Genomic DNA, 144179 nt, shown 5'->3' on the forward strand with positions numbered 1-144179 from the left:
CTTTCGCAGAGCCACAGCCTCCTCAGCTGACCCAGCAAGCAGTTACTTGGCTGCATCAGTGTATCAAATGACATCAGAGGAGCAGATACCAGCACAGAGCATCTTGGCATGGGTTGTCTTTAACAGCGCAGTCCGAGGCACCTGCAGGAGGCTCAGCAAACAGTGCTAGTGCTGGGCCACTTTTTGATCATGCTCTCATCCTTGACTTGTGAAGGGCATTTTTTAGAAGTCATGAAACCATAGGTAGCTGTAAGCCAGTGACCCACACTCTGCTCCCGTCATATATGCTAAAAAGCTAGCACGTGTCCAAGGCATCACATGGAGCTACTAAGGAAACTGATAGGGGAGCTGCGTTACAGTTGCCTGTGAGTGTTGTCCTCATCAGAGGTATTTGGGAGGCAGCAGCGTTCCTGCACCTCTCCAGAGAGCCACCCTAAGGGAGATGCTGCTTTAACAGTGTTGGAAAATATAGTCACCATGTGCACTTACTCACAGACATTTTGTCAAAGAACAGACCCAAATCTGTAATTTTCTTTTAAAAACCCCTCGTTAGGTCATGTCTTTCTTTGATACTGTCTCACACAGCTGGATAAACACATCATGTGGTGGATAAACACGTCATGGTGAACAGCTGGCTCATGGGTTGGGTACAAAGGGTTACAGTGAATGGGGTGACATCAGACTAGAGACCTGTCCCTAGTGGGGTTCTGCAGGGCTCCATCCTTGGCCCTGTGCTCTTCAGCATCTTCATAAATTACTTGGGACTGGAAGGGACACTGAGCCACTTTGCAGACAGTGCAAAACTAGAAGGAGCTGTTGAGTCCCATGAAGGAAGGGAGTCCCCACAGAGAAAACTCGACAAATTATAGAACTGGGCAATCACCAACCACCTGCAGTTCTACAAGGGACAGCGCTGAATTCCACTCCTGGGATGCAGCAACCCTGGATGTATGCACAGACTGGGCAATGAGGTGCTGGAGAGCAGTGCCATGGAAAAGGACCTGGGGACTCCTGGTCCTTGGCAAGTTGAAGAGGAGCCAGCAGTGCCCTGGCAGCCAGGAGGGCCAAGGGTGTCCTGCGGGCATCAGGCACAGCACCACCAGCCAGGCAGGAGGGGATTGTCCTGCTCTGCTCTGCACTGGGCCTCACCTCGAGTGCTGGAGGCAGTTTTGGGTGCCATGATATAAGAAAGATGTTAAACTGCTAGAGAGTGTCCAAGGGAGGGCAACAAAGATGCTGAAGGGCCTTGAGGGGAAGCTGTATGAGGAGTGGCTGAGGTCAATTGGTCTGTTCAGCCTGGAGGAGAGGAGACTGAGGAGAGACGTCACTGTGGTTACAACTTCCTCATGAGGGGAAGAGGAGGGGCAGGCACTGATCTCATCTCTGTGGTGCTTGGTCACAGGACCCAAGGGAATGGCCTGAATCTGTGTCAGGGGAGGTTTAGGTTGGATATTAGAAAAAGGTTCTTCACCCAGAGGGTGGCTGGGCACTGGAACAAGCTCCCCAGGGAAGTGGTCACAGCACCAGCCTGACAGAGTTCAAGAAAAATTTGGACAATGCTCTCAGGTACATAGTGTGACTTTTGGAAATGGTGCTGTGCAGGGCTGGGAGCTGGACTCAGTGATCCTTGTGGGTCTCTTCCAACTCAGCCTATTCTGTGATTCTGTGCAGTTATTTACAGGCTGAGCCATTCAGCTGGGGGGTGAGAGATGGATACTCAAGAAGGTCCTCAGCCTCAATGTACATTCAGATCCACATCTACTGCTCCCCAGGCACTGCTAGCCATGTGTCCTGCTAGCTGGAATCATCAAGAGTGCTTGGTGGACAATGTTTGCAGACAGAGCATGTTGTGGGCTGATTGCTCCAAAGGCAATTTATAGCTGAGGGCTCTCAGCCCCCCATTCCAAGGTGGTTTTCTGTAGTGGGACACATGGAGTGTTTTGGCAGTAACTGATGAATGCAAACATAAATCTTTTGGGGGACAGAAAACAGGGAGCCATGCCTGGATCTTTCCTAGAACGTGGGCTTCTTTCTCCTGCTTCTTTCTAGTCTAACAAATCCCGATTTCCTGGGATTGTTTCGATCACTTCATTCCCATTCTGCCTTCCACTACGAATTACTTAGGATACATTCAGAGCTGTAGGTTTTGATATCATGACACAAATGGGAAATAGTCAGTTGTGTAGTGTTAGGGTACTGTTGCTAACAAAGAAGTCCGCAGCTGTGCTTTGCAAGGACACCATTCCTGGATATTTTCTCAGAATGCATCTGATAAGCCACACTGGCAGGGCTAGGGGCATAGGTTGAATATAGTGATACACATTTCATGTTTTGCAATTAATGTTTGAGAATGTGTTTGCTGAAGAGGGTCGCAGCCTTCCACATTTGCCAGTATGAGGCAGAAGTAAAGCTTCCAGGATCTTTGAAATCAAGCTAAATGGTGCTATGGAGTTTGAAAATTCCTGCTGAGAAGCAAGCCAAGATTATTATTATTATTATTATTATTATTATTTTTTTTCCATTTTGCATTTAGGTGCAGCAATTCAGGTATAATTTCGTTGCAGACATTCAAATATGTTCTTCAGGGATTTAGCTCCTAGTTTCTACCCCATATGTATAAGGGGTATGAGACAAGGTACCTTATCTTTCCCTAACATTAAAAGCATCTTAAGTTTTGAAGGTGACACTTTATAAGAGGCCATCAGTAGCACAACACAAATTCCCTTTTAAAAATCCCTTGCCTGACACTGTCCCAGCTACATCCCTCTGCATCCCTCATGAGGGACAGAAAAAATGTGGATTTTGATACTTCAACAATTGCTTACTGTGCAAGATGCTGTTCCCCAGAAGTACTAAACAGCAGGGAGTGGACTTGGGCCCAGGGATATTCTTAGTTGTACTCACCAAGCCAGCTATCAGCCAGAAAATATTCAGCTGCCAGCTGTGTGCCAAACCAGCACTGGGGTAAAAGAGGGAGAGTCATGAGGGCATTGAAGATGATCAGTAGCTGTTTTTAGACTGAGCCATGTGATTTGTAATATTCCCTTTGTTAATTTTCATGCTAGTAAAAAAAAATCCTAACTTAGTATTTTCCCCAAGGAGAGAAGTTGACATTAAATAATGAAAATCAACACAGAGGTCCGGCTGATCTGAAACTATCCCTCAAAGTGATGATAAAAAACTTCAGTATTGAGTTCAGGGAAAGGAAAGTGAAATATCTGCATTTGGCATGGCCCCACATACTCCTCTGCTTTAAAGGGCTCAGTGGACAGAGAAAAACATCCAAAATAAAGTAGAAATGAAATCTTCTAGATTATCATATGTATTATTCTGCCAGAGCATGACTGAGTCCTTTAATACTCATTTAAGCCTTTCAGTCCCTAAGGAGCATGATTTATGGGCTTGCTGCTGATGATCAGGAGATAGGCATGGTTATAGGCTACAACCCCTTACGTACTGTGGTTCATGCTTTTGGCTCCAGCAGTCTTCTCAGCCCCTGGGGTCCTGCTGAAATGGCTGCCATCACAGTTTCTCTGCCCTATTCTCTAATTTAATTTTACTTTGAAGAAATGTTCTGAAGAATGATGACCTCAAATTTTCACTTTTTTCCCCTCATGGTTTATCTCTATTTTATTTTAAGGAAAGAAATCAGTCTAATTTTGGTTCCAGAAGATAGATATGGTACACTTCTCCAAAACTTGCAATGAAGTAAAGCTGACATTCGGCTCCCATAATGACTGGCAGGGTATAAAGCTCAAACAAAACAATATTTTATTGCGGTTTATTGCACTTTTTAAAAATTAAAAGCTGTATTTTGTGGCTCTCACATTTAAAAAATATGCCTTCAGTTCCATCTGTACAATTCCTCTGACAAAACTGAATGTAAGCTCTTTTGTTGCCCTTTCACCAAGACTCTTGGTTTCTGTTTAGGTATTTGTACAAGGTCACGTAGGGGGCTGGCATCCCAAGTGCACTGAGCCCATGCTCCCCTTTCCTATTCCTGTCACTATTTGCTCCTTCAGTGTAGGATCACCTACTGCTCCAGGCTCTCTCCTGAGCAGGGCTAAAGGAGGTGACAGTGTTTCAGAGAGAATGCTCATGACTTCTCTTTTCATTTCTTTTCCTGAGCTGTTTGCTCAATGTATAAGACAAGGAGTAAGCAACGATGTGACAGTGGAAAAGTACAATATTTTGCAGATTATAAAACTGTCTTGAACACATTTTTTTATTACTGGAGACAATTTTACTTTTGAAACTCAGTTTAGATTAACTACACAAATTTCAGGATTTTATCTAAGAATTCTCAAATGTCCAAAATTCTTTTTAAACTCCCTTCTTTATTATCATTTGGCAGAGATACGTCTTGTATATTCCAACAAGTATTGCAATCACTTTATTGCTAAATAGATATGCTGGAGAAAACATGCACTTTACATCACAACATTTAACACTTAGCCTTTATTCACATTAAATAGTAAATATCTCTAAATTACACTTGGAAGGCATCTCCAAAGCCAGTTACCAAATTAGAAGGCTATTAAGGAAAGATGTTGAATACAACATATATCTATGATGAACAATGCTTCTCTTACAACAAAATGAGCCACAAATTCTGACATTTCAATAAAAAAGTCTCCACCATATCACTTTTCTCACTTTGAAAGCCACTTTTGATTGTCATTGCTCATTGTGGTAACAATTCTGTTTACAGGTACACAATCATCTTTGCTCCCTTTCCTTCTGCAACCAACAGAAACAGTGGAAAAACAAACCAGACACTTCAAGATAATAGGCTTAGTCTCAGGGATATAATTTTTATGAAATATCTTAAATATTTTCTCCATTAGATGTATAAGTGATAAGGAAACAGAGGAAAAGCACAGTAGAAATAAAAAGTAAACATACATTTAAACCAGAACAGATTATAAATATATATAATTTTTAATATATTTATTATATATATATATATAATTCAATATATAAATATATATCTAAAAACATATATATATTCAGGTGTAAGAGGGAGCTTATAGGAAGATGGGATTTTCAGAGAAAAGCAAAAGGGCAATAATTACAACTTTCAATGAGGAAAGTTTTCTCTGGAGATATGGCAAAAATTTTCCCTATGAGGATGGACAATATTTTACTGTGGACAAGTCACCCAGAGAACCTGTGGAATCTTCCACCTTGAACTTTTTCAAACCTCAGCTAGATAAGGCTCTCAGTAACCTGACCTAACTTTGAAGTTAGCTCTGCTTTGAGCAAGAGATGGTCCCTTCCAAACTCAGCTACTCTGCGTTTTTTTGTGGAGGGAGGGGTGGGTTTCTATGTGTATGAGAGATAAAGCAGTGATTGCATAAAACCTAGGGTACATGATGTAAAATCTTGGTAAAAAACTATGCAAACACCAGCTCACCATTTCATCTTTGCATTCCAGATCCTTGTGAAGCTGTTTTGTTGAAGCCATACTAGAGCAAATTTAAACCCATATATGCGTGTTGCAAACCTCCTCTGTAGCTGTAGAGCCGTGAAAAGCATTGCAAAACAGAAAGCCTGAACTTTGGTATACATTAATTTTTCAGTAATTTTCTGATCTATATGCTAGCTAACTAAAATCACCATTCTCCAAAAGAAGTGGATTTGCTGCAGCTGCCAGGCAGGAATTTGAACTCTCACCTTCAGAATGCAGTATCCACACAGGAGGACACTGGCTCTTGCACACTCCAAGAGAAGCATTGTGTCCAAAGCTGGCAGGCAGGAACTGGTAGTGTGGTGCCAGTCCAAACTGGGAAAAGAGGGCATGCACCATTTAGAATATATTTTTGTTACTATTTTCTAGTTTTCTTTCTTTTATTTTTTTTTTTTCAGAAAGAACTGAAAATTATATTTGAGAGCTACTGAACTTATTTTAGAGATGTTAACCCCCTTTCCCCATCTTTTCTTCTTTGAGCCCTTAATAAAAACATATAGCCTTGATGAATTGATGGATTTGTTCTTTAGGCAAAACACTCATGGACATTGCTGGAAGCTCTGCAAGAGCAAAGTCTGCACAAGGAGGTAAAAAATCAAGGAGTTTGATCATGTTTCAGAGAGGGAGAAGAGTCAGAAGGGTGACAATCTTTTGATCTCCCCAGGGTTTGGATGGAGACGTGGGTGTCCAGAGGTGTGCAGGGCAGCCCTGTCAGCCTGTTTTGGGAGCCCATGGGTTTTATAGGACTGACAGATCACCAAGGCTGGCAGGGACCCTGGGGGCCCTGAGTGCAACCCCTTGCTAAAAGCAAGTACAATCAGCAGAGGCCACAGCAGGCTGCTTAAGGCCTTGCTGTAGGAAGGAGAGTCCACAACTTGTCTGGCCAAGCCACAGTTCTTATTCATCCTCAGAGGGAAAATTATTTTCTATTATACCCAGCACAAATCTCCCCTGTTTCAGTACATGAACATTGTCTCCTGTTCTTCTGTCCAGCACCTCCACAGGGTCCTGGCACTTTCTGCTCAGTAACCTCTTCATAGGTGTGGAAAGGAACAGTTTGGTCTCCTCTAAATCCTCTCCTTCAGGGTGAACAAGCCCAGCTTCTTCAGCTGTCCTTCACAGGACTAGTGCTCCAGCCCCCAAACCTTGTGGTTCTCCAGGAGTCTTGCTTTGATTTGGGAGACAGTCCTCCATTATTGTTATTATCATTTCAGTCAACATTTTGAAGAACTAATGAATTAAGTGTATTTTAAGAATTTGAAGAAGGTAAAAATTGACAGAAATAAAAAGTTTGAAGCTGGGTTTTATATATTTCTTTTTGAAGGTTAGATATAAAGCTTGTCAGATTCATTAATTTCTTTCACTGAAAATAGATGTCTTTTCTACTGCAATGTAAGGCTGCTAAGACTTGCATGTTATTGCTGAGATTCTGGTCTTAGGAAAGATCATGACTTTCACATAGCAATGAGTTGCCCAGCTATAAGAATATGGAGAAATTTCTACTAAAGAAAACCTTAGTGTTGCTCATTTGGAGATGATGAAGTTAGGATACTTACAGATCAATTCCTAGGGAGCCCAATAAGGAATTGAAAGATTCAATTACAATTACTTTATATCACAAAAGCAGCAGTGCTTTGGCTTTAATACAGCTGAAATGCAGAAGGTAAGATCTTTTACAGTCAGTTACTCTGTGGAGCCCAACACATAAAAATTAATTTTCTATGAACTAAAATTTAGTTCTAAAAAATAATATGATTTCTGACCTGTGTGTAATGAATCATCTCAGCACTATTCAAATACCTTAATTTGGCTGCTAAGAGTTTTGAGTGATCTATGTAAAATAAACCTGTTCTAGGCTATCCCCATTGCTAAAGCTGTTGCCCAGACTGTCATTGTCTGGTATTTCAATTATTGCCACATCATCCACTTGGGCCTTGACTAAAGCATTCTTTCTATGACTGTTAATTGAACATGCTCAGATAATTTTCCCAGCTCCTGCCTGTGACAAAGCCGGCCCCAGAGTGAGTGCAGCGTTCACTGGAGCTGCAGTACACGAGGTGCCATATCTACAGCCATCTCCTCTCTGGTAACTGGTGTGGAGCTGCAGAGACAGAGGTCACCATGTCCTACAGAACTCATCCCAGTACTTTTCCCTCCTCTGATTTTTAATCTCTTGGAGCCCCCGACTTTTTTCCCTCTGAATGCAAAAATGTTCTGGGCTCTGCAGATCCTGGTTTGGCTTCCAGGCCACTGACACCACACTTTGACAGACATCAGTACTCTTCAGTGCCCGCAGGACACCTGTCATCAAGTCCTTTCATGCTTTTATTTCGGACACTTCCAGAAGTGGAGCTGTGTTAGTGAGGAGGTCCTGGTATCACTGTTTGCAAAAATGACTCTGAAACTCTAGAAAGCTGTTGTAAAGTCAAAGATGCATAATTATGGGTTTGTAGATGTGAGACAGTAAAGGAGATTAGTTCCTGGAGTCCTCACAAAAGTGGAGTGATCACCTTTGTTTGGTTTCCCATTCTTGTACCTGGACTCCTCAGAAAAGTGATCACCTTTGTTTGGTTTCCCATTCTTGTACTTTGATATCTCTCTCCCTGATATTAAAACTTGGGAGGATCTCTAGGGTGCTGGTACACTTCTTATTTCTGCACCAGAAAATCACTAACACATACTCTAAAGATAGGGCTAGTGCAAAAAGGCTCACTTTTAGCTGTCTAGGGTACACAACACATCACATGAATACAGGGATACAGGGACTGCACATCTTGGAGAGCTCCAGCTGACACTAAACACACTTGACTGAAATAAATTATGGCATCAGTTGCACCAAGTTTTACAGAAAAGTTTCACTGTGTAAGTAGATTGGGGAAAATAAAGACCATAAACCACATATACACATGCCTTTTTTTGTCACTCTTTCCCTTAGCATCCGCTCCAAACCCACTTGGATACCACTGACACTGAGCTAGACTGACCTTGACTGACTGAGTTCTTAGATCTGTGTTAATTAGTTGACAAGTGACATCTTTGTAATTTTTAGATTATCACAACACTGAAAGACACTGGTGCCCTGCATTGCACAATGGAATCTCACGCACTGTAACCCCATCATGACAGTTATAATAAATAAATATTTTGCGTCAGAAAATATTCATATAATAGAATCATAAAATGGCTTGAATTGGAAGGGACCTTAAAGAACATTTAGTTCCAACCTTACTGCTATGAGGAGGGACCCCTTCCACTAGGACCAGGTTGCTCAGAGCTCCATCCAGCCTTGAGCATTTCCAGGAATGGGGCAGCCACAGCTTCTCTGGGCAATCTGTGCCAGTGTCTCACCACCCTCACAGTAAAATATTTCTTCCTAATAGCTGATATAGAACTACTCTCTTTCAGTTTGAAGACATCCCCCCTTTGTGTCGCTACAGACCCTTGTAAAAATTCTCTCTCTTCTCGTAGCCTCCCTTCAGGTATTGGAAGGCTGCAATTAGGTCACTCCAAAGCCTTCTCTCTTCCAGACTGAATAATTCCAATTCTCTCAGGCTTTCCTGAAAAAGTGCTCCATCCCTCTAATCATCTTGGTGGCCTTCTCTGGACTCACTCCAACAGGTGAATGTCTTTCCTGTGCTGGGGACCCCACAGCATTCCAGGTGGGTTCTCATGAGAGCAGAGCAAAGGGATAAAATTGCCTCTGTTGACCTGCTGCCCACGCTGCTTTTGATGCAGCCCAGGACATGTTTGGCTTTCTGGGCTGCAAGTGCTCATTGCTGCTGCATGTCCAGCCTCTCATCTGCCAGCACCCCCAAGTCCTTCTTGGCAGGGCTGCTCTTGTGTTGGTACTGGGGGTTGCCCCGGTCCAGGGGGCACAATGCACTTGTTCTTGTTAAGTCTCATGAGATTCCCATGTGCCCAGTTCTTGAGCTTGTCCAGCTCCCTCTGGATGGATCCCATCCTTCAGGTGTGTCAGCTGCATCAGTCAGCTTGGTGTCTTCTGCAAAATTGCTGAGGATGCACTCAATCCCTACTGTAGTATGACTTTAAAAAAAATCTTTGTAATTTATACTAGTGATTAAACTAGTGTAGTGCTACTATTATACACTAGAAAATATAAAGATGGGCAGCACAGGGATTGCAGAAATATCTGAGAGCTTGAGAAATTCAGGACACAGTCTCAGATGCCCCTTTTGATTTCAGGCAAGTTACATACCCTCTTTGTAAGTCAGTCTTCATTATGGAAACTGACAATAGTGATCCTTCTCTGCTCCAGAGGAATATTATACAATAAATGCAGTCAAAAATTCTGAGGTCTCAGGATGGTATGGCAAACACCATACAGTCAGACTTCACTTATCTATGGTTAGATTGTTTAGGCCATGGATGAAAAACCAGCTTGGCTCTAACACGGCATATTAGCTCAGGCACAGTGCCACATGAATGCAGTTATGCTCTTGCTAAGGCCAGCTCTGCTGTGGAAAGAGTGCATCTGCTTTTGTGAGAACCTAGCTGGCTCCATCCCGAGGCAGCTCAGGTACTTCAGCACCAGAATTATTGGCGCGGGGTTTGGGGGGAGGGGGCAAGAAGGAGGAGCAGAAACACCCAGCACAGACCCAGCCTTGATCCTGGTTCTAGCTGAGTTTATAAGACCTGGCTTTGCACCAGCTCTACCAGATCCACGCTGCCTCCCAGCCTTTGCACCTGCTTCACAGAGCCCCGGGCCCTTCGGGGCTCATTAGGTCAGGCACAAGGGGATGAGAACCACAAGCAGAGAGTCACGGTCTGTCCGTACCTGGCTGGGGAACAGGCTGTGAGTGAGGAGCAGAGAGATAAATGACACTGTGGAGTCAGTGTAGTGGATGTTATGAGGAATTAGCAGATCTTCCTGTATGAAAACTAAATTCACTCGGAAACTCTTGGCTTCCCCCTTGTTTCAGCCTTCCTTACCTGTACTATTGGGATTGCCATTTTACTAACTTTACAATACCTTTGCCAAGTAGAGATGTGGCTAGAAACAAGTACAAATCACTTACTGAAGTCACGCTTTAGGACTTCAGAGCCATCTTGCCAAGACAATGAAAGTGGTGTTTCAAGGAAGACACTTTGAAATGAGTGAGATCAGATTTTAGGAAGCCAAAAGGAAAGGAAGGGGTGGGGGGGTGGGCAGAATAAATCAATCAAGGTCTTAAATCCAGACTTGAAAAACGTAGTTATCAAGAAGAAAAGGGAAAGGAAAAATAAAAAAAAAGAGAGAAAGAACAGGGCGAGAAGTGAGGAGGACTAGCTTTCCCCAGGCTGTAAGCAGGGCACAGAAAGAGAAAGGAAGAGGAGGCTTTGCGGGGAGTGGGAGAAGCCCGCCGAGAAAGAGCCTCCGGGCAAAAGCATCAGCGGCTCTCGGGCCGGCTGGCGTTAGGGCCCGGCGGAGGCGGGGGCGCGGGCCGGGGCGGGCGGCGCCAGGGCTGGGCGGCGGGAGGGCCGGGGCCGCGGCACCACCCACGTACCGGGCCCCGCGCCGCCGCGCATCCCCGCGGAGCCCGCACGGCCCCGCCGCCCGCGCCCCCGCCTCGCCGCATAAAAGGAGCGGGCGGAGGCGGGCGGCCGGGGGCCCGGCGCGGACACCGTCTGCATGTGCCCGGGAGCCCCCGGCCGCCCGCCCCGCCGAGCCCGCGTCCCGGCGGCCGCCGCCGGCCCGCGTGGGGCTGCCCCGCGGCGCGGAGCCGCGCTCGGGAGCCGGCGGCGGGACGGGGCGGCCGCGGGGCCGCGCCGCGGGAGGCAGGGGGGGACGGCTTCGCCCGCCGTGCCGCGACCTGAGCGCGTGTGGGCGGGGAGCGCCCCGCGCCGGGATAAATAGCGCTGTGCCCCGGCTGACAGCCCGTCCCGGGGCGCGCGGGGCCGGCGGCAGCGGGACGGGCTTGGGGCTCTCGGTGACTCCGCTCCGCGGCCCCGCTCCTGCTGTGATACGGGCTGTGATTTTTCTCCGTCTGTTTGTTTTTGGGAAGAGGCGAGCAGTGGAGGACCGGGAGAGCCCGGGTCCAAGCTTTTCACCTCTCTCTCCCCGCAGCACGGGGGAGATGCTGGAAGCGGCGGTGAGTTCGCAGCGCCCGAGAAGGGCGGCGAGAAGCCTGTAAACTCCCCAGCGGCAGCCGCTGCCCCGCGACCCGCCGCCAGCCCCTCGCCCCGCACGCCGCTGGCCTCGCCGCCCCTCGCTGCCACCGGAGCAGGCTGCCCACCCAGCGGCCCAGGATGCAGTTTCGCCTCTTCTCCTTTGCCTTGATCATCCTGAACTGCATGGATTACGGCCACTGCCAGCCCGGCCGCTGGAGACGCAGCAAAAGAGGTGAGTGGCGCCGGCTGCTCACCCGGGACGCCGCCCGGGGCAGCTGCGGGATCGCCCGCGGGGAAGGGCCGCTCTTCGGCAGGTGAGCCGCGCTCCGGCTCCGCGGGCACCGGGCCGGCACGTGGGGCGGCAGCGGGGGGCGAGCCGGGGGCGCGGGGCCGTGCCGGCCTGGCGACCGCTCCGCGGGGCTGCTCGCCGCCGTCCTGCTGCGGGGGTCGAGCCGGGAGCAGGAGGAGCGGCGTGGACGTGAGCTCGGAAGGGAAGGGACCGGCCGGAGCCCGGGGCAGCCGGGGACGAGAATGCCGAGCGGTAGGCGCACGGTCCCCGACGCCCCTGGCGTGCTCTCCCCCGGGGCCGGCGGAGCCGGGGTCTCGCTGGGAGCTGCCCGCAGCGGGAGGGGCCGCGGCGGGCCGGGGACGTCGCTGATGTCGCCGTCGCTCCTCGTCCAGCGGCTCTCGGCTGCCGGGGATCGCTGTTAGCCCGCGCAGTCGGAGTCGCGCGTCCCCGGGACGGACTTTGAAGCTGCTTTCCTTGGACGTTTCCGAGGCAGAAAGGCGGCTTCTCCCCTCCATCCTCCGGTACCGCCGTGCCGCTCCCGCGGGGCTTGGCCGCCGGGAGAGCCGAGGAGGCGGAGAGCCCCGCGCCTTGCCCAGTGCCCGGGGGAGTTCTGTGCCGCCAGCTTTGCTGAAAACGTGCAGGTCCCTTTGAGGAAAAGACATAAACGCTGCATTGGGGCTTCATCGGTTTCCCTAAACGCTGATGCCGGGATGCCGGAGCGGTGCAATATGCCAGTACAGCTCCCGTGTGGACGGAGAGGTTACTGCAGCGCCTTCCGGCCGGCAGCCTGGCCGAGGCTTCGTCTGCTCCTTTATTACTTTTTTTTTTTTTGAGTGGTGGGGAGGTTCACCTTATTATAAAATATTTTATTATCCACATATTCTGAATTATTTTTCTATCCTTTCTGCTGTTATTTTCTCAGCCATGCCTCCCCTTCACATTTTTAAGTTCGCTGAAAATCAGGTGGCTCAAGCTGCTGAGAAATTTCTGAAAGAATTACACTTTTAGTGGTATTATCTGGAAGGAGAGGGACTTAACATCTCCAGTGTTAAGCTGCTACAAGTAGTAATAAAACTGTGAGAAGAACATAGTTTGCACTTTTGTGCTTATATCACTTTCAGAGTAGGTGCAAATAAAATTGTAAGGCAGTTTGGTTTTGATGGTTTCCAGAGTTTAATTTATGTGTGTGTGGCTAAAACGATAGCAGTCCTTTAAAGTGACCAGACTATCTGTGCTAACAAAGGGTATACTGTGTCTTTAATTAAATGTGGAACTGCTTAGAGTGCTGGCTAGACAGCGGAGGGTGATAGTGGTATTTCTGCTTTACAACAGAGCTTAAGGGCTGCATTGTGGGAGTACTGAAATGAATAGACATCTAACTCAAGTTGTGTGAATTGTCCTCTTACAAAAACTTAAGCTGGTTTTAATTGATCTCATGTTCACTGATTGATCCTAGACCCATTGTTGTGCTTGTTGAACAGTTGGCTTTTCCAAAGAAGATTGATTTAAATTAGTTTTTAGTTTAATTATTGGATAAATACGATCAGTATTGACAGTTGACTTACTGGCTCTATTTTGTGCTATCACCTATGGGTTTTGTTTTGGGCTTTGAAGAATGCAGTCTTTTTCAGTTAATAAGTATAAAAAACTAAGCATAGCCAGTTCTAAGCACAGAAAGCACAATCTAAGAACGTATTCAAATTATAATAGGTATTTGCCATGACATATCCAGTCTGAAGTAATGCTTTCATACAGGACTCAAAATTCCAATAATTTCACAATTTTTCCATATCCCATCTGCAAATAATCAGGCAGTCACTGTGGGGTACTGGCAGTTAAAATTTCTCTGGCATTCTCTGTTTTGTCTGTTACATGATCTCAGATGCTCCATAATATCGTTTTCTTAATGAAATACAATTTTTGGCATAGATTAAGTCTCCTATGTGGTAGGAATCAATTGCATTCAGTCTGGAATTATGGGCAAATAGCATGTGTAGCTGATTTTTTTAAAGCAGCTAGATGTACAATAAACTTTAAGTGTATATGCCTGTATTGGCATTTGCTTGGATTTGTTGCTGATGTAGAATACTCTAGTAAAGAAGACTTAAGTAAATTTGGGGAGATGTTCCCAGGATTCCTTATTCACCATCTGCTTGCAACCCTTTCCCAAGTCAAGGCTTGCAACATTGCAGTAGAAGCAGAATAATAAGGTTTAGAAAGTGGCTCTTACCTTGCATTGATTTGTGCTTTGTTATTAATGTCACTTCACTAACTTTTTTTGATAAATACATAATAATCAACAGGCTCTACTTATTCCACTGCTGCTCTTAATTACTTTTTCAGCTCATTAAAATATTGCTTTCCATAGTTGCTCGGAACAGAACCTTACTTTCCTTAAAACACCTCACCAAATTCTCCCTCTGTAAGCCACTGCCCTGAGCAAGATTAAGGCCTTTTTGCCTTTCCTGCAGAAGATATTTGAAAACCTATTTAAGGGTTACCTAGCTGAAAGCTCGGTGGTGTAATATCACAGCTGGTTTGGTCTAATCTTCCCTTGTCTTGTTGAATTGTATAACTTGATTTGTTTCTCTTGTAAGCCTTCTTCATTGAAAATTTACATTTATTTTTCAGATTTCTCTTTAGCAATCAGTGTAAGATGGGCAGCTTCATGTCAGCATTTCACTGAATATCACAGGGTGCGTGAAGGACCAGTGGTTTTTCCCTTTGAGACCTAATGAAAGCAACTTTTCCAAAGAGTGCCACAAGTCAAAATGGGGGTGCATAAAAATGGAGACTCTCAGGGAGGAGTGATGGTATTCTGCAAAAGTTTTGACAGAAGAGAATATAGGGATCATTATAAACAGCCATCAAAACCCAGATGCTAACAAAATTCCCTAAGGGGAAAAAAGACAATGATAGCAGTCAGTGCCTGCATTGATGGGGAACCTCAAGAGTCTACAGAGAAGCTCTGTACAGTTGGTAAGGCCAATGTTGGAGTAATAAAAAATGTGAATGGGACACATTCACATAGTTAAACCAGGAATTGTTTATATCCAAGTACTCAAGACCTGTGGCTGTAAAATAAAATACTTGTCTTTCCATTTAGTTCCTATTCATGGAGTGTCATGAGGGCTAAGGTGAATACTTATCTCCTAGATGCTTACACTCTGTGTTAGAGGAACATAAAGGGGGAATATCTGTGGCAATGAGTGAATAATGAGTGACAGTGGTGATGGCAAAATACAGGTGGAAATAGGAGGAATACCTGGGGCAGGAAATTTCCCAAGTGTTTCTCAGACCTCAATATAGCTTTGTGCACAGCTATATTTATTGAAGTATATGAATATATAGAGGGGCATGGTCACCAGGTTCAAAATTATGTCAATTAAATTTAAATTTTTATCATCTTGATATAAGATGGGAATCCTGACCACAAACCTCTTATTATTATAGGAAATTGTTACATGGATTTTCAACTAGAAGAAAAACCTGCTTGGATGTTGGGGATTGTAATTTAGCTTTCCTAACAAGGTTTTTACCTGGGATAATCTTGGAACCTGTCTCAGCTGGGTTGTATGGTCAAGCTTTGGGAAAGATAGATGATTTAAGCATTAGGGAAAAAGAAACTGTTGGATATACTTGACTGAAATAAATACCATATCTAATTTTACAAGGACTGTACTGGCTCCTAAAGTGTAATATATCTCAAAAAAAGTCGTACTACATGACTTTTAATTGTCTTGCATTATCCAACTATTCTGGCTGTTATTAGCTAGTCTACCTTCTTCTCTTTGAGGTTGAAGCATGTGTTATGTTTGAAGGAGAGTTAACCTTTTTATCTTCAGGTTAAGACTTAAAATTCTATATGGAAGCAGTACTGTGAGATACTTTTTTTTCCTTAGGTGTGACATTAAGCAGCTGTAACAGAACCTGTGAAAGAACTGAGTTGTGCTAACACAAGTGGTAATTTTCCAGGCACTCATGATCAGGAGAAACGCTTTGGAACATAGCTTCTGTTCCTTAGACCTGCGCATAGGATAGTTACTAATCATTCTTTATACATACATTGTTACTACAGCAATTAGAACATCCTAACTCTGTAACCTTTGAAAAGTCACAACTTTTAACCTTTGGCTATTGACACTTATTTCTGTCTTAAACTGACAGAAATCAAAATTTCTGTGTGAATGACTGAATACTGAACTAGCTAATGATGCAGATTACTGAGGATAAGCAATGCTCAAACAGATTGTGAAGATTTGCAGGAGAATGTTCAAAGCACCAAGAGCAGGATTCACAGTCAAAATAGACATCTGAAGTTGGGTGTTTCAGCTTCCCAAAGTTGGTTTTTAGTGCTTCTTATAACATTTATAAGATATATGTCTGGGCTTGGTATGTATGTGGCTCTCTTTAGCAAGCAGAGGCTGGGCAGGATATTTTGGGGCAGGTCCTGTGCATTTGGCACCTTTGGGTGTCCCAAGACCTGTTACTGGGGAAGTTAGAGTTGGGGAGCCTGTTCTGGCACAGGGTTGGGTTGTGTGTGTGTTTTTCCCTGCCTGTGTCCATCCCTTTAGGTCCCATTACAGACCACTTGGGTTCAGATGCTGGGCTAGATGGGTGTTCCTGATCACACCTGGAAGTCTGTGTCCATGCGTTTGTGTAAGATTTACACTGTGATGAAGAGCTTAGATTTGTACACTTGATAAACTTGTCTTAACTGTGTATTTTCCCCTTTTAGGGGATGGAGGGGATTTTCTAAGGCTTGGCTGAAAACTCTCACTAAAGCAGCTCAAAATGCATGACAGATACTAAAAGTGACTTTTTACACTAATACAGGGACATTATGGTGATAAAAGCAAGAATGCTGTTTCTCAATTTAATGTGTCATTTACAATATACAGGCCAGCGTAATTACTATGTTAAAGTATGTTAGCATGGTGTTGTTTACGTAAGCTACCTTTAAAAATATGGAAAATATGAAATTATTTAAAAGGTAGAAAGTGGAAGAGGTGTTGGTTATAAAATTCAAAGAATAAAGGAATAAACAAAGGGCTGTTTCTTTTTTGTTTTTTTTTCTTTCTCTTGCTCTTTCTGCCAAGACTCTGACTACCCCATGGAGGCCTGCATTTTATTTCTGATTATCTAGCTTTTTTTAAATACCAAAACTTTAATCTAACTAGAGGGACTGTCTAATCAAACTGCAAATCATCACAGGCTGAAAACATTCCCCCAACTTACCGTACCTCCAACTTGAAAGCTTATAACTGACCATAACATCCTTTCCAAAAATGCATCCTTGATTTTGAATTCTGGGGTGGGACTCATGTGACTATCTGGAACATGAAGGTCTACATGTTCTTTTATAATTGATCTAGTTGGTGCAGTCCATCAAACTCATCCCATGGTAGATGCCTGCCTTTGATCAGATAAAGCATGCAGCTACCTAAATAAAGATAAGATGACTTGATTACCTTTATCTGTAATTGAAGTGTAATTCAGCTGTACATGTCTTCAGTGTTAGCCCCTGAACTAAACTGAAATCAGCCCTCAATGAGAAAGGATCCACTACCTATATTAAAAGTGGGGTGCAGCTCTTAATTTTAACAGATACGGTCCCTGAAAGTTCTAATCTCTCCTGTATTAGAGATCGATTTAGTTTCAGGTATTTTTTAATAAATTCAGTTCCTCAAGCATGCCCTTTCTTTTCACCTCAAAGTTTTGTTCAGGCACAGTTGGAGAACCTTCTGTATTTGTCTAGGCTCCAAGTATTTGCTAATCCTTTTCTTAGTGAAGAGCATGACTTCATAAGTATTGGCTGTTGGTAATGCACAAATGTAACAGCTTGATCCTTTCATCATGGACTGCTTTAGAAACTGAAATTAGGTGCTGCCATGGTTTGTATACTCATTGTATTTCTAGTACGTGTTTAGCAGATGTAATGCTTTGGTGTCAGTGTGGTGCTGCAAAGTAACTTTGTGCAAGAGGAGTAAATCCATCACTTCTTGGGACAGCAGGGGTGGGTTTAAACCTGTTCCCAAGTAATTTTTGGTGTAGAGGATGTAACAGGCTTTGGATCACATTTTGATACTTGGATTCTAAGCGATACCTCTTGGGAAGGGAGGTGTTGAAGCATCAGTTGGATCTGCATAAGGCAGTTGCAGAGCTCTCTTTCCTGCCTACATGATGGCTTTGTCCAGGCAGCTCCATCCACGAAGACCACTTACTGATTAGACTTCAGTGTAACACTCGTTGAGTTTTGCATATCTGTGGGCAGTAAGGTCACTTGTAAGTCTGACTTGAGTTCCAGCTGGGTCACTTTATTCCCTCTGTGTGTGGCTCCTGTCAATTTTTGCTAATACTTTTCAGAACTCTGAGGAGAAATGAAGTTGAAATGGATCAGGTGGTGGTCTCTGCAGTGTATGCTGCAGAAAGGCAGATGGTGATACAACACAGTGTCAAGCACAGGAAAGGCAAGATTGAAAGCATTGGTTTGCCAATACTCTAATGTCACCTTTCTGATGGAGTTTCTGCAGTGGAGGGGGTGGGTGGGATGGAGGAATTAGAAGGCATTGGTTTTTATACATAATACCATTTCAAAATACCTAATTGGTGTGAAACCTGTGTTCTGGACATGGAATGGAGGTGACAAGTGTAACTTCTGTGAAATGATGGAATATGATATTTTCCTCTGTAGAATTTCCTCTGAGACTAAAAGGATTTGAGACTTTAGTTGTATGTCCTTACTTTGGGATTTCTATGTCTTAGCACTTTGATTTCAAACAGCTGTACACACCTCTGACCTTTGTCTGTCAAGCTGTGGTCCAAGGAGCAGCTGCTAGCATCTTCTGGATGTGTAGAGATCACACTGTCTCATCCTTGTGTTTCTACCTAAATACCCTTGAATGAAACACTCCAGTGAACTTGTATAGCTCTGCTTTAATCTTATCCTATTTTGATGCAAGCGCTTGTTTCTTAAATTCAAATTTAAGCCTAAATTTTTTTTAGGGGATGGCATAGGAAAGATTGGCAGTTAAATTTTCTGAAATTTCCTCTTGTTTGTGGTCTTGAACGTGCAAACTGTGGAGTGCAAAAGGATATAAAAGAAGGAATAGAACTGTAGTGTGGGGAAGAGATTAATTTTTATGGGAAAGCAGAGAAGCAATTACTATTTGAGGTACCTTGATTATGTGATCAATAGGTGGTTTTTAAGATCCCGTCTGTTAAGATCTGGTGAGAAGTACAAAAACCTTTCATGTTCTTTGTTTCAGTAACTAATCTGTTATGTATTGCTTTTGAAATACAAATTTCAGTAGAGCCAAGTACTTGATGTATCTCTAAGATTTTGTCCTTCTGTGAGGAAATGTTGTCTCCATTCCTTCCTTTTTGGTTGATTGTATGGAATGGTCATAAGACTGTAGCTAGAAAAATGTTAGCAATTACAGGCTACACACAGAATATTTAGAAGTGGTGTGCAGTTCTGTAATTTTGTTTCAAACATCACCTTCCCACCCCCCACGCTTTCAACAGAATTATGTGTGTAATTTCATAAGGATAATGGCAAATCTCATGTACAATTAACATAGATCCAAAAATGAAACCACTTCTACTGTGATTTTCTGTTTGTAAAAATATTTTTCCTCTCTGGGATTTAAATCTCAAAATAATCAAAAGCATATGGTTTAGGGACTGACTTTCAAATTTACCTTGCAGAAAATTTTGTCTATTTTTTTGTGAGTATAGTCAAGATTTTCTCCATTGTGATGAAAACCGCACCCAAACATAGACGTAGTGAGGTGGAGGAAGGGACATGGAAGATAAGTAATGTTTGTGATGTTGGCTTTTAGGTTGGTGGGTTTTTTTTTAATCACTGGACAGTTGCATGAGCACTAACTCCAAGGTAGACCAAGTGCAGCAGTGAATACAGTGTTCGTGCCTTTTTATCTTGATACTTGTCCTGCTTTTACACTGCAAAGGGACAAGTGTATTTGTGCTAGAAAATTGCAGTGCTGCCATAAAATATAAACTTCCTGATCCAAGCACTTGTTTTTTTTTTTTGAGTTGAAATGCTGGCTGAAATGTGTTGCACACAAACATGTTCTCTGCAGCAATGCATGGTCTTCTCAGCGTATGGTTGCCACCTTTGGAATACCAAAAACCCCAAACTAGCCACATCAGACAAAGGGCTGTTGTGCATGCACAGATCAATCTGCACGTGTACAGCAGCACTGACAACACCCATCACGTCCTTACCAAAACATTATGGGCAAGATGGAAACAACTGAAACAGCAACTGTGCTTACCAAAGATAGATGTTACTGACTTGCTCTTTCTTCTTTCTGGAATTAGTCAAAAATTTGGGTAGATCCTGTATGTTTTTATTATAAACCTTCCAATTTAGACGGTGTTTCCTCTGCCAAGCATGTGGCTGTCACTCTCTTGAATGGGCACTAAAGTTCCATCATTTGCTTTATCTATATTGAGATGGTACTATACATCCCAGCTGAGGAGAGGCCCTGCAGTGCTGGCCCTGCTGACAGGACAGCCTCTGAACTAAGGTCACCAGAGCAGAAATCAGAATTCTGTCCTTGATTCCCTTCCCATAGCAGACGCGTTCCTTGGCCCTTCATGTGAGCTAGTTCAGGCCTGGCTCACATCTCATTTTACACAGTGCACACTAATAATGTGGTGGGTATGGGTTCAGTTTTGACTCAGCAAGAGTAACTCTAAAATCGCTTTGCACGTGAGGTGCATTAGGTTCTGTTTACAGCACAACGCAGCAACCGCTGGTTTCAGTTTTCTTAAAGCTTTTAACCATTATTGTGAAATACTTACCACTAGCCTCTGATCTGAGATGCTTCAGTCCTGCAAGAAACCTAAACCTAAGGAAAATTTCGCAGGGCATTTTCTTATTTATCTGTTGGCATCAGGTTATGTTTTATTTTCACCAGGGGTGTTCGCAGGAGGGGTTTTACCTCTAAATTTGCTCTCCTATCTTCTCCAAAATGGTCAGCATTCGCTCCCCTACTTTGTTGAGTGCAAGGAAAGCTGAGTCTCCAAGGGACATCTGAGGGAAGGCACCTTTTGGAGTAGGGTAGCTGTGTGCCTTTGCTGTTGTGATGTACTCCTGTAGCAGCAGGACAGTTCTTCAGCTTAAGTTCCTTGCCTGGGTCATACAAAATGTGCCTGGCCTGCATGCCTCTGTCTTGGTCTTTTTCAAGTTGTTCAGCAAATATTGATTGTACATGGGTACAATCATTATTCCACATTATATGATTGGTTTTACCTGACGTGGTTCAGTGTTGGGAATTCTGCCTCCTTGGGAAGAGGTTTCCTTCAGGATGTCGGAGGGATTGCTTTTATTGTTAGTCTTCCTACCTGTAAAGCTTGTGGTTTATATATATATTCATCAATGAAAATGGTAACAGAAGATAAATTCCTCTTTTCTGTAAAAGCTAAGCAGCTTTCCAGTGTGAAATGTTATGGCAGTAGGGATGTGAATAATGTCAGCATCTAGTTGAAGTGGTGCTCCTAGACTGGTGCTTCGGTTTCCAACTCTATTTCTTACAGCACTATTGCAATATGCTGGAATGCAGCATCTTTGCTGATGTTGAGATGATGCTGGGTTATGATTTCTCTTTTTAGCTATAATGGAACTGCAGAATTACAAGTAGTTTTAGTAAGTCTTTTATTAGTCACAGAGTTTGCTGAATTTTGTCTGTGGCCTTCAAAGTTGTTTTGGAATTCAGTTTTAGGAAATGCTTATGGCTGTAGTTAGGAATTAAAATGAAAGGGATCTCTAATATTTTTTGTAGTGTAAAAAGTTACTTTTTTTGTTTTGCATGAAGCTTACTTTGACTCCACTCTTTTTTTTGGGGGGGAGTTGATTTGGTTTTTTAATGGAGATTCTTATAGAAGTAGCAACCATGACTTTCTTTGGTACAAAATGTGTGGTGTGAAACTGAGAAGAAAATCTACAAAATCTTATATTTAGGTGAACAGAACTTGTAGACCACCTAGTCTAGTGCTGTACAGATGTGTACTCCTTTTGAAGGATTCAGGTAAATAAAACTGACACATGGAGAGGAAGAAGAGGCATTAGAATAAACTTTTTATTAGTGGACAAGGTTGGGTATCTGATCTGTAGTTTTGATTCTCAAATTCATCCATATTCCCTGGATTATGTAGTCCCTTTGTGCTGAGGACATGTACTTGCAGAAAAACTTATTTTCTCCATTTCAGATGGGTGTTCAGCCCCATCTGTATCTCTTTGAGGAAGAAAGACCATTTTTTCTGTTATTGTTCTGCCTTTGTGTTGTACATCCCCTACCCATCTCTTTTGCATTGACTCTGCAACCCAAGACAGAGACTTGTGCGTTTTGTCAAAGGGAATCTAGTTTTGCTCAGCTTTGAGTACAAGAAGAGGATTATACTGTCAGTTCTTCTGCTAAAAATGTCTTGTTATTTGCATCTTGTGCCAGCAGTATTCTGGAAAATATCCCCAATCCAGGGGACATCAACAAGCTGGAGAAATCAAAAGAAACCTCACAAAGTTCAACAAGACATTCAAAGCACTCACCTGGGAAAGAGCAAGCCCAGACATTGCTGTGGGCTGGGGGGCAATCAGCAGGAGAGCAGCTTGGCAGAAAGGGCACACGGTGTGTGCTGTGCTGAACGTGAGCCAGCAGTGCTCCCCTGCTGCAAGGAAGGCTCGTGGTGCTCTGGACTGCCAGCACGGGATCATCCCCCTCAGTCAGTATGGGGAAGCACAGGGGAATGCTGTGTCCTTCTCTGGGCTCCTCAGTGCTAGAGGGAGTTCCACAAAGGAAAACACAGATGATTAAGGGACTGGAGCATCTTTCCTGAGAGGAAAGGTTGGGAGCTGGGGCTGTTCAGCCCAGACAGGGCACAAAGGGGTTCTCATCAATGCAGCTGAAAGGGAGGGTGCGATTAGGTCAGGCTCTTGCCTGGTGCTCAGTGGCAGAACAAGAAACAATGAGCACAAACTGAACCACAGCAGGTACCCTCTGAACATTAGGAAATACTTTTTTACAGTGCAGATGACTGAGGACTGATATGTGTTGTCCAGAGAGGTTGTGGAGTCCCTGTCCTTGGAGATACTCAAAAGTCATCCATGTGCAGTCCTGGGCAGCTGCATTTGTCCGGCCCTACTTGAACAGGATAATTGGACCAAATGATTCTTTTGCCTCCAGAAGTTCTTTCCAACTTCAGCCATTCTGTGAAAGATAGTTTGGAAATGTATTGGGTACCTGGCTTGAGCCTGCTTTTTTCTTTTTAGTAATAGCCAGCTGTGGAGAGGAAGCAGACAAGTCATTCCCTTTAGGAATCCTTAGGATAACTGACAGAATCATGCACAGTTGCAATCCCCTTAATTTTGTTGGAATACTAAAATCAACCTAGAGAATTTTCTTGGTATTTAGCAGTAGCACTGGTTGTCATAAAAACAGGATTCTATGTCATGCTGATTTTCCATCCCATGAGTTCTTTGCTCCTCCATTTTTCTTCTCTCAAATATTTACAGATACCAAAGAGTGCACTGTGAATTTAATAATTAAGATACTAGACCTAACTCTGGTCTCCCTCATTTTGTTGTAAATCTGGGGGTGATGTCCATATCTCTCAGGCAGAGTGGATGTTCCTGAGATGGTGCTTGCTCTGGGATATTGTAGGAATTTGCTGATGCTATATTTGAGAACTCTTTAATTTAACTCTCTTGTCAGACTCCTGGAAAAAGTCTTGCTGCTTTCAACTTTTATTTCAGTTTTTGCAATCAGCAGTGACATCAATATGTAGGGGTTTATTTCAGCTTTGGAAGGGGGCTTTTCTCTAACTGCTTTGCAAGCAGCAACTGAGTGAAACTGCTGCATATTGAGCCTGATGAAACATGAGGCTCATTGGGTGAAATAACATTAGTCTGTGCTACTTAAACACACTCTGGAAGGCTTAAGGAGGAGAGGAAGGAAAATATTTGAAGAGATCAGCTGGATGTGGTTGAATACATGTAATGTCACCTGAGAAGGATTAGAATTTGCCAAAGCTTGACCTGAACGAAGACCTCCATTTAGGCTTGTGTTCCTACCAGATCAACCACAGTAGTTTTTCTATGCACAGCTCCCTACCAGCAGTCATAGAGTGAAAGAGTCCAGTGATTTACTTGGCTTCTGCGTCTCAGATGTAGTAAGTTTAAAAAAAAATAAGTCTCAGTTTAACATTCCTTCTCCTTATTAGCTGCAGCTGGCTTTTTCTAATTACTAAAGTCAACGTTTTTTCATCTGCATTCTGTTGCTTTTATCTTTGCTGGGAGCTCAGTGTATGCACTCTAGCTGATAAGCAGCTACACATGTAGGTCATATCCATAGATGTGGACAGCTTCAAAAAAATACATGCACTGACACTTCCAAGAGAAGACCCAGTGGAGTAGTTAGTAGCAGTGGTACTTCATCATGCACCATGGTATTTGCTTTCTGATTATGTGATGTTAGCAAACCCAGTGATCTTAATAACTTGATTACTGTGATTGTGACAATCATGTGTTCTTCTGTTTTGTGATAGTGTTTTAGAGTGCTCAGAGCGCTTTGCCATGCCCCTCCCTGAAGTGATGGGTGTCTCTTAGAGGTGTAGAAATGGAGCCCTGGAGTTACAAAATGAAATAAAGAGAATGACAATTGGGAATGCTTAGTAACAAGTGATGTTCTTGTTTTATTCAAGTGTGCTACAGAGCTGGGATAGAGGTTGAAGAAAATTAAATGCCTGTTTGTGCCAACATTATGCTGCTAGACAGATGTTCCCCACAGCAGGCCCCTATAGCCATGCCTGCTAAATCTGAGGTTTGACTATTGAATGGTAAAGTAGGTAATATTTCTACATAGCTATGAAAAAAATACAAATTTTCTTATTAAGATTATAGTGTTTTTTGAGGAATTACTTAATTTCATGCTTCTAGATATAGAGTTGAGTATCACAGACTGGGAATACTCTTAGTTGGGAGATGAATTTGCCTTTACCAACAGGAGGTTTCTGATACCTTCCTCTAAAGCATTGACTGCTGCTGGAGTGAGCAATGCTTTTGCTCAGTATAAAAATTTCCATGTAAAATTTTTGTTGCAAAGTTTCTTTTTCTGCACAAAATGGTAATTGAGTCTATATTTTTGGGCTTCTGCATAGCATGTGCCATACTGGGCTTGATCTTAAAAATACCTTAAGTTACAGTGAAGTTTGGTGGATATGTAATGAGAAAAAGCACACAATGAAATGCAGTGCTGTGGAGGAATAGCATGTCTCTCAAGAGACTTATATTGCAATGATTTAATGTCAGAACTATTTAGAGTCAACCTTCTTTTGCATTTGCATCTCATACCACTAAATTATGAAATTGTGACTAAGATTTAACCGTTTTGTTTAGCCACCAACAAAGTTATCACTGCTTGTTATTTATTTGTTTCTTGTTTTTTTCATTCATTCTCAGTTTGTAACAAACACTGTCCTTGTACTAATCATGTAGAGATACCCATGATACTCTACTCTGTGGAATAATTTTTCCTTTGTTTATGTATTTTTAGCTAAGAAGAAATCTGATTAGTTGAATGCTCTTTATGATATTCAAGTACATCCTAGAGCTTTGCATTTGCTGTTTGATGTTCCATTTTACAGCTTTACTTAAATGCTCTGCAGGGATTGTGGTTTAGTGGTGAGAGCATGAAATTTGAATCCAAGGTGCCTGGTTCTCTTACCAACAGAGCTGGGCAGTGTGTTTAAAACCAGATTCTTCTACCCCACCACCCCATAACAGATTTTTGCATGTGTGTCTACAAGTTTTTTTTTCCTCTCTCTGTTTTTTTTTTTAAATAAATGTTGAGCAGCTCAAGCAGGAACTGCAGGTCTGTCGTTTCCTTCAGTGCCTCGGTGCCTCTGGTGTAGAGGGTAGTGTTTTATCACAGTGCAGTTTAAATTATATCAGTGATATGTGTGGCTAACAGGTCCTAGAGTGATAATCTCTAGGCATTTATATGGTTATTATGAAGGATAATAAGCACATAAAAAAGTTTCCTGCCTCCAAGTTTATTGACTGAACACACAGCAGCATGTAGAACATTGCATTCATGGCAATGATTTAGGAGCTTTGGAAAGGGCTGGCTCTATCTAATATGAAGTCTTTTGTGCTGTCATGTCTGTCAGAGCTGAGATAGCAAAATCTGTTTGACTCTGCATCAGTGCTCTGCAGGGTGCAGAACCTACCACTGCCTCTTTTCATTACTAGGTAAGTGTCTGAAAGTATTTAATGGGGTTTTGTCATGACATTTAAACTTCCAGATACAGGGGATGGAGCTCTTCAATTGAAGGTAGGTATTTCCAGGAGTCTGATTTAATTGCTGATTTAATGAAGAATCTATGTATTCTCAAAAAATCCCCCAAATTATTTTTTATTTCCTCCTAAACTGAGGTAACTGTGTTATCAGATACCTCAGAACTGGGCTGTGAAATGAAGATGTCCCAAAGAGTCCCACAGTTAGAGTTACTCAGCTGAACACCTTTCTAAATTTACCTTACCTGAAAGCAGAAACTTAGCTTTAAAAATTTAAGGTATTCCCAAAATTAAGAAATGTGTATTTCTTGTATTAAGCATATAAGAAAAGGAGATACCATTTTTGTCTTTGCCTCCTTAGAGCTTCCACTATCTTTAATTCTCCAGTCTCTTGTTATCCACATTTCAAACATAAGCTGTGTAATGTCAGCCAAGTAGCTTTTAATTTTTTAGAAACATATGACCTGTCTGTTTTTAAGACTGTATTTGCATTTCCATGGAATTATGAAAAAAATCAATAGGCCCTTGCCAAGTACCAGTTCTAACTTTTGCTTGAAATGTACTGAATGGTAAACACTTAGAGTACACAGGTAAATATAATACATTTTTATCTTCTTTTTGAGGGAATTCTCATTTGAATTTTAAAAAGCCCTGTAGTCATGAAGTGTCATATTTCAGGATGACACCCAGTCTGCTGTGGTTTAAGTGGATCTGAAATACAGAACCTATTACATTCAATTTCATTTTTAATAGTACTCCTGCAAGATGTGGAGATAGCACTATGAATATATCTGAAAAGCAAATATGCTCCATCTGTTCTAGTTCAAGATTTCTAAGTCTGGTCCATCATCTTTGAAGTTTTAGACTCTGGTGCCTGGGCTTGACAATAGGGAGGATGACAGAAGATTTGGTGGATGTTTTGAATATGGGAGTACAAGCAGGATGTAAAGCTTAGTGATGTTGGATTGAATTAAAGTGATGTCCTGCAGCTAAGTGTAGGTTTGTGTAGTGTGTAAACATTCAGTTTGAGTTGTCTTTTTCATATGCTATTTTTCTAAATCAGATACTTTTATATTTTCAGAGTTCTAATTTTTCAATCCAGTGTTTCTTGACTATGTTTAAAGACACCTATTCTGCTCTTCTATCTTCCCCTTTCTAGTTAAATTGTTTTGCTGCTCCTCTTCTCAGCCATGTGTGGCTAGGACAGCATAAATAGCATTTATTCTTCCTTCTCTGTTTGTCCAAGTGTCTATGAACTCTTTTGTTTGCCTGCAAATCCGGAATTTTCTCAGAGCATATTGCTAAAATTTCCATATTTATTTGAAATACCTCCTTGTTGTCTCCCAATATCCAAAAAACTTGTCCTTATTGAGAGTGGTTTCATTGCTTCATTTTTGTCTTGGAAGATAACTTCGTAGGAATTTTTGAAGTTTTAAATCTAGTAATGTGAGTTTTTTAAAGAGTTCTAAGAATTATGGCTTTGCAATGATTGTTTGGTTTTGCTAAATATTCAGAGCAGGATGGCTGCAGTGGCAAGGAACTCTCTCAGGTGCACAGGAGGTATATTTTCATTTCCTGATTCTCAGCATATGTGACCTTGGTGAAGTTGTTCAGAAAACGTCCTGTATCCACATTTCTCTTTCTGGAAAATGGGACATTTGCTCCTTATGTAGTCTTGCAGCAGCTCTACAATGGTGAAGACTCTGCACATCTGAGAAATAAATTAAATTCTGTTCTCTAGTATTTTGGTTTTGCTTGCATCCTGCTACATGCTTTTTTTTTGTTCGCATATTTATGACTTGAAAGATCTTTTCCTTAGCACTGCATGTTTTCTTCTTTTAGTGCTTTTGTCTGGCATGTTCTTTGGAAGCTTTCTTCCTAGAAGCAACACAATGGTCAGAATCTCACGCTCAGACTTTAGTGCACAGTATTTCAATTTGCTTAAATTAAGTAAAGTATGTTTCTTAGGGCAAAGATACAGGGAGAATTCTGGCCCTGTGAGATGAATTGCTCATCTTATGCTGACCTGGGTGGAATGAGAATATCACCATTGGTTCACAAGTGTCAGATGAAATGTTGTAACAGTTGGATGTGTTTGTGAAGGCGCTTTGCTTATCCAGTGCTTTTCCTGGGTCCTGCTAGGACTGTTCTCCTTTGCTTATTTGCCCAGTAGTTTTCCCATTTTACATAGATTACCTTAGCCTTAGGTGTCTTAGATGTAGCTGAAGTGAGCTGGAAAACAGGCCATTTCCAGTGCAGAGGCAAGCTTGTTACTAATGCTCAATAAAAATAAGAGAATGGGATTTCCTTCAAGTTTCTGAATTTTATTTACTCAGCTTAGTCTTAGCATGTAAAATCTTATGGGCATGAATGAGATTAAGTAACACACGCTCTAGTTAGCATTGTTTCAGACTTGGCAATAAACAAACTTTGCTCTTTTCAGCCTTTCAGTAGATAAATGCTTCATATTTTATTAGAACAATTTGGCTCCTGACATGAACTGTAAGCCTGTTAAGCCTGTAATATAGTGATTAAAATTGGAAAAATACAGGATGCAAATATGTTCTTCATTATGCACTTTAATGCCAACCAGATATGTAGTGTGCAGCCTAGAACATGATAGTTGGAGTGTACTAAGCAACTAGCAAATTGTTGACAAGGCTCATCTGCTATTGGTTTGTGTTGGGGTTGAGAGCAAAAGACCTTAAGAAATTTCGACTGTTTGACTTTATATGCTGATGCCTGTTGCATCTGTCTGGATGCAGCTTAAATAGACAGGGCCAGTACCTTTATTACCTTCAGCTCAGTATTCTTCATTGGAGCAAGAAACAGGGCAAACTAAAGACTATGAGAAGAATAAATCAGTAAATCTTACAGAAGAAAGACTCCTCAGTTATGAGAATGACTCCTTTTTTTACATTGGGAACAATAATATAAAGTAATTCTAATCTATGAAGCAGTAAATCCAAGCTGTTCTATTTTGCCATGATCTTTTAATATGGGACTGGTTTTCCTTCCCAAATTTAATCCTGGAGTTGCTTAGATCACTTAAAATATGAGAAAGAATGAGTTCCTAATGGAACCATAGCATCTGCTATGAGGATTTTGGAAGTGATGGCAGTGGTCTCAGCTGCCAATGAATGAGCTGCTCAGTGGGGAAAATCACCCTCCAAACCCTGGTCTCCACATTGAATGTGTGTATCTTATCTGTGGGGAGCATGCAGGTGGAAAGGAAGCTTGGAAGCCTTTTGGATGCAGTTTAAATTTTCCCATGCACTGTTTTCCTCTTGGATTGTCAAGGTATTAGACTTCCCCCTGAAATTTGTGAAAGACAGAATATTGATCGAGAGTCCTCATTATATAGTGGAATCATAAAGTCATTCACCTTGGGAAAGACCTCTAAGATCAGTGAGGCTGTTAACCCAGCCCTGCCATGTCCACCATTAACCCCTAGACATCCCATCTGCATGTTTTCTAAATACCTGCAGGGATGGGGACTGAAATGCTTCCTTGGGCAGCCAGTACCAATTCTTCCTTGCCATGGCTATGAGAAATAAGCAAGTTTTCATTGGTATTAGTGGTTCTTCCATTTCTGTCTCTAAACTCAGCAATGCACATGCTTGGAGTTCCCTGTGTAAGCCATTGTCCAGCAGCTCCCCAGCCTTTTCCCATCTCATCTGGCACAGCCTCACCACGGAGAGCTTGGAAACATGGCCAACATGGACCAACCCTTAACAAACCTTTCACTGGGTGCCAAGGACAGCTTAGGCCCCTTTTCAGATCCTCTTTGCCAGATTAAATCAATTCAAGCTCCCACATGGTGCACAAAATGTGTGGGCTGGACTCACAGCTGCTTTCAGGAGATGTTCACTCCAGAAATCCCATTCTATCAAGCTGGACTTGCCCCAGGAGACCTCCTGTCCCTCAGCACTTGCTCCTGGACAGGCCCTTCCTCTGGCACAGAACAGGGTGCAGGGAGGGCTCAGCTCAGCCCCTCCAAGCCTGCAGACACCTGGAGCTCCTTGCTGGGTCCCACCAGGGTCTCTGTACCAGGTGCCCCAGGACCAGACCGCCTGCTCACGCAACTGCTTACGGCGGTGGCTTGTGGTGTTTCCAAGGTTTTTGAAGTCCATAAATGGACCTGTTGTCCTGAAATAGGTTCTTTCACCCTGAGTACATCAAGCTCACTGTGTGCTGTAGAGATTTGTATTGTTTATACTGAAAGTCATCATGTTTTTTTAAATAAAGTTTCCCTTTCTACTCAGTGGAGTTGGTCCTGAAGATATTTCTGTGCGTTGGCTTCCAAGCCAGACATATTTTTAGTGCATTTGCATAAGTGAAAGAACAGGCCTTTTATAAATGGAGGAGACATTCTTTTGAAATCACCAAATTAATGATAAATTAATTATTGTTTTAATAATGCGGCAAAATTAGTGTATTTCATTAGTGTGCTGCTATATTATTTTCTTTCTCTTAAGAGACAGCATAGCAGAAATTTCAGGTCTTCATTAATGGCTTTTTAAAGAATCAGACAAGTTCCATGGCACTGGTAATTGAGCAGTAAGAGATACAGTGAATCTGTAGCCTTAATTTGTCCCTGTCTTCATCCTCAGACCTCTCTTTTAGGACCATGGACACTATGTTTCCACAGCAGACAATGTGGAAGGATAGAGTGAAGGAATCAGTGTACTTGGTGAAGAAAAACAAAAAGGTGCTTTCTATTGATGGTCGAGGTTTGGCAAAGAAATAGGGAAAAAAAACCCCACCTTTTTCATGAAAAGCAGACCATTATCATAGAAAGTATTATTCAGTGAAAAGATGAATAATTGCCAAACAAGACATCAGTCTAGAAGCTTACAAGCAGCCCCAGAAAACAATACCAAATTCATTGGTGTGGGATTTTGGGGTGCAGTTTTTATTACATCTGACAAAGTGTGCTGTGATCTCTTTGGAATGAGACTTCATAGAACTGTATTAACAGCCTTCACACAGATTCAGAAAACATTCCTCTATTTGAAGTGGTTTAGCAAAATTCATTTATGCATTAAATCAAGGGCTGTGTTTAGGCTGCAGGACCTGATGGTCCACATAATGTGCACTGGGCTCCTACCAATCATATGTAAACTGTCTAATTGCTCTCAGCTGTGTTGTAACAAATAATTGGAAACTGAATATCCACCAGCAGCCCTACCTGTAGCTGTAACAGTAGCAGATTCCTCTTACAGTTCCTTAAAAAAATACATGAGAACCCTCAGAAAAAAAGCTTAGGGGTTCTTTTTTTTTTTTTTTTTTTTTCCCCTGATACTTTTAAAAGCTGCTGTTGCAGCATGGCTTGCTTGCCTGTTGTCCATGTTGTATTGCTTTCCTTGAACAAAGGCCAGTCGCCTTTTTGGCAAGTACTCTTGCCAAATGCTCCGTTTGAACCACTGTCAGTGGGGAGAGATACATTTCTGTGTTGATGCAGTGATGATTTTAACAGCTTGCTGATGCAGTGGAGGACACTCCAGAAACTTTCCTGGGTATGGAGATCTTGGCTATGAATCCCAGGCTGCTGTATGGTGGCCAGCTCTGTCCTGCCCACCAAGTAGACTTTCATGTCTAAAGAGCCATGGTAGCATTTAATGTTATTCCTTGATCAATTTATGTGTGTGGCATGCAAAAGCAATGAAAAAAGTCATACCAAATAATGTGTAGAAGGATTGTTTCTGTTTTTGTAATGTTACCTGATCTATTGGAATTTTCCAGGTATTGAATTGGGGAACACAAAGCTGCTCAAATGTATTACAAGACCTGGGAGAGTACCCTAAGGTAGGGTTATGGCATTAGTTAATAGAGCTGTGCAGTCCTCTCAAAAGCATAAAGGACATGCTTGTGTCAAAAATCGGGAATAGCTGAAGCAAAGTTGTAATGAGATCTCTTGAAAGCTATCATTATGTACACTTTCATTTTAACTCAAGTATGAAATGAGAAATCTTTTCTTTCCTTCGTGGCTGTGTCTGAGCAGATGTAACTATTTTTGTGTTCTATAGTTAGCCCAGTAATTAGCTGATGATTGCTCAGCAAAGAAACCAGCAAATCGAGAATGTACAGAGTACAGTGACTCATCTGAGCATATTTGCTGTGTGTTATATTTGATTGTTAATTCTTGGTTATATGATTGCTGTATGAAGTATCCAAGGTTTCCTAACAGGAGAAAGGAGATAAAGTGTAAGAACTGGTTTTCAAAGGAAAGTCCTCTCTTGGGTTCATCTGGAGAGGATCTTTCTCTTTCATATTCAGGATAAGTTAATGAGGCCAAAACAGGAATAGAAAAGTTGGAAAAGTTTCACTATGAAGTTGCAGGTGATACTACGATTGAAACATTGAATTGGGAACCTTACATTCATCTAAGTCTAGCTGTGTTTGTAATGTTTAACAGGTGCTGATGTGCATTAACCACCATCATCTCCCAGGCTATGATCACCTGCTCTTGGTCTGCTCCTGATGTGAACTGAGCAGATGATGGGCTCAGTGGGATGTGGATCTGCCCAGTAAAGAACCTCACAGATCCTCATCTTGGTGGCCCTGTAACACTTCACAGACTGAAGGCTGGCATGTGAGGAGAACAGTCTTGGATCATAGAATGGCTTGGGTTGGAAGGACCTCAAAGATCATCTAGCTCAACCCCCCTGCCATGGGCAGGGACACCTTTCAGCAGACCAAGTTGTTCAGAGCTCTGTCCACCCTGGCCTTGAACGCTTCTAGGGATGGGCCATCCATAACTTCTCTGGGCTACCTCTCTGTTCCAGTGCCAGGAATGTGTCGTCTTCTCTTCCCTCCCATTTTCTTCAATGTATGTATTTCTAATGGCCAGCATCTGTGTGAGATTTTTTATTTGTGGACTTTCAGATCCTCTTGGAACTCCCAGCAAAAGCTCAAGCTTCTTGGTATTCAATGTATGTTAAGTGTGTTTTGGTGGTTGTATGGAATTGAAAATTTGTAGTTGTCAGTAACAGAGTTAGTTCCTTTACTTCCCTTTATAACTTTGAAAATATTCCTTCTTAACTGTCAGAGCAATTTACTAAATCTTAGCATTTTAAATAGATTTCATAGCAATAAAGGGATGAATAAAAACAAGGAAGTCTTCCTGTGCTTATCTCTTTTAGTAACCCTCTGCTGTAGTTTTGGCTGACATACATTTTGATTGACAGTCTCTATCTATCTATCTATCTATCTATCTATCTATCTATCTATCTATCTATCTATCTATCTATCTATCTGCATACAGGTTTAGTGCATCTATATTTTTCTAAATATTTCTTAAAATTTCCTTCCATGCTGTTCATTATTGGGGTAGGATGCATTACAGGAACATAGTCCCTTGAATCTTGAGCGTGCACTTTGTTTCCTGCTCTTGGGTTTGTTTGTTGCAACCCTTATCTTGTAGTAAGGTGTAGTGCAAGGTATTTTGTAGGTCTGTGATGAACCCCCCTGAATTCAGGAATTGCATGTAAGATCAAGGCTTAAATACTTTAATCAGGACCCAAAAGAGTATAAATAAGGAAATGAAGGTGGTAGAAGATAATGCTAAAGTAAGGGAGTAGAATGTGGCACCAAGTGGAAGGAACAGTGAAGAAGGGAGTTTTTACTGTGGAAGGGAAATCAGCTGAGTTGATTAGTTTCATATGTGAGATTCTTTTTTTAAAATATTTGTTTAAGAACTAAATGGAAATTCTTTACTTGGGAATATCGTGGTTGAGAATGATTATGCATGTGTGACAGAGGATAAAAATGTATATATTAAAAAAAAAACAAACCCAAAACTACTCAAAATATCAGGGGATTTACAGGAGAAGCACCTATTCACTGACTTTAACAGCAACAAAATTGTGTGTCCCTGACTTAATCAGTGTGAAAGTTTCTTGGATCTCATCATATTAATCTTCTATTTGTAACAGTTAACTGAAATACAGTTCTCAAGAATGTTTAAGTTTTAGGTGCTGATGGGCAAAGTTTATGCATCTTATAAATTGCATGCACTGTGTAGAACTCTCATTAATTGGTGGTGGAAGTTACAATCCATATTTTAAATAAGTAGTATAATACAGCCATTCAAAATTACACCACAAAAAAGAGAGGGGTTTAATGGACTCCATATGTCTGCTTTTAGAACTGGTTAAGTAAAACTTTGTTATACCACATAATGGTAAACCATCAGTGCTATAATGTCCTTGGGGTCTTTTAAGAACCTCCTTTATAGACACTCTTCTGACAAAGATTAATTCATTAATGGATTCAAACTAACAGGAATATAGTTTATATTAATGCAATGAACATGCATCAGTGTTGGTTGCATTGTCCCTTTAAATTCCTGGAAACTGAAATGCAATATCCTTGCTCATGAGGAAGAACTAATTTTGAAAAAGCAGAAGCTTTTCAAGTATGCCACTTGTATTTTAAAACAATCATTGCAATGCATACCTTAGTTTATGCTCTTTCAGAATAAAGACTAGAATAGTAGATGTATCTAGGAACACAGAAACATAGAGTGCAATCTTCCTGTATCGGTGATAATTTGTGATATGGAGATATGAATAACTATTTCTTAAAAATGGTTGAGCATTTTAATAAAACAGCTCTGTTTATAACTTCTAAGTTATAAATAGCTAAGGTACTAATGGGTAGCTAGCCTAGGGCTGCATTATTTAAATGGTTCAATGGCTTGCATCTCCTTCCCCCCCGCTGTTTCCCCTCCCTCTCCCCCTGCCCCAAAAGTGCACTTGTGCTTGGGAGTATTTCCAAACCCAGTGACTGTACCTGTGTGCTGCCTGGCCTAGCTGTGGTCTTCTGTCATACTGAAAATCAGATCACTGGACTCTTGATCAGTACTGCCATGGGGAGCATGTTAAAAGCTGGAGCAATTTGCCCTCCTTCATTTCCACTCCTGGGGCACAGGCTGGTGAGAAATGTGCACACCCACATCCCACCAGGATATTCTGCTTCTCCATTCACACCTGTCTGGGTCTGCTGCTCTGTGGATCAAAACTGCCCAGTGGCACCCACACACTTCTAGGGGACAGGCAGAAATTATTGATGGAAGTTGATTGCAGGAATTCTGGACATTGGCATAGCTGAATGCTGGTGAGACAAATGTGTTTTGGTAGAAAACAAAGACCATAGCTCTATTAAAAGGGCCTAGACAGGAAGCTAATCATCTGATTTTGAATTAAAATGATTTGTGCTTTTCAGAATAGTGTATGTAAATGCATATGTTTGTAAGTGTGTGAGCACATACAAGGGAATTACTGCTTACTTTTGAAGTTCTTACTATGTTCTGTTGAGGTGTCAAAATAAAAAATTTTACAAAACAAGCATATAAAAATTGTCTGCTCCAAGAATCTTTTGAAAAACTTATTAATAATAATATTTTTATTATTTTCATTTAAAATCTGTTTAATATTGAATTATTAATTCCATGAAATGTTAACTTTTTTTTAAAAAAAAGTAGACTGGCTTTGAAAGGAACTCTTTTACTACACGTAGTTGACCCTCTCAAAGTCACATTCAGAGAATTTTGTTCTTCTTTTCAAAGCAGCTGCCCCATCTTCAGATGCATCTCCCACTTCCACAGTCCCCATGGATATTCAGACTCCATCTCAGGATGGCTGCATGTGTCTGAGCACGGTGGGCTGACCTTGGCTGGAGGTCAGATGCCTGCCCAGCCTCTCGCTCGCTCCTCGTCAGCAAAACAGCGCGGGGGAAATAAGGTGATAAAGCTCACAGGCAGAGATCAAGACAGGGAGATCACTTACCAAACTAAATGTTCTTTTGCTACATGGGAGTAACAGCAGCAGGGGTCTATTTTTAAATCCTGGAGAGACAGAAAGGCACATGGGCCACTTCTTGAGTGATATCACAGTGCTGCCCTGTGATAATGAAGTAAAACAGTTTCCTCAAAACTTACTGGAATTTCTGATATTTCTATAAAGCAAGGGAAATAAAGCAAAAAATTTGAACAGTTCTTGGTCCATGAAGTAGCCCATGCATTTCAAGGCTGTTATACAAACTGACTGCAAACTTAGACGTTGCTTCATCTATTTTTCCTTTTTTTTTTTTTTAAGAATAAAATGCTATTGCTTGCTCTTTTATATATCACAGGAAACCAGGACCTGTATATTTAGGGTTCCATTCTCCCATATCCTAAGTGCCAGCAATACCTTTGGAGATTCTGCATTTCACCAAAAAACCAGTTTGATGCTGGAAGGGAATGATGTAGGTATCAGAGAAGGACAGGAGAGATGTCCTCTCATAAAAGTTTTTAAATCATCATTTCTCCCTTCCAAAAGGGCTGATTATTAATTAGTTGAGTTATTTGTAAATTCACTTTTTTCATCAAGTTGTAGTTACTGTAGTATCAAACATTATACATTAGTTATTTCAGATGTTGGGATTGAATACATGCTTGCAATTACCTTCTGCACATATGTAATGCATTCTAGCTTTTTATAAGGCTGTTGGTTACAAATGGCTTTGAAATAACTACCATGCCTTCCAGCTATAAAATCCCATAATAATTATTCATTATATCATCATCATTTTTATTATGTTAAAAGGGATTCTTCCACACCCCCTCCCACAGCAGAATGTTGTAGAAGAGATTTCTTTTGCCCACATTAATTCAGGATTGTTCAGCACTGCAATACAGCCATATCATTTTTGTTTTAGGGAAAACTGAATGGAGTGACACAGCTGCTCCATGAAACTTCAGTAATTGGATTCATGTTTAAATAACTTGGGCAAAAAAACCCTTCAGCTTCCTAGCTTAATTCTTTTTATTATCTGCATGTAATCTGAGTAGGTTCTAACTAGAAGTTCTCTAACAACTAGGCTAGCTGGCTTTATAGCTATAATTTAGGCATAGTTGAACATACCTCTGACAATTCCCACTTCCTGTTACATATTCAGAGCATAAAAGACAAGGATGTTGAGATGGCGATTTGTTTCTGAAAATGAAGTCTGATTATTTTAACCTGTCTTCCTTAAATTTTAAAATTATTTCTGGAACTTAAGGTCATTTATTCGTTTTTAGTTTTGTTTTCTTCTCTTTTATATTTAGGACTACAGAAAGAATCTGATTTTAACTTAATTTTAATGTGGTATATGCTGTTATAAACATGCAACTGCTTAAGCATATTTTAGGCTATAAAATCCACTCATTTAAACTGCTTTGCTTCCAAAGCATCTGATTTAGATACCTCTGCATTCACTTCTTAAATAAAGTGAAAGCATATTGTGTCATGCAAGATTATTTTTTTCTTCATTATCTGATCCTTATGCATTTGAACTTGGGCTTCTGTGACAAAGGCACAGTTGTTTGTCTGCTGATTGAATTTAACAAGAAGCTGGTGTTCTCTAAGCACAAGTCCCTCATTTCCTATAGCATAACTGTACAGTAATGCTAAGGGCACATATGTACAAAAAAGCATTAAACTCCAGAAAATCCCCTTAAATCTCAAAGCTGGAAATTAAACCACTGAAAGGTAATTGTACTGAAATTTAAGCCTGAAGTAATTTTCTTACATGGTTAAGGAGTTTTAAATGTGATTAATAAACTGCAATAAAAGGGGTATTTAGTGGTAACTTCAGGGAGATGTTATGAACTCATGTGCTGATCAGTGATCATAGTTCCCTGCCAAATGTACAGAAAAAAGATATTTTTAAACCTCTAGGAACTAATAATAGTAATAATCCACATTTTCCTGCAGCTTCTCAATTTCTTCAGTTAGATATTTACGTAAATGAGGTATTTTTGGAGCTGCTGCCTAATAAACAGGGACTATTGGCAAGTGTCTCTGCACCCACCCCTGAAGGGCAGCCCCCTTTGTACAGCCAAGTACAACACTGGCTTAGACTGGAGTTTAGACAGGGACACCTTTCATTTAACTGCAGCCATCTGAAGTTTAGGCTCTGTCTGACTTAGCCATGAGTCAGAAACAAAGTGGGCAGCTCAGCAGGGGATGCTCATCCCCTTTAGCTTTTGGTTCCTCTTCAGTCAGTGGAAAGTGATGAGCATCTCCAAGGCTAGTTTGGCTTATCCCAAAGGGCTAGCCTAAGAATGAATCCTTAAAGTTTTAGGTGCTGAACTTGGGTGAGGTGAATTCCATCCCCAGCTCACTAAATATTGTTACAAGGGCATACTTGTTTATGACTTGAGAATGACCCACGGTCTCTGTGCTGGAAATTAAATCACCTTACAAACTTTAGTAAAGCAGAATGTTTGTTTTAATATCATAAAGCAACAAAAAATATTGAATTGTGAATTTCTGAGAAGAAATACCTTTGTCAAGGCTTGGGATCCCAATGGGTGGGCTCTCATCTGGGAAGTTTTGATAGAGTCTAAAGACTGAAATTTCAGTGATTTTTTTTTTTTTTGAAGTATCATTCCATTATGATAACGGGCTATAGTAAAAAAACGCTTTTAAGATGAAACCTAAACATTTATTTTACATTGTGCAATGTGCACAGGTCCTGTCCTGTCCTGTATTTTCTAATCCCGACCTTCACAAAAGTTGGAATCAATGTATCCTGCAAGCCTGCAAGTGCACAAAGCTAGCACACTTCTGTGAGTGGCTTCCTTTTTCTCACAACTATCAATGAGCTCATGAAAATACCTAAACAAATGAAGAAAACTGCTTGTCTCCAATTCTGTTAAAGCAACTTAAAAGTTTCAAATTATTCAGCAGTATTGTTTGTGGAGCATCTTGCCGCAGTATGTTAAATTTCTGGATTGCCTAGAAAGATGTTCTGCTAAGCTTCTAATCTTAGTGTGCTCACTTGCACAGCAGTATTAGCCTCTCCATAGTATTCTGTATGTGTGAGTAGGTTATTGTTTTTCTCTAGTTCCTGTCTGGCTCTATATAGTTACCCTGGCCTTTTTTTTGGTAGATGGGTGGGGCAATGGATTGGCTCTTAAATTATTTTGCTTTTGGCACTGGTGCCTGACAGGCTTCTGCCTTCGGTATAACTCCTATTTTTTATTTTGATTGTAGTCTCTGTTCTTTATCTCTAGTACTTACATTGTGATGTGCTTGTTTTGGAGTTTCCACAGTGTGTGATAGTTTGTTCTTTGCATAGTCCCATATGTTCACCTACTGACTTGGAGAGCGAAGAGGAAAAAGGAAAAAAAATAAAAAGGAAAGAGCATATGTATTTTTTCCCAACATTTGTAGTCAACACAAAATGCACTATGGAAAACACAGTTATTTCAACAGACTCAAAGCTGAGGCCTGGGTAAAGTTTATAGTTTCAATGAGACTCAAGGGAACATGTATTTTTCTGCCAACTCTAAAAAGACTTGAAAATGTGTTGAAATCTTATATGTGTTGTATTTGTTTTGTCTGTGTAGGCAAGTACTTCTGTGTGGCCCCTGTATTTCTTGATGTTCTCTACAGCTGACCTTGTAGGTGGGTTTTATGTCTCCGGTGTTGATCAAAGGGAGTTTGTAAAGTGCTTTTTAAAAGTTCTTTGAGAGTTGGTATGACTCTTGTTTCATGGGTTTGAAGGATTTATTGAAAATATGTTCAGCAAAATAATTTTTATTTCTATGAGGATTTTGAATTTAGTTTCTCAAGTGTTAGGATTTTTTTCCCCCTCTCTACTACAAAAAATAGGGATTTCCAATGGTATTTGAGTGGAAAACTGAGAATTCCCATTTTATGATCTGATTCCATATAACAGAGTGTGTAATTTTGCTCATGGCAATGTTACTGGTCACATGCAGGTGAACATATTAGACTTGTATGCACCTGTACATTAATGTAGGATTTTTAGAGTGGCACGTGTTGCAACTTCTTACACACCATTAGGTTAATTAGTTCTCTTTCAAACACCTACTATTCCTGTTAGCAATTGTTGATAAATATTACTCAGTGCAGCTAGGGAAGGGTTGGGGTATTCTGCTGGGCCACTTCAGCTGTTGAGGAGGGAGCAGGTACCCAGGTACCTGCTGTTGGATGTCAAGTGAAAGAACAGACCTCTGGGATGTGGCTTAATTGATTGATTTATTGTCCCAAGCATGCTTGTTAGGTACCATATATTGCCTAAACTCTGCTATAACTTTGAAAGGTACTTTCCATACTCATGTTTCCAAACAAATTCAAATGTGTACAGACATAACTGATTTTAAATATCCAGTCAAACAAGGCTGGTTCCAAGACCACTGTAAGTCAGGAGTGTCAGTACACTTTCCATTTTGACCATGTTGGAACTGTTTTCATGAAATTGCTTGGTAAGGTGGATTAAGTTGGTAGTGAATTCCTCCAACTAGAATTGGAGCTGAGTAGAATTTGCCTTGTCTCTCCATCATGGTGCTTTCTTCAGAAAGTTGCTGTTCTTAATCTGTGGAAAAGCTCTGCACAATAAGTATGTAAAGATGGGAGCTCTCACAGGAACATATTTGAAACTGCACCACATATGTAAGCAGATGTTATTTTGTGGTTTGGAAACATGAACTTCTTTTTTTTTTTCTCCAGCTGTAAACCAGGATCTTCCGTTTGTGCACTTTCTGGATACAGTCAGAAGTTTATGTATCAGTTTATCAAAAACCAGTGTGTTCTGTCTTGAATTTGTGCCTGATATTTCTGAAGACATTTAGGTACATTTGGATGTACTTTTTCACTTTTGGATGCATTTTTATTTGTTTATGTTGATACATGATATTTTGAGATTGCTGCTCTGCAAGAGCAGCAGCCAAAAGGAGATGAGACATCCTTTGTTTAAACGGTTCAAAGACTAAACTGATATAGCAACTACTTTGTAACAAAAATAATATATTTAACTCTCTCCCTGTTTTACTAAATGCAGGTTTTTAAAATCTTCTCTATTTGAGAATGAAGTGATTTGGGGTATTGCAGTAGGAACCCATGTCAGTCTGGGTTTTTGTCTGCCTTTTTTTTCTTCCTTAGTCCCACTGAGTCATGGTCTCCCCTTTTCTTAGAAGAGTGTGTCCCTGCTGCCAATAGTGGACTTGTTCAGCCACAGAGATTGAGTGTGTGTGTATGTATAGCTTTCCTTTCTGGGCATTGTTTTCTGAAATTTGTATTAATTCCTGTTTCTAAGGTCAGGTACTTTTCGTTGCATTCTCTTGTATTGCAGTGTCGAAACATACCTACTGCCAGCAGGTGGAGATTGGTCAAAAAAGAAATCGGTTGGTTGATCAATCCTCGTTATCAAAAGTGACATTTTCAGATGTGTTCAGGATATCTAACTTCTTTTTGCCTGTTCTAAATCCCACTTCACCATAACCTGTTAATTTCTGCTGGTGATACATTTTATGCCAAAAAGGCATTCGGAGGGAGATCTCCTGAGCTACAGAGGCCTTTAAGGAAAAGCTGATGAATGGGCAGAAATATTGCAGCTGCCCAGGGGGACTCCAAGAGCACTTTCTGTGCCTCAGAGAACCTGGCAACTCCCTGCCTTTCCAGCTGAGTGCCACTGTGAGACTCCTCTCCAAAGGGATGAAAAGCATTCAAGATATCTCTAAGCTGTGTGAAGTGTCATCTATCCATTTGCTACTGCAAAGCGAGAGGGAAGGTTTGAGGATTTGCATTAGGAGTTAGTAATTTCAGCCTTTTTGGTCTGATTCCAATGAGCTTTTTTCTTCATGTTCCATTTTGAGGGCTTTGCAGGTAACATACTCCCACGGGAGATCTCACAGTCAAGTTTCTATTTAGCCTAAGGTAGTCTGGTGTTAACCACTGGGCATATGAAGTAGGTTTGGGTTTCTGTTTGGGAGACAGCAAAATCAGAAGCTCAGGGCAACCTTGAGCTGTGTTGGAGGCCAAGCTTTGCTGCTTCTCTCCTCATTCTCCCTCCCTGCCTCAGCAACTTGTAGCTCTGCTGACTCCCTTCTTCCAGTTGAGCAAAGTGCAGTGCTGAGGTTTCTCCAAGGCTGTGACGTTGCGGGGTGGCAGATGCTCCCAGCCCAGCTGTGCAAGAGGCAGCTGGCTGGTTTGCCTCCTCCAGGGGAAAAGCACAGAGCCAGATTCAGCTTGTTAACTTCCAGCTGGATCCTGCTAGCTAGTCTGCCCCAACATCATGCACAAATGGCAGCTGACATTTGGGAAGTGAGTGTAGAACTGCAGACTGTCAGAGAACATACTCTGACACAATTTGAAGCATCCCTAAAAGCATTGAGAAGGCTTTTGTAGTAGAAGAATTCATGCAATGATCCATTGTCAATTGTGCATCTGAGCTGGGATAGGCCGGACCTGAGCTCAACAAGCACCGTGAAGCAGACTGTTAGCAAACTCCTTTACTGGCTTTGCCTTAGCATTTATTTTATCTTCCTTTTTACATGGGAATTTTTGGTCTACTTCTACTCCTCTGCACACCACTTTCTTCAAGAACCTTTCCTTGAAGCCTGAGGAAGTGGTTTAACATTGGATACAGACGCAGGCACACAGACACTCGAGCATAAAACCCCACTGATAGAAAAGGATTGAGACTTCCTGTACACAGCGGGATTGATGGGGGTGGGAATGGCACAGTTTCTAAAATGCAAACAGCAGAAAGGCAATCCCCAAAGTATGTAAAATTCCTATGATTAAATGACCAAATCAGCTGAATGCTGGTAAATGTTCTACTGGTTCAGTACAGTTTAAATGTGGAACCTGCAGCCTCTCCATCCAACAAAGCTGGACTGTGGAGCCAAGCAAAGGCCATGGGGGTGGGTTATGAAAGAAGGTAGTAGGAATGATTTTAAGCATCTTACTACACAAACTTATCTGCCAGTTTATTGTCAGGTAGAACTAATGATAGGGAAAATATCTGCAGCGTACAAAACTTTGTTGAACTGTAACCTGGGCTTCCTTCTTACTGGATTTCTGCTTCTCCTTTGTCAATACGCATCTCATACAGTAAAGAACTGAAATAAAGATCTCAAGTCAAGTGCATCCTGGCCTGCTTGTGATATATTCAAGGTGGAATAGCAGGAAAATGGTGTGAATGTGATGGAATAATTTTCATTTTTGAAATTTTTGTCTATATTTCCCCCATATGCGTTCTCCTGTGAAATTGTTGCACATCCATCTCCCTACAAACTGGTTGAAACTCCTTCTGAATGCCCTTGATGTTCCCATGTGCTCTCAGACCAGCCAAGCTTGTGGCCCAGTGGGGTAAAAAGTTGCAGTGACCTGCTTCTATGCTACAGAACCCATTTAATTGGGCACTTCTTGGGCACATTGGAAATGTAAATGCCTGAGTGTCTTCCTTCCTAACTGACATTTTCCTAATTCTCTGTGCACCTAATTAGAGAATGCAGGTTGTTCCACAGAGATCCACGCTCTGCTAGGTGGTTTACAGGGGCTGCAGCCCCTGGTAAGACAGCATTTGTCTGGAACTTTCCTTTATGAGGAAAAGAGAAGTAAAAGCAGATGCTGGTACCACAAAGAGGTTTCTGATGGGCCAGTTGAAGGCTTTATGGTGTTTGTGTCTGCAGCAGACTCTAGCAGTACCTGTGCCATCAGTAGGAACAAAACCACAAGAAAGATCCTACTCATTTTTAAGTAGAAATGAAAAGCAATCAGCTGAATAAACCCAGAAAACTCTTCAGCTTGCTCATTACCAGCCAAGGCTTTTCCTGCTTCTTAACCAGCTATTATGGGGAAGAAATCCATTCTTGAAAAGAAGTGGTGTTGAAAAGATCATCTCTTTAGCTGAAACTCCTTCTAAACCTCGTGGTGGTACAGATTTCTAAGAGCACCACTTGGACTGAGAGAGTTATGACAAGCTTTTCTTCCTCTCCTAATCACCAGATTCTTCAAAAAGACTGTCTCAGGATCACTTATTGTTCTCTACTCCTTTTCTCTCATGTTTTTGGATATCATAAACTAACTTTCACCCTGAGATAACCTTGTGTCCCTACAAAATTTTATTTAGATGTCTACATTCCTAAAAATAATACATGAATGGAGCGTTCCAAGCAGCAAACCGCAGCTTCCTGAGGTATCAGTGGCTGTGATGCAGTTTCTAGTTCAAGGATTTTGTTTTATAAGTGATATAACATTGCAGAGTCTACATCCACTATTGTTTTGCTGTGCACTGTTTGTGGGTTTTTAAACCATTTTTAGGCATAAAGCATATGTCATTTAGTTGACTAACATAAACAGAAGACTGCTAAGGTATGTTTTCTGTGATATGTGTGCCCACTCCTCTACTTCACAAGGTTTTTAACTATATAATGCTTCTAGGCTGCAATCAAAACACTGCCCACAAGTTTTAGTCACATATTTTATCACTTAATAATGAAAATGCATTTACTTTTGCAGAAGATTTCAGTATGTTACTTTGATTCTTGGTATAAATCGTTTTCCTGGTGTCTAAAACCATTTTTGCTCAAGCAAACTCTTGTGAAAAGGAATCTAACTGGGATTCAGTAGTCAAATGTTTTTTTGAAAAGGCATAATAAATGGCAAATTATGATTTCAAGTTAATTTGTCTGGGACAAAGCCAAGCACGATAGGTGTTATGTTCCAAAATTAGTTCAGCGACATACTGGGGGAAGGTGAGGGGAGGGTGAAATGGTAATTTGGCAGTACCAAAGCACTTAATTTTCTTGACAAAGTTCTTGTATTTTAACACAATTCCATTGTTTGAACAACAACCATACACTTATTAATTACTGTCAGTAAAACTAAGGATTTAAGAGCTAGGGGTGTTACAGTTGGAGGAAGCTATAAGTAAGGCTCTGTTTTCTTAAGGAAAACAGAGTTCAGGCAGCTTTTCAAAGAAGATAGTAGTTATATGAGAATTTCCATGAAGACTGTGCATTGATAAATACATGTTCTCTAGTCTTACTCCAATAAGTTCAGCAGTAAAGCATATCCCAAGTAACTTCTTAATTTGTGTCTCCCAATGTGGTGTTTCAGGTCTAAGGGGATTTATCTAGTAATAGATAAATATCCTTAGAGATTGATAATAGATAAATTGATAATAGACAAATTTCTTCTAAGTCAGAATTCCTTAATCCTGTATCTTTTATTGTGGACTGAGAAAGAGAGGTGTAGAATAAAGTAAAATGTAATGGATATGGTTAAGAAATAAGCTGGTTCTAAAATATGCACAGTGTTTGTGTTTGCACTCCATTGCAGCCTGTCTGCTTCCAGAGACTCAGGGAGACACGGCTGCACATGAACACAATGGCTGGAGGACTCTTAGCCGACAAATAAATGTGGGTGTACTTAAGGATTGTCAGTCAGCAGGTCATTACATACAGCTCAGTCTAGACCATCTTGGAACCACTGCAGAAACCACTGGCACATGAATCCCTCTGAGTCTGCTGGGCTTCCCTGGGGCAGTATTTTTCAGTCGGGAAGGACGCTGTGGAGGCTGGGGCTTGGAGCGGTGATTGCGGCAGCTCCTGTGCGCTGCAGCTCTCACTTTACCACAGCGTTCCACGGCTGTCAGGGTTTTGGCTGCTTTTTCCACTGGCTTCCCAGGCCAGTGGGGAGAGCAGACTGGTGTGTCCTGGTGCTGAGCCATGTGGGCTTTCCCTTAGCCTTAAATGTGCTGGAAGGGCACGAGTACCTGGAAGCCCTGTGATACCAGTTCCCAAGCGCCTGTGCTCCTGCTCCTGGTGCAATTAAATACTCTTGTCAGATGGGCAGCACCAGAACTTGGCTTATCTTTGAATTATTTATTCCTATGTTATGCTACACTGGAATGAAGACTGATTTTGAAACAGGAAGATCTGTAAAGTGGAATAATATTTTCTCAACATTCCTGCAAATGAGAATGACTGTTTTTGTATCACAGGACTTTGAAGTGTTAGGTAGATTCAGGTAAAGAGTTATGTAGTGAGGCAACAGAATACCTTAGAAAACTTTGTTTAGAAAGTCCTTACACTAGTGGTGTAGAAGGATAGTGTGACATATAAAATTCTCTTCTACTTTATAATTCTTTTTCTAATCAATTCTCCGTTTAGCAATCATTGTTGAATTGGCAGATTAATTGTTGTTTGCAGAGTCAAGCATTTGTGGTGATTTTATTTGAATTTTAGTGGGGCAGAGCTCATGTCTCTAGCATTAAGGTTTATTTTATGAGTGAGTTAGAGTAACCACAACAGTTTGTGTGATTTTGTGTAAACAGATAATTTTGCATGTGAGACAGTTTGGTTTTGAGGCAACTTCTTCAGAATCTAGTTAGAGCTGTCTGTAGATAAACAGCTGCAGTGCTGTGAAGAAGATGTGTGGTCCACAACTTAATGTCCTGATGGATAGTGGTGGCAGGTGGTGTCCCTCAGGGACCCACTCTGGGCCCAGTACTGTTTAATATCCTCAATATTGACACAGTGCGCTTTTAACAAGTTTTCAGAAGACACCAAGCTGAGCAGTGTAAATGACATGCCTGAGGGAAGGAGTGCCATCCATATGGACCTGGACAAGCTTGAGACATGGACCCATGGGAACCTGATGAGGCTCAGCAAGGCCAAGGGCTGGTGCTGCACCTGGATTGGGGCAACCCCCAGTATCAATCCAGGCTGGGGGATGGGCAGATTGAGAGCAGCCCTGCCAAGAAGGACTTGGGGATGCTGGTGAATGAGAGGCTGGGCATGACCCAGCAATGTGCACTTGCAGCCAGAAAGACAAACTAGTCCTGGGCTGCCTCAAAAGCAGCATGGCCAGCAAGGAAGGGATTTCTGCCCCTCTACTCTGCTCTGCTGAGATCCCACCTGGAGTGTTGCATGCAGCTCAGGGGCCCCCAGCATAAGAATGATGTTTGTGATAGGACAAGGGATAATAGTTTTAAACTAACAGAGGGTACATTCAGAGTAGAACTAGGGAAGAAGTTTTTTACAGTGAGGGTAGTGAAATACCAGAACCTGTTGCCCAGAGAAGTTGTGGATGCCCCATCCCTGGAAACATTCAGGTTTAACAGGGCTCTTGAGGAACCTGCTCTAGTTGAAGATGTTCCTGCTTATTGCAGGGGGTTGGAATTACATGGCCTTTGAATGTCCCTTCCAACCCAAATTGTTCTGTGAAATTGTTCATGCACCCTTCTGTCTTTTTCATATATGAATAATTTTAAAAAGCTAAAGTGAAATGAATGTGTTTCACAGTGCTAGTGGCAAAGCAGAGCTAAGCATAGCACCATGTTTTTGTACAGGTATATGCCACAATTATGTTTTCTCTCCAGGTTTGGAGGCATCTGTTCAATGAGGACCATAGTGGAGAGTGAGGGAAAACTGTTCTTTTGGCACCTGGGATTCTTTTTCAGTTTCTAATTTTTACTTTTAACCAACCCCGAAAAAGCACACAAAATGTTGAAACACAAAGTGTTAAGAATTACTTTCTAGGTCACAGGGTATATTTTAAAGCAGACTCATGTTTTTATGGCTCTTGATAATATTTTTGGAATTAGAAACCTGTCAGTGTTTCCATTTGGAGATAGGGAGCTATAACTGGCTATAAAAATATGTTCCCAGCCAAGGCGTGCCATATCAGGTTGTTGCTGAAAAGCAATTAAAGTCTGGCAGCTTTGAAATAAGAGGCACATCAACAAGATTGGGAAATCTGCTGTTTTGTGTTGCTGCTGCATTTCTAGAAGTCAGGAAATGTATGATGATAGGTGTGGCTGTTCAGGGTCTGCTTTTAGGGGTCACTGTGCAGAACCAGGTCTGGGTGGATGATTTTGGTTTGTCTTAATGTCAGGTTTTCACGTGCTCTGAATGTCATTTCACAAATTAAGTTCTTGATAGATATTTTAACGCCTTCTATCCATTTCCTAAATCTTTTGTGAAATTGGTCCTTTTCCTTTGGTTCACCACAACTTTAAGTAGCTCCAGCACATTCTTCCAATTTACAGTCTCGCTGACTCGCCAGCTGGACTCCACACATAGCCTTGGTGCTCCAGGAAGGAAGACTTGGCATCAAGTGAGTCTGGGGTTAATGAAAGCCTGGAGTGGGAAGTTATAAAAATCAGATGGTTATAGTAATTTTAAGGGGCTGTACTGAGTTTAATAGCTCCATGGGGAATGGTGTATATATGAGGAGTGGAGAAGGAGAGAACAGGCATAGCAAGGTGCAATTATTTCTATATATTAATGTTTGTATATATAAATCCCTCATCCCTCTCCCCTTTCATTCCCTCTTTTCAGGAGATTTGATATGTTTTGGCCAGAATCCTAGTCTGACCTGGCTGCGCTGCATCATCAAACAATCCCTACAGAAAGCTTGCAGAGAATGGAAGCTGTTTTCAAGATTCAGTTTTCTTCTCTGGCTGCAATGAAATATTTGACTCTGATAATCACACATGAGTGTTTCCCCTGCATTTGCCATGGTAATTCTAAATCATCTACTTTATCTTTTGTTGTGATCAGATGAAACTTATCTGTTTCATTTTTTTGTTCAGGCCAATGTAAGATAAGTCTCTTCAAAAGGAAAACAGCCCCAAAGTTAACTTGGATTTTGGTTTGCCCCAAATTCAGAGTCAGAATCACATGGGCCAATGCTCCTGCTGAGGTGGAAGGAGATTGTAGGTGAGGGGTTGGCTGTAATCCCAAACTTCTGGTGGCTGGCTGCCTGCAATGCCCAGTGTGGAGGCAGAGGGGCAGGCTCACAGCTCTGGAAGCTGCTCTTTGTACTGGGCTTGATGCTGCCATCCTTGTCCCTTTGTGGAGCAGATGCCAGGTGCCTGATCTCAGTGAGCTGGACCACTGAGACTTGTCCCATGACCCTGACTATAAAGAGACAGTGGTGTTACTTATTAGGCATAAGAGGACATGAAAATTAGGAGTTGCCTCGTGTTCAGGGTTATGCTGATTCTTAATGATTGTAATCTGCAGAAAAGGAATGTTTAGGTAACAGTGAATAGTACTATGTTGAGGCATGATGATTTCAAAATAAAAAAAAAATATATAATATAACCCCGTAAATTTAAAAAATCTTTTATAAAATAAGATATTCTGTGGGACTGTCTTGCATTCATTCTCTGTCATTCTAGTTCCATAGTGTTGAAAGGCAGTTGTTTTGTTTGCTTTGCAAATACAGTATTGTGACAAAAAAAAAATGTATATATAAGAACAATGAAATAAAATTGCAGCTTATATTCTGCTTTTACTTACATCTCTTAATTATGAAGGCCATGTTTTTTAATGTAGTTTGAAAGAAAGCATAGGGAGTACAAAACCTTTGAGGGAAATACAAGCTCTTTTTATGACATTGTTTAATTAGTTGTTTTGTAGGGCTGGTTTTGGCAGGGAGTATAAATGCATCTGTATATGTGGGCATGTACATAGATGCACACACATGCTCATAACTGGAGCAAATTATTCTGGCAAGTCCTTGAGACTCAGCTGTGGAACACCACTTTGTTGATTTAGCAGTCATGTTTTGGACAGGAACTGTACTTTGAAGAATATTCTAACTGCATAATTTATTCCATTTTTAAAAAATACTCTTGAGGTTAGGATGGCTTGTTTTCTATATGCTTCATAATGTCAGAAAGATAATAAAAACAAGAAAACAAAACCCCAATACTACAGAGATTATGTATTTTGAGGTTTCATTTTAAGTAAAGTGTTCAAATAGTCATTTGAATACAAATGCGTTTAATGATGTTTTTGCAGCAGCAAAAAGTGTGTTATAGTTTCCTAAAAATATACCTCTGCTGGTAGAGATGAAAATGTTCTTATCATTCTCAGCTCCAGCTTTATATATAACAAATACCCCCGAAAAATCTTAAAAACTAAAAACTCAACTAAATTTGAGCTACGAAGTGAGAAATGAAATTAAAAATATTGCTTTCTTCCTATGAAATAACTGTGAAGAAAACAGGTTTATTAGGGGTCATTTGAGTGCACTCTCCCTCCCAGGACATGAGCTTTCCTTCCACATGCAATGAAGTAAATTTGTTCTCAGTCATTTGGACTTCTTGTTTGAGAGCCCAGATGTACCCACACTAAGGCTTTTTTTATTATGCATAGTTTTGTGAATGAATAACATTAATTTTTAATTTTTTTTTTTTTTTTAGGTCTTAAGTGGGACTTTGGACAAATAAATAGGAGAGCATGTTTAGTACTACTTTTAGGCTTCTCTTGTTCAATAACAGTGTGGCTAGGATTTTCTTTACTCAGGTGTTGTTATTTGGGCTCTCCCCAGGCTTTCTTCAGAGAGAGTTCTTGTCTGTCTTTACAGAAAACTCTGCTCATCTGCTTTCACTGGGAAGAGAATTTTTCTGTCTTCCAGTTCATTACTTATAGTCAAAATGTCTCATAATGGAGCTGTAATCATGAGCAGGTGGAGTTAAAGACCATAGCTGCACCAAGGCTGTACTGCACAATCCTTTCTTTCTGGAAAACTACCAGCAAACATTTATCATCCAGAAAACTGTACCAGGGACTTACAACTGGAGCATTCCTGATTGCTGCTGTCTTAGTTGAAATGACTGGAGTCTGTTCATGTACAGCAATCATGAAAAAACCCTGTTTGGATATCCATTTAGCTACCAAGTGTTCAGTGCCTCATTGGAAAATTTTTCTGCATTTTTCAGCAGCTGGTTATTTCAGTGGCTTCTGTAATTTTTATGTCTGGTGGTCTCTAGAATGAAATATTTTGAGAACTGATAGGAGAACTTTGGAAGATTAATTTCTCTTTTATGATATGTCCAGAAATGAAATTGTTCCATTTTTAAGAGATTGAACTCTTCTCTTTCTCTCTTTTTAAAATAAAATAGAAGCTGATGTAAGTTCTTACTCTAAGTTACTGACCCTCTTTCTGTTCAGAGACAGTGAAGTTCTATTATCTCACTTTTAAGAAAGAGGGAAGAGTAAGAAAGGCTAAAGTTCTTAACCCAAGTCATAAAACAGCTATGCCCAAATTATTGCTCAAACTTAGGTGTGGCTTATCTTAAACTGAGGGCTCACTGAGCTAGTTCATTCTTCCTCTCACAGGTACAGCCTTTGGAATAAAAGGGAATAAATAATTAGGTGATTTATTTAGCATATTTTAATTTGTTTTGTTACGACCAGCGAGGACTGTTACTAAAATACAGTGACAAGTATTATTACCTTTTACTCAGATGTATGCAGACTAAGGATTCAAACTGGCACAAAACACTCCAATCCAAAGGTTACATAACTATGTGTCACAGACTGCAGCAGTGACCATCAGCCACAAACCACCTCTGTTCCTTGGAAAAAAGTGAGAATTAACAAAAATGAAAATTGCCCAGATAATCCCAGCTAGTAAACCACGCCACATGCTGCAAGTCTGAGCTGATTTGATGGAAGAAAATTCCTTTCTGTGTGTAATCTGTATGTAATCTGATAACTAGCTTGACTCTGAGTATGTTGGAGATATATATGAATTAGACACAAGTTTTGACCTAGCATATTATTTCCCCCTCATTATGGTCAGTTTCTGATCCTTCAGAGGAAGAAAAATAACTTTCCTTTGTTCTTGGGAAGCTCTATCTTCTGGTTGCATGTTAAAGTTGGTAACCTTTCCATATTATTGGCTGGGCCTGAAGTATGAGACTATGTGTAACTTATAAACTAATGTGTCTCTGCTCTTTTCAAGAGGTGTTTCTGTGGGGAATTGTTAGCAGGTTATTGGCCAATAGTGGATCTTGCTCTTTCCTGAATTTCATGTAATTTGAGCTGAGCTGCATTGCTACCTATAGGTCTTTTCCTCTGGTAAGCAATTTTTATCTCTTAAGACTTACTTTTTGTGGGAAATGGTACTTCCAGCTGTGGAGACACCATTTTTGTTACCTTATTTGCAGTTCCAACACATTTCTAAAATGCTTTTTTTCTATTTCATTCATTGATACTTGTTGTCTCTCTCCATGGGAAGTCCTGTGTAAAGGAATACACCTGGACATCCAGAAATTTTTGCATATCCTCATGAGCTTTGTTATCTGTTCCTCCTCCATCATGCAGCTCAAACTGCAGGTTGTAGGACCACTGGGTGAGTCCTGTGGAAGGGACTTTTCTGGCAGGATCTTGGACTTCCTTCAGCAGTCTCCTGCTCAAAGCAGGGTCAGGTGTGATAGCAGACCAGGTTAATTGGGCTTTGTCTATTTGGGGTTTGTAATGGCTCTGCCTTTGTTAAACTGTTGTGACACCACTTGGAGTCTTGGACTTACCCAAACTGAGCAACTCTTGGAGTACCCACAACATCCATGTTTCCTTGAATTTCCTTCCAGGGCAAGGATAAGACAGTATTTCCTCTCTGCCTAGTGCTTCAGGAAAATTCTGACAAAAAAATCAGCTTGAATTGTAATGGATTCAGCCCAAGAAGACAACATGGAACCTTAAGTGCTATCAGTTTTCTAATGCAAATATAAACATTATCTACTCTCTGCCAGCTGCCATACTGAGGAAATGCAGTGTTGCATCGACACAGCTTCTCTTCAGACAAATCTACTGGGAAATTACTGGCTTAGTCCTCCACCATACTCTGAGGAGCAATTTCCTTCTGTGTGGTCAGAGCCTTTCTCAGCCTATGGTGCCTAGCCTGAACCCTGGTGCCCTCCATCAGACTTGGACATCTGGCAAATCTACTTGTACAGGCCCTCACTGAAGCTTAGGTCAGAGCTAGCTTTGCTCAGTGTTAAGAGCTGTGCAACAATCCTTCTGCAAAACTTCTGATACTCTGAATATAACCTTACGTAGAGTTTCCTACTTAGCTACTTATATCTAAGGATGTTGAATCTTCCAGACTATTCACAGCTGTCTAAACCTTGAATTTCTTCATTCCTAGAGTGTTTACTACTGTATAATCTGGAGAACTGAGGCAAGTTCTTTATTGTTACAGATTTACAATTGCAATTAAGCTTTTTTTTTGTTTGTTTGTTTCTTTTGTCATTTCCTTTATATGCTAGTTCTGTTGAACAATAAAATGTGACAGTATCAATAGTTAAGATGTGGTTATTAGTTTACTGGTACCTAATATAACTGCAAATAACTACTTAGTCTTTTCTTCTGTTTATTTCTGCTGGAATTTCTGTATGAGTCCAGATTTAGTATCTATGATTTTTAAAATATGTTTCGTTTCATCTTCAGGGAAGTGAAAAGAAAGACTTTGCTTAAACTCCTTCTCTAATTACATTTTTTTTTCTGTTCCTCAGTATTCTTTACCTTCTTAGGAATTTTTCAGTAAAAGTATGGAAAGGTAAAATGAAATATCACCCATCATGCATAAAGTCTTCTTCTATGTCATTGTACTTTGTGTCTTAAACAGAGCGTTCTGGATCTTCACGTCTGTAGCTTCAGTGCTGTCAATAATGTTTTGTCTTCTGTGGTTTGGGTGGATCTGGATTTGGAACTGTGTTTTTGTTGGAATGCCTCTACATTGGATCCCTGCAATTTTCAGTACTTGGAAAAGTTATAACTTACAATGAAAGACAAAGTAAACCCACCATCAAAGGGGAAAAATTAAATCTCTGTTTATTCACCTGCATGCTACGATGAATCTTATTGACAACAGCTAGCTGAAATATTCTAGATATTAAAAGACTTGGGAAAAAGTGAATTTTTTAAAATGCCTGGGACTTGGTTTCAATAGGATTTGTGTTCCAGATGTTGATTTGCACCAGCAATGTGCTGGATGAAATTTGTGTTGAATGTGCTATCAGATAGTGGCACAGAATATGTACACGGGAAAAATGCATTTCTGTGCAATTTTGTATATTAAAGAATAAGCTGGGACAGCCTCTGCATTTCTGAGTGACTCTAGCATGGGAATCTGAAATGGGAAAGTCTGAGAATGGTGTCCAAGTGACTTTGAACCATCTGAGAGGTGAAAGAACACTGCCTTGTGCACTCCACTGGCCAGGCCTCTCCACTGGCATTGTGTTATGAGGAAAGAGTAAAGGAGGGTTTGTTGTTTTCCCTTTGCAGCTTTCACAGCAGCACTATATATAAAGAGCTGGTCCAAGGTAGAGTGAGTCTACCTTCTAGACTTCCAGCTTCCAGAAGAAGCATGACTATTTATCTGTATTAGAAATGTAACTGTTGGCCTCAGTTTGAGAATCTGCTCGTGCTTCCCAATGAAATTTATTTTCAATGCAAGGAAAATAAAACATCTATTTGAAATTAGCTGGGAAACATTGTGGTTTTCATGTACTGTCTTCCCTGCATATCTCTTCCCACATACAAAGTCTGGAAGGAGCTCCTGTTCCTCATATATGGGTAAGACATAGTAGAGTAGATGTAAGTGAAAAAGAGATAAAACCTCAGCTAAGGAATGTGATTTTTCACAAACCTGTTTGGGAGAACCCAGCAATTGGTTTTGAAACCCCAAACTTCTGCTGTAGATGGTTTAAGGTCAGCTCTGTGCAGGCTCTTCAGTGGACGTGCTCCTGGTGAGACTCACACTGTCTGCAGCAGAGCTGAGACCGCTGAGTTTCTGCGTGGTGGCCTGATGGAAGGCAGCCCTAGCTGGCCCTTCACTGGAACCAGCCTGCTGGCCCACTGTCCCGTGGAAAGAGGAGATTTCCTCAACCCTTAGTGTGGGGAGATTTCCTCAACCCTCAGTATTTCATTTGTCTGCCAGTGTCCCAGGAAAGCTGAGACCCTTGTTCCCAGCCAGTCTGTCAGCATCCCATCACAGGGACCCTTCACTGAGCAGTCTGGGGTCAGAGGGGGGTCTGACTGACTGAGGCAGGGACACCCACCAGCAGCATAAAGGAATGTGTGTCTTCCCACTTTGAGTGTGCTACCTGCTGCCAGTGGCTGCTTGTGCCTGTGGAAGATTCAACACTAACAGTTTATACAGTAACATTCTTTATTAGTATAAAATTGTGACAGATTAAGGTTCAAGAATTGCCAGGGATAGTATCTGACTGCAAAAATGTATTCAAAGCAATATCTCTATTCCCCAATAAAAGTATCAGTGTGCATAGAGTATGGTTCTTGCCCAAAAAGTGTCCCTTTCAGGGGGGGAACAGTCCAGCCCATTGGCTGCTCCCAGAGGTTGTGATGGAGTCTTCCCTAGCATTTCCCCATTCTCACTTACTGTTTCATTATGTTTAGGTGGAGCTTGAGTGGCTCTAGTCATATAGACTTTTGTTGCTGAACAGTGTAAAATTATCTTGCTTTCCTCTTAAAAATACTGTCCAAAAAATACAGAGCACATGTTTAGTGAGGGGTGATCATATCTTGGAGTTGGGTAACTTTGGATGGAGATTAATATTATGATTAAGCTACAATGAATTGATTCATCCAAGGAGAACAATTTCACCACACTTGCTGACTCAGCAGCTGGGCACCTCCTCCCATCTCTCCTGGCTGGCAGGTGCTGTGGAATTTATCAGCTGCAAAGTTCCCCCTTTCCCTTGGAGGAAGGGGAACCATCAAGTTCCCCTTCCTCCAAGGATTTCTACAGATCCTGGCTGTGGTGTCTCCACTCCTCTCCACCATCCATTCCATCCCATCCCATCCCTCTTGGCTGCAGATTGTGGGTATGGGGAGTCATTGTGGAGCATTCCAGCCAGGGAGCAGCAGCTGTATTTTACACTGTAATTTCCACAGCGTTACAATTTATGTTAGGGTGTGAATGTAACTTCTCAGTTTCCACTTATTTTACCCCCAGCCCTTTTTCCACTAAGACAGAAGAGCCCTGTCGTTGCATGAAGTGCATTTCAGAGAGAGCTGAACACTGGGGTAGATCTGAGGGGTAGAGCAGACTGGCTGTCTGGCCTCTGTCCCTTCACTTGATTTGTGCAGACTTCATCAGATATAAATAATCTGTGCTGTGGCCAAAGTCAGTGATTGTGGTGCTCTTCCTCCCTGTCTGAATTTCTGGGGTTTGAGGAAGAACAGCAGCTTCTCTTTAAGGAGCTGTTTTGCAGGATTTCTACATTTTACTCTATAGACATGGAAAAAAGGAGGAAGTGTAATTAATGTAAAATCTAAATAACAGCATTTGAGAGACAAGTTATCTTTCAAAAGTACTGCATGTTAAAGTCCTCTTGAGTTTTATGATTGGAATTTCTTGAGGTTACTATATAAGAAACTACTGACATTCATCACATTATCTGGGACTTGTATCCTAAAACCCAATGAAGTCTATGCAAAGCTTATATAATGAATATTTTTACAGAGACTGAAGATGCCATATAAGAAAAAGACTTCTGAGATTTGGAGTAGACAAAACTGCCCAGAGCTGTGCAAATAGGATGTAATTGGCAGATATTGTCTGTGCTTCAGTACTGTTAAACTTATAGGGTTTCTAAAAAAGCATCAATCTATCAACTCATAAGGAGATGAAACAGAGGTCATCTTGGAAGGACTTTTCTCAGTCTGATGAAAACTGAAGCAGCCACTTTACGAATCAGCAACTTCAGTTGATTAAAAGAAGGGGCTGGTTCATTTGTTGGAGCTATTTCTTGCTGTGTCTGAAATGGATTGGCCTATAAATTAAAACTCAGAAATGGGATTGGGAACATACACGTGGATGTGCATCGTGTAAGACTTTCAAATACCAAAATGAGTATTTGGTGGGGAATGGGTGGGGAACTAGGCTTTGAAAGAAATGACCTGTGAGTGGTATTTGTGAATCAGTTGGCTGGTAAGGCTTGGTTATTGTGTCACTCTTCTTTTTCTGGACAGGCACTTTATCTGTCCTGTTTGCATGAACACAATGGAACAGAGCTTTTTCAGTTTATCTTTTTTTTTTTTTGTCTCTGAGTATATTCTATGCTTGTGATACTTGGACCTTTTTATGTATTTCAAGTGTGTATGTTGAATTACTCTCAGTTGTAACAGGAAGATCTGCAATAAAACTGGTGAATCTGTGAACAGAAAATATCAGTAAAAGCTAACATTTCCTAGGACATTGCAACACTTATTATGGCACTTTCCTCTCTCTGTCTATTTCTGTACTTGTTTTTCGGAAGGCAGATGATGGGGTGGTGTTTGTGACCTGCAACAGATGTTCTGTATTTTTTTTCCATCCTGTGGACAGAATGAACTTCCCATGGATAAAACGTAAATTGGTGACAGCTCCGGATTTCCGTACAGGAAAGACAAGTACCATTAGTGGGGAAACACTGGGGAAATGCAAGAGGCCTGATCAACCAGATCAACCTGCTCCATTTTCAGGGGAGGAGGAAATGTCTAGGAACTAAACAGAGAAATTATGGAGGAAAATTCCCATCCCAAGTAGAAGAAGGAAGCAGCATTCAATAGAGTTAAGGCAAGTGAGGATTGGTAGGATGAACAGTGAACAGAAGAACACAAGAGGAGTTCAATGTTTCCAGGTGACAATAGGTATCCAGAAAGTGAACTATGAGAGACACCTTTAAAATCTCCAGATCTTCAAATGAAGAAAGATGGCTGGGATATCTCTGCTAGTAGCAGTTCACCCCAGCTGGAAAGAAAACCAGTAATGTTCTCAAAACATCTTAGTAACCAAGCATCCTGAAACCAACATAGATGTCATTTTATTGGTAAATTAGACTTCTGAACTTGGTAGTCAGTATGCAATGGTGCTAATGCCTGTAGTCACTAAATACTGCAAAATATCTTAATATGTAGGTGATTTCTTGAGACTTGCCAGGGTGCTGCAGGAGAATAATATCAAACTGATCCTCAAAGTGATTCTCCATGTCATGGTGGAGGGGAAAACCATACAGAAAATTCTGTAAGAATTCAGTTGGATAGCTGTGTAGCAACAGTAAAATGTTTTGATTTGGAAGTGGAATAAAATGCCACTGTCTTTTGCGTATGGATGGAATGAAGACAAGTCTCTTGGAAGCTTACTCTAGAATAACCAGAAAGACATCATATCAAAAATGAGATAATGAAAGTAGTGAGCTGATAGGTGAGACTAGTTTAAGCATAAAATTGTGATATTGAAAATATAATGAAGACCTCCAAAGGAAGTGAAGGAATAATGACCAGGCAAAAATTGCTTGCTTACAAGCAACATTTGATGAGATTTATGCCAAACTCATTGAAGTGAAATGCTTTCCTACACTTTATCTGTCTTCAGAGAAAGAGTGGGGAGCGTGCATTTTCTCACCTATGGAAAAATTTAGAGAAAATAACCCTGAATGGTGAGGGCCTGGTGGCCTGAGAAGGAGCACTGGGTGATCTTCTATATAACAAAAAAAAATGGCTGCAACCTACCCAGAGCAACATGGTACTTGGGAAATGGTATCTTCATAGCAAAAAAACTTACATAGCACATGAATGTTTCAGGAGAGTAAAGTCTAGGAAAAGTTGAGAAGTTACATCACTTCTTTATTTGGCATTGGTACAATTGCTTTTCCAATGCTGAGTTCTTTTTGAGTATCCATAAGCCTGCTGATAAAATTGTAAGGGACTGATCAAAAGAGTTCATACTTTGCCTTGTGGTGAGACATTCTGGAATCTTGCTCTGTTTTTCTTACCCATGAGAAAGCTTGGGCTTGACCTGATCAGAGGATCTGTGTTGGGGAAAAAACCCTTGAAAAACTGGTAACAAACTGGCAGGCAAAGATACAAAAAGGTCCAGTGGTTGGTCCTTGAAGTTCAAAATTCCGCTGCACATTTTCAACAGTGTCAGTGATTAGCCCCTATGATATCTTAACAAAGGTTGTGATGGTTTCCTTACCACTAAAAATTTAAAAATTCAGATTGAATGGCTTCTTAAATGATATGTTTCAGTAAAGCAAAAGTTCTGTGGCTTCTTTGTACAGGTCATTGGCCTAATTGTTCATAAAAATCCCCTCTGACCTTGAATTTTTAAATTCTCTTAAAGAGAATTTAATAGAATAATTACTAGAAACAAATTAGTATTTTTTTAAATTGAAGTTTTTTGCCTAAAAATTACTTTTGCTTTTACAAAATTCTAATGAAACATAGGTATTTTTCATGGCCAGTTTCTGTTCATAGACAGTCAGATGTTTTTCAGTTGTAGTGGACTTGCAGTGTTACAGTCTCAGTGCCCTGATATACTGTGTAGTATTGGTTTATCCATAAGGCTGTGCTTTTTGTTCAACTCCTTGGCGCCCCTGAAGACATAAGCCAAGCACAAATGTACTTTATTAGGATATGTATGGGATGTCTTCAAAGCATTAATTGCATTCAGGATTATGAAATCTACTATTTTGCAATAAGTGCAGCTTGTAGTGGTCTTTTAGTTCCTCACCTCCGAGTCCCTTCTGCACATCTTGTGTTTACAGTGGTAAGTGTCTTGGAGACATTTCTGCAAGATCTGTACTGAAATCCAGTCACCAGCATTCCTGTGGCTGCAATCCCAGTTAGGGTGAGAGTGTCTTTAAGCTGGCCATTGTATCAGCAAGCTCAGTTTCTGACTTCAGAGAGCTCAAAAGACCAAAGACTGTCAAGAGAGACACAGTGACCAGATAGAGAGTGATATTAGGGACATAGTGAGCATGTTAGCCTGGCTCTCTGAGGAAATGTTTAGGGAATTACTTTAGGGCTTGTTTCTCTGCCAGGATCTCCTCTTTCTCCAACTGGTTTTGGATTCATTTGTCTATTTCAGCCTGTTTTTTTCAGAAGCATAAAAATACCAGGTTCTTGTGGTGAGCTGAAGCACCAGGTTCAAAAGAGCTTTGTGACACCCAACAAATGGGTATACAAGAAAGACACAAATTAGAAGCAGTTGCAGTATGGGCTGCAGGACAGTAAGATCACAGAAAATCAAATGCTCTAAGTTCTCTTGCTTACAGAACAACTTGTATTCTTGTGGGGAACAGGCTAGACTCATTTTGATTCTCTTGTGATTTCAAATAGTCATAACAACTCACTCAAAACTGCTTCAGCAATGTGGCTTAAATACATTTAATCTAGACAAGAGTTAAAGTAATTAGCTGATATTTGATTTTACTTGATATGGATCCAAACCATGAAACTTTGAACACCCTTAGGGTTCAGAAGTATTTCATTCAGTGTTTGGGTACCAGTCTGCGTTCTCAAGTAACCATTTGAAACTTGGCAAATTTAATACCAGATTTAAAATAAAGGCACTACATGGGGAATCAAGTCTGTAAATGTTTTTTCTTTAACTAGGGAGGTGCTCTGAACTATAGTTGTAGAAGCAGAAGGAATAGAAAATGCATTACCTGTACTAAGGTGTGTGCTTGTGCTTCTGTGCAGTGTTCACACCTGTGTGCATACTTATGTGGCTGTACAAAACATTACTCCTGCTGCAGGGAGCTCACAGTCTGAACAGAGAACAAGGGCAATCCTGTGCTCTGAGAGCCAGAGGATGGTGCTAACTTACAGCATGTGTGCATTTCCAGCTTTGTGATGTGATGACAGCAGCACTCTGACACTGCTTAACATTTGTGGGCCGTGTGGAAGGAGCAAGTCTCCAAGAGGGATTTGGCTGGGGAAGACCTGCCTGGCACACAGAGTGAGGAGGGTGTTCCTGGCAGGGTTGAAATAAGGATGAGTAGCATGATGTTTTACATTGCGTGTGATGCAGTCAGTAATCTGGAATGGAAGAGACCATGTTTTATAAGCTTTTTATTTTTTATTGCAAACAAATATAGAGGGGGAAAAAAAGAAGTTATGAAGAAATTAAAAAGGAAGTGTATAGATGTTTCTGTTAAAGGCAGAGGCGTTTGCTTCCTCTTCAAAGAGCAATTATATGTGAACTGGAAAAGCTGTATGTGATAACAATGCATCCAGTTTGCTGTGCTAAGAAACCGAGATGGGAAGGGAAGAATTTGAAGCAAGGAGGATTTCACAGGATTTAATTATGGCCTATGTATATGGGGCCAAAAGAGGCACAGTTAAGTGAATGTCTTCAAGATGGCATCCTTACGTGACCCTAAAACCAGTGCTATGGTATTTGGTTTGTGAATGTGTATGTTCATTGTCCAAGTAATTCATTAGTAGATCATATCACAATTTTCCCTGGCTCTGGGAGAAATTAAAATAATGGAAAGGTTGCAGAATTCAGACCTTCCCATGAAGCTCTGGAAAGAAAACATGCAACAACAATGTGGAAGAAGATCGATTCAGTTGTGCACACTTTACAGTAATTTACTGTATGCAAATTACCTGGCAATTATTCAGTCTAATGCCTAAGCAGCACAGTGGGAAGTTTTCAGATTCTTTCACAAAGTTTGCTCTTTGTAATGCAACATACAAATCATATTATCTTCCCCTTACCATTATAATTCTTCAGTGATTTTTAATTTCTTAATGTGCTAAAGACAGAAAGAAGCTAGGAAACCAACAGAGAAATTCATCAATATGTGGCCATGAATTAAGTGATGATTTTGAATACTGTCCAAATTCAATGTGTGAGTTAAATAATTGTTCATTTAAGTAACAATAAATACAATATATGTGAGGATTTCAGAGCACTTTACGAATTTTGAATCTCAGAGCATTTCTATAAGAAGATAAAAACATACAGCTACAGAAATAAAAAAATATTTTTTTAAGGCTGCTGCGGAGATGAAGAAGGAGGATCCAGACGTCACGGTTTGGGAAACCTATACAATTTACAGAATTAATGTATTACTGAGCTCTAATATATGTTGAGTTGAAGTTCAGCTGTGAAAGATGTGCCATCCATTTCCTGAACAAATAATAGCGTAGGATAATGGAAGATCATTATATGCTGTTAGCTCCTTTTCTATGGAGCTGAAGCCAAGAGGAGTCAGCATAACTAAACTTGCCTGAAGAAAGAAAGGGTTATCAAAAAAGACATCTTACCACCAGCACAGAAAGGGTGCTTGGGAAGAGTAACATGAGGCAGTAATAAAGGAAAGTTGTGCAGTAGAGTCAAACTCAGACACATTTTGGGCAAACTCTGGGCAAAGAAGTCAGAATTTTCATGGAGATCCATGAGAGAAGATGGCAAAGAAAGCTACATGGAGCCCTGATATGGATCTGCTCCAGAGCTTAATTCTTGCTCCACAAGATCATAGAATTGTTTAAGTTGGAAAAGACCTTTAAGATCATTGAATACAGCCATTAATCCAGCACTGCCAAATCTACCACGAAACCATATCCCTAATCACCACATCTACACATTTTTTAAATAACTCCAGGAATGGTGATTCAACCATTTCCCTGGGGAGCCCTTTCCAAGGCTTGACAACTCTTTCCATGGAAAAACATTTAATCTAAACCTCCCTGGCACAATTTGAGGCCATTTTCTCTCATCCTATTGTTTGTTACTTGTGAGAAAAGACTGAATTCCACCTTGCGGGACCTTTCTTTCACGTATTTGTAAAGAATTATGTGCTCCCTGACCCTCCTTTTCTCCAGGCTAAACAACCCAGGTTCCCTCAGCAGCTCCTCATAGAACTTGTGCTCCAGACCTTTCCCTACCACCAAAGCCCTTCTCTGGACATGCTCCAGCTCCTCAGCATCCTCCTTGTAGTAGCAGTCCTAAAACCCAGCACGGGGTTTGAGTATGGCCTCACCAGTGCCCAGTACTGAGGTACAATCCCTGTCCTGGTCCTGCTGCCACACTATTTGTGACAAGGCCAGGATGCCATTGGCCTCCTGGGCCACCTGGACACACGCTGGCTCATGTGCAGCCACTGGGCAGCTCTCCAGCCACTGTTTCCCCAGCCTTCAGCATTGCATGGGGTTGCACCTGTGACCCAAGTGTAGGACCCAGCGCTTTACCCACTGAAATTTGTACTCTCAGCCTTGGTCCATAGATCCAGCCCGTCCAGATCTCTCTGCAGAGCCTTCCTACACTCCAGCAGATTAACACTCCTGCCCAACATATGTCATCTGGGAGCTGACAGAGGGTATTCTCCATCCCCTCATCCAGATCACTGATGAAGAATTAACCAGGACTGGCCCCAGTGCTCAGCCCTGGGGAGCACCTCTGGTGACCAGTTGCAGCTCTGTTGACCACCACTCTCTAAGCCTGCTCATCCAGCCTGGTTTTTTACTAAATGAAGAGCACAGCCATCCCAGCCATGAGCAGCCAGCCAGTTTCTCCAGGAAAATGCTGTGGGAATTGCTGTCCAAGGCTTTACCAAAGTGCATGTAGAAACACCCACAGCCTTTCCTTCATCTATACTGCTGATCAGCTTGTCACAGAGGAAGATGAAGTCAGGCAGGACCTGCCTTTCGTGCCATGCTGGCTGGATCTGATAACATTCTTGTCCTGTGTGTGCTGCATGATGGCACTTAAGATGATTGGCTCCATGACCTTCCCTAGCACTGAGGTCAGATTGATGGGCCTGTAGCTCCCTTTTCCTTTTTCTGATTCATCTTCTAGATGGGTGTCACACTGGCCAGCCTCCATTCAGCTGGGACCTCCCTGGCTGTCCAGTGAATGATCCTCCACCAGCTCCCCCAGGATCCTTGTGTGGATTTCATCCACATAAATTTGGATGGATCTAAGTGGCATTGCTGAACATTCCCCATGGATTATGAAGACTTTATTCTGCTCTCTGTCCCTGTCATTCAGCTCAGGGGGCTGGGTACCAGAAAAAGACTGGTCTTATTACTGTTACAGACTGAAGAAAAGAAAACATTATGTACCTCAGCATTTTCCTTATCCTTTGTCACTGTGTTTGCCCCCATGTTCAATAAGGAATGGAGATTCTCCTTAGCTCTACTGCTGTTGCTAATGCATTTATAGAAATATTACTGTTTATGGGAGTAGCAGATCAGTTCTTATTGGGCTTTGGCCCTAGTAATTTTTTCCCTTCATAACCTCATGCAATCATTGGAGTCCTCCTGAATTGTCTGTCCCTTCTTCCAAAGGTTTTAAACTCTGCTTTTTTTCCTGAGTTGCTGCCAAAACTCTCTGTTCAGCTAGTCTTCTTTCCCCCTGGATCATCTTTAGGCATGTGGCACCTGCCTGCTCCTGTGTCTTTAGGATTTCCTTCTTGAAGACTTTCTAGCCTTCTTGGACTCCGTTGCCCCAAGGCAGAGATTTTGGTGACCCCTTTCCTTACTTCACTAAGAACCAAAACTTACCATTTGATGATCACTATGCCCAGGATGGGCACAGTGACCTCCAACCATCACATCCTCCACAAGTTTTTCTCCATTCCCAAACAACAGGTCCAGCAGTTACCTTCCCTATTTTGCTCCCTTGTTGTGGTGAGGGAAGTCTTGGGACTCTTAATGTAAGAATCAGCAAGCTCCAAATTTATTGATAAGCACTAAACATTTTTACACAACATGTAATAAGCTCATGCATATTCTGTAAGCTAAACAATCTATTGGTTATACCACAATATCAGCTCTTCTTCATTCTTGAGAACTTACATTTCTGTTTCTCACATCTCATCCTCATTACTGTTATCATACTACTGCTGTGCTCAAGGACACAATGTTGTTGCAGGTGCAGAAACTCAGATTAGCTGGGTTTGGTACTTTCTCAGTCTTTGGTCAGCTAATAAGAGAATGTCTGTGCGACCTCTGTCCTTTAGCCATTCCTCCACACTCCCCCACCAGCCTTGTCAGGAGGTTATGTGCCCCAATGTTCCAGAAATGTCTAGGCTCTTCCCTCTTTGCTGTGCTGTGTTTCGCACAGACATCTGGTAAGTTGAAGCTCCCCGTGAATACAAGGATTAGACTTCTCCCTAACGTTGTTAGACTTCTCCCAGCTACTTAGAGAGCATTTTACCTGCCTCTTTCTCCTGGTTGGGGGGTCTGTTGCAGACTCCCACCATGATACCTTCCTTGTTGGCCTTCCCCCAGTTCTTACTCAAAACCACTCAACCCTATCCTCACCATCACTGAGCTCTAGAGAGCCAAAACACCCCTACCTCCACTGAGACAGCAGAATGACAGACCCTGCTAGCACCCTGTCTCTCAGGTCTTGGCACACCGCTCTCAGACTTCAGTGAGCCTTGTTTTATCCTTTTCTCTCTTCAAATATCTTCAAAGCTCTTTTGGTGAGCCCTACTAACTCCTGTGGAAAGATATTTTTCTCCCTTTGAGACAGTTTTGCCCTGTCTGTTGCCAGCAGGCCTGTGGTTTTGTTCCCTTTAGCTATATCCATATATATAACATTTATCTGTATCCATATGTATATGTCCATGTGTATGTATATCCATATGTATATGTCCATGTGTATGTATATACACATATGTGTAGATGTATATGGCTTTAGCTATATTCATGCTGTTCAGCAATTGGCCTGGCCCTAAGTCAAAATCATAGACATGATTTCAGCTGTTTTGAACTCCAAAAAACACTCTGAGTAGTGAGTAAGTTCAGACATCTTGCATCCTTGCTTTTGCTTTATTCCTTTTAACTCATTGGTTATAACACAGGCTTCTCTGGGGAACCTTGAATAAGCTGGAGGTAAAGATTTACTGAGAGTGACATCCAAGGAGACTGAAAGAGAAGTCAGAAGTCCACAGGATTGCCTACTGTGTGTTAAGCAACAATTGCTTTTGTGTACATGGTCACATACTATTTGATGTGGTTACAGTAAGGCAATCCCTGCCCACAGTGAGAGAGGGATGCATCCATGCCTAGTTCATAATTTATTTGTCTTTTAAGAAGTGGGCTGGGAATGAAAATAGTTACAAGATGAAGTGTAGGAAAAGTTCTACCTCAAGTCTTCTAGGCAACAGGAGGTGGGAACTGTTTTAGGAGTGTAAGGCAGTTGGTCTGTCAGGGTGTCTCAATGTAAAAGGGCTAACAGAGTGCTGAAGAGTCATACATATACCATGAAGGGTGAGGATTCTTTTCCCTTCTGAGGATCTCACCTAGTGAGACTGGAACCAGGGGATTCCAACACTCAGAAAGTGTCCCACTGACTGAGCTGTTTCACACCAGATTGCTTCACTTCTTGTCCTGCCTGCCACCCACTAGGATTGTTTGTACAAGATTGGAGCTGAATGGTGTCACGCTGAACTTAGTGAGTCCTGTGTGGGGGATGGGAGCAGAGGGGGAATTGGAATGTGGTGTGCAGATGTCTGAAGGTGAGAGTAAAGCTTATCAGCTACTGGTTCCAGAGGGTGGTGGGCTTTTCCTTGTTTTTCTTCCTGACTCTGCTGGTGAAGTCATCTGTGGAACAACCTCAATTATCCAGCCATACGAGGTAAAAGTACCAGAATACTACATAAGGGTGTGAATAATTTTAAATATTTAAAAATATAACAATTAAACATAGGTCTTTTTGGTGAGCTGCTCCCTGGGTGGCCTCTATTAAAAACTTCTTGAGACCCCAAAGACACTTTCCTTTGTTGCATAATATTTTTCTTTTGTTTTCGGTAAACCAGGTTTGAACTGGCAAATTTCAGTGAAGTTCTGTAGCCAATTTAATATTTAAAACAGACCTGTGATATTGTGCTGGTTTCAGGAATGTCTTGAGTCATCCTCCCTCTGCTGACCTACTATGCAGACCCAGCACCTGAGAAGGACTTGACAGCCCATGGGGACAAAGGAGTGTTCTGCAACTCTGCAGAAAGGCAGGATTATAAAATTACTTTTTGTAAGAACAAACAGTGATGTGGCTGAAGTTTATGTTGCAGTTATCAGCCAAGCAATTTAAAAGAAAAAAAGAAAATAATCCAACAAAATCAGAGCATAGACTTGAATGCACAGCAACTGGTGACCTAAAATGGTAACCTGCACAAACTGTGCTCCTTTGGTAATGGCATAGGGTTTTCAGCCCAGAGAAGAAGGCTTTTAAAACTGCTTCTCTTTTTTTGAAAAATTTGTCTCGATACTCAGGTCAAGAAGAGTCTGTAAGAAGACAGCTGTTCTAGGACCCTGAGAGCGAGGGGGCAGCACGCATTGCTAGTGCTGTACCTGCTCTGCAGAGGCTTCTGTACTCCGAATCAGAAATTGCATTTGTGGTGTTGCTCAATTTCCATGGGCATAGCATTCCATGTGCATATATCAGGGTGCTGAAGTTCTTATATTTTGTGGCTGTTGTGTGCTTACGTTCCCAGCTTCATCGAATGCGGCGTTGCATTTTTTATCCAAATTTATACTGTGAGATTTATAAAGGTTGGTCTCTGCTTGCCTGTGCCTGTATTTTAAATGTGTGTAAAACCATTAAACTGCCCTTCATGCAATTAAAAATGTAGAGATTGCATTTCTTTTTATTCAGTGCCCGTGCAGGTGTCTGAAAGTGAGTGCACTCTCAGAACCCTCCTTTTCAAAACTGTTTGTAGTCGTGCAAAAGATGAGTAACACTTTAGAGGATAGAGGACCTCCAGCCAAAATACTTTATAAATGACCTTACAGTGTAATTTATCTTATTTTGCAGCTAACTATGGACCAAATCCAATTTGCAAAGGTTGCTTATCTTGTTCAAAGGATAATGGGTGCATCAGATGCCAGCACAAGTTATTCTTCTTCCTGCGGAGAGAAGGGATGAGGCAGTACGGCGAGTGCCTGCACTCCTGCCCCTCGGGCTACTACGGACTGAGAACACCAGACATGAACAGATGCTCAAGTGAGTTACTCCTGCAACCCTTACACTCACTTTTGTCAGAAGGCCTTACTTCGTGGTAGGTTTTTAAGATGATATGTTGTGAAACACAGTTGTATTTTTTGCAAGATCATCTTAAAACTTCTTCGCTAAAGAAGGTCCCAGCTGATTCTGAGATAGATATCATTCAGCAAATTAACTAGCTGATGAATCGACCTATTTTTTATTGTTATTATTAGTTTAATTAGAGGGGTAATTTAGGGGAAAAATATATGATTCACGCAGTTACTCCTAGTTTTAAGAAACAATTTCCTACCATATGAAAATAGAAAGGATTCAGAATAAATTTAGCATGTAGGCACAGGTCAGTATAAACACTAATATATGGGTGGGCTTTTTGTCATATTTTTTGTTCCCACGCAAATTTCAGGTGACCAGACACCTCACACCAGACATGCTTTAATATGTAAGTGTTGGTAATTTAATAAAACAGATGTACTATTAAAAACAAACAAACAACTTTTCACTTTTGGTGAAGCATTTTATTTGGAAATTTACAACCTGCTAATGTGCAACAAGATTCCCTGTTTGCATGTTTGTGCCTAGAAGCACAACTGTTAAAATCCACGAGTGCTCTGGTATCTCACATTATTTCACCGCTGTCTGATTTGTATCGATTTTTCCATATGCTCATATGTGGAGTATTACCCATATGGATTATTAATCACTGCTGTTACCTCTTATTCCTATTTAGAGGGAGAATGTTTTTGTCGTAGTCTAACCAGAGTCAGGTCACCTGACATAAGAACCTGAAGTGAGAAATAGCTTTTCTTTTTTTCCTGCAATAATCAAGTGCCTGTTAAATGTGTGGCACTTTCCCCTAGTGCTGTGCCATGTCACTGGGAGCACAGAGGGGTGAGACAGCCTGTGCTGGTTTTCACATCACACATCATCTGGAGACTCACATGAGGTCACTCAGTGGCAGTCTGGCTGGATGAGGAGCACTTATGGCCGTGCTTGGACCTGTCCCAAGTTATCCCACCTCTTTCTCCCCATTCCCTGCGTGGGCTCCATGGATATAGTATTCCCAACTGCTGTGTAATATTGCAGAGTGCTGCCTAATCTGGACCAGGTGGTTAAGTTTTGATAAAAAATTAAATGAGACAATATATGGTTTATGCTTCCATTCTTTAAAGTAATTTAGAATCTTGGCCTTAATTTTCCTAACACATTTTTCAATTCAACTTCTGCACTTGAAATCTTTCAAAACTTGGCTGTAAATACTTGCCCGTGTAAAAATGTTTTTGAATATATTTGTAGGTTCAGGAAATAGATTGATTTATTTCTATTAGCCTGTACTGTGTTTGTGAGAAAGGCAAAGTAGTCTTATTGGCAGTATTCTTTAGTTTCTTGAAAAGAAAAAAAGTAAAAATGAGTAATTCACCCTCAACCTTCTGCAAAGTTAATTGCAGAAGGTTGAGGGTGAATTCAAAGTAGTATTTTTTTTTTTGTTTTACCACTTACGGAACGTGGCTTTTTGCCCTGAATTACAGGATTGATTTTGAAAAGGATAAATGCAAGTTCTGTCTAACCCATACTGGCATGTGTTGAGCACTTGATGTTTATCTCATCCTCAAGCCTTTCACAGTCTCCCCTTGTAAGAATAACGATGCTCTTGCATTTATGGACCAGTCCTGGTTCCCCTCTGATGATTACTGTATATTTTAATGTTAGTGTAACTGCTGACTATTTACACATCACTTCTCTTTTTTTTTTCTTGGTTTGGTGATCTTTGTTTGCACATATGAAGCATTGTGGACATACCGACATTTTGTTGAGTGAAATTGAGTTGAAATAAACATCCTTAAAAATTGAATAGGTTTCGTCCTATTTGCTCTTCTTAAGTATGGTTACAGATTCCATTGCTCAGATAGTATTATCTCAGCTAAAAATAATAAAAAATTTGGCTATGTTAAAATCCTTATGGGAGTTAAAGGGCTTGACTTACATACACTGAAATAATTTCTGCCCTAGTAATGTCTTCATAGGCACAAAAGCTTTTAAACATTTTTTACTGGAACACTTTCCAATTTTTGTTAGAGAAGCTATAGAAAATATTTTTTATGGAAAAAGTTGTCTTGATTATCTGTGCCAAACGTAACACAATAAATACCACAGCCAAATGCAGCAGTTCTAAAATGATGGAAATTTTGGATTTCAAGACAAGTTTTCTTTTCTACATGTAAGCAGTATGTGTTCCTAGAATTTGCTAAGTGGTTCTAGACTATTTTTCTAATAACAGTGAATCAAGAAATTTGAGACTGCTTGTGTCTAGAAATCAATGTAGTTTCCTGCTAGATATAATTTCCACCTTGAACACTGCAGTATGAGAATGCAGTCCTTTTGGATGTGAACTTGGAAAGTGTTGAATCTCTCCTGTAGAAGAATGCCCAAGAGACGAGCTACACTTTATTAATTTTCCAATATTTTTTTAATAATTAATGACTTTTAACTGAACTGCTCCAACAAGACATAATCTCATGAGAAAAAAACAGAACTGAATTGAAAGAGTAGGATGAAACCTCTCAGTTTGGTGGTTGCACTGATTAATGGATCAAGCCTGTCTTGAACCTTTCAACTTAGTCTGTGGCCAGAGTAACCTATATGACTTTAGGAGGAGAAACCACTCAGAGATTAGAAATTCCAGCTCCCTTCATCTTTGGTTGACTACTTATTTGTTTAGGTTCTTCCTCTTTCTCCTAGGTGGGCCCAACATTGTAATTTCCCCTTCCATTCACCTTCAGTAAAAACAAGATAAAGAGAAACTTTTAAGCAAATTGAGCGTTTATTAAACAAGGTAGTTAATTCAATGCATTAAGAAAGGAAATGAATTTCTTTAACAGTGTTACAAAATAGCAAGACTTCATGAATATGCTGTTGCTTGAACTATACTTATGTGGTATAGCAGAGCATATGACCCTTTGAGACTGCTGTAATTGCAACTGCAGCAGTCAGGGGGTTCAATTGCCAAAAAAATAGCACAGGAGGTGTTGTTGGTCAACAACAGATCAGTGCAGAGTGGACACTTCAGGATGGCAGTGTGAAGTTGGATCTGGAGCACCAAAGTTGCTCTAGTGAGCGGCAGAGGGCTGGGAACAGGAGTAGAAAGGAGTGAATGTCATGGTGATGGGGACAGTCTGGGCATTGGTGACATTGTAGAAGAGTCAGGTTGTTGTCACTCCTAGTTTGTCTTCAGCTACAGTTAAATTATCATTTTGATTAGCACTCAGTAACCTAAGCATTATGAAGAATATCACTCTGATGAATTAATATTTTAATTTCAGTAAGAAGAAAGAATTCTTACAGCATTCTTAATACTCTTTCAGTATTTTCCCCTAATTTGCATCTGATACAGATAAAATAATAATAGGTCTTTCATGTTTAGAGTAGTTTATTTTCATAGGAAAAAAATGAAAATAAACTGTCTTGGTGGAAATCTCCACCCAGCCTTCATCCAAGCTTCACCCAACCTTCATGGACTAAAGCTTCTAAAAGGTAGTTATCTCAAGGACTCTGCTGGCAAAAGGAAGCTGGCATTGCAGGTAAAGCAGAAAATACAAACAAGATGGGAGTTTTGAAATATGATCAAAACTGAAAGAGGATTTATTCATTCATTTAATGAATGATTGTTTTGTGGAGGGAATCCCCAGTGCAAAGTGAGTCTGGCTTCCACCCACCAAGTGTGTCTGCATCATGTCAAGTGTTAACTTGTGTTGAAAGTTTTTCCTTTAGTCCCTCTTCAACATACACACAGAAAAGCTTTTAGCATGTTACAGCCAACATGTTTTTTGAAAGCAATAGTTAAAATGTTATTTAAAAATTGTTGTGCCACTTGGATGTGAGGGAGGGTTGCAAGATGCTGATTTTTCTTTCAATTTTCTGGTCTGCATCTTGTCATCTTTGTAAAAACCCTGATTTCTTTTCAAATGTCTCAAATGGGTGGGCAGGAGACAAACGTTTTTTCTGAATATTTAAATACACAGGATGTTTGACTCAAGCACTGCATTTAATAAAATACCTGCAGTACACCTTGAGTGTAACAAACCAGGTTAGCAATTAAGTATTGTGGTACATCTCCAGAACAACTCACCTAGTTGGTTTTGCCTTGCAATTCATTAATCTAGGAAAGTGATTTTACAGAATCACTGTGTAGACATTGACCAGGATCCTGATCTTTAGGGACTGGTTCAATCCTTGTGAAAAGAAATTACTATTCTAAGGAATTTCCTATAGCCCTGAGTGTGGACAAGAAGCCGAATTTGGGCTGCTTATATGAACTAGAGTTTTAAAAGCTGCTTTGGAAAATGCTGGATGCAGGAGTTGGTACGCTCAGGTTATGTCTAAATGAAGCCAGCAGAGGTTATCTTTGTCAGGGCAAGGCTTCAAGCTCACTCTCACACTCCTTTCAACCAAGCAAAGGTCAACACCACTAGAAATATACTTTTTTCTTTTCATTCAGTCTGCCTAATTTTTTGCCCACTGCCACAATAAATCTGATCTAAAAAGCCTCATACTTCCCTAATTGCTCACAAAGAATTTTACGCAACCACGCTCACACACACACTGTTTAAGTATTGTGGGATGCCCTGTTTTAGCCTGCTGAAGTTCAAGAATAAATATTCAAATCTGTTTCATAAATATTGGCTAAATTTGAAGTGTTGATTGCAGATATTTACCAATTGCTATTTCAGAATAATGACCTTATGGTTTGTACTTTTTTTTTCCATTATAAAAGATTGAAGAATAAATGAGTGACATAATTACCAAAATTATTATTATTATATTGTTGCAAAACATAAATAAAAAATGCTTCTTGCTGTGGCTTCTGATAGCTGAAGGGAGGATACAGCTATTGTAGCTCATTTAATTTTGTTAGCTGAAGGATAGATTTTTAAGAAATTATTATAAAATGATCATTCTTGTTCCAAATATAATGGCTTATCCTTTTTAATCTTTGGACTATTTCTTCCCTGGTGTTTTTGTAGGCATGTATGGTATACATATGATTATTAATAACTAGCTCATTTCCAAGCTGACGTGTTTTAATATGGAATAAGATATTTCTGAAAAGCCTACATCTGAATCTGTCATCTATTGCAGGTCATATTCCTCTTAAATTTTCTGAGAAATAAAATATTTCATAAAGATAATAGTTGTTTTGTTTGTTTTTTTTTTCTTTTAGTTTTAATCTATTCATTATGGTGTATGTCTCCTAGTAATTTAAGAATGGTTATTTTTTGTGGATTAAGTGTCTCAATAATAGAGAGAGGAGTTAAATCCCGCAAAATTGAGGCTTCTTGAAAATGCACATGTGTAGACAGAGACATCAGATACACTACATGAAAGCATCCACTCAGCTATTCATAGGGTCAACTCATAGAAAAAAGTCTCCTGCTTTCAGTGATAAATTACAAAATGAAGACAATACATATAATACATGCATACTTCCCAAAATGATTGTTGCATCTCAGTTTCATTGAAATTATTTATGCATGAAAATAATTTATACTGAACATCTTTCCTCCAAAGAGATGTCAGTAATTCAAATATGATTAAACTAGGGGTTTTATCTACAGTTTGATTTTAAACAAGTAGGATTGGAAGAACATAGAGGAAAATGTGGCAAATACAGTAACCTCTAATTTTGTCTACATCCCAGATGGATTTCAGGATGACAGTGTTACAGGATTTCTGGCTTTGCTAGTTTATTGCTTTAGAAGTCCCTTCATTTTCAGTCTTACCCTAACTTTGCTGTCTCATTGTTCCTTATGATCCTTTTGATTTAGGATGCAGAATAGAAAACTGTGACTCCTGCTTTAGCAGAGACTTTTGTACCAAATGCAAAACTGGCTTTTACTCGCACAGAGGCCGCTGCTTTCGAGGATGTCCCGCTGGATTTGCAGCCTTGGAAGAGCTTATGGAATGCGTGGGTGAGTCAAGGAGCTCTTTTGCCAGGTGGCCATACTCAAATATGGCACTACTTTATGATAATGCTTAGGATTTCTTATCAGGAAATATTCAATAAGGAAAATTATTGAATTCTTTACTGATAATACTAGTAGATTTTTCCAAACATTAGAATACGCTTCACTGGGAATGCCGCTCTCTTGTGCATCAGAAAGTTCTGTCCTCTTAACTGTAAAATCACCTTTATGAAGATTTGAAACTCAGAATTCGTAAGATTTCAGGACTTGTGTCAGAAAAAACTTTCTTTCAAGAGTATTTCTCGCATTTTATGATGGAGAGGACTTGGAAATGTGAACTTCTGAAGTTTTCAAACCCAGGTGACAACCAAGTAGGATCTATATATTAGATAGAAAAAAAGAGTCAACCTCATTAGCTTAGGAAAGTTTTTGAATATTTGGGACTGTTTTAACATATCAAACATAAAGTTCAATATACTGATTTAAACATAAAGTTCAATATACTGATTTTTTTTTGGTTGAGTTGATGTTGGCTAAAAAGATTCAAATTCTGTAAGAGATTATAATTTTGTTTCTAGCTTTTTACCTGCTAATGGTAAAACTGTCAAGTGTTGCTTCCTCACAATGTACATTGTATTCTAATAAAAAAAAGAAGAAAGAAAAACCAAAAAACCCAGAAGAATTGCTCACTTGTGCTTTCTTTTGCTTTATCAGAAGGCTGTGAAGTGGGTCAATGGAGTGAGTGGGGAACTTGCAGCAGAAATAACAAAACATGTGGATTTAAGTGGGGCCTGGAAACAAGAACAAGACAAATAGTGAAGAAGCCAGCAAAAGACACAATACCATGTCCAACCATTGCAGAATCCAGACGGTGTAAAATGGCCATGAGGCATTGTCCAGGAGGTAAGTGTAGCCCATGCCAGAAAAATCTTTACAAGCTGAAGGCCAAATTCTGTCTCTGTTCTGCCAGCCAAGGCTGAAAAGCAGCAATAGCACATCTGTCCTAGTCTGTATAGAGAGACTCCAGGGAAATGCTCAGCCTGGGAGCAATCAGTCCTTCAACAGACTGTGAAACTGCTTTTCCTGGGCTGGTACTGAGGTTTTTTCAAAGAGGTGCCTTATGGAAGAACTGTAACAGGTTGCAGTTATGAGCTTCAGCATGGAAATGATGCTGATGGTGGAGGAATTACTTGTTCTACACATGGCAGGAAAGATTATGACTCTAAGCCTCTCTGCAGGTGGCCCACACAGTGTTGGTGTGCTGGGGATTTAAATTAAAAAAGTTAGTTACACATGGCATTGTTAGCTGGAGCCATTAGCTGGAACATGTTATTTGTTTTGAATATTCTGGAGCGAGGCCAAACTGTGATAGATGTGATACAAGCAGAACAGTGAAAGATATCAAGATTTTTAGCTTGAGACCAGCCTATGGCAACTGCCCCAAGTAAATAAAATCAAATTTCTTTATCATGGTGTTGCAAGACTCAAGTAGTGATGCTGATGAGAGAATGGAATTCAAGTTTCAAATTTGGGCTTGGTTTTTGTAGACCCCAAACTGAAGCTACATCGCTGCTTGAGAGTTTTTGTTATCTTTTAAGTTGAAAAGTTTAACCTCTCAGGTATGGATTCTGATAACTTAAACAGGTTTTAAAATTTGTCAGAGAGGAGGGTGATCAGCAGGTGATAAAGATGCCATTCCTTTCAGAGTCACAGGGTTAAATAAAGAATGGACTCAAGAGATCTCTAGTCCAATCTCCTACTGCTAGCTGTGTCAGCTGTGAAATCAGACAAATGCAAAAAGAAATAAAGGGTTGAGGAATCCTGGGGAAAGCCTTAGCATGATGAATAAGATAAACCTGAAACAGTCTTAGAAAAGGTACATAAATAAGTTGCTTTGTATTCTGGGATTGTTGAAGGTGTCTGTCTTGGCTTGAGCATTCTGCCTGCCAGTGTGTGTGTATGTTATACAGAGTTTTATCTTATGGATACGGATTAAATCTCTGTAAGCTTCATTTTTTTTTGGTCTCTAGGACTGCAAGACAGTCTGGAAGGGTACATAAAGCTGATTCTCTGCTATCCAGGTTGACAGCCTATGATGTACTTCCCTTCCCTGTCCCACTCCCTGTGCTCATACACACATGGGCACTCGTGGGGCACAGTCCCAGTGGTACAGGGGGCATTGTGCAGCACAGTTAATCTGCAACCTACATAAAATTCTCAAAGGCATTGAAGAACAGAACCTAAAAACTGAACAGCTCACTAGGAAAGAAGAAGAAAAGGAAAAATGAAGGCTGATTTGGGCTGCCATGGTATGTGTGTCATGGTATCTTTGAATATTAGTCAGCTGCCTCTGCATCAAGGTAGTGAAACTTACCAGTGCTTGCAGCCTGCTGAGTGATCCAGTTACTTGGAACAGACTTTGGAGCCCAAATAGGGATAGCAATCAGATCAACTGAGGAAATGTTTTACTGCTGAAATGAAAGGAAATAAAAAGGGCCCATGACAAGTTCTACTAAATCTCCAATCAGTGTTTCCTTTCTTTTAATTTGCCTTCAAATGCAGGCAGTTTAGCTTGCAGGGAAAAATGTGAGAAAATTGAAGAATTTTTTTCAATTCAACATAATGTGGTACAGATTTAGTGATTTCTGTACTCAGTGTGTATAAAGGCAGGTATTTTATGGATGCAGCATCCAACTTCTCTAAAAACTCATAGCAAGTAGAAATATGGGTTTAGTCTCCATAATTTAGTTAGGATACAAATTATTCAAATTGTTGTAAATAGTTTGAGAAGTGTGCCTAAGTGAACCATAATATTCTAGAATGCTGTAGCTTACTCATGGAACTATGTTAATTTGGATGTTCATACCTTTTAATGTCATATTCTCTTAGGTTGTTTCAAATTTTCTTGTCTAGCAATTCAGGTCACTGCTTAAGGATTTACATCTCAAATTTATCTTTTCAAAGGCACAGTGCCTTTCCTAAGAGTGAGGATATTTATTGCCTAGTGTCCATATTGTCTCTGTATTAAGATCCATGATCATATCTTTTTTTTTCACCACATATAAGTAAAGTTGTTGCTGCAAATATAAATTCAGTGTGGTCCTTGTAGTACTTTTTCATGGGCTTCAGTAAATACTAAAGATTACAGTTCTTTCCTCCCATGGTGTGGAATTCCCTGCATCTGTTTTCAGAGATGAAAATAAATGTGTATAAAACTGCAGGTTTGAACTCTCCACGCTGAGTACAGTGTTTAATACTGCTTCTGTGCCATCATAGAAAACACCTCCCAGAGTATAAACTCCTTTCTCTCTCCTAAAAAGCCCCTGGGAGAGTGTTGGTAGTGTTTTAAGTGTCTTGGGTAAGCCTTCCCCAGACCTGGTTATCTCTGCAGGTGAGGAAGCACAGAGGCTGCCCTGTATACAACTCCTGATTTGTAGTATATTTTAATTTATACTCTATACAGAGCTGGTCTAAGACCCTGTTCCTTTATCATATTTTTAGTAGCAGGTTACCACATTAGACACCCAAAATGTTTTATTGCCTATTTGATCTCTGTGACACAGTGGGAGGCTCAGACACAGCTTACAGGTTCTGGCTGCTGAGGAAGAGATTCAGAGTCTCTAAAAATATGGTGCTTTCCTAATGTTAGGAATTTTGTGACTCAACTTTTAAACTGAAGAAAGAATAGAAAAAAATTGTAAGGTTAGCACTTCTGGGACACTGAAGAACCATAATCCCCTGTAAATGTCAGTTGAGAAGCTGTTAATAAATCCTTTCATCCTAACGTTCTCAGTACATAAACTCACACAAATGTGGAGAATAAGTATTGGATGGTACAGCTAAGATGATTGAAGATTGTGATGGATTAAGCTGAGCACAGGAAGTAAGGATATTTTTGGTAGAATAGGGTCAAATGAAGTGCCTTTGTCATGTGTTTTCTACTTCTGTATATTTTAAAGTTACTATTTATGGTCCACACTGCAGGGAAACATCCAAAACTGATTTTTATGCATTTGCAGTAGAAGGAAAGTTAAAGAAGGAGAGTTAAATTCTGTTTTCCTACTAACTATTTCAGTTTCATATTTTTAGGGTGCTACCCAGCTGGCCATATGGCAGTGGTATAACTTCAGTTTTTGATGAATGATTTATCACTTTCTCCAGTATCTGCAGAGCTGTAGAGATACAAACTGGAATAAAAGTGAAAGATCATTTAACTTCTTTCCTACCAAAGCCAGCAACATAAGAATAACACTGGTTTCATATTTGCTACTTAGAGATATTTCCTTAGTGTCAGTAGTTATTGATTTAACTATTACTGTATGGAAATGTCACATTTGTGTATCTGTTAATTTTATGTAAGCTGCCCTGTGGCTTTGACTGTAATGTGAATTCTACTTTGAGAGGTTATAATTAGACAAAGGAGTCTTGGCTTGTTCAGGCCACCTTCTACCCATGCTGGTCTCTTCCTGATAAGGATTTTTTTCTCTTTAGTTCAAAAAGAGAGAAAACTAGAATTAAAAAAAAAAAAAACAGTGGGGAAATCGGCAGTCAGAAATGTAAAATAGACTGATAAATCTTGCTCTGTTCATGTTTTCCCATATATTTACTATAAATATTCTATTTGTACCTCTTATTTGTATGTTGCCCATGTTTACCTCAGTAATTGCTCCTCTTTTGTTTGTACACTCCAGGAACCTGCAGACTGGTTTAATTATTCATATTAAGTGTTACATAAGCAAGCAAAGCAGCTCTCTGCTCTTTTAGTGTTCATCAGACTGCAGTTCTTCAAGCTGTCTGAAACCTGAATATTACTCTGTGCCAAAGTAATACTTCTGCAAGTGCACATTGCTGGCCCATGTCCAGCCTCTCACCCACCAGCACCCCCAGTCCTTCTAGGTCACCAAAACCTTCTGTTTTCCAGGCTCAACAAACCCAGTTCCTTCAGTCTTTCTTCACAGGGTAAACACTTCAGCTCCTCACCATGTTGTTGATACTATGCCAAACTCTATCAATATTTTTCTTTTCTTGAGCTGAGGGGCCCAAAGCTGCACATGGTATTCTAGATGTGGTCTGATGAATGTCAGATAAAGGGAAATGATCACTTCCCTTAATCTGCTGTCATGCTGCATTAACAGGTCAGCAGATTGAAGGAAGTGATCGCTGCTGCTATGGGACAACGTTGTCTCACATTTGGCTCAAGTTTCATCAGGACCTTCCCAGGAGGGATCTTCCCCAGACAGTCCATATCCAGCCCATATTTTTTCAGGGAGTACTTCCTTCCCAGATGCAGGATTTTGCAATTTGTTGAATTTCATGAGTTTCCTTTTGGCTACACTGAATCTTTTCCTCATAAGTGAAATAAAAACCAGTCCAAATAAATATAACACCAGAACTCAGTGAATGATCAGGCAGTGGATCACATTTTTTTGAGCTTTTTTGATGCATCTACATTGTAGTACCCAATGCTGAAAAGTTTGTAAGCTGGGACTCTTTTGAGACCTTAATTTATATATTGCACTTATAGTCTGTCTCAGTGCTAAATACCTACAAACACCATCTGCCCTTTGAGTCAAGGCTAGGGTGTAAGAGCCGAAATGAGGGATGCAGACTCCAGGCAGCTCTCCAAAATGCAGTTTATTCCATCCAGGACGTTACAGCAGTCCAGGGTTGTGGGCAGCAGAGCCTGTGCCTACAGCTGTCAGCTCCAGCTGCAGGCAGGCCTGGAGACCCTTTGGTTTGGTTACAATGCATTATGTACTTTTCTTTGCTCAGCATCTTAATACAGTAGAACCAATTTATACCTTAACTATTGTCTATAGCCTATCATAACTGCCATCATTACCATGTTCATGTTACTATTCTCTAATCACTAAAAGTCAGTACATTACAGTTTAAGCTAGAAGTTGTTATCCAGTTTTCTTGGCAGTGGAAAATTCTGAGACCTTTTTTCTACTTGCCACCTCAGCAGGCTTGTTTGCCTGTGCTATCTTTCTGCTTGGTAAAAACATCTTGTTTGAGGTGGGTTTATCCTTGGTTCTAAGTCATAAAAACCCCTTCTAACTAACATATCCTTTGCCTCCTTGGTTATCCAGTAAGACTGGCTGAACAATTCTTTTCTTCTATATCAAACCTTGCTTCCAACTCTATTCCTTCATCAGACTCCACATTTAAAAATCTTTCTGCTAAGCATACATATCTGTGAGACTTTCTCTTCAAACTGTCATCTTTCCCAACATTAGGGCATTCTCTAGCTGGGTCTCAGGAAACAGACCCACCATATTCTCTGTCTCCTACTGGTCGTGCTATGCTGCCACAAGAACTGAGAGCTAAGTGGCAATGGCTGGTCCAGGAACAGAAGAGCTGTTGCCTCCTCCATGAGGACTGTCAAGCATTTGGCTGGATTGGTCCAGTTGACTTTGTAGGCACCATGCTTGGAAGTTTCTAAGATCTATGTGACAAATCTTGAACAATCTAGTCTGAACGGTCTCAATCCTACTGAGGATGTTGGACTGGGGACCTCAGTCCTGCTGATGTCTGGACTGGGGACCAGTCTGAATGATTCTGTCTGAATGGCAGAACCTCCTGTGGGTATGTGCTGAAAGAACACTGTTCTTCCTCTTTGAGTTTTTCAAAATTTCTGATAATTTCTGCTCTGAATTAGAGAACAGCTGGAATGACTGGCTGTAGGGAATAGGAGCAAACCAAATCTTTGTTGTGGATGCTATAGTGCTGAAATATCTTCATTTGGCCTATTTTATTCTAGTTGAAATTATATGCAAAGTATGTGTCATGTTTTGAATATAATGCTAAACTTTGTTTCATGCATTTCCAAGTTTTGCCTTAACCAGGATAAAAGCTTAATTCAAAGTGCTGTTTTCTTGATTTATTTGTTATTATTTGACCTGCTCATTTAATTGTCTTTGGCTGAATGCTGCACACTTCTAAATTCAAAATCATGCATAGGTGAAGTTGATGCACTATGGCAGTCTAAGAAAACATTGGAAGATGAGCAGAACTATAGAAATGCAGCTATAAGACTCTGTTTTGGAATTGCTGTGACTTTTCACATCTTAAAGAAAAGTATGATTTTTGTGACATTTTTAGTAAATTGAGGATTTCATTCCATTGCTATTTATGTCATGGCATGAATGTCTGTGTCAAGTTAGACATAAAAGAAAATTATTCCATTCAGGAAAGATTACCTTATAGGCTGAGGCATGGTCTGACCAGAGATGGTAGCAACCAGATACCATTGTGGTTGAGGGAAAGCTGACAAGATTTACAAACAGATTGTATGACTTTGTTAGTATTGCATGGCTCTTTAAGACACTGGAATATTATTTATCACTTTAAGACTAAAATTAGGATTTACAAGACTTATTGGTATTTTAAACAAGACTGTAGTACATAGAATATACCACAATTATACTGTAATTGCCTGCTGCAGTTCTCTGTTAATTTTGCACTCCCATTGGACCAAATCTGCCCTTGTTTGTGCTCACCAGACAGGCAGAAGCTGCATTCAGTGTAGCTGCACCGAGTGCTGGCTCTGCTAAAATCCTGTGTCACCAAGCAGGTTTCCCTCCTAGATGTGTTTTTTGCATGTCACTCTGGACTAGAAGATTTGTCCTTAGCTTGTCTGAAAATATAACTCATCATTTTCATTTACAAATCATGACTCAAAGCTTTTGAAGGAGAGAAGGAAAACCTGCTTCAGCATCAGTTTAAAAGATGTAAACTCCACCAAAAACACCCAATTGCACAGTGCAGGGTGGGAAAGCAATAGTAATGAGGAAATATTTTTGTGACTATTTTAGTTGATGGCCATGCTGTGAAGGACCAAACAAGTGGGGGCAAGAAAGGATAAAATAGTAGTCTGACATATTTAGGAGGCTTTCCAGGAAACAAGAACTGTTTTACAGAGTGGCTTAACCCTCAGAGCCTGGCATGCTTGTTAGTACATTTGTTCAGGAAACAGACCTTTGCCAGCTGCTTGTCTGGATTGTCAGCATCTACTTTGTACAGGGAATGTTGTGCTGCAAGTATTAAAATGTGGGTCTTTTTCTACCCTTTAGCTGATCACATTCAGAAGGGGCTACAGCCAGTGAAAATTAATTGTAAAGCACATCTAGATCCTGAAGAAAGTGAAAGACATAATACTGCTCATTTCTGTGGGAGTGCCTGCAACTAGACTGTGTATTTTAATTAAGGCACATAAGCAGGAGCTATAATTATATCATAAATACTCAATTAAGTTTATACCAGCTTCTAAGAAGAGCAGAAATTTTTAAACCTCTGTTTGGTAACAATAAAAAAAAGTGAAAATCAAATCATAAGTAGTTTCAGGTTGGAAAGGAACATAGAAAGTCATCTAGTCCAGTCTCCTGCTTAAATCAGGTCACTTGTGAGAAAACCAGGGTTAGCCATTACTCTCACAACCCTCAGAGATGAAATAGTCTTCCCTTTTTTGGTCTTAGTTATGTTCCTCTTCATATACTTATTTCAGAGATGATGATTTACAACTTGTTGTTTTTATTTCTTTTGAAGTGGAAAATATAGAAATGCAGAGCTAATTTAACATAGAAATGCACAGCTAACTTGTAGGTTTATTTTCATGACATTCACATTCATTGACAAATGTACATGCGTGCATGTGCCTGTATTGGAGCACTTCTGTATCTGATGTTTCTTAGATTTGCAGGTAAAAGTTAGGCAGTGTACCTCTCAGGTGATAGCATACTATAAAACAACTCAAATGCATGGATATTTTTTGTGCTTTTTTTTTTTTGAGCTGAGAGAGCAAGTAACTCTCTCTGTATTATTCATGCATTTGATTCATATTCATTAAAATGAGTTCACAAATAAACTTACTGTGATTTTAAACAGTTGCTGTTATTTTTAGTTTTACTGTTGGGAACAATCCATTCCTGAGTTATTTTCCAAAGAGAAAATGCAATCCAATTGGACTCATATTTGAAAGTAGTAAGAAATAGTTTTATAAGCCACATAAACTTGAGTGTCAGTTTGAGTAGCAGTCATGTTCATTTCTGAAACCAAGTACAATCCATCAAGGACTAACAGGCAGATTTTGCAGGAATGCCTCCCCTTTGCTACTACTGGATTACATCACATTGCTTGAAAGTTGAGGTAGCTCTTAAAGCTTTGTGAACAAGAAATAGCTGTTGACTGATCCTCCTTTTTCTACATCTTTGGAATCAGGTCAGTTGAAGTAAGCAGTTAAACAATTAAGTGCTCTGAAACAATATCAACACTTATAGAAAGGAACCCTTCTGAGATTTAGGTGATTTAGGTAACTGTTCAGTGTTTGGGTTTGCATTTTCCTTGAGAAAGGGATGCTGGTTCTTGCATGGGATCTGAAGCAGCTTGTGACTGTCACTGTGCTCCTACAAAAATTTTTGCTGTTTTTGTCTGGCTAAATACTACTATGGGTTACAATTACAATTATTAAAATTTGTGAATGTGGTGCAATAATGCATTACCTATATTGAAACCTGTAACTTTGATAGGCATAGCTAACCTGAACTTCCTTGGAGTGTTGTTGTAGTGAAGTGTGGTTTTGGTTTTCTTTTTTAACTGATGGATTACATTTTAATGCTTTTAAGCGACTTCAGTCTCTTTGAATGCAGCAGAATTTAAAAATGCATAAACCAGAAGTTAAATCTGTCTAAAGTGATCTGTAGAGGGTACCTTCCATGACAGTAACAAAACACTTTTGCAGAAAAGCATTGTTGCAATTTGATTTCTGTTTTAGTTTTCCTCTTCAGTACTACTGCCTAAAGCACATCTTGTAATGGACTATATATACTGAGCACGAGGATTTAACTCTGCATCTACTTTGTCAGGATGATGCACCCTGTGGAAATTTATGCATTGTCTTATCATATTGGCAGGCTACATTTTCAGCTTATTTTTAAAGGCTTTCAAGGGAATTACTGGCAGTGCAGAAAAGCCAACTCAAGTGCATTTTCCCCTTCCTTCTGAATATAAATTATCCTTCAATCCTCTTTAATTTAAGTAAAAGGAACTATTTTCTTGGGAAGACATTAACATAGTTTTCCCAATCATTAAAAGGTAATATGCACAATTTTTTATTTATTACCATTATTATATCTTAGACCAGATAAGTATGGTATACTTAAAGAAACATGTGTGTTTCTTTAAGTATACCATATTTCAGAAGTAGCATGAGTATTGAGTGATGCAGTGTCTCCTGTGGGAGTTATCTGTTTTTAATGAATAACTGAGTGTACCAGAGTGTAAATCCTCGTAAATGACCAGAGTATGAGTTAGAATGGTCCCATGGCAATTATACAATTCAGGGTTGTTTAAAAATACTGAAGGGGAGCCAGCTGCTAATCCACATGGAAATACAAATTCTGAAAAGAGCTGTGGCTGATCCAAGTGCACAGATTGAATTTGTCCATAAAAGGCACTTGATGGATTTTATTGTGCATACCCTTGTGAAGTAACTCCTGTTGGCTTTTGTTTCTTGCTCATTCAGAAACCACAATCCACTTGTAGGAGGAAAAGTCATATACATGCTCATTTCTAATTCTTGACCTAGAGCTATTTTTGTACATTGTGGTGTCAGCCATTTCAGTCACAGCAGAGAAACCAGCAAATGCTCACCTGCCTGAGATTATATGTGACATATATTATATCCTCCCTTAGGATCAATCAGTTATGAACAGTTCTATGCATATCCTCTGCCAAACCACCAGCCTGGGTATAGCAGGTCTAGAGAGCCATCTGCCTCAGGTGTGGCATGACTAGAGAGCAATCAGCCTTTCTGTTTTTAAAGGTTCAATAAGGCTTTCTTTGCACAAGAAGTCTCTTCTTAGGTAATAAACCTATTGGGGTATACAGAGTGTATTTGTGTTCACAGCATTGGTACAAGGGCCATATCCTGACTTTGGTATCCTCAGGCACACAGGTAAAGCTGACAGGTCTGTATTTCCCAGGGCTCTGCCTCCTGCACTTTTAAAAAGTGGGTATAGTGTTTCTCTTTCTTCAGTCACCTGGTATTTCACCTGATTGCCATGAATTTTCAAACATCATGGAGAGGGACTTGGCGACTACATCAGCCAGTTGCCTCAGGACTCTGGGATGCATCTCATCAGAGTCCATGGGCTTATGTACATTCAGTTCTTCGACCAGTCATGAACCTGAACTTCCCTTGTGGGATGGATTTTGCTCCCCCCATCTTCCAGCCTGTTCTCTCAAGTGGTGGGGGAAGAGAGGTTGCTGGAGAAGACTGAGGCAAAAAAGTTCTTGAGTTCCTCAGTGGTCTCCTCATCTGTTGTTACCAGTTTTGTCAGTTTTGCTCTTCAGGGGGGTACACTTTCTTTGACCTTTTTCTGGCTGATGCACCTATAGAAGCCTTTCCTGTTATTCTTTGTGTCCCTTGCCAAGTTTAAGTCCAGCTGTACCTTGGCCTTCCTGCATCTCCAGGCAACAGGCAGAGAGACCATATTTTTCCCAGAATACCTGGCCCTGCTTCCATTGCTTGTGGATTTCCTTCTTGTCCTTTAGTTTGACCAGTAGATCTTGACTCAGCCATGCTGCACTCCTGCTTTTTTTCCTGATTTCTTACAACTGGGAATCGTGAGCTCTTGCGCTCTATGGGAAGCATCATTAAAGTTCTACCAGTTCTTGTCCTTGAGGGCAATTTCCTGGGGGGAAACCAAAGGTTTTTATTGACTAACAGAAATAGGACCAGGGGGTCCTATTGACCAATTTCTTGCTAACTGGAATTTTGCTTTCCTAAAATTCAGTGTCCCAACTTTTCTTTTTGCCTGACCTATATCCATTAGGACTACAAACTCCACCAGTGTGTGATTGCAGCAGCCCAGGGTTCCTCCAGTCTTGGTGTCTATGATCATTTGTGCCAGTGACCAGATCAGGTGCAGTACTCCTTGTCCAGTGCCAATGCAAATTATCTAGATCATCCTCCCAAGTGCAGTGCCCAGCAGTGTACACAAGATAATTGCAGCTGCTTGACTGCTAAGATAGAAACTCATTGCACTGCTGTAATTGTGATTGTGATGTCTCATCTCTACTCTTCATAATAGCTTTGTTATTCTGGAGTACCATTTTGGATGCTCTGTGGCCTGCTTGCTTGACAGCTTCTGGCAAGCTAAGGTAGCCTAAGACAGCAGCCTGACAGCTTCAGGCTTAATTCAGAGAAGTGGTTTACTTCTTATCCTACAGCCAGAGAGTGCAAATGTGGAGGGCAAAGAATCCAGGAAAGAGAAGGAGAGGGGAAAGAATCTGAGAAATGAAGTGAATGCTTCTTCCTCTTTGGTTCTTTAGGAAAAATCATGAAGGTACAGACATGTGGTTCCTAATTAATGGCTTTGTTAGCCAATGGGAGAAGGTAAATCCTCTGCACATATAATGATTTGCTGAATGGTTTCCAATGCCTTCTAAAATCAGACAAAGAGTGTGCAATTCTACAGTGATGTGTAGTTCAGAGACTCCCAAGCCAATGCTGCATAAAGTAGCTCAAGAAACTGAGAGTTTAAAAGTGTCAGCAGAAAGCTGTGCAGGAGTTAATGGTCCCTGCTGAGACACCGGATTTATTACATCTGGCATGGTGCTGTGCAGATATAATGTTTTCAGGTCATGAGGTGCTATGTTTGGGATGAAGAATTGTGATTTGCTCAATGGGTGCACAGATTACTTGGGGGACTCATTCTCTTGTGGGATTTATTCCTGTCTAATTTTTACAGAGAGTCTCACAATAACTCTGGAAGGGCACAGTGCTCAATGCATAAATGCAGCAGCTTCCAGTACTCTGCTGCTGGCCAGATTTAATTTAATTAACTTGCAGCAGACAGCTAGTGAAGGGGGAGTGCCAAGAGGGAATATGTGAAGGAACAATCTGCCCAGCTGCTCTCACTTGTGTGACCACCAGTGCTAGAACTAGGCTGTAGTCAACTGCACTGATGGTTAAGACTGTGCAGTGCAAGTTCTTCACAGAAACCTTCTAGATATGTTTGCATCTTTACCTCTTGTGCACAGCAGAAGAAAGGAAATAGAAGAAGGGGAATGCTAAAAGATCTGCTACTCTTTTATTTTTTTTTAATTGTTGCTTGGCTTTTCCTTTGGTGTTGTTGCTTTTTTAGAGCTTTTTGAGATAATTTGAGATAATTTTATTTCAGATTGGAAAGTTTAGGCATCACTGATTCCTGCAGTACATTTTGCTTTACACCTCAAAGGTGAATGTGAAGAACTTCCTCTTGAACACTTTGGATTCCTGGTTCATTCTGAACAACTACAAATATTACTGCAGACAGTGTTTGGTAAAGGAATGGGAACCTGAGCATAGGAAAAAAGTGAGAGAAAGAAAGAATTTCTCATGATGGACAGGGCACCCCCACTCTGCATTGATGTTACATAGTATTGTACCCGTTAAAAATGAGTAGGTTTAAATAATTTTCTGAGCACAGTCTTAAGAATAAATTCGCCTAAAATGAGTATGAGCATGTAAAGAGCAATGCAGTACCATGGAGGTTTCTCAATACTTTCCCGTTGTCAGTATAAACATTTTGCACCACATGATCAAACACAGAAGCAGTATTAATTATGATGGGCACAATGCAGGACCCTTTTGTGTAAGAAACCCTCCATCTTAAACATATTTATTTTGTGTGTCTCAGTTTAGATTTTGAAGGGGCCCCAAAAGCCTTTTTTAAAGTGTTCTCCCCTGAGTTAGTACATACATCATGTGAGAGTTTATCAGTTCATTTTTCTTTATAAAGTGTGCATCAGGTAGAAGGCTACTGGGATTCAAAGGAGGCTGAGCTTATACAGCCTTACATAGCACCCTCAAGTTTGACACTTCAGTCATATGTTGTGCACATATTTGCCATTTACTGTGTAGAAATACTCCAAACACAATAGCAAGCTTTTAGATCATGTTTTAAAACTATTCTGCTTACATAACTGTATTAGCTTGGCTGTTCATATAGTTATCTATTTTAAACCTTTTTATCTGTTTCCTGTGAGCATTCCTTGGTGCTCCTACCTACCTACATGTAAGTGTGATGACTTTTGCAAACCTGGTGCTAAGCCAGAGGTATCTATCTGCAAAGAGCAGCAGCAGCAGTAGCACACCAAAGCCAGTGCTTTACATCATGTCAGATTTATTAAAAACTGCAAGAAGTCCAAACAAGGGACATGAATGGCAACTCCAACATAGCTGCTTGAGCTATCAAGGAACATAAAGATCAGAGGTATTTCCAATGACATTGATATCCCATGTTAACACCATGGCACTTGCCAGAGTAACTCCTGGTGAAAATGGCAGCCAGCTCTTAAATTACTCTGCTTCTCTGTCAGATACAAACGTGAACATTTTGACTGGGTTACCAACTGTACTCAAACAAAAAGTTCAGCACAGTAGAAAGAGTACTATAAAAACTGTCACACTCTTTTAATTCACTGCTTTTAATGTTGCACAATGAAACCTTAGCTGTTGACTAGAGGCAAGTGCCAAGCAGCTTTGATCAGATCTAGCCTAGCTACCCTGAAGCTAGATTACATCTATACTATAGTTTCTTCAATACTGACAAAGTTGCTACATTTATCTGCTACTTGACATGATAAATGTTTAAAGGGTTTCTAAAACAAAGCTAGTTATAAGCTACCAAAAGATGGTTAAATTCTGGCTTTTTATTTTTGCTCTGAATTTACGGACCAGATTGTTTTGTTACCTCCTCATTTACCATCTGTTCCTTGTAACTTCTAAACAAGAAGAAGAAACTTCTGTTAAGGTTTGCAAAAAAACCCCACAATTTGGTCAAATATAGAGGATAATCTTAAGCATTGCAAAACATTGTGCAGGGGATATGCACTAAAAATCAGTTTGTAACTCTGCCATATAGCACTAAGAGTGATATATGAGTAGGTCTCTGAGTGTATTTACAACAGGAAAAAAGACTTTGTATTTGATAACTGATGGCTGAAGAAATTTCTGAGCCATAAAAACTTGACAGATGAAAAATATCTACTGAGCAAGTCCTGTGTCAGGCTTCAGGTCATTGCTCTGGTTAGGCAACTGGAGTAACTGGTGGGAGGTTTTAGCTAAAAGAAAGTGCTGCGGCAAAATAAGGGGAGGTGAGTCTGAGGAAAAAGGAAGCTGTTTCAAGATCATTACAGATTGTGTCAGTGTAATAATACAAATTACTGACATTCTGAGGTAAGGTCAGAATCAGGTTTTCACAGTCACTGAAGGTGATTCTACATGTGTTCTCTGTGGGATGAATAGATGCTATCAGCTGTAATTCCCAGCACTCAGCACATGATTATTCTGCCACCAGACTTTGTTAATCGTGTCTGCAATCCAGTGCCAGCTTGAACATACGCTGCAATAATTCCTCTTCTGAGAACAGGGGACGCCAGTGGATGATGAGCCTTAGACATATAAATGGAAAAATCCTGGGAGATAAAGTTCATTTTTTTTTCCTTGCAGCTGTGGCAAGGAAAAAGAGAAGAGGATTTATTATTTCTGCAGAACTCAGAAATAGAGATGACCCAAAAAACAGCACAGTGTTTTGAGAGAAGTTTTATAACATGCTGAACAGTTCTTTCAAGTGGAGTTTTTTAATTATATAAGTAATTGTTCTTCAAATTTCAAGCTCTAAAAAACCGAGTTGATTCATATGTCTTTTCTAGAATAATGTTTTTTGGGTGGAGTATGTTGTGAAATAATAATATTTTACTTTTCTCTTAGTTTTATTCCAAACAGCTGAATAATTTTTTTAGAGAGATAAAAGAAATTAAATTTCTTTGGAGGGGAACTTTTTCCCCCTTTTATTACAGTGTCATAGGTTTACAGTATCTCAAACTGTGACACAAGTTATAAAGCATTCACCTCCCAGTTCTTTGGGTGAGATGCTTATCTGGAATAGGTTGGTGGTGTTTTATAGAGGAGTTCTATTAATCTCTCATAGCATTGATGAGCGTGAACTTCTTGATGGTTATTGCCAAAATTCAGATGTCCCATCAAAGCCAGCAAAGTTTAATGCTTGCTTCATTTAAATGAGAAGCAAATCTATCTCTTTTGTAATTATTACTTGTTCCATGAAGTAATGGGATCTCAGAACTTAGAAGTGAATATAAAATAGGAGCCAAAATATAACTAGAGACTTTCTCACTTCATTGAGAAATTTTAGAACCTTTCTCTATTTCAGTGAAAGTTGTCCTAGAAGAAATAATTAAAAAAACACAAAAAGTGGTGCACTTTCCTCAGCTGAGTATAGAATAAGAGTTTAAACAGCATTGCTGGACTTGGAGGTATAGCTGTCTGCATCAGTGCATGCACTTCCAAGCTGGGAGCAGCATGCTTGAAACAACCACTTGAAAATTATTATTCCTTTTTAGACATTTGAACAACTGCCAAAAAAGTCAGCATCTCTGTATCATCTTTCAGGGCATGGATCTATTAACAGGAGAAGGGCATGGATCTATTAAAGAAGGGCACAGATCTATTGATAGGAGTTTCATTTTTCTATGTGAACCAAAGTTTATCGAGCTGGACAATTAGCTGTGTAAATTCCCTAGAATTGGTAGAGGTTTTGTGTCAGTTCAATAGCAGTTGAATTTGTGTGTTTACCTTTTGTACCACTTACAGTAATTTTTCTAATTGTCTTGTTTTAAGACAGTAACAGACAACAGAGTAGTGGATGCCTTCTGAGAACAGTGTCATGTGCAAAATTTTTTCTTCTCCCTCAACCAAAAATGAGTGATTTTGGAAAGACACCTTTTTTAGGGAGTGAAACTCCTGTGCTGTCAGTGTGGCAATGCTTCAGCTGCCAAAGGAGAGGTACAAATGCCATGAAATCTGTGAGAGTATTTGTTCCTTGTGGACACTTTGAAGAAGCTCAGGTACTTCCTTCAGCAGAACTCATTGAACTGTGAAGGTTACCATGTATCACTTGCAGGAGTTGTTATAAAAAGATTTTACCTTATTACTTCCTAAAGCAATTTAGAGAATTAAGTAGTAGTAAGGACATCAATAGTAGTTCCCTGTATTGCTTTCTTGTGTAATTTTTGTCACCAGTTTCCTCATTTCTTAATGCTCAGCTGCTGGAACCACCACATAATACTTTTAATGTTTTAGCTGTTTTTCCATTCTTTATAGCTGCAGGCAAAAGTTGGAGAAAATGGACACTTTGAATATTTCAACACCAGAAATGAAATAAAAAGCACTGGAAATTAATTATTCCATTAAAAACCAGTGGTTCTAAATTTTACTTGCAACTGGCTTATGATTTTTGACTCAAAGTGGTTGTCAAACTTTTACCTGACATCCACCCCAAAGAGAACATGTTTAGAGGTGGTGGTTTTCAATGCTTGCTAAAACACTGTCTCACTTAGGTATTCATGTAAAAGCTGATGTATTTCTGTGTGAAAACATTTGGTTTTCATTTACGTATTTACATAAAACCTAGTCAGCAGCAAAATATCAAGTGTTATTAGTGAAGGAACACTTCAGTGCACTATCTGGCATGCTAATTTGAGAAGATTAGAAATTCATATTCTCTATTAAGCTCTAAAAAATGAGCTAATGCAATGCATTGTGACTGAGCAAAATAATAGCTGGTAATTTACTTCCTTGGTTCCTGTCAGCAGTTTCATTTGTCTTGAATAGGTATAATTGTGTGTCCAAAAAGAGATTGCTCTAAACCCAGTTGTGATATAGTCAGACTTTCCAAATCCTGTATTAAGCACAGCAATTTCCTGCTTCAGATAAAAATACTTCAGTCTTCAGTTATATTTATGTTCTCTAGTAAAACATGGCTTTCTTTTAAATTGTGAAAAAGAATCATTTCTGCAAAGCTGAGTTGATTGAAGTTGTCCCATTACAGCAGTGTTCATGTGAATATGGTGTTCAGCTGAGCAGAAGTTAAAATCAAAAAACTCATTTTAAAGGGCTGTTGAAGGGTAGAGTTGTCACCATGCTACCTCAGGTATGAGATTTGGAAAGCAAGCACTTGCTGATTGTTTAACAGTTATGAGTTATCACAGAGGTCAAGTGTGGGAGGTTTCAAGCCTAAGCCATTTTACAGAAAATGAAGTGATAATAGTTACTGCCATTAGCCATGTGAGTCAGTAGTAACTCAGAGAAACAGTGCTTATGCTTGGCAGAAGTTAATACTAAACAAGCTCCATAATCTTGTTTTAGCTGGCAAACATATTTTCCCATTAAAAAGGAGCTAAATTGTACCTATGGTGATCTTACATTTCTGAAGATAAATGCAAGAGCTACTTTGCCTAGTTTGGAAGTTTTGGAGTGTTTTTCTACCAAATTTGTAAAGATAATGATAATAAAAATCAGATCTGGATCTTCCTTGTATCATACAGGGTTTATTACAGTCTAGCTTTATCTTGATGGAAAAATAACAGGAAATTGAGTATCTAATTGTGTATATAATAATAAAATGTAGGAAAATTTTTGACTGAGAGACTGTACCTCAAGAGCCAAAATTTATTATTCTGTTTTTATTTTTCTGCCACTCAACATGTTTTGCTAAGATATGGGAACTTAGATTTTGTGTGTGCTCGATTAAGTTTGGTAAATATAATGTTTTTCATTTATACCTCAAACTTACTGTGTTATCCCCAAATACTAACACCCCCACATTAGAGAGATTGGGACAATAGTCATCTGTTAAGATATAATATTAATACTAAAATGTATGTGTACAAACACAGAACTAAAAGTGTTTTTGTGCTCCCAGGCTTGCTAGAATTTCTTAACTGCAAAAGATGCTTGCAGCAAGAATAATTTTAATCTTTCACTTTTGGTGTTTCTCTTAATACACAGCTGCTGTTGTTCAGGCTTTCAAAAATTTGTTCCATAACACTTTTGTTATTATCATGCCCTAAGGAGCGCTGAGCACTTTTGAACATTTGCTGCTGAAGAGTATTCTTCCTGAGAGATGAGTGTGTTCAAAGTTTCCTTCAGCTTTTATAAAAATGCTTTATTGACTTCTAGATGGACTTGCTGCTCTAAATCCCTCAGGGGCTTGTCAAAATGTTCATTGTAAAGTTGGTCTTTTCTGCCCAGAGTAATCGTATTGCAGAGCGTGTTTGGAGATTTTTGTAGTCATACTTGCTCACACTAAACTTCAAGATTATAAAATGCTAGATTGCAAATAGTGCCATAAAATCATATTATCTTGTTTTCCTCAGAAGCAGTGTGCTAATTTATGAAATATTTTTGACTATGGTACAGTTACACATATCCGCCCAAACGAGACAAATAACTTAGTGGTCAGACCTGCTGAACACTCCACAAGGAGCCCTCCCTGACTGGTTTAGAAATTGGAGTTTTAAACAGTTTGTCAATAAAAATGTTGTTGCACAATTCTTGGAATTGCTCGATATTAGTGAAAATACGCACAATTTATTTTCAAATATTTAAGACCCTATTTTTGCAAGGCTTAAATCAAGGGATAGAATAGAAGGATAGAGATTAATTTTTTGTTGTATCTACCTGTGAATTACATATTAGTTTGGAATAATGGTGGCACAGTATGTCTTTGAATATAATCTGGATATTAGCCCCCAGCCCTAGAATCCTAACCATGAGCTCAAAAATATTTAGCTTTCTATATCATTGCAAAAAGTCTTGATCATGATTTAATTTATCTTACCATTATAAAAGAATGAAAAATTCTCAAAATCATGTCATAAGAACAAACTCTTTTCCAGGATTTTGGAGCTTCCAGTACTGGCTAGAAGTAGGAATTGCAGAAGTAGATGAAAATATTCAAATTGTGGTTAATGGATGGCGTTTTGTTTTGTATGATTATATTGCTATTGTACTGTGTATAATTGTGATACTTGATATACAGCTATTTTTCTAAATGTCAAGATGTGGCTACTAAATAATCCTAGAACTCCAATTCTTGGTTACTAAAATAAATGATTTTCAATGGAATAATGCAGTTTGGAGAGGAGACATAGCTGTTGCTCACACTGTGCATTTTTGTTGGGACATTTCTACTTCTGGGTATTTTTTTTTTTATTTAGCTCTCTAACATAACCACAAAAAAATTTGATATGTTTTCTTAAGTCCCTTGAAGAAAAAAGAAAATTCATAGTATTTCATAATGTTCCATTCAAATAATGTGTATTTTTTCAGTCCTATACTGAGACAAGATTTGATATTCCTATTTGATGGGGTGACTCTCCACTCAGGATGCTTGTACAGAGGTAGATCCACTCTTACACAGGTGCTGGCACAGTGCATATTGAAAATGACAATTTCAAGTATTCATGAAATTGTTGTAGCTTCACCAAAACCTCCATCTTTGAAGTTGGCAAGCTTAGCAGGCATGCATAGTGACATGAGTTTTCTGCCATCCATAAAATAATTGCAATATTTAATTTTAAAAGCATTATAATAAATTATTAATTACTTTACTAATTGGTGGTTAATTACAATAAGCATCACTTAACATAAATTCACGAAAATGTCAACATTTCTTCTATCATAGTGTTGTTTGTGTCTAGCCTTCCAACACTTTTGCACCTTCCAGAACTATTTCTGGGCCCCTGCGTGTTTTCTTCTTCCTTCAGTTTATGACACATTTCTCACTGTTTAGTTATATTCCTCCCCACTTCCCTGGTTTACTTCTGCTTCCTGCGCTTGTACTTTATTTTTCTTCAATAAACAAGGGTTTCTACTCTGTATGTCTTTTGTATTTACTCATGAATGCTACAACCCACTCATTCAATTCTGCAAGCTCTTTCAATCTGTGTAAAATAAATAAATTGATGTAACTAATCTAGAGTGATAATTTTTATCAGCCTGCCCAATAATTGTGATACCACTTTGTATTTAATAGGTAATCTAAGTGAGGGGGATATATTTATCTAACCTTTAAATAAGAAATCTCAAGTTATTTATGTATTTGAGCCGGCAATGTGCCATTGCAGCCTGTACAGCCCAGAAGGTTGATGGTGTCCTTTGCTGCATCAGGAGAAGTGTTGCCAATGGGATGAGGGAGATCCTTCCCCTCTACTCAGCAGTGCTGAGGCCACAGCTAGAGTGGTGTGTCCACCTCTGGGCTCCCCAGTACAAGAAAGACAGGGACATACTGGAGAGAGTTCAGTGAAGGGTTCAGTGAGGATGATTAAGGGGCTGGATTGTCTCTGCTGTGAGGAAAAGCTGAGAGAGAGAGGCAAAGCTGTTCAGCCCAGAGAGAAGGCTCAGGGGGATCTTGCTGATGTGTTTAAATACCTGAAGAGAGAGTGGAAAAAGGCAATGGGCATGAACTGAGACCCAGGAAGTTCCTTCTGAATGTCAGGAACCACTTTTTTACTGTGAAGAAAACAAGTGCTGGCACAGGTTGCTCGAAGAAGCTGGGGAGTCTTTCACCTCGGAGATGTTCCAAAGCCATTTGAACATAGTCTGGGGTAAATGGCTCCTGCTTGAGCAGGAGATGTTGGATCAGATGACATCGCTTTTTAAGCTCAAAGTCCTTCCCTGTCACCCTGATTTTTTAAGATTTTCTAAGCCTTCTGATGTTGACATTCTTTTAGAGAACTTTCTCACACACTTTCTGTAAATAGCACATTGTTTTGCATTCCTTTATAGAAGAAGAGAACTTTGATGGACTGTTGGTTTGTCCAGTGTCATTGGAGAGGTGGCACTGTCACCCTCCAATCCACTGTCACTTTTAGAAAACTATAAATCTTGGAGTCAGAGAATAAACTTCCCTTTTTTTACTCTTCACCTTGAGAGCAGCGGTGTGCGCCTGTGTTCTTTCATGTTCCACAGCAACACGTCCCAACTTCAGCCATTCTCTTCTATGCACAGCTTGATTTCAAATTTGAAGTGTTGGTAAATTAATCAAAATTGTTATACTATTTATCTTAAAAGCAAGCATATTGCCAGAGGTAAAAAGTTCTTTTTATGGCTTTTTATGAATGCCATGGTTCTCCATTATTCATAAAAACCCCCAAAACATGATGTAGCATGTGCTTTCATGCTATGTAATTTAGATGACCTGAAATTTTAGTCCACCTGACATTCTCAGTCTGTTGCTTTATCAGGGAAGGGCAATTTCTATGACTAGATGACTGACTGGAAACTGTACCCCTCACTGGAACACTGAGGGTGATTGTAGAAAAAATTTCTGAAACTAGCAGAGCACTGTGAAAAAAAAAAATAGTGAGAACTTAGGTGTGATATATATAATGGCAGCAAAATATCTGCAGTTTACTTCATGTAGCTGAAAGTAGAATGTAGTTCTTTGCTATACTGGGGATGCTTTTTTCTTACAACTGAGACATTGGCACCGTTTGTGTCTCTTTCTTACTACCCTACAAAAGCTGCCCTGTTTTAGAGTCACTCTATCTCTGTCCCTCTGCTACAGTAATAATTAAAATCAATATAATAAGTGACTAGGACCTAAAAAGATTCTGTCTGCCTTGAAATGTCAATACAGAAACCTGAAATCCCTTAGTCACTTGGCCTTTGCTTTCTGAATCGACCTATATTTTAATTTCCTCAAAATAACCTTTACAACTGAACATTTGCAGTTTTGGTGGTTGAAGCAAAGGTCACTGTGCTTAAAATTCTCTTTTACAATGGTTATTAAACACACCAACATCTTCTGTGTGTAGTTTCTTACTTCAAAAAGCCCGGAGGATCTGGCTGTATTATGTTCCGCTGCACATCTGCAACAAACTGTTACCATTTGCATTAGCACAATAGTTGGCTGGATAGGCTTGCTTCACAACAGAATATTAACAGATGCCTTTCTCTTTTCTGACCCCATTTAATTACAGTGAAAATAATTTTCTGTTTTCTTTCCCAAAGGTGATAGAAGTCTCCAGTGTGTTATCTGTTATAAGCTGTGTAGTCAGCTTGTAACAGAAGTCTTAGCCATTCATTTTTTCAGAAATCAATGTCTCCATGTGCTTTCATGTTTTGTAACTACCATCCTGGGCAACATTTCCAAACTGTGGTACTTGAAAGCCATATGCAAAAAATGCAATTATTTTTTATAGTAGGAAACTTCAGATAACCAAAATGCAGGCACTATGTGTCTGATTTGTAAGGAGCTTAAATTAGAGATGGAGTCGTACACACATTTTTGTATGACCCTATGGAGCTACAAGTTTGAAGTGGCAGCATCTTGATGGCTACATGATGCTATAGGTTGCCATTGCAAAAGAAGTGGATTCATGACCAATCGTGTCATGAATGGACCTGGTGTTCAGGGTATTAGGCAATAAATATTCTCATTTTAGCATGAAAACACTGCTATGGTGAGCTGTACCTCCACTCTTGCTTTTACTCTCTATTAGTGTGATCTCATGCAGCATTTCACATTTTCCCTTACTGTTTCTCATCTCTCACGTCTCTGGCAGTACATGTGAGACTTGCGGATACAATAAATGTCTCGTGCTCTTTTATTAAGCATACATTTCATACATTTTCAGTTTCATGCAAAGTCAGCTGTCCCTTTTCTGTAAAAGATCTTGTCCTGATCTATTACTAGCTGGAAAATTGTAAGTCAGAATGTCATGGTTACATGGTCCTAAGCAGATATGCAGGATTAGCATCACGGAGTGGCAGAGAAGTTCCTGAATGGTGAAAGGTCAGGCTGAGGCTTTCAGGCAGGACAAATGTTCCCCAGCAGAAACCTGCTTCCAAGCCCTTCTGCGGTGAGTGCCTCCATATGGCCATGGACATGCCAGGCCTCATGTGTGTTAGGGAAGCTTCTTGTGGGAGGGAGTACATGTCTTTGTCTACTTTCTACTGTTACTGACATGTTAGTTTTGGGCTACTGTTGCAGTATTGGTTTTGGTGGATCCTTGGTTCACCCAGAGCAGCCTCTTTCATGTTTTTGTATTCTGATGCCACCAGCTGACTCTTGCAGACCATAACATTATGCACATAAGCTTTTAAGGATTTGTGAAATTTGAGTTTCAGTGATTGTTCAATAGTTATGGCCAGCATGGAATGAGCAAAATTCTGCTAGTAATAGTAACTTATATCTGGTCTGTTGTTTGAAAGCTCAATTATGTTTCCAAGTAGTAATTCTTGCTCATAAGAAGAGAATAAATCAGTTCTTCAAAGATGACCAAAATTTCAGTGCCAGATGAAATTTCAGAAGAGAATCATTTATCAAAACAATGTTTTTGAGAAATGATGAGATCAGGCTAGTTAAGTTGTTCATTATGTAAATTATGGATGAAATCAATCCCATCTATTATAATTTTAAAAAAAAGAAAACCCTATCTTCTCATTTAGTAACATATTGTATTGTTCAGTGTTAGTTTTAGCTTCTGTACTTGGCCTATCCATAGATCTGCAGCCCATTACAGTGGCGCCTGTTAGGGCAAATACTATGAAAGTTTTGCCAATTTTTCTATGATAAACCATGTTTTCCAGGAATTCATACTTAATCATAAAAAAATCCCTCACAGTTGAGACTTGGCTTGGAAAGTCTTGATTCACAAAAATTTCAGTTGTATGTTTATCCAGATATTAAAAAATAAATCAGTCATCTAATTTATAAAACCAGAGGTATTTAAAAATAATGTATTGTTTAAAGATTAGAGAATTGTATTTGTTGGAAGCAAATAATATTATGAACATTTAATCCAAATAGACACATTTCCTGACAATGAATAATTGATTTTTTGCTCTTACCTTACTAATCACTTTTCAATGTTTCTGTGTGCTTCATCTGTTGTGCAGATCCACAGTTTAAAATGGTAACATTTTTTCAGTATTCTAGAAATATTTAAATGTCTAAGATATTTTCCTTTGAAAAGCTCACTGTGTATCAATGAAAATCTAAATATACAAATAACTCTGTAACTTGTGGTATGATGTTGCTATTACATCCTAATGTGCATTTTGAAACTTTTTTTTTTCTAGATGTCATGCTTATAGTGCTGGTGGCAGGATTTTTTGGTTTATTTAATTACGTATGAATAGTGATTAATGCAAGTTGTGAATGTTGATCATGGAGATAATGAGAATTAATCTGTGTTGTTATTCTTACCTGCAATGTTTCCATGGTTCTGATAGAGACAAGCTTTAAAGTTGTCAATTTCTAACTAATAATCCAAATGATTGTTCAGATTTAAATTGCCTATAATTGACAGACAAACTAGTCAGAAATGCTTGTTCTGTAGCACAAACATTTCTTTTCAACTGTGTGTTAGTGCTTTACGTTTCCTGTTGAAATCAGGTTTGAGGAAAGAGCTATTACCTAAAGTTTATTTACACAGAAAGAGCAGCAATAGAAATCACATGTTCAAAGCCTGTGTATATGGAAAGAAGTTTAAAGAAGAATAACTAGTTAGCATAAGGGAGTAAGTAATTATTTGGCAACACAGAAGGAAACTGGAAGATATTACCCATAACTGGAAAGATAATAAATTCAGACAGGATTTCTAAAGGATTTTTGTGAAGTCAGTAAATGAGGAGAAGAAAATGCTTCCAGTCTCAGAGAGAAGGAAACTCGCTGTAATAGTGGTTTAATTGTCTCAGTAGGGAAAATAAACAATTGAGAGGATGCTTGTAACTAATTTGATAAGTATGTCACACCCTAAATGATCCAGTTGTCTTCCACAATTAATCTTACAGGACAGTTTAAGTCAACATATGGAATAGATTGTGATGAATGTGCTGGCCAAGAAACGAGTATTTGCTGACATGATGAAATAATTAGCATTTGGTAGAGATCAGTCGTACCTCAATGTGAGGAGCTGATAATCACTTAGCTGAGCTTGGTCCAAATTAATAGTTCCTTCCAGCACTTAAAACGATATCAGCCAGTCTAAGTTTGCAGCCAAAGTCATACATTTGTGTTTTTTTCCTAGTAGCTGGTACAGTGCTTGGATTTAGGATGAGAGTAATGTTGATATGTGCTGGATGTTGCTGAACAGTGCTTACACTAAGGCGAGGACTTCTCAGCTTCTCATGCTGCCCTGCCAGCAAGGAGTTAGAGAGGGCACAAAAAGGTAGGAGAGGACACAGCCAGGACAGCTGACCCCACCTGAACAAAGGGATATTCCAGACCATATGGCATCATGCTGAACAACAGGACCAGGATGAATTGGCTGAGGGCTAGCAGATACATCTCAGGGACTGGCTGGGAAATTGCACTGTGCATCACTTGTTTTCCATATTCTATCACCATCGTGGGTGTTGATGTTGTTATTGTTATTTTCCCTTCCTTTTCCGTCCTATGAAATTGTCTTTATCACAACCCATGAACGTCACTTCTTTCCCAATTCTCCTCTCCCATCCCATTGAAGAGGAGTGAGCAAATGGCTGTGCAGTGTTTTGCTGCCTGTTAGGTTGAGCCACAACTTGCATGTCTGGCTTTCAGGACCATGGATTCCAGTCCAGGCATTCACCACTCATGCATCTAATTGGTAAAAATTGTTCAGCTTGAAAAACTGTTATAAATTTGAAGTTAGTGATGTCTCATGGGTTCATGTAAATGTTTCATCATCTCTTAATCTTTTGCAAAGAACAGACAAACAGGAAGGTAGCATTCTTGGAAGACAGTTGGCACAAGAAACATGCCAGGAAACCTGCTAGTGTTTCAGGACGGTGTTCAAACTTGTGCTCTTGGTCTGTTTATTTTCATATAAACATAGAATGGTTTGGATTGGCGAGGACTTGAATGACCCTCTAGTTCCAACCCTCCTGCTGTGGCCAGGGATGCCACCCACCACATCAGGTTACTGATTTTATTCATAAAGTGTAGCACTTGCAGTTGGCCACCAGTTTAGCAAGGATTGTGGTTTGTGCTGCTGTACTGAATTCCGGTCTCTGACTGCCAGCCTCAATAACTACTGATGGAAGTACCTCTGGTGCACAAAGAATTATTAGCACCAGGCATTTCTAAGCAAAAAAAGAAAATCTTGAACAGTTTCAGTATTTCAGCTAATACTGTCACAAAGTAATAAAGGCAAGATCTCACATACATTAGAAGCTCACCAAAGTAGCCATAAGAATCTGATGATGTGGAATAGCACATGCATTTATATTTTTCATATGGTTAATTAAACCCATAGAATCATTCTGTACATACGAGGGTTTTATTGGTATTAGAATAAAGAATTTCTTAAAAAAAAAAAATGAAACTGATAATTACTTCTCTCTGTGCTTCTAATCAACAGTCTTTGATGTACATCTGTTTTTTAAGCACATCTGTACTGTAACTTCCAGTCAGGAAAAGCCTTTTATGGCAAGTAGCCTTTAAGCTACTTGCTGTGTTTATTTCATGTATTCTTTTTCCTTTTCTTCTTAATTTTCCTTCAATTCAATTTCAGTTGAATTTTCAGTGAATATATACCTTAAAAATGTTTTATGCAAGAAAAACTTCAGTTTTTCAATTTAGTTTTGACATGTTGTTGAAACTGATGGTAGAGGTTATAGTACTATCTTTCTTGCAGATATATCTCAGAATAAGAAGAGAACCTATTTGTCCACTCCACATGTATTATTGGACACCATATTATATTGCTTCTTATATGATGTGATGCCAAGTGTTTCTCCAGCTGCTGTGTATAGAGGGGGATCTGAGGGGAAAGAGCCTGCTGTAGTGCTGAGATCATCTACAGTGTTAGATGCTGCAGACCATTTATTGATTCCCATAGCAAATCAGTCTCTTAGCTGTGGAAGGGGAAAAAAGGCATTTTTTGGTTGTGTTCTTCAGGAACACAATAATGTAAAATGTAATATAAAGTCCTGAAGGTAAAAAATACATGCTTTTAAGTACAATGTGTTTAAACACAGATGCACTTGAGTTGAAATACATATTCATTATTTAGCATATTTAAGCATGTGAATAAATGTAGATGGATTTATTGTCATGGACTTATTTCAGTTTAGTGTAAAAATGTTCAGATAAGCCTTTGTTAAATTTGGGGTGGTTGCTGTACACGAGGCCAGCACTGCCCTTCGGTAGGTGCTCCTGCAGCTGTCCAGAGAAGGGACATGGGAGTGCACAGCTGTTGAGAGAAGGGATATGGGAGTGCACAGCTGTTGAGAGAAGGGATATGGGAGTGCACAGCTGTCCAGAGAAGGGACATGGGAGTGCACAGCTGTCTGGAAAAGGGACACACACGTGCACAGCTGTCAGGAGAAGGGACACACACGTGCACACCTGTCTGGAGAAGGGACACACACGTGCACAGCTGTCTGGAGAAGGGACACACTCGTGCACACCTGTCTGGAGAAGGGACACGCATGTGCACAGCTGTCTGGAGAAGGGACACACACATGCACAGCTATTTGGAGAAGGGACACACACGTGCACAGCTGTCTGGAGAAGGGACACACTCGTGCACACCTGTCTGGAGAAGGGACACGCATGTGCACAGCTGTCTGGAGAAGGGACACACACATGCACAGCTATTTGGAGAAGGGACACACACGTGCACAGCTGTCTGGAGAAGGGACACACTCGTGCACACCTGTCTGGAGAAGGGACACGCATGTGCACAGCTGTCTGGAGAAGGGACACACACATGCACAGCTATTTGGAGAAGGGACACACACGTGCACAGCTGTCTGGAGAAGGGACACACACATGCACAGCTGTCTGGAGAAGGGACACACTTGCACAGCTGTCTGTCCAGTCTCCAGCAGCATGGGTGGAGATGAGCTTTCCTGCAGGCACACTTTGCTTCCATGGGCTGACAATTTTAGTGCATCCTCTTCTGCCTGCAAAGCTGAGAATAGTAGTTGCTGGGTTGGTGGGTACTGAGGAAGAGCTTGGACAAAAATGTCCCCAGCAGCTGCAGCTGGATTCAGAAAAGGGGCATTCCCTCTAATTGTAGTAATAGGATTTCATTCTGAAAATACACTCAAGTTGTTTCTAACGGCTTTTCCTAGACATATATTTCAGTAGTGAAGATACATAACAGACTTGGGCACTGTGGCACCACTCTGAGAGATCCTATTTTACTTATTGCAGCTTCTGATGTGAAAGGTGTTAAAGTTATACGGTTAAGTCTGGGCCAGGTTGTTTTGGTTTTCTTTGTTTGATGTTTTCATGCCATCAGGAGTTTAACCAAGCATAATTACTTCAAAAGTAGAATTTCTTCTTGTGAGACTAAGCCTGTACATTCATATATGGAAAGCTTCTGTAAAGTTTGTTCCTTGTGGATTAATATTTGCCGCTGTAGAAATGAAGCTAACAGAAGCATCACAGGAGTCATGTCCAGGTCTACCTACCATACTTGAATGTGTTCAGATTCAGGGCATTAACAGACCTATTGAATTTTCTTCATCTTTACCACAAAGTAAAATTAAAGCTTTTGCTGGCTGGATGTCTAGGAAAAAGCAGTGATGGCCTCTAGATGTATCTGTAAGCATGACTTATTGTGTTAGTCAGTTATATAAACACCTTTTAGAAAAAGAAATAATCTGAGGATAATGGTAAACTATATTATAGGGTACACCCAAAGAAAAATGTAGGTTACCTTGTAAAACAATCATAATTACACTTCATATAGTTAAATGTAAAGCTATTCTGCAGAATCAGTTATAGAACTAGGAAAACATAGCTGCAGGATGAGGAATGGCATCCAAAAATGGTATTTCTCAAAAGAAATAATTTGAGTCCACTACAATATATAGTGAAAATTTCAAATGCAATTCCTTTCTGTATAACTTTGGTAATAAGGAAGAAGCAAAATCAGTTTCAGAATTCTGATATCCAGATTGAGACCTGTATTTTACAGAAGATATTGGAAAAACAGTTCAGTTGGAAACTGCAGGTACAAGTAAAAAATAATTATGTGACGACTAAAAAATAAACTTTAAAGAAAGGTGCAGAAAATCTGCCACATGTTTAACTTCTCAGATGATGGACAAATATTTATCCACAGTCTGATCTAGGACAGAAGGGAATAAGAAATAACATCTGCATAGTAAAATTCAAGTTAGGAATTGAACAGAAATTCTGGTGGTGGAATGATTAACTGCTGGAATAATTACCAAAGTATTGGTCCCTCCACCATCTCCTTTTGTCTTTGGATTTAGATTGGACAAATTTCTTCAACAAGTTAGTAGCCTCAACAGCAGATGAAACTAAGGTTTCATTTCTTGTGTTTATTTAAGAAACCCCACTAAAGGTTCTCTTGACCCCAATTCTCATTTGTAATCACTTCATCATCTTAAGTTTTAAGCAATAAAACCTGTTTTCCATCATATTAATGTAAAGTGTAGGCATTCTAAAAGAGACAAATATTATCTAATTTGCCTATGCATTTACTATTTAATCTACAGACTTTGAAAAGCTATGCAGGTATGAATTATTTGAGTCCCATAAGTCTTGGGAAAGTGCTTCTCATTGAGTGAGCAAGAAAGCTACAGTGACACATTTAGGGATAGAGCCGTGTACCTCAGAACATCCTGTAACTCTGCCTGGCCCCAGCTGAGGACAGTCACTGTCTCTGGAGTTCACTGAAGTTGCTGGGCTGTTAGCTGGCACTGCACTGGGGGCACAGCTGTGCTGGCTGGCTCAGAGCTCCCACGGCAGAGAGGTGCCTGCAGGAGCAGCCCTGGCCTGTGCTGCCTCTCTGGGTAGGACAGGGCTGCCCCAGACCAAAGTTCAGACCATGGAGGTGGGGTCTGGAGATGTTTTCTAGCACTGTTGAATTTAATAATGCAGGGAAGTCTGTGGTCACAGTGTGTGGGATGTACAGGTAAAGGGAAATGAAAGGGAAATCAAAGCTAAATTTAGATCATTGGTCTGATCAAATATCTGTGGAGAAGGGAAAGGTGCACTGTATTCAGTGGTGGAGTTATGGATAAACAGAGACTGTCTGACCAAATGCAGGCAGGCACTGGAACACCCTGAGTACCCTGACAATATAAATCCAGTGAGTGCCAGGCAGCAGTGCAGGTTCACAGCTCACCTGGACACTCCTCACTACATGAGAAGAATGAGGCAATAATTTTACACCATATTAAAAATAATGCATTCATTTGCACTTTCAGTTATTGTTCAGAAGGAGTCTTCCTGCTGGACTATACTTAAGTTTGTTGTCAGGTGTTTAAATTAGCCCCTTCCTGAACATCTATAAGATTTACTTGTACAATACTTAAGTAGGGCATGAGGGATAATAAAAATAATTTCTGAGCTGTTTCAGTTACAAAAAAGGAATAAAATAATCCTGAAACAAATTTATTCCTCAGTTCTTGACCTGAGTCCTTGAAGGGCATTTAGAAAGGACTAACTCTTCACAACTAAATGACATTCTACAGAAGAAAATATATCTCTGAAAAAAAAGTAGCTTCTCAGTATAATTTTCCTCTCTGTAAGAAACTCTTAATTGAATAAAATACATTTTCCAGTCTGAAATTAAACCTTGGGGGTGCAAAAAATAAATGTTGCTTCAATAAAATTAATTTTTTATTCCAAATATGATGAGATAAAAATACAGTTAATTAAATTCACTTGGGAAGAAGAAGAAAAATAAAGAATCCATTTTGAAATAGTGAGCATAAGGAGACTAAAGTCAGATTAGTATCCAGTCAAGCCTAGAGAAGTTCAAGCCAATTAGTTTTTAGCTATAAATGTTGCCTGTAGAGTTAGAATGTGTATGCATACTCTTGACAGTGTATAATTTTTTTTATTATTTTGAAATTTGCTTTATATTTCTCTGTAAAAAGAGGGAAAATAAATAATCCCAAACCTTCCATTGTAAATATTTTGCTTGGCTCTGCTTGCAAAGTATCTGATCTGACATGGTGTTGAATAAGATAAGAATAGTGAGTGCCCTGCATGCGACTGATACTCGTATTGTTTGAATTCTGAGCTAAATTTACATTAGACAAACATTTTGGCTGCATGGAGACTCGTCTGTTTTCATGGAACTGCGACTGAGAGGACAGTGGGACCCAACATTTGAGCATCTGTGTATTCATTTAAACATGGGGTCTTTGACAGTTTGATAGTTTCCATGTCCCCTTGAGTTTACTGGTTTTCCTCTACCCCTTTCTTCTCTGAATATCTTTGTGAATTTTTAGTCTTTCACTTTCCATATTCTTTTATGAATATGTACCTCTACAAATAAAAAATAATATTCCTGGAAATGTTGTGAGAGCAAGCAGTTTTCAGTTCATATCTCACTGCCATCTACTGTATATGCTGGAAAACTGCACTGTGGGAAATGCCTTGCATGTCAGCTGTGTAAGATGACTCTTTTCCCAGTTAATTTGCCCTAAAGTTGAGGGGGAAAACTACTGAGCTTTCAATAGGCTGTGACATGTGAATTCATTCCTTATGTAGGAATCAGTATTTCTTAAACAGATGACAATGTCTGATTACACCATATTGTCCAGAAGGAAAGAACATCAGATTACATAGTATTGCTTAGTTAGTTTGTATTCAGGCCAGACCAAAAATAGATGGGTAGTTTGGGAGAAAAAGAATACCTCACTTTGCTTATTCCTGTCCTAAGTAGTAATACCTTTAATTTTTTAATGGAAATGCCAAAACAAAACCTGGCAGGATTTAGATGCAGGAGCTTGAGATATTTGAATATTCTTTTTAGTTGAAGAATTATTCTTTGAATCTTAAATTAGCTTTCATCTCAGTAGCTGATGTCTAATGTGTGCAAACATCAAGTATATACAACACTTAAGTGCTGGTTGGGAAAGATATAATAGTTTACCTAAAGTTGTGATGTTATTAAGTTGTAAATAAACTATCAGGATTCTGGGTGTCAGGAACAGAGTAAGATATCACTCAGATCAGCTTTGCACTAAGTACTTTTGTAACGGTTTGTGTAGAAATTGCAGTTTATTCAAGACAGAAATTTTTCTGATTTCATCAGGAAAGCTGGCATCAAATAGACAAGAACGCATGCAAAACATCAAACTCTGTGTTTGCATAAGTGAATTCCAATTCTTAGTCTCTTTTTAATTTCATTAGACTGGGAATATATATTTATACCATTAGCTACCAGTATTACACCAAAAAGAATAAAGGAAGACCAGTGAACTTGCAAACTCAGGGATTGCAAAGCTGAAGTGCCTTCATCTGCTTCATATTTTTATCTGTTCTGATGATGGCTATAATTACGTTATGGGTTTTTTGTATTCTTATTCAGTAATTGTTCTAAGACCTCTAAGACTTCATTTGCTGAACATTATATAATATAATTTTATGCTGAACATTATATAATATAATGTCCAGCATATGTTCATTTGCTGAACATAATATAATATAATTTTCAGCATTATATAATATAATGTTCAGCATATCTTTGCAAATGAAGAAAGAATGATTCAAGAATTCCTTACTTTTTGTGATGTCCATTGTTACCATGTCTCATTGTTTTGCTAATGTTTATTAACCCACCTTTATACATTCTGATCCTTGAGGATTTGAAATGGTATCGTGGGCAGCTGATGTACCCTGTGTGTTCATTCCATCCCTTCCATCCCTGGTGTCTTCAGAGGCAAATACATTTTCACAAGACTTTGTCAAATGACATCAGAAATTCACCCAGGAAAATGAGGACATGGTTTCTGACATGACCCTTCCCGTTGCATCTCCTAAACCTTATTTCTTTTCCTGTGTCGGAAAATGTCTTTCACTCCTTGTCCAAAAAGATATTTTACTTTGGCTGATTTCCTCCAAATCATACTCCTTCTAAAGCACATATTGAGCACAGCCAATTTCAGCCCAAATGTTATGGCATTAAAAAAATCCACAACTGCAGACTAGTTTAGGAAAACTGTCATGAATTCAGTAGCAGGTGAGATTGGTAGAGATGCCCATGGGTTGTGGTTTGCAAAGTTAAAGCTCTGTATATCCCCTTCTTCTGGGCCACTTGTCAGTGTTGGTTTGTAAATCATGCTTTAGGAAGAGGATGACTCTGTAGCAGTGAGGAATTTTTTTTTCCATTGAGTGTGTGTTTACAAGATTTCTTAACAATTTGTGCATTTCTCTGGCAGTTTCAGTATCCAGATTTTTTAACTGAAAGCCCTAGGAAATAAATTATTTCTGGGAATAATTTCTGGACTGAATTCTCTGTTTGCTTGGTTTTTGGATTTTTGCAGTCAGTGTTCATGCGTAGCTTGATGTGTGGTGCAAATGCAAAGTAAGTGATGAGGCATTTGTGGGTCTGTGCATGACAAGTGTTCTACCAGAGTGGGGTCCTCCAGAAGCCGACATGAGGAATGGCTGAGGCAGCTGAGAGTTTTCCCTGGAGAAGGGGAGGATCAAGGGCGACTTTATTGCTTTCTGCAGCTGCCTGGAAGGAGGCTGGAGCCAGGTGGAGGTCGGGCTCTTCTCCCTGGCAGCAAGAGACAGGATTAGAAGATATCGCCTCAAGCTGTGCCAGGGGAGGTTCAGGCTGGACATCAGAAAGAACTTATTCACAGAAAAGGTTGTTAAATAAGGAGGTGGTGGAGTCACCATTCCTGTAAGTGTTCAAGAAAAGACTGGACATGGCACTTAGTGTCGTGATCTAGTTGACAAGCTGGTGATTGATTGTACTCAATCTTGAAGGTCTTTTCCAGAACCTAAATGGTGGAAACATGGTGGTGGTGTTTTACTGGTGGTTGGACTTGATGATCTTAGATGACCTTTCCAACCTTCATTATTCTATTAATTAATTGTGATCTGCCATCTTTCTCTTGAGTTGATCTCGTTGACTGGTTAATCATTGAGTATCTACCATCTTCCCACTTCTGTCATTAGTTCCCTGATGTTGCCATCCTTCAGTGATATGTCATGATAATAACTTTTCTAGCTTTCCACATTGATGAAATGCTGCCACACATGAGGTCTGTGGTAGAACAGCAGCCATAGGAGGGTCATGTACAAACATACAGCATTTATCTCCTTCAAGGACAAGTGAAAGGGGAGGAAAGACTAAAAGGAGTTTTTAGCAGGGTCTGCTCTTATCTTAGGATTCACCTGTGTCTTGCTACTAGTAGTGAAAGTTCTGTGCATGAATATCCATGGAAAGGAAAAAGGCCCACACATGTAAATCCCATCATTCAGTAATTATCAATAGAAGAGGAAAGTGTTTTAAATAAGGAAGGAGTATTAAGCATTCTGGTAGCTCTAATATGATGATTTGTATGTAAGACTGCTGAAATTACACTGTGAAATAAAACTGCAGATGGTTGTTTTGTTCTTCCCTTTTATTAAAAGTTTTAAATTTGCTGCCCTCATGTGGATGTATGCTATACTTCCTCTGCTGAAACTCCCAAAGGACAGGATTCCTTAGGACAGCAGTACATGCAGCAGTATTTATACACCAGATGAAGGACAGTTCAGACACTGAACTGGTGCTGTCTGGCTGAGTCAAGAATGTCAAGAGATGTGGCTGGGAGTCCCTGTGAATAAATTCGGTGCCTTTTAATTCTGGAGGGCCAGGACTGCCCTGGGTGTTACGAATCTGATGCCCAAATTCTGTCTGGAGAAAGCTGCCTTTGCAGCTGTCAGAAGGTGAGAAAGGCTCCTTCTGAACCAGGTAATGTGTATCCCCAGTCGGCCTGGTGGGTCCATGCAGAAGGAATACACAGTATATTTCCAAGCATCTTTCAGCTTGAGGTATGAGACAAACCAGAAAACTGAGCATAAATGCATGGATTGTGGGAAGAACACTGATAAAATGGTACAAAAGCAACATAAAATGAAGAAAAACAACCCAGCAAGATCCAGTTTAAGGTTGTTTTTGGGGTTTTTTTTGTAGCTGTTACTCTTTGGTGTATGGACAATTGCTGGGTATAATAGCCTAAATAATGTTTTTTCAGGAATGCATGTTATGATTGTATGATAACCTATATTGGACCACTACCATTTAATGTTGCCATTAAAATACATGATAATATTTCATTGCATAGCATATTAGTTGCCCAGACACCTACCACAACTAAGTGATTCAAACAAAAGTTTAATGAATAACACTGTAAAGACACCACCTATTGGGATAAGTTACTTACAAAATAAAGACTTACTAATTGGTAATTTATAAAGAAAATTGCAAAACTGAATTTTTAAAAATTGGAATAAAGAGTTTAAATTGCAGCATTGGTTCTGCAGAAATAACCTGTGCATAAATGCAAGATATAGAATGATATATTGGACTTTCAAGGCTTCTTTTTTAGTAGGAAGTTGAACACTGAATTCAGCTATATTTCACATCTTTCTTGGGCCCTAGAGATTTCAGTGCATACATATGACTTTACAGAGAATTAAACAAATTAAGTATATCATGTTCAGACCTGACTTTGATAACAGAAATTGAGGAGCCTGTTTTTAGACAGTCAGAAATAAAAAATGCTTTCCAACAAAAAGCTAGTTACCTGGTTTGTTTGCAAGGGAAAACAAAGTCAAAATAAATATAAGAATACAGTATGCTGTATATCTGAACAGTGCTCAGATACCCTCCTCTTAGCACGAACTATTTGTATTGGCTCCCCTTGCCACTAGCATCAAAGTCTTAAAAAGAAAAAACAGCAGTCAGAAAACAAAGATTGAAGATGAGGCCTGATCTGGAGACCAATACTCTGGAAAGCAGAAACAACAGGCACTGCCATCTGCCAGATTACAAGCAGATGAGCATCCTTCCACTAGGAAGGATGCAATGTCATTTAAAAGATCAGTGCAGACTGTGGGTTCTAGGCAGTTGCATTGGATTGCTTGCTTGGATGCTGCTTCTGATCAGGGGAGGTTAATAGGGTAATTGGATCAGACTTATCCAATATCTCAGATATTCATATAATCATAGAACGGTTTGGGTTGGACCTTACAGATCCTTTACTTCCAAACTCCCTGCCATGGGCAGGGACACTTTCCACTAGACTGGGTTGCTCAAAGCTTCGTCCATCCTTGGCCATGAACACTTCCAGGGTGGGGCAGACACAACTTCTCTGGGCAACCTGTTCCACACTACCCTCACAGTAAAGAATTCCTTCCTGATATCTAATCTTAACCAACCCTCCTTCAGTTTGAAGCTATTTTTTCCTGCCCTATCACCACATGCCCTTCCTTGTACAAAATCCCTCTCCAGTTCTCTTGTATTGTCACTTTCTGTTCTGTGCTATAATATTGCAGCCTGGTTTTGATGATGATAAAAGGACTCTGAAGAGGCAGAGTCCTTTCGCTCACTCTCCTCATTCGCTGCAGTCAGGAATTTTTTGTGCCACAGCAGGTTCTGGACTGTAATACAGTGCTGCTAAAAAATTCCACTCCTTTTCAAGTGCACAACAGAGCCAAGCGTGGCAGAGCCCTGTTGCTTCCTATGGAGAGACAAACCTGGGATCAGGGCTCTTGCTCTAAGGAGCAGAAAGTGAGTGTGGCAAGGTGTGAGGAACACAACCTGCACAGAACCTGACCCATGACACAGAGCAGAGGTGGCTGCTGCCATCCTGGCCCCAGGGGACACTCTCCTCCATTGCCTGTCCTCATCCCAGTGCCCTCCAGTAAGGGAAATGGGATAGCTTGGCTCACAGATCCTCTCAGAAGATAAACATCAAGCTCTTCAAAAAATGTCTGTACCAAGATATTCAGGAGATACTTCTGTTCGCTGTGCTTCTGCTGATAAAATAAACACTGTAATTGAAATCTGCATTTAATAAAAGTTGTTATGCATGGGGACTTCAGCAGCATACTTTGTTTGAACTCTAGTCTTCATAATCAGTTTTTTCTTGCTAATCTCTAATCTCTGTTACATTCTACTAACGGTATGGGAGCTGATGGTTACCCAAAAAATACCTTTTATATTCAGTTTTCTGGTTAAAATGAATTGGAATTTGGGACTCAGCATCACCAAAATCATCTGGATTTTCTCTGTCTGGTTTAATATTGTCCTGAAAATAAAGAAACAATCTGTACAACAGGGCAATTTGTGATACAGTGAGCAGCCAAAGAGCTCCTAAACTATCCTTTACTAGTGGCTCAGGGATGCTGCCTCTGCATGGGTAGCTAGTCCATAGAACAGGTAGAAGTTAATTTACCTTTGGTGTCCCTTGGAACAAAAAAGCAGGGAGGGAGACAGTGCTGCAGAGCAGCAGAAGCATTGCAATGTGCTTGTTGCACAGTGTAATCAAATCATTGAGCTCGAGTCCCATTCATTTCTATTTTAAGGATATCATATGGGGAGTGTGCTGGCAATTTGGTTTGATGTTAGTATTGCAGGAGCTGCTTTCTAAGGCTTAGATAGAGATAACAGCTGTGTTGTGTGTTATTTTATTAGCTCAACTCACAGTTTTTTAGAGGAAAAATAATAGGATCTTTCACTACCTTAAACTTATAGTAAGCAATTAATCTTGTTCTCTGGAGGAGGTCATAGAGAAACTAGATGAGACACTGACTGAAGCTTGTATTTCTTTTACTGATTGGTCTATTTAGTGAAAAACCCCAGAAGGTAAGATCACTGAGCAAACTGGGAAGCAAATTTCCATTAAAGCTCCTATTGATTCTGCTGGTCTTGTGAGAATCAATTGATCAGCAGAATTGGTCACTTTTCTCATATTATTTCCCCTCATCTACTCCTCCTTAATAAGCATTTCAAAGATTTGGATTAAAAAAAATAGCATATTGAAAGCGCAAGTTAGAATACAGCATTGAACAAGACAGTTATGCAAGTTCTGATGCCTTAAAATATAGCAGCCAGTAGAATTCCATAAAAAAAATTATATTGAAATTTCTGTAACTCAAACCACCTTATTGTAATGCCATTTTGTGTCCAGTGTTCCTTCCCTCTGACCTCATTAGGTGTGCCTCGTCATTAGATACACTGTTAGTAAAGAGTTTTAACTTAAAAGCTGCTTTGATTAATGCTTGGTTGGACTGAGGATTTATTGTGTAGGATTAACTAGATTTAAAAATGGCAAAATGCCACAGTAACTTTAATGCCAGACTTTAATGAGAAGCAGAAGTAAACTCCAAGGACCCTTATGATTTTTAATATGGACTAAACTCATGTGCTCATTAATGTCCTGACCTATTTTATATACAAGTACTCCAATAATTCCTAGAGAACAGTAGCCTAGAAAGTGTATTACAAATGTTTAACCTGAAGTATGAACATATTTTTAATGAATCATAAATTTTGATAATTTTATAATCAGATTTATTCAGTATTATTATCAAATGAGAAAAACTCTTTGCACTGGTTTGGGCCTTTTTAATTAAGAAACAATATGGAAATAAGACAAAACCAGACTGGCAAACATTTTTCCCAGTAAATAATGTACTGACAATGTAGATTAAAAATGCATTTTCACATTTTTGTGTAATCTGCTAATCGAATTTCTTTTTACTGTCTTCTTAAGTTCATTAAGTGCTCCTGAAAGTTTATTAAGTTGGCACTTCTAGAGTTTAATAACCTTATTTTTTTACCATTGATCACATATTTTAGTATATGATACTGCCAAGAAAATCCAGACCATTCTCACATCTGACAACATTTGGTCGTCTCCTTAAATCCTACTAGACTTGATAGGATTTAAGCATATACTTAAAAGGTAATGCACTGCTCAATGAGGGCCTTTGTATCTGACATTTTTTCTGTCCATGCTATCTTTGCTGAGATAACCAAAGGGCACTGATTTATTATTAGAGCTAAACAGGAAAAACTTTCTCATTCAAAAAGCTTGTAAACTTTTTTTTTCTGAATTGATGGCGATTTCCCAATTTGTTTATTTTTCAGTGAACTTTCAATAGTAGAAGCATGTATTTAAATTTTTGTTCCTGCACAGTTATATACTGTGAGAATTAGGCACAATGTACTAATAAGCAGTATTGACAGTTCTGGTACTGTCTCTGCCAAAGCAGGTAGGATGGCATCCAACCAAGTTCTTGGGCTGTAATGCCAAATTTCTCATTGAAATCACAGATGTGTTGGACATGACTTAAATAGGATTATTACTCACTCAAGCAAATTTACACAAGGGTCTAAGGCGTATATCCAGCTTCCAGTGGGTAAGGAGCCTGCATTCTCATTTGGCTCTGGGCCTTGGGCACTTGCATAACATTGCTTGTGTAACTTACCCTGCCAAAACTGAAACCTGCATCAACATGGTTACTCATACCAGAAAAATTGTGCCATTTGGATGAGTGATGACAGTCAGGGATCCTGCTTCCTTTTGTAACACACTGAAAACTTCTGTTTTCACTGATGATTGAAGCTCTTTAGCCAGCATTACCATTGCAGTCCCTACTGATAATTTCTGTACCACTGAGTTCTTTTTGTTGGGTTTTTTGTAACTTCTGGATTCTTTACTTGACTCATTATTTGTTTTTCCTTTTTTTCTTTTTTTTTTTTAGGGAGAAGGCCAGCAAAAACGAAGGACAAAAAAAAGAAGAAAAAGAATTTGATGGAAAGAGCTCAGAAGCAGCACAGCATCTTTTTAGCAACAGATAAAACAAGCCAGTAAAGACTTGATTTTCCTTAATGTATTTTTTTTTTGCAAAGTGCACAAAAGCTGCTATATGCTCCTGCCCATGGATGCACTACAATTCAGCTGCTTTGACAGTATTGGTGGCAAATAACTTGTGAAAATAAAGCCCACAAGCTTGTTTGTTTTATTTATATATTTTTTATTTTATATTTTCCTCTCGTTTTTGACCTGAAGACTTCAAGGTCAGGAGTGCACTGAGCTGGATCAGTGGAAGTGGTCCTGAAGTGCATCAGCGATATGGTTTTGAGTGCCTGGTCAACATGTTGACAAGGAAAGAAACCTACACAGCACCAGTAGGTGGACTTGTGCATATTTAAATAAATAGGGGGAAAAGGAAGTCTTGGAGGTGTAGGTACAATTGGATTTATGGCCTTTGTTTCCTATATTTGTACATTTCAAGAGTGAATGGATATGACTTACCTACTGAGTGGTAATGTACATTGTTCTCACACCTGCTACATCGACACAGTTGTGTAATAAAACTGCTTTAAGACAACGTGCTGCAGGATTCACTGCTCAGACTCAGCCAAGCACAACAGACTGTGTGTACATGTTACTCTGTCTACATATAAATGAACATATTTACTGTACATCTATGCATTTTTATGTATAATACTTTATACATGTTTAAAGGTATGTTCTGTTGGTTCTAGTAATGTACTTTAAATAATCCAGTAAATGTTTACTTTTTGCTATGTTTTAACTATCTTCTCAATAGTTCCTCAATAGTTACAAACTGGATATTTTTTCTCATTTGCAAGGCACACTCATTTGCAGAACTACCTTGCACTGGCCCTCACAATGGAGTGTCAGCTCTGAAGTATGATTGCTGGACCAGTAATCCACAAATTCTTTCTGCAATTCAGTACTTCTGTCTCAGGCCCCATGTATTTTGTCTCAGAAAAAGAAGTTTAATGTTTTTTAAGATGAGGCATGATGATAATAGAAGTTTTGAGTGTCAGGACAGAAATTACTTGTAAAGTTCTTGGTATCTAAGACTGTATGTGTAGTTTGGGATATTTTTGTTTACTTTTTTTTCCCCCCAAAGTAATGCAGTGTTTTATTTCAGTTAGTCCTGATGCAGCCAGATAAGAAAACAAATAATTTTTCTCCCTGAACAAGAGAGAAACAAAATAAAGGTCAAGTAAGGTCAACCATTCAAAAGTATAGAAAACACCAATTTCCCAGTATTGCTGATTATTTGTAGAAGCTTAACAAATTTATTCTGCAGCTGTTGTTTACTTTGGGATATTTTCTGGGGGGGAGAGGTAGAGACAATTTTCTGTGTAGGACATTAAATGGCACAGGATATGTAATTTGGTAATCTAGCATTATTGGGCTAGCATTCAAGGTGAGTTTTGGATACCTGACAGGTATACCTGTCATTTAAGAGAAATTATTTCACTTTTAGACCTAAAATTTGCATACAACCTACACAAAAAAAATGAATCAGCAAAACAGACCCCAGATCTCCACAAACCTCTTTTTGACATATACTTAGAAAAATCCCACAAATTCCAGTTTTAGTTTTATGGATTATATGCTTTTCAGATAAACTAGGGAAATAAAGCATCTGTAAGCACAAATATATCTGCATTTAGTTATGACAAGTGTTACTACCAAAATGTACATATGTTAGACACAAATGAATGTTCCATCAACTGCTTGTGGACTTCCACTCAGCCATGAGGTTTTCACTGTGTGTTCATATTTACCTAGAACATAATAAAGTTACAGACAGTAAGATTGAAGATTGCTCTAATCCTGGGATGCTATTTTGGACAAAAAATGCTCACTTCCAAAAAAAAAAAAAAAAAGAAAATGAGAACTGTAGCTGTCTGTTTGCTTATTGGTTATCAAATTTGGCTGTAAGTTCAGTTAATGCCCTCATACAAGCCTTTCAGTAGTGGTTACAAATATTGTATTAGGCATGTCATGGAAAGAATGCTACAAAATACAATAAAATGGTGTCACAAGCTCCTGAGTAAAATATTTTTGGTCCTTTTCAATTCAAATAGCATATTCTTTTGGAATTTCATACATTTAGAAAAATTGCAGAAGGTGGGGAGATGCAGATTTTCTTCCACTGGAGTAAAAAATGTGAGGGATTTCCACACAACTGTTTTGTTTGAAAAGACCCTGAGCATTAGCTGTACATTGATTTCTCCTGTCCCAGTCCCTTTCACACCAAGAGTTTTCTCGGGAGTGTGGAATGAAAAAAAATTATTCCTAAATAGCTCCTCCTTTGTCCTGGGCATCCTGCCTTCGCATGGTGGACCCTGTCAGTGTGTTCACAGGCCTGGGTTTTGTAGGATCACACTTTGGAGGTTGGAAAGGACATTAGGAAAAGGCTTTGCACTAAGAAGGTGTTTGGGCCCAGGCTCCTCCAGGAAGTGGTCATGGCACCACGCCTGTCAGAGTTCAAGGAGCATCTGGACAATGCTCTCAGTAATGTGGTTTCGTTTCAGGTACTCCTGTGAGGAGCAGGGATTGGACTCAATGATCCGTATGGGTCTTTTCCATCTTGAGATATTCTATGATTTGATGAATCTATGACCTTGAGAGATCAGCTAGTTGAAATATTTGCTTGAAACAGGGCTACCTTGAAGTTCTCTTCAGATACTGTTTCTTGATCAAGTGAAGAAGATCAGGTTTCCAAAGCTGGACAGCATAAAAGCAGCCTGTGCCCACTGTGGCTCTTATTTCCTTTAAATGTGATCAGAAGTGGACTTACAAAGATTGTAGGTCTTTCCTGGTAAGCAACTGACCAGGTACAAATGCCACCTATTCCCCCCTTTCATATCTGTTACTGCTGTTTGAATCTCTTTCTCTCAAACAGCAGAAGGTTTCAGAGCAGTGTAACTTTTGTGTTCACAAGGCTTTTTTGCCCTAGTTTGATGATTAACTATTGTAAATGTATTTTAAACTACAAAAGATTCAAATTAGGAGGACAAAGAACTTATATGCTGTAGTTAGTGGTTTTAAAATGTTGTTACATTGCTAGGATGAGTAGAAAGTGCTTTTTCAAAACCATACATTATTTTATATCTTATTCATGTGTCCCAGAAAAGACAATTGCATAGTGCACTGTGTACTTAGGATCTCTCTATTCTCAGTTTGCCTTAGCTTACCCTGGCCTCCTAATATCTGTCTCTAAATTAAAACAAAACAAAACCAAACCAAACAAAACAGGAAAAAAATATACCCGAGGTGTATCTTTAAAGCAATTATTTTGTGGCTGACTCGTCTTTATAACATCTCAGCTACTCTTGTTAGTGAGAAATTATTGTTATGTGTCTCTTTGTTTATTCCTGGGGGAAAAAAACCAATGTTGCATTCCACATTATGGTAATGCAAACCTTCAATATTACGAATGTCAGTATAAGGAAATTGTTCTCTTGCACCTGCATGCTCAATATAAAGATGTCAGCAAAAGAAGAGTGAATAGCTATAGAGCTTACATGATGTGTCTTCATTTATCAGTATGAATTACAGAAAACTGCAGAGCAGAAAAAGAAGTAGATTTTCATCCATGTTAGCTAAAAACAAACCAAAGATCAATTAAGTGCCATGTTAACTTTTTTAAACAAAAATGTTGCTAAAATCCTGATTGAAGCCTCATGAAATGAGAAGACAGATCTTTTCCAGACAGATTAAAATCAAATTCAGTGCTTCAGCTTTTTTATGCTGATGAAATAGAATATAGAATAAAAATAACCAGATATTTCTGGCACGAGTTCTGTGCATTTTCAAGTGGGTGATGTTACTGAAGGCTGATGCTACCACTCACCAGAGGGTATGAGAGTTTTGAATTCAAACTCTCTTTCTTCGCCAACAAAATGTATTTGTCTTTGGACACCAGTCCACTTTCACGTCCAATGGTGTAAGCCAGCATGAATTCCAGTAAGCTCTAGACTGAAGTTATTTTGGACTGACACCAAGAAGAACAAAATGTACCCTTCTGAAAGTGTAACCCAGAAACCACTGTCAGCTTTTTGTTTAGTTCTTTACCGAAAACTCTGTGCTGAACCTGGCGTCATTTCTTTTGAAACTATGAGAAGCCTCAGCCTCAGGACTGAGGAAAGGACATTAACTTTAGGAAGTATTAGAGCAGCCTGATCTGCAGGACATCTGGGAGAAGAGCAGACCAGCATTTGAAGTGCAGATCCTCTCAGAAGAGAAAAGTGTGACTAGAGAGAGCGTCCGAAGTGAGCCCAGCCTTTAGTCCATTGCCAAACTCTTCCAGACTTCAACTGATTTTTTAAAATCCAAACTAGTTCTGTTTATGTCTAATAAACATATGTCTTCAACCCAGTGAAGCTGTGTATTTACTTAAAGGGCCAGTAATATATCTGTGGTTGTGCCAGCTGCAAAAATGCTTCCAGCCTCCTTGTTTTCAAATTGTGTCTTCAGTGACACTCGTGTCACACTTGATTTTAATTAGGCAATAGTGATGAAGCTAACTAACAGTTCATAGACCACAAATGAATAAACACTAAAAATGAGGCTGGTTTGTTCTACCCCTGTGAACTTCTATTTTCAAAATAGAAATTCAGCTCAGGAAAGCAAACATGTCTTACAACTGTTTCTTAACTTCCCTTCAGACTTTAACTGGGCTTTATGAGAAAGATAAGAGTTTTGGGGGTTTAGTTGGGGTTGTTTGGTTTTATTTTTTTCCCCTGATATCCTCTTTATTTTTTTTCACCAGAAACTGCAGTGAGACTTTCTTTGTTTGCTTTCTGTTTCTGAGTGAACTTGGTCGCCATCTACAGAAGTTGAGGGCCACAACTGCAAGGGGGCTCTGGATATTTGCTCCAGAATTATTTCAGTCTTTTATTTAATTGTCTTGTGGTAGGTACATGAAAAGTCTCAGGGACATGGAGTGCAGCCACAGGATTTCTCTGTCACGGCCTGGTGCTCTCCTTTTGGCCTCATGTTCCTTGTTATGCTGTAGCCTGGCTTCAGCAAGATCAGTGAACAGTTTTCTGCCATAAATATCTTCTAGTCTGCATATTCTCTTGGCTAGGGCATGTGATTTCTAACTCTCAGGCTGATCCTGTAATTTATTTTGCGGTCAGATATTTTCTCTCCAGAGAGAGTTAAAGAGAAATTCAAGGACTTAAGGCCTATAAACAGATGATGAGAGGCATGCATGTAACCTCTCACAGCTATAATCTAATACACAAATAGGTAAGTGTATAGGTAAATACAACAACCATTCCTGATCCAGTGATGGCAGATGCTGAGGGAATATGGGATGAATGGACAGCAGATAATGGCTCAGATACTACACAGTATTGGCCATCGTTAGAGAGAGAATATTAAACTATTGGTTTGACTTTTTAGAGCCTCTCTTTTATGCTTTTATGGAAAAGTATGCTGTGTTTGCTGCTCTACTAAGATAGTGTAGATAATGGGTTTTTTGCCCTTTTTTTTTGGTTCATAATGAATTCATAAATTCAAATCAGTTTGATCCCAGTTCAATGGGATTGTTTAAAATCAACGTTTTCGATCAGTTCTCTTGGGACTGTTGATGAAGGCAGTCAGTGATCTTGGCAGGGAAGGTAAAACCACTTCTTCCCCTAAAGGCATATTTGACTTTGAACTAAACCCATGACAGTTAATGACAAGGTGATAGCTTGTAGAAACTCGGCAACAGGAAGAAAGATGTGGAAGGAATATTTAATTTTATTTGCAGTAATGATAAATATGTGTGAATGCTGAATGATAGCATTTTAAAGATCTGTAATGAGATGAACAAAATTGTGTTTCTTCTGTATGTAAGTAACTACAGTTCTGCAATGCTGATTATTTGAATGAGGCAATATATCTTCATTTTTACTTTAATTTGGGGCTTACTTTTTTCTTTCATGCTAACAGTGCAGCATAAGGATTTGGGGTTTTTGCCTACTCTTTCTTCCCCTCCCCTCCTGCTTCTGTCTGCCATAATTCAAGGGATTCCCACAAGCCCAAGGCTGCAGATGCTTTGCAATACGCAGCCAACTTGGATATGCTTTGGCACGTATTTTCAAGTGACACAGCCAGGCACTCTGAAGAAAATCCAGATGTTATTCTGAGAGAGAAAGTAGGTAGCAAATGCATTCTAGATAAGTATATTAATTCTTATTCTTGCCCTGGTCAGCTTCACTCTTTTAGGTGTGATGTAAGAAGAAAGAACAGATATATTTTCTGGGAAGCCTCCAAATTCACTTCTTAGAAAAGTAAAGGTTTTTTACCATACTAGAATTTAAAAATACTGATATTGGTGTTGTTTTAAGCAGAATGCTACTATTGTTGTGCTGAATAGACAGAGGAGATGGAGAACTCAGCTCCATAACAGAACTTCATGCCACAAATAACCTGATCATAAAATTACCTTTGTCCTATTAAAATGGCAAATAGCTGATAAAAATATAGATGAAGGCTACTTGAGCAAATAAAGATAACTTAATGCTCATGGAATTTTTGCTAACAATGAAGAAAATGTGTGCATTTCAGCCTGGACTACTGTACCACCAAGGCATTATTAAAGACCAGTCTTGAATCCTAGGATCAATTTTTTAAGATCTGGAATAGGACTTGAAACATAGAGCAGGCCAATTTTAATTTCTTTACTGCAATATCATGGAATCATAAAATGGTTTGGGTTAGAAGGAACCTTAAAGATAATCTAGATTTTTAGAAATAAACTCTCCAACCAGTTTGATAGGTTAAAAAGTCAGCATTATTTTATTCAGCGTTGTGGGTGCGTGGGCATAACTCCACCTAACATACACAAACACTTTGAAAATTTTTCATTATTTATACATTTTAGCAAACAAATTAATGTTCATTGGCTCATTAATGTTCATAAATGATGTAATTTGCTTCGTTAATTAGTATTCTATCTTCTATTGATTATTGATTTCTCACTTCTCATTCTAATTAGTCCAACCGGACTGGGTTTCAGGACAATTGCTGAATTATTAGTTTCTTTTTTATCTCAGGGCTCTGAAAAATATCCTTGTGGTCCATGAATTCTGCATTTCTTGTGCCCCATTTTAGCAATACAGCTCTCTCCCAAGGCTTTGTTAGCCTCCTTCCAGGTCCTGAAGCATATCAAGGTTGATTACAACTGCTTTAGTGAAGCTTAGAGTTTCATTAATTTTCCCAAACTGTTCCTACAGTAGCAGCTTATCACAAACCTTGCTAAATGCTGGCTACAATGGTATGTGACAGAGTGGATAATTGCACTGCCTATTATTATTTAAAGCAATTAATTAGAAAATTAATAAAAATGATTAATTAAAAAGTTATTAGGAATGTTGTATCAATTACTGTCCACGGTACAGCACAAATTAAGCATTAATCACAGGAAGGGATGAAACACAATTGTGTGAAGGTTAAAAGAATTTTCCAAGGTCTTCCCCCACTGCTTCATAGATGCTGTTTTAAAGAAATACGGCTTGTTCTGTAACATCCTGAAGGACTAGGTGAGCAGATGCCAGAAAGAAGGGCAGTGCACAGTAATTTTTAATTCTTGTGTCTATATGTGTCTTTACAGTTGAGAAAGCATGGCTGAGGCCTGAGTCACAAGCCTTCTTTGACCTAACTGTGATAACCAGATGCTTTGGAGCTCCCACCCATCTTCTCCACAGATTCCAGGGATCGTCACTATTAAGGAAAGTTCCCCTGTAACATCCAGGGCCCACCCTGGCAGTCACTGCCCCACCACCCGAGCTGGGACCGGGGCCCTCCATGGCCACACACCCCGCACTCCCACACAGTCACTGCCCCACCCGAGCTGGGACCGGGGCCCTCCATGGCCGCACACCCCGCACTCCCACACAGTCACTGCCCCACCCGAGCTGGGACTGGGGCCCTCCATGGCCACACACCCCGCACTCCCACACAGTCACTGCCCCACCACCCGAGCTGGGACCGGGGCCCTCCATGGCCGCACACCCCGCACTCCCACACAGTCACTGCCCCACCACCCGAGCTGGGACCGGGCCCCTCCATGGCCGCACACCCTGCACTCCCACAGTCACAGCAGCTTCCTGACAGCTGACCCTGTGCTCCCCAGAACAGAACACAAGGTGTGGGGATCCTTTAAATAATCTAATCACGGTGGTGGAACGATTAAATAACAAAATAACAGCCTGAGCTGGTGCCTCCCAGAAGGGACCTTGAACAAAGGCTCTGCTGGGCCTTTACACCCTCCCAGCCCAAGCCCACAAAAGCCTGGGGGTCACGGGCCCCTGCTGGGTGTCTGAGGGCCTGGGGCCGGGCTGCAGTCCCCATGGCATGTGTTGTGTAAAGGGCAGCAGTTCTTGGCCTCTTGCCGGGGCTGTCACCGCACAGAGCTCACCCTGAGCTGGCCCTGGCTGCGCCCTGAGCCGCCGGCACCTCACGGGCCCCTCCATTGCCACCAGGCTCGTCCTCGGCTGTGCCCGCTGGGATCCATGTGCCCTCACTGAAAGGAAATGCATGGAAATGCATCCGTGCTCGGCAGTTTATCAATGACAGCACCTCAGAAACAAAGGCATACCTTGTAGTGTACTGTATGTAGTTACACTGTGTTAAGCTTCACCGTGGAACTGAGACTGACATCTAAGTGCAGGTGCTTTGTTAGATTTTGCAGCTGAATTTGTAGGTCTTGCTGAGGTGAAGCTATCAGACACCACTGGCTTCACCTTGTTGGTGAGCTCCCAGAAGGCACATAGAAACTTTAGTGAATTACCATGAGTTTGAGCAGGCACAAATCTGTAAAAATGCAGTCTCATCCAGTGTCCTAAAATCTTATCTCATTTTTTGAGAAAATTCATACTGGATGCAGATAAAGATAAAACCAGACATATTCCAAAATTTCCATCCCAAGGTGAAGAACAGTATGATCTTAAAGTAGCAAGAATCCTTCCCTTAACCCTCTTGGAAGTTATCCGATGTAATCAGAAGCACAGGCTCACTGTTAGTGAAGTCTCTCCATGGGTAGATACTATTTGACTTTAGACCCTCAGACTGAAGCACATCTAAAATGTGTGTTTTATTTATATCTTGAACAACTGTTTAACAGCAGCAGTAGGACAGGATATGGTGTATGCATTCAACTAAAAAATGGCAGTGGCACGGGACACAGATCTTAGGAGGAAAGGAGGATGTCTCACAGGCTACGTCCAGCTGTCTCTCTGGAGTCGCTCAAAGTTACACTCTATACAGGGAAGCATATGACACATTTGGATAATTCATTGAAGATTGGATACCTGGATGAATCTGGGCAGTATTTTCTTTGTAAATGTGATCACAAAGATACTATTTTATTTTTAAAACCAGGCCTTATAGATGAGCTCTCCTTTACTTCCCATTTGGTGTGTGTAGGTAAACCAGTGCCTTCTTAGGGAATAAGTCCTTTTTCCTGACTTCCTGAAAAAGAATAATTGGAAGGGCAGTTTTTCATTAGTGGGTGACACCAACAACTCAAAAACTAGTATAAGCTTAATAAGCCCTTGACTTTCTGAAAATCTCCACATTTTTTCCAAGAGTATTATTTTAAGCAATCCTGGATTTCAGGATCATGGGAGAGATAGAAAGCATATGTGCAAACATGAACTTCTCAGCAGCATTGGAAGACGTCAGCTTGGACTCAATGCCTTACATATTCAAAGCCTTTTCAATGCCAATTATGCAAATTACTGCTTAGAAGGCTGAGTGCTTCATAGTGGTTACTTAGCTTTTTCAAGAAAATGCCAGGTTTTTAGTTTTTGTGCTTTTTTTTATTTGAAAAGAAAAATAAAACACTATTTCTACCCTGAGTTCTTTATTTCAGCTAATGATTCAAAGATACCTGATTGCAAATTGCTAACCAGAATTGAGGTAAGATTGATATCTGTTAATTGGCAAAAGTACTTTTAAAATAAACCCTCTGAACATACATGCCTAGTTTATATACATAACAAGTTAAAGGGATTCTTTTGATGAGAAATATTTGGTAGTGTGAAGCATAATAGCACGACATAAATATCAGAGCTGGTAACAATTCAGTGCTGTTTTCACAATATTTTGTCAAAAGTTGCCATTTTATTTTTCAGCACATATTAATTTAATCTGAATTTACTGTTGGCATTTTAGTGGACCTAAGTTGCAGGTTTTAGACTTCAGAGGGATGTAGTGTGAGGAGACCATGAACTACACTGTGATGTTCACTGCTTCTTCCAGCTGACCCTGAAAGAAGTGCTGTCAACAGTGGTAAAACCCATCTGTGACCAAAACTTTAGCTTAATACAGAAGCCCTCAGGTGCTTCTGGGTTATACTAAAGTTTTAGAAGGACAACTGCAACTCCTGGGGGTCAGAGATGCATTCTTGGAGCAGGAGATACTCTGTGCTGAAGGGGGTACAGACACTGCAGATCCTGTGAGCAGCTCAGACTGGTGCAGGTACCCTTGAGGAGCTGTGGCTCATCATCTCACTGGATGGATCTTGATGGATTTAATGTAATCCAGAGCAGAAGGAAGAAAAATACAGACTGAGAGCAGAGTGGGGTAGGGGTTTTCATGAATGATTTTTTTTGTGTGTGTGTCCTTTTTCTCAACACCAGACTTGGTAAGCAGAGAATTGTGTTCATTGGCACTCCAGCCAAAGTCCCCAAATCTGTACTTTGCCCACCACCATGCAGGTTGAAATAAACTGGTAGAATTGATAGGTCTGAGGTCCCAATTTTGCAAGCAAAATTCTTTTTTCTGCGTGGGTTTGTTTTGAAATATTCCTGAAAATTATTTTTCAAATTTGTTGGGTTCTCGTGGGAAATGCTGAAAGCAGCCTACAAATTAGCACCCATCAGATGAAAAGTGATTCATCAACCTCTGGCTTGTGAAGTTGTGGCAGCCTGGGAGAGTTTTCAGGATTGCTCCTGATGTGCACGGTCTCTTACTTAGGATCAAAGAAACAGAAGTATATATCAAAAAGTTTGTAGCAGTAGAAAAAATGCATGTAAAGCTAACTTATGATGCTGTAGAGAATAGTGGCAGCCTGTTTTAGTCATATTTAAAAGAGCACAGCTGCAGTTTTAATTTCAAAACTCTCCATAGCCTCAGATGCTTGACATGACAAATAGTGCCAAGATGAGGCAACTGCTGACAACACTCAGATTAGAGAAGTAATAAAAAGGTCCTGAACAGATTAGGACTTTAGACAACAATTTTTTTTGTTTTTTTACAATCTGAAAACAACCATAAAGCTACCTTTAAAAGGAGGCAGTAAAGGAAATGAACTGTGTTGGTTTTGTTGGCAGCTTAACATTTATTTTGGTTCTTTACTTCCTTGAAATTTTTCTGAGGTTGTGTGCAAATATTTCCAGGTCATTTTTTGTCTAAAAGGATGCATTTGTCAAGAGTGTTGCAGAAACCAGTGAGTTCCAATCTTTGATTAGAATTGGAAAAACAGCATTTAAAAAGAAAACAATGAAACTACTTCTAATAAGGAATTTGGTGTTTCCTTTTCTCTGTCTCAAAATTTGCGTCAACTGGTAGCTAGAGACATTTTTTGCAGAGTTTAATGGCAACCTAGAACAGAAACAGATACTTCATTTCACAAAAATTGAAGCTTTTAAATGTTCCTGTGTCATAGGATCTCTGATGATACCCTTCTGTCTCTTTGGTAAGATTCAATTCAAATCCATTTAGCTCTAAGCCTGTTTTGAGGGTACCTTGGCTGAACATGCTGTCCTTGAGGCACATGCCTTAGCAGAGCCAGTGCAAACTCCAGGCAGTGCTGGAGACATGAGGTGGTGCTGCAGGTTTGCTGGCTCAGCAAGCAGGAACCGCTGTAACTCGTCCCAGCTGTGTGCTATTGCAGGGCTGATCCTCTTCTCCACAATCAGTCACTCAGGTGAGCCTTGAGCCCACGAGGTTGTTCTGCAAGGAAACAGGTTTGCACAGAGCTGGAGTTCAACCCATCAGTCTGTGTTGGAGAGCAGTCAGAGAGAGGCGTGTCAGCAGAGGGAAATGTATGAGGGAAAGTGGTTTTCCCATCAAGAAGATTTTAATGTTTTGGTTTCTTAGATTTGTGGGTTGGTTTTTGGGGAAAAAAAATAAATGGGGGGGGGGGGGGGGGGCTAAAGATTCATGTGTCTGTGTCCCAAGCTCTTTTCTCTACCACTCTTCTTGCTCACTAGACATCTGTGCATAGATCACTTTGACTAGATTAGATTATTCTGATAAAAAATAGTGATAAGAGAGGAATTTCCTTTCTTGATGTTAAGAAATTGTAACATCACACAACCAGTGGTGCAGGCATTCTACTGCTTTCTGCTACTTCTTTAGGGAGCCCTCTGGAGATCCTGAGCCTTTGAGGGAGAGACACATGTTCAGCTCCAGCTGGAGAATTGTCAGAGAATGCCATATCTACGTAACACGTTTTTGTCATGACCTTAAAAAGAGGAAGAAGACCTTAAAAAGAGGAAGAAATTTGTCCCCAAAGCAAAAACAAATTAAATGGTCAGTGGCAGAAATACCTTCATGAGAAAAAGCCAAAATCTCTGGTCATGCTGCTGTCTGCCCAGACTACAATGAATGGGAGTTTGTCTGTCCATTTCTGGGAAGAGGACGTGGGTGGTCACTGAAGTGTTGCAGACAGTATACTTTTCAAAACTGAATCTCTAACTCTCTCATCCATGAGATCTGGAGATCTGGGAAGGTCAAGACTTACCAAAGCAACCAGGCCTGCAGCAGACTGCAGTTTACTACATGCTGTGAAGGAGGAGTTTGGCCACCTTGAAAGTGCCCTGTTCACTTTTGCATGAGACACAAAATTGTGCTCTTCTGGATATCAGCTGCAATTGTTTGTCTACTGCAATATTTAGAAAAGCTGTGGTCTTTACTTAAGATTAATGCTGCATGTTCAAGCAGCTGTCAAATTTGACGAATTTAACATTTTCAAAATCTTCAGTTCCTGCATGAAATCCTCAGTCATGGCTCATGGTACTTGCTCTCCTGCATTTTTCCTGACTTGCTATCTGGTCACATAATTCTCCTACCCCTATCCTTTAATTCAGGCTCTCTGCACAAAATAAGTGGAAATATTCAGACATTGCACAACAAAAATGTTTATAATAGTGGAAGATACCAAGACTTTAAGTAAAACAATAGGAAAGATGTATTAGCTCAAAGATGCATTAATAAATGCAATATTAAATAAAGCTGAACCTTCAAGAGGTAAATATTTAAATCAAGCCAGAGATGGCTCAAATTGCATAAATCTTTGAGGAAGTTATGGAGTGTTTTGTTGAGCAGAGTTCTGCAATGGGAATGGTAAAATTTGCATTAAACTTTATGCAGATTTCTCTGTATCATAAAGTGAATAGAAATAAAAAAAAGATGTTTTGCTTTGTTATGTAAACTGGAAGACAACACAGCACTCAGAGGGCTTGACTGACTCTTGTTTGCCCTCCATGCCTGTAACAAGTGTTGCCAAGAGAATAGCAGCACTTCATTTCTTTCCAGTCTGTCCAGACCCTTCTGGATAAGACACTTGTGAAAAAAAGCCACCCCAGAGGAGAAGGAGGGCAACAACATTCCAAAACTCTGAGCAGGAACATTTTCATCCTTGTTAACATGAAAACTATGCCCAGCATGTTCTTCAGCTTATTATCATCATTTCCTTTAGAAACTACAGAACTACAGCCCCTGTGAAGAAGAGACCTCTTACCCAGAGAAGGCCTGGCAAGTCCTCAAAGAAAACTGAGAAGGGAACACAGCCTTCATCTCCGTCCCTGTAGAAGGCCACAGACTGTTTAGGGACTCCCATGGAGCATGTTATTGGAGAGGGGTGTGATGCAGGTAGAGCAGCAGCAAAGAGTTGTGTAGGAGCCCCTCCTGTTACAGATGTCAAATATTGCCTTGAAGAAGTCTGGAAATTATTCCTTTTTAATAACAGTCTTTTCCACAGCATTCTCTCCTATTGCCTTCAAGAGACAGAGATAGGGACTATTTCAAGCACATCACCTCCTAAGATTTCCCAAACACCTCTTTATCTGTTCTCCTGATTTGAATTTTTAGCATTTGTTTAATTGTCACTCTTTTGTTTCAAGTGTCACTCTTTTGTTTCAAATACACCACTTTTTTATTAATGCAATAGATTTCTGAAAGAGTTGCTTGAAAAGATCAATATTTTATTAATTTTTTTTCAGTTTGAACAAGCAGATTCCCATTCAGCATGTTCCTTACTCACAGCCATTTTTGTTCAGATAGGAATAAAAATCCTTAGAACTCTTTTTTTTTGGTTGCCTGGGATTTCTTCTTCCTTAGTCTCAAGTCTTGTGAAAAAATACTGCTGCATTCATCTATCATACAATGCTCTTAATTAGAAATGCATTCAATTTTAATAATATTATCATCTACACATAAATGAAGATACAATGACTAACTCTCTTCTGCACACTGTGATTCATGCCCTTGTGGGAGCTTGCTGAGGGACACAGCTTACCAACCTTTCTTACCCTGGAATATCATCCAGGTTGCCTAAGACTTTTGGTCTGTGGTTTGTGAAACCTTTGGGCTCTAACGCCAGTTCTGAGTTGCTCTTGAGATGTCCCAGTATTAGATCCAGTTCTGTCCAGTTAATTTTCAGTTACCAGACCTGCTTTTCTAATCATCATACACTTTTTAATCATCACACACTTTTCTGGATGAGCTGCTGTCCAGCTCCGCTACACTGATTTGCTGTTATTTTCCACAGGAAGACATCAGGACTCTCAGTACTCTGGAGGAAGATTACTGCTACTCTTTCATGCTTAGTCAAAAGAAGTCTTCATCTTCATCCCATCTGTAATCTCTAAACAGCCTGTCACTCTTCAGCAGGGTATAATAGAACATTATTATCTAACAGGTACTATGTTCAGGTATGATTTTTGCTAACAGCTTAACAGTTTTACATTAGAAGTTTAACAGATTTATTTTCAGTAAGAACTCACATCACACAAACCTTCAAGAGATCTTCTCAAAGGAACAAGATAAAAATAAACACTTTTTGAAACTGAGAGAGTTCATCAAAATTGACCACTGCTTCTTTTGAGAGTAATCAAATGAAAATTTGTGGGTAAAAGGCATCCTCTGGAGGCAGTAAGGTTGCTTGATATTTTAAACGAAAATCTATCTAATAATAAAGAATTTGAATTCATTCGGCCTAAATTTATATGATAAAAAAGCCCTTCCTGTGCAAGTAATAATGAGGAAAGAACACTTTATTCCTTGTTCATCACATTACCAAAATATAGTAAAGACAGTACTTTCACGTGCCAAAGGTGGTTTGGACTTCAGAATTTTTGTGAATTTAGATTCAGTTTATGCACAAAATAAAACACAATTTCTACTTCCCTCATATTAAACATTACCTGGCAAATCAAGTATTCTTTGACTGAAGAGAAATTGTCTGCATCTTAAATAGAGATGAGGGATTTTTCTGTCATAGCATTTAGTAAAAAAACAGTGCCTTGTTTACAAAACCACTCTGACACAGAAGAAAGAGTCAGATCTGTTAAATCCAGAGAAATTCTCAAAGAAAGTTTACCAGATTTGGGGGTTTTGCATGAATAGAATACATACATGCACACACAAATATAAAATCCAAAAAAATCTAGGAAACCCTCTCTGAGGAATTTTTTCCAGGAAACTAAAATGCATAATAATCTGCTAATTTCCACCCCCATCTCCAACCCCGGGATTAGAGTAAGAGTATGTTTAAGAAAAAGGAGGCTGACCCTTCAGATTTATCTCTGAACAAAATCATAACAGTAAAATGTGTGTATGCATGCATGTTTATTTTAATATTCTCATGCAAAATTAGACATTCTGAGTTACTATGGGAAGCTGTTCCCTTGGCACTTCCATCTCGGCCAGAGCCAAGCACAAAAGTTGCTGCATAGATATTGCGCAGCTCTTTTGTTTTCCATTAATTTTCCGGGGATAGTTCTAAGAAACGCTGATTTGAAAACAGGATTAGTGTCTGATGGGAAATGACCCTGCAGGGTGGGGGAATAACAGAGACGCAAAAATCTCGGGAGCGCCCGGCGGCGGAGCGCGAGTGCCGCCCCGAGGCCGCGGGAGAGCGGGGGCTGCTGATGCTGTTGATGCTGCTGTGGCTGCTGCTGGTTCTACTGATGCTGCTGATGCTGCTGCTGGTTCTGCTGGTTCTGCTGCTGCTTGCTGCTGTGGCTGCTGGTTCTGCTGGTTCTGATACTTCTGCTGCTGCTGAGGCTCCTCCCAGTTCTGCTCCTGCTCCTGTGCCTAGATCTGCTGCTGCTGTTGCTGCTCCTGGTTCTGCTGCTCTTGCTTCTGCTGCTGCTCCTGGTTCTGCTGCTGCTCCTGCTCCTGGTTCTAAAGCTGCTGGTTCTGCTGGTTCTGCTGTTCCTGGATCTGCTGCTGCTGGTCCTGGTCCTGCCACCCCACCGCAGGAGCACTCCCACATACGCCGGGCTATTCTGTTGCGCTGTTCTGTTGTGCACATCTCCCAAAAGGAGCGCAGATTTTCGGAGGTCTTTCCACCCCTTAGGACCCTTGTGTTTGCTTTGTGTTGGCAATGCAAAAACGTTGTGGGTTTTAAACTTTTCCTGTCTCTCCATCTTATCAGGCACAGAGGAAAAGAGTCCTGCAATTTTGTGCTTCTGCAGGCTGGGGTAAAGGGCCTTTAAAGTAGTTTAATGCACCACACTCAGGTACATAATTTTTTAATGAAATGTGAAATACTTCACATCAGAAGAAAAATAATTATCTTCCAGAAACTCTGACTCCCTGATTTTCAAACTCTTACTTTCCAAACTTAGCAGCACAACAGAAACATCAAAGTGACAAAACATCCGCTGCAAGTCCCTCACAACCCACATTTACAAGTGTATCTCTGCACCCCACCTAAGTTAACCAAAATTTGATGTAAGATCTTGAACCTTGTTTCTAAATTATATTTTCTTTCTTAGCTGAATAATGTAAAATATGCGTGCAAATATTTCTACAAAACTGATGATAAATAGCTGACAATACACAGCTAAAAGAAAATCTAAATCATAAAACTATTTAATCTGGAAAATACCTTTAAGATCATTGAGTCCAACCATATACCTGACACTGCCAAGTCCACCATTAAACTGTGTCCCTAAGTGCCTCTTCTACACTAAGCCATGTCCCTAAAAGTTGCATCTGCATGTGGTTCTTTACAAAGGAAGAATGTAATCCTGAAAGGATGTTATATTTCACATGAGGAAATTTTTCATACTCTGTGTAATTAATATTTTTATACCCCTGCAGAAAAACCTAGGAAATCTTCATTGAGCAGTATTTCTCTATTGAAGCATTTTTTGTTTTCTATGTCTGAATGGGGGCATATATCTTCCTACATTATAATATCTATTTTGTAGAGACTGTGTATTCTTTTAATTGAAAAAGTCATCAGATCAGTACATAGATTTATTTATTTTTCAAAAAATATAGACATTTAGACTTGAACATTGTTGTAGGTCTCTTCCAGCTGAAATGGTATATTCTATTCTATTCTATTCTATTCTATTCTATTCTATTCTATTCTATTCTTACTGAGCTAAGCTGAATATTTTTTGCAAGGTAAACTGGTTTAATGTTAAGGAATATGGTACTTATGCTTTTTTAAAATTTCAGTTAAGATTAAATTTAAGGAGATCCTGAATAAATTCTAACTTGGATTTCTTTTTTTTTTATTTTTGCCACTTAATATTTTATTGCTTGGTCTACATTGTGGGAAAGAAAGCCCTACAGCTAAAACCAATATGGTTGCAAAAATCAAATATAAATTAAATATACTATATTTTCCTTTCTTTAACTGCTTTTCATTCAGCTATGAGGGTTCAACATAAGTTGCCATCATGTGTTCCTGAAGAAATATTGGTTATACTGCCTCCAGGGTATCTGAGATCTCATATTTGCCAGATATGTATTTAAAGAAGAGAAGCATAATATCCCAGTTAGAAGTGTTGGTGAGAACATTTACTTTACAGTTCTACCTTTTTTATCACTAGTTACTCTCAGCTGGCCATGAATTTTTAGTTTTGTGAGAGTACTAGAAATCTTTTACATTTCCAAGATTAAGATGGACTGAAAGATTTAAAATTTTCATTTGCAAAAGCAGGGACATAGGCTTTAGAACAGAATCAAAGAACCAAGGAATAGTTGAGGTTGGAAGGGATGTCTGGAGATCCTCTAATACAACCACCTGCTTAAAGCATGGTCAGCTAGACCAGAGTGCCCAAGACTGTGTCCAGCCAGGTTTTGAGTATTTCCAAACATTAAGAATTTACAATATCTCTATTGGAACAGGTTCTTAAAAGTGTTCAAGAACATTTACAATTAAAATAAAACCCCAAAACCCTACTCTTTTTCTAAGTCTAAATGGAATTATTTTATTTCTGTTTGTTCCTGCTGCTTGTTGTCCTTTCACTACACATCACTCCAGATTCTGGCTATGCAATTTTTATTCCCTTTTATCAGATATTTACTGATAAGATCCTTCTGAACCTTCTCTTCTACAGGCTAAACAGCACAAGCTCTCTCAGCCTCTCCTTGTAGAACAGATATTTCAGTCCTTTAGTCACAGGATCACAGAACATCCTGAGCTAGAAGGGACACAAAAAGATATCAAGTCCAATCCCTGGCTTACATGGGACAACCCCCCAAACCACATAATTATATTCCTATAAATGTCCTTTCACTGGACTCACACCTTGATGTTCATTTGCTCTTTTGCAGGGAAGGCCAGTGCTCAGGACGTGCCTCATGAGTGCTGTGTAGAGGGGCAGGGTCACCTCTGGCAATCAGTTGTTGATTCTTTTCCTGAGGCAGAACATGATGCTGTTGATGTCCTTTGGTGCAAAGCACGTTACTGACTCATGTTCAACGAGTTTACCACCCTAAGTAAAGTCAAGACAAAAAACATCCGTTGCTATCCTCTTGCCCATAGAACCACTCTTCTTGGAAAGGTGTCAGGTTGGGAAAGCATGATTTTCACTTCATAAACCCAAGAGAACTTCTTCCCTTTGTGTCCTTGAAATGTTTGACAGCAGTTATAGGGTTTATTTGCTCCATCACCTTCTCAGTAATTGAGGTAAGTCTGAATAAGATAAAAGTTCCTGGATACACCTTCTCACTGTTTTTTAAGAGAGGAGTGACATTTGCTTTCGTCCGGGGCTGACATGTACTTTCTTCTGGTCCTCAGAAACCTCCCCCAGTTTCATCTATTGGTGCATCCCAGGGACTTGCATATACCATTTGATCAAATGTTGCTTAACCTAGTTCCTCCATGGGTAAGTTTTCCTTGCTCCAGGCTTTCCCATATGCCTCAGGGGCCTGGATTCCTGGAGGCTGGGCTTACCAGTGCAGTCCAAGGCAAATAAGGTATTAGGCACCTTGATCCTATGCCCTTTGTCACCAGGACCCCTATTCCATTCAGAAGTGGGTCTGTGTTTCTCCTAATCAGATCTTCTTTTTGCTACCAATAAATTGGTAGAAGCTTTTCTCCCTGCTCTTTACACAGCTTGCCAGATTTAACTCTAGAAATGTTTGTCTTGCCCATCTTTACATGCTCAGACTGTTTTTATATTCCTCCTATTTCATCTGTCCTTGTGTCCACTTCCTCTGTGATTTCCTTTTATACTTGCATTTTGCCAGGATGTTCATCCATGCAGGACTCCTGCAAACTGCCTTTGCTTGATTTCCTGCACATGAGGATGATCCACCCTTGAGCTTGGAAGAGGTCATCCTCAAAAAAGAATCAACCAGCTCTCCTGGACTGCTTTTCTCTCCAGGGACATCAATGTTATTTCTCCAAGCAGATCCCTGAAGAGGCCAAATTCTGCTCTCCTGAAGTTGAGGGCTGTGATCATACTATATTACATTGTGTAATCCTGCTCTCTACCTTGACCTTTCTTCTATAGAAACAAATAGACTTGGAACAGAGTGTAGGTGTATCTCATGCTGGTTACTGTCCACATATATGGTATCAAAACAATAATATTTCCTTTTTTTTCTGTTTTAGATTTATCTATTTTGAAACCTTTGATTTATCTACGATCCAACTACCTTAGTACTAGTTAATGAGACTTTGATACTGCTTTAATTAAGAAAAAAAATACATCCATGGTAAATGATGGATGAAGGAAGATGAAGGATGAAGGCCTTTTACATAATTTTTACATTCCTCTTTCTTAAATCTCAATTCCATTTCAAAACTCATAACCTAAACACAGGTGTAAATCAATAAAAGATTGCCTTTCTCCTTAAAGTGCTGAGTGTGTTTTTGGCAGCCTGGCACTGAGAACCGTCTACAGAAAGCTGAAGCTGATGCTTTTTCTTCACTTTCTGTCCTCTTAACTTTTGCCACAACTTTGTTCATTCTGGTAATCCAGGCTGAGTGCACAGGTGACACATATATATGTCAGAAAAACTTGTCTTCAGAGCAGGGACATTAGCTGCTCTAACTATTTAACAATAATTGTGCCACTAAGGATACAACAGAAGGTAACAGGAAAAATGAAATTTTCATGTAGAAATGTACTTGAAAAAATAGAAAAGAGCCTGAGGAAAGTAAAATCCCTGTCTTTTCTCTCCCTTTTTCAATGTCAAGGACATATGAAAGTCAACAGGGGGAAAAAAGTCTAGCATCAAACAATGAAGAAAGCTTTGTTTAAAGACGCTTCTTTTGTATTTTCCCTTTCAAAAATACTAGGCAAAACTGAGGAGAGAATGTCATTCCTCCCATCCCATGCCAGAAATAATCAAAAGCCAGAACCCAGTGAGATTAGGAGTTTCAGAGCATCTTGCCAAAAAAATTGTTAAGAGAGTCACAGAAAATCAAGAAGTTTTCCAGAGCTATAGAAATTTCCTACAGAGGTGTGAAAGAGCAAAAGAAATGGGAAGCAGCATGCCAGTAACAATGAGAGAAGAAACAGAAAACCTGGTTCTAAGCAAGAGAAAAGCTTTGGCAGGCATCAAGAGAAAGAGGACAAATTTAAATGTTATGACTGAAGCCAGGATAAATCAAATATTCAAAATACTCTGTCTACTTCAGGGACAAGCTTAGATATAGTGAGAGGATACTGTTCAAATTTGGAAATCTTTACAGCTATACAGTTCATGGATAGACATGCTTCCAGAGAGAAACAATTGGTGGATGGATAGCACCAAGATGTAAAATCAAAGGACATTAGTTATCCCTCTTTTCATCACAGGAGAAAGCATTCTGAAAGATGGTACATCTCTTTTCTGCATTTTTGCTCCACATCTCATATCAAGAAAAAATCTGTGGCTATACTGGCTAGCATCATCTCAAGGTACTGGACTGAGTCAGAAAAGAGCCCTTAACCCATCTCCCCACTGGAAAGTACAGCTATGACCATCTCTTCACACTTTTCATTATTTCCTATACATTGATAAGAGAAATGTTTCTTAGCTGGAAGTGTGGCTGGGCAGATGAGGGATAGGTTGGACTCTGAAATAAGTTTTCCATTAGTTAGGGACAGGTGAGAGTCTCAGAGCACTGAGCCTGCAGGAGGACATGCATTGCAGGAATCAGACAGGGGCTTTTTTTCCGATGACACTGTTGGGAATACAAGGGACAAACTTCATGGTACAGCCGTGGGAAATACAATCTTACTGTAAGTGGTGGAGGTGGACAGAAGGTGTGTCCTGCAAACTCTTTGTACTAAAGGCTAAACCTTTGTCCCAAGTCATCAGAGAAAGGAATCAAAAATCCGAAGCTCCTGTTGCTCACCAGAATTATGGTGTGATCCTCACAGCTTAGGAAGTGAGCCAACTCTTTCTTGCAAACTGGTCATAAAACCAGACAGGTTCGTAGGCCATTGGGATGGTGTTTCACCCACCCTCCCTGGCACAGACAGTTCTCTGAGGCTCCCCAGGAGGCTGCAGGGATCTCTCCAGCCCGTATCCTGGGGCAGGGGAGCCTTTCCTGCTGCGGGGAGCAGCCCTGCAGCCAGACTCCTCCCTGGAGCTGTGCGGGACACAAACACCTGCTGGGGACAAAGAGCACACTGCTGGAAGGCACCAGGAGGAAGACAAGTCGTGTGGTGAGAGTAGGAATATTTAAGATGGTTGAAAGAGGAAACTCTGGAGCACAGACAGCCAGAGAGCCTTCCCAGCACCAGGGAAGGAGGGCACTGCGGCAGGCATAGCCTGGCTGACAGCTGGAAGATCAGCGCTTTGAAGAGATTACCTCACTGCTAGAACACAGCCAGTGCTGCTGTGTACTCGGCTGCTATTACCACATTATACTGGCAAATATTTTCTCAATGAGGCAGCTACATGCAGAGGTGACAGCATCCCAGCTGAATCCATCTGCACTTGTTTTGTTTAATTTTGTCTTCAATGATTTCATTCAGCTTTGCAAGTCATTGTTTTAATGTTAAAAGTGCATCTGGTCTCACAAAACATTACCAAGCCGGGCTTTTCTTAAGAGAAAAATCAAGATAAGAAAGAAAAATCTCAGAATAATTTGTAAGAATAGTAAAATTGTATTTTAAACACAAGATGTTGTACCTACTAATAGTAATGAAATATATTTAAAATGTTTTAGTTTGAGTTTAGTTACTGGCAATCGTATCAGCTTTAGAGACAAAGAGATAATTAAAGACACTTGTAGGTTTGGGGTGGATAATTAGTATCTGCCAGAACTAGCTGTATGAGAAATGAAACAATAGATACTGCATCCTAGCTGTGGTTGCATTAGATGAATTTGGTCTGTACATTTTCAATAAATCTTCCACAAAGTCCTCAAGGAATAACTTGCTGCTTCTTTCTTTCTTTAAAAAATAATCTGGTTTCATTTGTAACGAAAAAGTGATATGCATCCTTTTAATTTCAACTAATTAAGCAGCTGGCTCTAATTTTTGTGCTTATAGGAGTAAATGAAAAAACACAAAATATGGTCTTCAATAGCCATTCGTGATATCAAGTGTCTACTCTAGTAAAATCCTGAGATTAGCTCAGCTGTTTAGAGCATGGTGCTAACAACACCAAGGCTGTGGTTTGTTCCCTGCATGAGTCATTCAAGAGCTGGATTTGATGATTCTTGTGGGTCCCTTCCAAGTCAGACTGTTCTGTGAATCTACATCAGAATACTTGTTGGAGAAACTGATTCTTACATAAACAATATTGTACTTACAATATAAGTGGAGAATTGGTGATGTTGGAGGAACAAAAGCATAAAGTGACACTTCTCATGTTCCAGCCTCAGTGCAAATGCTGTTGATTTAACACAGCTCTTGCATGAGTGATGTAAGATTCATTTCCAACAGTGTACTCTGACTTCTCCACGTGAGAATATTTGTGAGTCCTTGTTGGTGTGATGACTTTCAGAACTCAAATCTCTTGCTGGTCTGCTGGGGTCTGGCTCTTTTGATTTGGGATTTTCTTCAGCTCTGGTAATTTTCTCACTCTTTTTAAAATTTTTTTTTCTCATTTGTAAAAGCCAGAAGAACTTTTCAAGGACATCTCATTTTAATGAGATGTTACTCATAGGAAATCTTTTTTTCTTAGGTTATTTGTTCAAGAGTGGAAAAAGCTGGAATTATCACATGTTAAATGGAAGGCATTTTAATTTCTGCACATTGATTAAAGGAACAGTTACACAATTTTCCCTCCTACTTCTTCCTAGTTTTAGGAGAAAATATAAAAATATGCTATTATTCTTCTACAAAGGGTTTCTTTGCTGAGTTCTGTGAATGACTTAATACTCAAATGGGAAAAGGCACATGGTTCAGGCTCCACAAACGTTGGCAATTATAGCATTTGAAACATGAATCTGATGTGAAAATGCAATGATCTTCCCCATTACACGAGTAAAAAAATTATTTTTTTTAAAGCAAAACCATTGTTCTTCTCAAGCATAATATGGAACACTAGAAAGGAGTCCACAGCTCCAAAACTTGTTATCCTACAATTCAAATCCATTGTCAGAATTTCATACCAGACAACTGAGGAAATTAAATAAAGCTGTTGTCACTTCTCAACTTGCCATGGAGTTAGAGCTTAAATAGATTTTTGATATTTCTATCAGAAATTTCTGTTGGGAAAAAAAAAATCTATCTATTCATCCATCCACTCATTCATCTATCCTATCTATCCTTTCATCCATTCCAGGAGGGGATTTAACAATTTGGAGGAGGAAGTCTGCTGGTGAATGCTGGCTGAAATTTCTGTTAATTCCATTTTGCCCTTAAACCGATACTGAGAGAAAAAATGCTGAAGTTTCTGTTAAGCTCTGGTGTCTCCTCATACATGTCCCTCTATCTTCCCCTTTCGTGTTGGGTCTTTGGAAGTAGAGTGGTGATGCTGATGTTCAGGATTAGGAAACAGCAAAACTTTTTCCAGATTGGACTGTATTTTGAGGCTACAGTCGTTGGAGTTGTTTGGGCAATTTCCTCATTCCCCAAGCAACAGCTAATTCTTGTTCCAGGCTCAGATTTACTGTTGAAGTGAATGGAAATCTTAAATTAGGAAATGAAAATTTTCTCCTTTTCTCGCATTACAGTTTTAAACTTCCTAGGGAAAATATAAAAACAAATTTTTATGCAAATGAAGAATTAAAGGGATTAGAATATCCAGCGCCTTTTAAAGCTTCTTTAATCACAGATAGTTGATTACCAGCTGTATGTCTTACAAAATCCTTTAAAAAGTATTAATTTTACAAAAGGTACAAAGAGTTGGGAGACAATGGGGAATAGGACACTTACATGCAACACTGACAGCTGTGAATAGCAAGAATTGTTGAACCTCAAGTAACCAGACCATGCAGTCAACTGCAACATCCCTAGGCTCTTTCAATTCCTTTCATGAAGCAACCATACACATTCTTTCTAATGCAATGTTGTGTGAACAAAACTATCATTTCTCCTCATGGTCTCATAAAAAATGACTGATTAAAGGGATCCCAGATGTATGGAATAAACTGGAGCATGCAAATACTAATTTAAAACATTTACAGAATTTTTAGAAAAGTATATTTTAGAAGGAAAGTAGTCCTAACCAAAAAAGAATAAAATTTAGAATACATTTTATATTGACACAGGGGAAGATCTTTATTAGTGGTGCTTTTCACCCATGTATACTCTTTAAATATCCTTTATGGAAGAATAATAAAAATGAATGTAGAATTAAAGAAGCAAAACACAGCAACAGTTTTATCATTACTCATAAAATGACCTAAATAGTTTCATTGTTTAAGCATCTCAGTTTCCAGGGTATAATCTGTCAGCAGCTGGCTTGGGATCCCCAGTGTAGGTACTTTATAACAGGTACTTGAAAGAGTAAAGTCAAATCTTTTTATGCCTCTGTAGGGGCACTCTTAAAACTTACACTGGATGTTGAAAAATATAGCATCTAAGGATATTCTGGGTCTTATGTTCCTCCATAATATCAGTGAACTTTCACAGAGAGGCAGACACACATGAATGTAGCCACCCCTTTGGGTTTGTGGACATGTTTGCCAGATTAGTGTATTTGTATTCTGAATTCATAACCGTGCATGAGCATGACACGCACTTGGAGACTTTTTCCCTCTCACAACTTTCCAAATTTTGAATAATTAACTGTTTCATAAGTGCCTGCCTAAATAAATTAGATCTGTACAGCTATATGAATATTTCTGGAAATAATAAGGCTTTTCTGTATTCCTGGCAATTGGCATTAGCCACTCATAGGCGTTAAATATTTTGTTAATTAATATGGTGATCTCAACTGACTTACCAGTAGGTCATTAAAGGTGTTGCTCTCTTTCTTCTGTTTGCAGAACAGCAGACAAAGATTTTGATTTATTATAACTTTTCAGGACCAAAGAGTTCTGCTGACAAAGAGAATGCAAATGCAAAATACTTTGGCAGTTTTTCAGCCTAACTTGCTGCTCCACTCTCACAGGGAGCTCTCAACAGAAGAGTCAGTATGCTCTTCAGACACTTTAGGGTAAGTATTGTAAAGAGGACTCAGAAAAGGATAAGAAAACTCTCAAGTAATTCTGTCACGATATGGTTAAGCTGTTTTATTTACTGATGAAAATAAATATTTGCTCTTTTACAAATTAAGGGAACTGGGGATAGAAAAGTCACTAGATTTACCACAGGTTTTAGTAATGCTGGTAATTAGTGTAATTGAGATATATAATTCATTGTATCTGTTTAAATCCTTGTTAGCTAGACCTCTGGGAATAAATGTCATGCTTATGTCATGTTTGGGGACAATATATGACAATTTTGAGACATACTGAGTTCAACTGTAAATTGATATAAAAATTTAATTTGAAAACTCGATATTTTGGAAAGAAATTGTGGTGTTTTTCAACAGTTAAAGCCATTTTGGATGGTTAAAAAAAAGAAAAGGAAAATCAAGGCATTTATGAAAAGAAATTAATGATAAATGAATTTTTTGAAGCACTTGCCCTTCAGTTCCTGTATGAGAAAAATAACTTTTCTTAATGGCATCAGGAAATCTATGAAATAAAAATGCATCTAGTTCTAGTGCTAATGGCTATTCCATATTGGTATTCACCAACAGGGGAAATGATCAAGAGGAAGGAATTTGTTTCAGGAATTATAAACATGTCCAGAGTGGACGGTGCAGCAAGATACCAGCAGATGGCTGGTTCAGAAAACTCCTACTGCCTCTGACCTCAGACGTGCCTGGAGGACTGGCTCCCCAAACTTAATAAACCACTGAAAGTTGGTTAATTGCTCAGGAAGTGCCTGTGGCCCACACAGGACAAGGTGGTGATGAATTCCCACTGTATTGTACATGCATCATGTTCAGTTAGATATGTCCAGCGTAATCACATTGCAATATTTAAAATATAAGTTTTGTGTAAACTGGGTGAAAGATCCTTACTTCCAATGAAGTAATATAATTCCAGTCACCAGGCTTTGGAACAGAAAGCAAATGTGAAATCACCTACTTTTTTTTTCTGATGTGCATCATGCCAACATATCCTTTGTGATTTACAAGTCCAAAGAGAGTTTTCTTTTTTTATGGCTTTTTTTTTTTTTCAGTTTGTTCTGACATAAGAGAGGAGTTAAGCTGTCACATTACAGGAACAGAAAAAAGCCCCACATGATTTACAAAACAATCCAAATAAAACAGTATGCCTATTAATCACAGCTCTTAAAAATATTGTTCTGTACTTCAAAGACTGTTGAAAAAATAAATGAACTTAATAAAATATTTTAAATTTTTGTGACAAATTGTTGGGGAACATCTGTTTTAACAGTTTCTAATAGTAATACTTTGCATATTTTCCCAGTAGTTCCTCCAAAGATTTAAACATGCTTTGCAAATAGCTGCTGAAGTAGTTAATGAGTGTATACTGCCTGCATTTTCTTTCTGTCTTTGTAATTATTTTAAAGTTCCATGGTATTTTTAAAAAAAATCAGCTTTGTTTTGCTCAGCAGGGGATGATTTCAGAGCCTCAGCTTTAATTTGTTAAAAAACAAGAAGGTTTGGGGTTTTTCTTTTTAAGGAGTAGAGCACATGAGATTCCAGTCTATAAATTTTACTGATTTCATTATTTGTATCTCAATACCTATGCACTCACTGAATACTTTTTAAACGGAATTTTTCTAGGTTGATTAAACATGTGTGTTCTTCTCTTAGTCTCACAACTTGTTTCTGATCAGGAAATAAAACATTTTTGATCTTTGTTTTCCATGTAACATTATTATTACATTATTATTACATTAATATAAATATTATTAATCTTAATATATTGTTATTACATCTTACATTATTATTACATTAATATAAAATTCCAAAATAACTTTATTGTCCCTCAACAGAATGGGCAAATTTCTTCAGTTAGTAACAAAGAAAGAGAGATTCCCTTCATATGAACTTCTTTATCTTGCAAATTACCCTTAAGTACCAGATTTTCCTCCTACTAATTACAGGAATACGCTTCCCTAAAGTGGGATGCTGTTATGGCTCTTTCAGCTAAATGGGCTTTCTCTTATTATGAAGGGAAAAAATAATAAAACCATAAATATAACTCTAAACTTAGGCTTGGATGTAAAACCTATGTGCAAAAGGGCTTCAATGCATAGGCTCCTTGTATAGTATTCAACATAGGCTGTTTGTGACTGTCCCTCTCTGGGTTTAAATTTAGCCATTAGAGATGAAATCTAGACAAACTCTCACATAGTTCATAGGATAGGTAGATAGATAAACTGCATTGGAACCTTGTATTTTTTTTTCTCTTTTTTTTTTCTGGGTATCTATCTGAAGTCTTATATTCCTCCAGAGTATGTGAATGAGTTGAAAAATATGAAATGAAAATTAACATTAAGGATCTGACATATGATAAGATTTCATAGAATTGGTGAGCAGAATATCGCGAGTCTTTCACCCTTGATCTATCCCCAGCCTCATCAGTGAAGGACTAGAATATTCTTCAATGTGACAAGATACCTTTTTTTGTAGTTCAGTATGCCAGAAGAAAGACACTGGTTGAATATTCCTTTACCTTGTATAACTCTTTACCTTGTATATCTGTGGTTTTGATATCAAAATCTTTAGTGAGTGTTTGTAAATAGATGTTGCTGGGAGACAGAGCTGAGTGGAAATTGTAAAATAAGTCATGCTTTGTGGCAATACTGCATAAAAACTGAACCAATATAAATTTAAAAATTTCTTACGAGTTTATAGCACAAAAGCCCACCTCAATGAGAAATTAGTTTAATTTAAAGTTTAAGGATAATCTGAATATAAAGCAAAAGGAATTATTCTCACAATAAAAATGATAGTGCCAAAGTTGTCTTTTAACATCCCATTTTAATAAACCAGTGCAATTTGCCTGTAAGAACTAGGTATTTATTAAGTCCATGTACTCTCTAGTATCTCTAGTTTAGAGGGTTCTTTAATAATTGTAATTCCTTAAAACTTCTTATGTATTTTTAAATCTCTAGAACTTTTCCAGATACAGTTTCATTTTATCTGCAAAACGAAAGCCAAAGTTCTTGTTGACAAGTAGAACTCTTTCTTATTCCCATCAAAACAATAATTTTTCTAGTCTCTGTGTCCAAATGTCCCATAGCAGGCCCTGGTTTGGAGGGCCAGATGAAATGCTGAGGCCATCCAGCAGTTTATAAATGAACATTTAGTGTATAATAGTGCTTCCTTTTATCTTGAATTCCTGGAATTTCCTATGGCTCCAATTCAAACACTTCAGTCCCCTAGTGAACTTAACTAATAAAGTTTGTAAATACAGAAAGATTGTCACCAGCTATGTACAGTGAGGAAGACAATGTTGAGTGTTAAGTCATGTTGAAAATAAACATGTGCAATGGGAGCTACTTGTATCTATTTGTACCATTCCTCTCTTCCAGAGGGAAGGAACTGATAAAGTACACAGCAATAATGTGCTTAGGGGTTCTCAGCCGTTTTTCAACATAGACAATTTTATCATCAGCTCTAAAACAGAAAAAGCCTTTCATTATCTTCCTAAAAGAAACAGCTTTTGTTTGCCTCTGACCGGTTGTACATCATTTCATTACCGCAGTGATTGTTCTGTCTGTAATAACTCTGTGCTAGGAATGATTCTCTCCTGTAAGAGCAGCATCCACACTCCTCAAATGAAACACACAGTCTGTGTCAGTTCATCTTTCGGCACTCATTTTTGTGTAGATGCCTTAAACTTGTCATCATGAGTGAAATAAATACACATTCTTTGGCTCTTAACTAAAGATTTGTTGAGGAATTTCAACTCCTGTGCCTTTGACAACTTCTCTGGCCATCTGCATGGTTTCAGCATAATCACTCTTTTCTATGTTCCTGCATTTTATTTCTCGACTTCCATTTATATGTTCAGTTTGTTTGTACCTTCCACGTGTTTTAAAAATTATTTCAGCATGTCTGGCAATGTCAGTAGGAACCTTTCTGTTGGCTGCAGTGGGCACTGCACTGGCACCTTTCCAATGTTCATATGGTATAACTAGTCTGCCATGGCATTTTCCATTGGTGTAGTATCCTCAGAGTGTTTGACTAGTTTATTCTAAGTTGTTAGGGCTGGCATGGATAAAGCATAAGTAAAGCTTAAAGGTACTCAATCAGGTTTTCCTCCTTTTCGTGTGGGTAAACAGTTTGTATGACGACAAACTATATCTATGAAAGGAGCTGAGTGTCATAGAGTCAATTCAAAAAGGACATTGGGGGACATGTCAGGCCACAATTTATTTCCAAATAGCTAAA

At 39.6% G+C, this 144179-nt stretch overlaps 1 protein-coding gene across 3 annotated transcripts; it reads left to right on the forward strand.

The window, feature by feature from the left end:
• Window positions 1–11716: 11716 nt before the first annotated feature.
• RSPO2 (R-spondin 2) lies at window positions 11717–114472 on the forward strand (the record flags this gene model as incomplete). 3 transcript variants are annotated; one of them, XM_084206220.1, is made up of 5 exons in its annotated part: window positions 11717–11810; window positions 67344–67532; window positions 73355–73498; window positions 74207–74401; window positions 113818–114472. In XM_084206220.1, 5 exons carry the CDS (start codon window positions 11717–11719, stop codon window positions 113925–113927), a joined length of 732 nt encoding a protein of 243 aa, XP_084062346.1. In that variant the 3' UTR covers window positions 113928–114472. The 3 variants fall into 3 exon arrangements, with proteins under 3 accessions (XP_084062346.1, XP_084062345.1, XP_084062347.1); XM_084206219.1 differs by having other exon boundaries at window positions 74207–74395; XM_084206221.1 differs by lacking the exon at window positions 67344–67532 and having other exon boundaries at window positions 74210–74401.
• Window positions 114473–144179: the final 29707 nt, after the last annotated feature.

Source organism: Fringilla coelebs (assembly GCF_963513975.1).
Source record: "Fringilla coelebs genome assembly, chromosome: 1".
Lineage (NCBI taxonomy): Eukaryota > Metazoa > Chordata > Aves > Passeriformes > Fringillidae > Fringilla > Fringilla coelebs.